General features: G+C 58.7%; 7 protein-coding genes across 10 annotated transcripts; 6 read left to right on the forward strand and 1 right to left on the reverse strand.

Moving 5' to 3' along the window:
• The first annotated feature begins 6874 nt into the window (after positions 1–6874).
• PDXK (pyridoxal kinase) lies at positions 6875–15345 on the forward strand. Its single transcript, XM_049785440.1, has 11 exons — positions 6875–6997; positions 10026–10080; positions 10964–11068; positions 11165–11248; positions 11582–11628; positions 12481–12566; positions 13071–13116; positions 13708–13819; positions 14328–14464; positions 14668–14734; positions 14957–15345. Exons 1-11 carry the CDS (start codon positions 6911–6913, stop codon positions 15067–15069), a joined length of 939 nt encoding a protein of 312 aa, XP_049641397.1. The 5' UTR covers positions 6875–6910; the 3' UTR covers positions 15070–15345.
• Positions 15346–17747: 2402 nt separating this feature from the next.
• Positions 17748–19492, reverse strand: CSTB (cystatin B). Its single transcript, XM_049785458.1, has 3 exons — positions 19337–19492; positions 18098–18211; positions 17748–17943 (listed from the first exon to the last, which is right to left on the reverse strand). Exons 1-3 carry the CDS (start codon positions 19400–19402, stop codon positions 17827–17829), a joined length of 297 nt encoding a protein of 98 aa, XP_049641415.1. The 5' UTR covers positions 19403–19492; the 3' UTR covers positions 17748–17826.
• Positions 19493–26212: 6720 nt separating this feature from the next.
• RRP1 (ribosomal RNA processing 1) lies at positions 26213–32806 on the forward strand. Its single transcript, XM_049785434.1, has 13 exons — positions 26213–26373; positions 26819–26901; positions 27755–27812; positions 29147–29232; positions 29339–29400; positions 29736–29865; positions 29952–30016; positions 30198–30334; positions 30492–30580; positions 31552–31649; positions 31736–31755; positions 32092–32208; positions 32449–32806. Exons 1-13 carry the CDS (start codon positions 26241–26243, stop codon positions 32586–32588), a joined length of 1218 nt encoding a protein of 405 aa, XP_049641391.1. The 5' UTR covers positions 26213–26240; the 3' UTR covers positions 32589–32806.
• Positions 32807–40708: 7902 nt separating this feature from the next.
• Positions 40709–77231, forward strand: AGPAT3 (1-acylglycerol-3-phosphate O-acyltransferase 3). 3 transcript variants are annotated; one of them, XM_049785437.1, is made up of 10 exons: positions 40709–40724; positions 54284–54338; positions 69215–69438; positions 69979–70148; positions 70568–70729; positions 71009–71162; positions 71401–71503; positions 73967–74042; positions 74862–75060; positions 75147–77231. In XM_049785437.1, exons 3-10 carry the CDS (start codon positions 69261–69263, stop codon positions 75233–75235), a joined length of 1131 nt encoding a protein of 376 aa, XP_049641394.1. In that variant the 5' UTR covers positions 40709–40724; positions 54284–54338; positions 69215–69260; the 3' UTR covers positions 75236–77231. The 3 variants fall into 3 exon arrangements, with proteins under 3 accessions (XP_049641394.1, XP_049641393.1, XP_049641395.1); XM_049785436.1 differs by lacking the exon at positions 40709–40724 and having other exon boundaries at positions 53862–54338; XM_049785438.1 differs by lacking the exons at positions 40709–40724; positions 54284–54338 and adding an exon at positions 59866–59889.
• Positions 77232–84001: 6770 nt separating this feature from the next.
• On the forward strand, positions 84002–101706 carry TRAPPC10 (trafficking protein particle complex subunit 10). Its single transcript, XM_049785417.1, has 23 exons — positions 84002–84113; positions 85630–85711; positions 87095–87230; positions 87349–87545; positions 87952–88147; positions 89611–89722; positions 90237–90484; positions 93930–94076; positions 94281–94395; positions 94785–94861; positions 95321–95412; positions 95850–95990; positions 96090–96202; positions 96535–97049; positions 97166–97307; positions 97729–97887; positions 98122–98315; positions 98765–98865; positions 98992–99118; positions 99313–99483; positions 100478–100655; positions 100982–101176; positions 101282–101706. The coding sequence occupies exons 1-23, from the start codon at positions 84050–84052 to the stop codon at positions 101518–101520; spliced, it is 3741 nt and encodes a 1246-aa protein (XP_049641374.1). The 5' UTR covers positions 84002–84049; the 3' UTR covers positions 101521–101706.
• Positions 101707–104692: 2986 nt separating this feature from the next.
• On the forward strand, positions 104693–111940 carry PWP2 (PWP2 small subunit processome component). Its single transcript, XM_049785419.1, has 21 exons — positions 104693–104745; positions 104834–104946; positions 105718–105812; positions 105899–105998; positions 106191–106334; positions 106431–106566; positions 106646–106875; positions 107009–107152; positions 107404–107474; positions 107631–107767; positions 108448–108596; positions 108686–108833; positions 108931–109081; positions 109155–109335; positions 109483–109630; positions 109743–109851; positions 110446–110511; positions 110763–110981; positions 111079–111229; positions 111330–111404; positions 111657–111940. The coding sequence occupies exons 1-21, from the start codon at positions 104728–104730 to the stop codon at positions 111838–111840; spliced, it is 2769 nt and encodes a 922-aa protein (XP_049641376.1). The 5' UTR covers positions 104693–104727; the 3' UTR covers positions 111841–111940.
• Positions 111941–113196: 1256 nt separating this feature from the next.
• GATD3 (glutamine amidotransferase class 1 domain containing 3) lies at positions 113197–116359 on the forward strand. Of its 2 annotated transcripts, XM_049785446.1 has the most exons (7): positions 113197–113391; positions 113553–113605; positions 113948–114061; positions 114353–114472; positions 115499–115591; positions 115800–115956; positions 116039–116359. In XM_049785446.1, exons 1-7 carry the CDS (start codon positions 113272–113274, stop codon positions 116165–116167), a joined length of 786 nt encoding a protein of 261 aa, XP_049641403.1. In that variant the 5' UTR covers positions 113197–113271; the 3' UTR covers positions 116168–116359. The 2 variants fall into 2 exon arrangements, with proteins under 2 accessions (XP_049641403.1, XP_049641402.1); XM_049785445.1 differs by having other exon boundaries at positions 115800–116359.
• The last annotated feature ends 18940 nt before the right edge of the window (positions 116360–135299 follow it).

A 135299-nucleotide genomic window follows, 5' to 3' on the forward strand; every position in this document is an offset into this window, starting at 1 on the left:
CTTGGGACCATATGGGACAACGGGGATCAAACTGCCGTCCTTCCTTGGTTCACGCTTGCAAGGCAGACACCTTACCTCTAGCGCCACCTTGCCGGCCCCTGCCCACCAATTCTTTTTTTTGTTTGTTTGTTTTTGGGCCACACCCTACGGTGCTCAGGGGTTACTCTGGCTGTCTGCTCAGAAATAGCTCCTGGCAGGCACGGGGGACCATATGGGACACCGGGATTCGAACCAACCACCTTTGGTCCTGAATCACTGCTTGCAAGGCAAACACCGCTGTGCTATCTCTCCAGGCGCATAATTCTTAAAAGGGACTGAAGGGCTAGGTTAGGGACCAGCTCAGGGAAAGGAGTCGGTCCATGTGTGGCTGGCTGGTGAAGGAATCAGTCTGGTGCCCTTTTAAACAGGTGGAAAGGCCCTGCTTCCTCTGGAGTTCTCTGCCAGACCCTTCCTTAATCTGGGAGCTATTCCTTTCCATTCCCTTCAGGAGTGGAGATCGGGGACTGGACCTGCTGAATGAAAAACCTGAGCACATTGATCTGAGTCTGACCCTGCTCAGGAATGATCTGGGAGTTGAGCTTTCCCTGTCAGTAAGAGCAGGCTAGCCTGGGGGAGCTTTGGGCCAGGGGCCCTTGCAGCACGTCCTCAAAAACCCATGCATTGTACACGCAGGCTCATGCGTATACTCATAAACACCCATCCACTTAGACCCACAAAGCGCACGTCCACCTATTTTCTCAGCTGGCGGGTTGCTCTGTGGGGAAGCGGAAGGCAGACTTTGTCACTCATAAGTCGTCACGGGCTCTCTGAAACCAGGTTCCTCCAAACAGAAAAATGCTGAACATTAACCAGCTGTCTCTTAGGAAGAAGAGACTTAGTTGGCTTCTCTAAGCCAAGGCCTGGCCTGGGATTCCTTGCATGGTCTGGGCCTGGTTAGACTCCCAGACCCACAAACAGTCCCCAGGAGCAATCCCTGAGTGCTGCGGCCCTAAGTTAAGCAAACAAACATGGAACCGGAGTGACCAGCACAGCAAGGAGTGCATTTGTATTGCACAAGGGTGACCAGGGTTCAATCCCCAGCAACCCATATGGTTCCACAAGGCTGTCAGGATCCATTTCATTTTTTGATCTTTTTTGGGGGTGTTTTTTGTTTGGTTGGTTTTGGTGTTTTGTTTGTTTTGGATTTTTTGATCCACAACTGGTAATTCTCAGGGGTTACTCTTGGCTATGTGCTCAAATTGATCCTGGCTTGGGGGGCCATATGAGATGCCGGGGATCGAACCCAGGTTCATCCTGGGTCAGCTGCGTGCCAGGCAAACGCCCTACTGCTGTGCTATTGCTCCGGCCCCTATCCTTTTTCCTTTTTTTTTTTTTTTTTTTGGATTTTTTGGGTCACACCCGGCAGCGCTCAGGGGTTTTTCCTGGCTCCAGGCTCAGAAATTGCTCCTGGCAGGCACGGGGGACCATATGGGGCGCCGGGATTCGAACCGATGACCTCCTGCATGAAAGGCAAACGCCCTACCTCCATGCTATCTCTCCGGCCCCTTCTTTTTCTTTTTTAAGCCAATAAACTAGACCTGAGAGCAGGGCTGAGAGGACAGCCCAGTCCTCTCAGCTGGCTCTGAAGGCCCCAGTGACTACCGTATAGGTATTATAATGGACCTTGATTCTGATGCCGAATGGGGTCCTTGGATAACTCATGTAAAGAGGGATGGGCAGAGCCCCTTCCTTTCTCCTGTTTCAGCCACCCTGACAGTGGCTGGAGATCCAGGTCCCAGCCCTGCTCTGGCAGAAAGCACTTGGCCTAGACCTGCCCAGGCCTTCAGGTCCTACACCTTCCCTCACAGAAAAGGATTTTGGGGGAGGGCAGTGAAAGGGAAACAGGCTTCATTCGGAGATACTAAGGAAGGAAGGGAGAGGATAAATGTAACAAGGAAAGAGCCGGGTCTAAGGCCATAACATCCCCATCTCAGGAGGGAGATGCCCGAGACTGATGCGGGCAGGCACTGTGTTCTGGGCCCAGGGAACACATAGTCTTCAAGGCTCCTTAGTTCCACCTCGGCATCTCATCCTGCCCATGGGGCTTTCTCCGAGGGAAGAGATGAGTTCTTCACGCCCGGGGAAGGGGGTCAGTTGACCTCTGAACTCCCTTCCTGGCCTTTGTTCCCACTGCAGTTTTTTTCCCTCAGGCCTCAGTTCAGTATCCACAAGGTGTGTCCTGGTCGCTTCAGGCCTAAGGAGGAGAGTAGCTTCTTCATATTCCATCTCTGGATTTTCTTTCATCCAGGAATTTCTCTTACATTCCAAGTTGCCTTGGGGCCTTTCCCTACCTTCCTGTCTGCTTCAGAACCAGCCCCCAGGACCCAAGTGGTGTCTCTCTCACCCCCACAGTGTCCTGACTGGCTCAGAGTCTTCCTGTTCCCCCCTGGATGTTGGCCGGACCCAGTGTTCAAGGGCCATATCGGGCCAGCACTCAGGACGTACCCCAGAGACGTGAGCTCAGCTCCAAGCGACCCTTGCAAAGCCACTGCTGTCCTGAGATAGCTGAGTACAGGTGGCATGTGAAGGTCAAGGAGGAGAGAATGAGTGGGTGCATGTGGCCAGTATGATAGATGAGTGTGGGTGAAAGACCAGTTCTGGCTGCATGGCCTGGCCAGAGCAGCCTAAGGTGACAGGGTTGGATACCGTCTCCCCAACTCCTAGTGAGGGTTGGAGGGACCCAGGTTTATTACACTGATAGACGCAGCAGAGCTGGTGCTGAAAGAGCTGGACCTTAACAAAATCAGTGTCAGTGGTGTCAGTGGGTTTTTTTTTATGTTTGGAGCCACAGCCGGCAGCACTCGGGTTACTTCTGGCTGTATTTTGGGAAACTATTTCTGACAGGGAGCCAGAGCAATAGCATAGTGGAAAAGATGTTTGCATCATATGTGGCCAATCCAGGTTTAGGTTTAATCCCAAGCATCTCATAGGGTCACCCGAACCTGCCAGGGGTGATTTGGGAGGATGTGTTCCTCCTGGCAGGCCCAGTGACCCCATGGGATGCTGGGGAATGAACCCCGGTCAGCTGCTGTCACCCCAGCCTCTGGGGTGTCTTTTCCTAGGGGTCCTGGGTGTGGGGTGGGCTGTGCAGGAAGTGACAGGAGAGCAGAGTCGCGGGCATCTCGAGTGTGAACCAAGGTCTGGGCTGCGGAACTGGCCCTGAGTGTGTCTGCTCACAGGAGGTCCGTGGCCACACACAGCTCTTGGCGCCTCCGCTCGCCTCACTCGGAAGGTTCGTTCCGGGCAGCCTGCCCAACTCCCGAGGCTGGCGTGGCCTGTGTGTTGGCAGGAGGGACACTGGTGTCTCAAATGCAGCTCTGGGCCCCAGGGGGCTTCGACCTGCAGGTATTGTTCGATAGCACCCTGCTGGGTGCAGTTAGGCCAGGCCCAGGGATGGGTCCCAGGTATGGGGAGTAAGGAAGGCGTGTAGCCATTGATGTTGTAAAGTGGAGGGCAGGAGGAATATGGAAGAAAAGAGTATTTTCAGAAGTTGCTCTTTTTGGGCCGGAGAGATAGCATGGAGGTAAGGCATTTGCCTTTCATGCAGAAGGTCATCAGTTCGAATCCCGGCGTCCCATATGGTCCCCTGTGCCTGCCAGGAGCAATTTCTGAGCATGGAGCCAGGAGTAACCCCTGAGCACTGCCGGGTGTGACCCAAAAACCACAAAAAAAAAAAAAAAAAAAGAAGTTGCTCTTTTTTTGGGGGGGGGCTGTGTTGGGGCCCACCCGGTGAGCTCAGGGGTTACTCCTGGCTCTGCGTTTGATAAGGTCAGGAATTCCACACACACACCCCTCTAATGACTCCAAGAGGCAGAGACCATGCAAAAGCAAGGGGTTTTATTTACAAGCATGCAGGGGCCCTCCCAGAGGATGAGAGAGCCCGGAACCAGATCTAACAAACCTTTATATAGCTTCCAGTAGGGTGGTCCATTTCAGGGAGTACCTGACACTTGACATTTGCTCAGTTACATTTTTGCAAGATTTAGATAACCACAGGTAAGGTTTGCCACAGTTAAAAGGTCAAGGCAAGTCCTTGGGATTTAGGAAGGGGTGGGGTCCTGTGAAGCTCAACAGTTAGACTGTATCTTTTGGTCAAGGGCAAGGTTTTTAGGATTTAGGAAGGGGTGGGGTCTAGGGCGTTAAGGGCGAGTCCTTGGGAAGCTGCAGAGAAAAAATTATTTTATTTCTTTTACTTACCTTTCACGTTCAGAAATCACTCCCGGCTTGGGGAACATATGGGACACCGGGGGATAGAACCGAGGTCCGTCCTAGGCTAGTGCGGGCAAGGCAGACAGATGCCTTACTGCTTGTGCCACCGCTCTGGCCCAAGAAGTTGCTCTTAGCAGGAAAAAGTCAGACGTCACCTGGGCACAGACATTCTGGGACCACGGCCCTCCCTTAGAACCCCAGGAGAAAGCAACATATGTGAAGCAAAAATTTTTATTAAAGGTCAGAGCAACAGCACAGCGGGGAACGCATTTGCCTAACAGGCAGCTAACCCGATTCGATCCCTGGTATCCCATGGGTTCCCTGAGCTCAGGAGTGATTCCTGAGTGCAGAGCCCAGAGTAAGCCCCTTGAAACCAATCCCCTCTGGTGGTTCAAGTCCCGCGGGTGCTTTCCAGTCCTTTAAAAAAGGGAAAAAAAGGGGCCGGGCGGTGGCGCTCGAGGTAAGGTGCCTGTCTTACCTGCGCTAGCCTAGGAGACGGACCGCGGTTCGATCCCCCGGCGTCCCATATGGTCCGCCAAGCCAGGAGCGACTTCTGAGCGCATAGCCAGGAGTAACCCCTGAGCGTCACCGGGTGTGGCCCAAAAACCAAAAAAAAAAAAAAAAAGGGAAAAAAAAAAGGGGGGGGGACAGCGAGGTGGTGCTAGAGATAAGGTGTTTGCCTCGAGCGCTAGCCAAGGAAGGACCGTGGTTCGATTTCCCCCCACCCCGCAGGCAGCGTCCCATATGGTCCCCATATGCCCCAAGCCAGGGGCAATTTCTGAGCGCTTAGCCTGGAGTAACCCCTGAGCATCAAATGGGTGTGGCCCAAAAACAAACAAACAAACAAAAAAGAGTAGCCCCTAGCGCCGCCTGTTGTGGCCCCAAAGCCAAAAAAGTCTTTATTAAATGAATTTTTTAGGAAGATGTGAGAGAACACGAGCTTGAAAGAGAAACAGAGGCTTAAAAAGATGCTTGTTCAAGGGGCTGACTTGAAGGAGCAAGTCCTGGATTTTTCGCAGGTGTTTTTATATAGTTCCTCCAAACGGACTTTTTCCCTGAAGTTCTCTGCAACATAGAAGTCAGCCTGGGCCTGAGGCCAGAGCCACAGCACAGCAGGGAGAGTGTTTGCCTTGCACAGGCCGACCCAGTTTTGATCCCCGAGCCTGCCAGGGGCTAATTTCTGAAGTGCAGAACCAGGAGGAAGCCCTGAGCCTAGGTGTGGCCCCAAAACAAACAAAAATTTAACCTGGACTCTTTACAGGGAAATCTTGCTTTGTCCTAAGGCTCAGATTTGCACGTCAAAGGGATGTGGGTTTCATGCCTTGGACTATGTCAGGGTTAGGTCATCTCTTCTTGGATTTTATTATTTCCAAAAGGTACTTAGTCAAACGTTTGCCTTGCACGCAGCTGACCCGGGACAAACCCGGGTTCGATGCCCGGCATCCCATAGGAGCCCCTGAGCCTGCCAGAAGCAATTTCTGAGTGCAGAGCCAGGAGTAATCCGAGTGCCACCTGATGTGGCCCCAAAACCAAACCAAACAAAATAAAATAAAAATAAATAAAAGAACAAAGATTGGGCCAGAACAATACCACAGTGGTAGGGCATTTGCCTTGCACGTTATCAACCCAGGACGGACCAGAGTTCAATTTTCAGGCATCCCATATGGTCCCCAGGCCTTCCAGGAGCGATTTCTGAGCACAGGAGTCAGGAGTAAGCCCTGAGCGTTGCCAGGCGTGGCCCCAAAACAAAAACCGAAAGGTACTTAATCAGCCCCTCCTGTTTATCTTGTCACACAGTCCGTTTTGTTTTAATTTCTGAGTCAGATCAGGCATGCTCAGCGATTTAACTGGCTCTGTGGTCAGGAATTACCCCCAGCCGCGGCGGCGCTCAAGGGACCTCAGGGGATGGATGCTGGGGATCAAACGTGCACTTTGGGTTGAATGAAGAAATGAATGTGTGAACGTGCTTAGGGATGAGAATGAACACGAACACACATACTGGTGAGTGCCTGTGAACGACCACATGGGATGAGCACATGTGAATGAACACTGTGTGTGAGTGCATGTGGATAGATGAACGAATGAATGAATGAATGGAGTGGATGAGCAAATATGGGGCCAGAGTGACTAGGGCCTATAGAGCACAGCAGGTAGGAGACACTTGCCTTGCACGCGCCCACCCGAGTTAGTTGCATCCCAGGCCCTAGAGTCAGGACCCCCTCTCCCTAGGACCCTCCCCTCCCCTCCCCAGGAGCGCAGAGCCAGGAGTCCACCTGAGCACCTGCAGATGCGGTCCAAAGCCCCAAAAACAAACCGGTGAGCGCGTGAACGAACGAATGAATGAGTGCAAGGAACGGGTGAGGCCAAGCCACGAAGGCGGGAGGGACGTCGGCAGGCAGGAGGAGCGGCCCGCGCCCCCGGGTGCCTGGCGCTTCCCGGTGCCCGGAGGCGCGGGGCGGGCACTGGCGGAGCCACGCCCGGGGCCGGGTCCCGGAGGGAGGCGAGTGGGCAGGCCCGGGAGGCGGCCGGGCCGGGCCGAGGCAGCGCGTGCGCCGAGCGGGGAGGCGGAGCGGGGCGCGCTGGGCTGGCCGGGCCGGGCCGGAGCGGGGCGCAGTGCTTGCAGCGGGGCCGGGCCGCAGCCTCCCCGAACCCCGAGCCGGGCATGGAGCCCGAGTGCCGGGTGCTGTCCATCCAGAGCCACGTGGTCCGCGGCTACGTGGGCAACCGGGCGGCCACGTTCCCGCTGCAGGTGAGTGCGGGGCCCGTGACGCAACCCGGGAGCCCGCGGGGCTGCGTGACCTTGGCCGGGCGCCCGGGGCCCCCAGTGCGCGCTCACCTTGCCGGGCGCAGCCTCCAGCTCGCCCAAGGGGTCCGGAGGGGTGGCCGGGGTGCTGGCTGGCTGTTGGAGGGCAAGGAGCAGTCCCGTGTTGCTGGGTGCCCCTTGCCTGTCAAGCTGGGGGGGGGGGGGGCAGGTGGCAGGGCCCTGAAGTTAGGAGCAGGTGCCTGGACCTGCAGGCCATGGGACCTGGCTCAACAGCAGAGCCTGAGTTGAGGCCTGTTTGGGGCGGTTCCAGGGTTCAAGTCCACACTGGGGCTGGGCTGAGCTTTGGGCACCAGTGATCTGATCTGGGCACAGTCCAGGGTTCTGCCACCTGACTCAAATGTAGCGTGGTGGGGGACCCCTATGTGTGTCCCCCCGCACGTCTGTTTCCCTTTGGGGCCATTCCCAGCAGTGCTGGGGGTCACTAGGGTGGACTATACTATCTCCTGCCCCTCAGTCTTATCTGCGGGGCCCCAGGGTGCTTCTTTCCCTGACCCCAGGGCACATGGAAGGCCTCATGAAGACTCTTCTGTGGGGACCCCCGAACTCCTGAATCCAACACCAGGGCTGGGGGCCAGCCCACTTCTCATAGTGTGAGGCCCATAGTTGCTTGCCCACCACAAACCTGAGTTGCCGCTGAGCCACGCATGCCTTGTGCCCCGAAATTCTGCACTCAGGTGGAGGACGCAGAGGGGCCAAGTGCAAGGCTGGCAGGGGCAGGGGTCCCCCATCCGCTCTTGTGAAGGCCCTGGTGAGGTCTACTCCGAGGCCCCTACACACCCATTTGTGGGACCTTGAGCTCCATTCAGGGGCACTGTCTGGACCCCAAGGGGCAAGGGCAGTGGTGCAGGCTGAGCCCCCACCCACAGAGGGACTGCCTGGAGGGGGACCTAGCCTGGGCTTCATGGTAAGTGGCCTGAACCCTACAGCACCCCCCTGCCGTCTGCACCCAGGAGTGTAGGTCTGGCCTATCTTCTTCCCTCACCTAGGCTAGGAGACAGGAGTGTCAGGGTTGGAGTCCAGGTGTCGTAAGTGAGGCTGAAGTTTGTGCATGGCTGATGAGGGATCTTTGAGCACAGCCAGGAGGAAATTCTAAGCAGCCGGGAGGGACCCATAAATCAAAAGAAAAGTTGTCAGGCCCCGAAGGGCCTTCTCCAAGGCGGGAACCCAGGTAGTCCCAAGGGCCAGGCTGGCAGCTCCCCTGGGGTGTGGCAGGTTCACCAGACACGGGCCCCTGGGACATGGGCAGGGCTTCCTGAAAGTCCACAGTTGCTCAATTTCTGGCTCTGGTCGAGGTGACTGCCAGATCCCAACCCCCTCTGCCTGTCCTGGAGAAAAGCAGGAACTTGTTGCTTTTTCATTTATTTTTGTTTTGGGGCCACACCTGCCAGTGCCAGGGGTTCCTCCTGGCTCTGTGCACAGCAGTCACTCCTAACAGACTCTGGAGACCCTGTGGGATGCCGAGGACAGCTGAGTGCAAAGCAAATGCTGCCCTCCCCTCTGTGTTACTGGACTGGGCCCAGGAACTTATTTCTCCTGAGGGGAGGGAACAGGGGTTTGGGCTTTTGCTCAGGGGTTATTCCTGGCTGTATGCTTGGGACCTTGGAGTGCTGGGACGAATACACATGCCTTTGGGGAGGGGAGAGAGGAGAGGAGGAGGAGGAGGAAAGGGAGAGAGGAAGAGATCTTAGGTCCACTGACCTTACTTTGACCAGAAAAGCAGAAACAGGATGTGTTCTGTGCCTCTTACTGCTGAGAGAGAGAGAGGTACCCCTCCCTGATTGTTCTGTGCCTCTTACTGCTGAGAGGAGAGGGAGAGGGAGAGGGAGAGGGAGAGGGAGAGGGAGAGGGAGAGAGAGAGGGAGAGGGAGAGAGAGAGAGAGAGAGAGAGAGAGAGAGAGAGGAGAGAGAGAGGAGAGAGAGAGGAGAGAGGAGAGAGAGATGTGCCCCTCCGTGAAACTCTCCTGGGAGTCTGGTTAGGGCTTGCAGATGGTGGGTGACTGTAGTCTGGGAGTACCGGCTGCATCTGTGCCACCAGCCGGGACCTCAGCACCAGCTCGTGAGACACGGGACATCAGGGTGGGCAGCAAGAACTGGAGCATGGCTGTGGGGGGCTTAGGCCCTGGCTCCCCTCCTGAGGGGGTGGGGGAGCCGTCTCACTCCTGGGTGCAGGAATGGGTTGAGATTGAGCAGCCCTCTATCCAGGGAGGGTAGTGTGAGGGACCCCGCTGCTAACTGGATGGGCTATTGCCCAGACGCAGTGGTCCTCAAACTATGGCCCGCGGGCCACATATTGTATTTGTATCTGTTTTGTTTCTTCATTGCAAAATAAGATATATGCAGTGTGCATAAGAATTCGTTCATAAGTTTTGTTTTTACAAGAGTCAGACCCTTCAATGGTCTGAGGGATAGTGAACTGGCCCCCCGTTTAAAAAGTTTGAGGACCCCTGGCCCAGAGGGACAGTACAAACAGAACAGTCCCAGTCTAGGGGTTCACATTCTGCCCAGGGCACATACACATTGTTCTCCTCCCTCACCCCAGTTCAGGGAGTCAGGGTAGGGTGCTGGGAATCTGCTTCCTGGATCCACTGAAAATACCCCCGAAGCTCCTTCCTCCCCGCTGTGTGTTCCTGCACCTCTGAGCTGTGTCTCAGGCTTAGGGAGAGCTGGGGAGGGGCCCCAGGGCCTGGAGCCTTCTGGGATTCAGCTGGTGGCCAGCAGTTCTACCCTCGAGAATTTGTGGAATGAGGGTGTGGACATCCTGTGTGTGTCTTGGCCTCATCCTGGACAGCTGCCAGTCCCCCTCCCCCGAAGTACAGGGCCTCCAAAGGTGACCCCAGGAGCAGGGCGGAGCTGGAGGGACACAGGGTGGGGACAGGTCCTGCCTGCCAGCTGGGGGTGGGGGCTCTGCCCTTCCTGGGAAAGGACCCCCTCACCACTCTCCTCTGCCCCACAGGTTTTGGGGTTCGAGATTGATGCCGTGAACTCTGTCCAGTTTTCCAACCACACAGGTAAGGCAGGAAGGACATGGCCCTGGGAGTCTGGGTTCCTTCCTGGGGGTGACCTCTGAGAGCACCTTTGGGCTCTTCCCCTTATCGCACGTGGGGACATTGAGCCGGGTGATGCCCGTTTCTTTTGGGCACAACTGATGGTGCTTAGGTGTTATTCCTGGCTCTGCACTCCACTCAGGAATCATTCCTGGCAGGCTCACGGGACCCTCTGGGATGCCAGTGATCAAACCCAGGCTAGCTGCATACAAGGCAGATTCCCTCCCTGTGTGCTTCCACCCTGGCCCCAGATGATGATTTTCTTCCCTCAGTGGGGACACTGACTGGGCCGGGCACTCCCCTGGCCACACCATGTCCCGGAGATGGGGTACGTGGGATGGGAGGGCAGGACCTGGGCCCACAGACCCCGAACTCTGTCCACGGACTTGCTGCTTTGCTGGTGGCAAACCATTGATGCCAGTGGTTGCTGGCACCCCGAGTTGTGGGGAACCACTAGAGCTAGCTCCTGACACCACCCTGGTGAGGGGCCGTGTGAGGTGGCGGGGGAAAAGCAGGTTGGGACTGAGCTCAGCAGTTTGAGACCGTCAGAACCCCGTTTCTGTCAACCCTGTTCTGGCTGCTGTGTATACGTGTGTGTCTCTGCCAGGGTCTTTGCATGTGTGTTTGCTGTGGGGTCTGGTGTGCGTGTGCATACATGCTCATGGTGCCTAATGTGTACCTAACCTGATTGCATGTACTCTTGTACCGATGAGTATGTGGTGTCAATACATACAGATTCACACGTGTGTGTGCAGTGTGTACAGCTGTACCTGAGTACATTTGCACAGGTGTGCCTGTGTGTCTATGCGCTTGTGCCTGGTGTAACCTACCTGCCTGGTGCCCGCAGGGTACCCACACTGGAAGGGGCAGGTCCTGAACTCAGGGGAGCTGCAGGAGCTATACCAGGGGCTGCGGCTTAACCAGGTGAACAAATACGACTATGTGCTGACAGGTGAGCGAGTGCTGGGTCTGGGGGCTCCCTGCAGCCCGTCTCCACACAGTCGGGTTCTTCCTGGGAGGTTCCGGCTATGACGGCATCTCCCCACAGGCTACACGCGGGACAAGTCCTTCCTGTCCACGGTGGTGGACATCGTGCGTGAGCTGAAGCAGCAGAACCCGCGGCTGGTCTACGGTGGGTCTGAGGGTGTTAGGACTCTGGCCTGGGAGGGTCTGAGGGTGCTAGGACTTAGCCTGGGTGGGTCTCGGCGGGAGGAGGAGCAGCCTCAGGACTTGGGGTCCCAAGGAAGTTCTGGGGGTGTCAGGCATCTCTCCTGCCCCTGCCTGTGTCCCCACCGTCTCATGACTGACACAGGGTCGTAGTGGCCTCCCTGTATCCCGGGGAGCTTGCGTGCCTGACCAGCCGACTGTGGACTAAGCTCCCTGGGCTGGACTCTGCAGCCTGAGCCCCTGGCGAGAGGCACAGTTCAGTAAAAGCCACCCTGCTCACTGTCCTTTGTTCCCACAGTGTGTGACCCAGTGATGGGAGACAAGTGGGACGGCGAGGGCTCCATGGTCAGTGCCTGCATGCGGGGGTGGGTGGGTGGGGTTTGAACACGCCCACATGCATGTAGTTGCATGTTCTCATCTACTCACATGGCATGCTCACAAACATGCTTACACACACACACTCGCACACTTAATGCCATGAAGACAGGCTCTCTGGAGGGCGAGGGGCAGGGTCGACTCAGATTCTGGGGTGCTAGACTCCCCTTCCTCCTCCTCTCCTCCCCTCATCCTGACCTTCTGCCTCGTGGTGTGCCAGGCCCAAGAGATAGCACAGCAGGGAGGGCATTTGTCTTGTTTGTGGGCCATCCACAGCACCCCATAGGGTCCCCCAAGCCCTGTTGGGAGTGATCCCTGAGCTCAGAGCCAGGAGTGAGCCCTGAGCACAGCTGGGTGTGGCCCCAAAACAGAAAAAGGGGAGAAGAAACACATCATGTGGTGTGGGTACAGCTCCATCTTCAGCGGCAGGAGACCAGAGTTCGTCTCCAGTGCACAAAGGGACCCCAGGACCAGCCCCTGAGCCCTGCTGGGTGCGGCCTCAGGATATGTGAAATGTGCTGTCCACCCCAAGAAGCATGCGCACACATGTACACACACAAATACAGGTACACGCAGACCCACATACACACATATAGAGACATAGGCTCATAGAGACATATACACATGTGTGGGCACACAAACATGCTTATATGTACTTACACATAGACACACCCACTCAGCCTTGGGGGAGCCATCCCTGCCGGGAGGGTGGTACCCCAGGGGGTGGGGTGGGGCTCCTGCCCTTGGCCTGGACGTTCGGGGCGCTGGTTCCTCCCGCCCTTGGTGCCCATCAGCCCAACATCTCCTCCTCCTTCTGCCCAGTATGTGCCCGAGGACCTGCTGCCAGTCTACAGGGACAAGGTGGTGCCCGTGGCAGACATCATCACCCCCAACCAGTTTGAGGCTGAGTGAGTGTTGCTGTGCAGGCTTCAGGCACCTCTGGGTGGCCCTCCCCACCTCACTTCCCCAGGGGTGCCCTGGCCTCGCTCCTGACCTAGGGCCTCACATATTCCCCAAGTAACAACAGCTGAACCCATTAAATGGGTTTCAGGCCAGAGAGATAGCATGGAGGTAAGGCGATTGCCTTGCATGCAGGACGGTGGTTCGAATCCCAGTATCCCATATGGTCCCCTGAGCCTGCCAGGAGCGATTTCTGAGCGTAGAGCCAGGAGAAACCCCTGAGGGCTGCCGGGAGTGACCCAAAAACCAAAGAAAAGGGGGGGTGTCAGCTCACCTCGGACCCTAATCCTGGCCGTGTATTAGGGTGTCATCACTTAGTGGGACCCGGCATTGTCACTAGCTGCTCCCGGGAAGTGTGAACCCAGAGGGAGTTTGAGCCCATGGCATGCTCGGAGGGGGTGGTCTGTGTCCCAGAGGACCCTGAAGAGAACTCACCTGCCTCTCTCTCACAGGCTGCTGAGTGGCAGGAAGATCCACAATCAGGAAGAGGCTCTCGAGGTGAGGAGCTGTCCCTGGCATTGCCCAGGAGAAGGGATACGGGATGGGTAGCCCCGGGACACACACCCAAGTGAGCACTCTATCACACAGCTGTAGACTAGGAAGATCAACTGTAGTTAGAGGGGCCGGAGCGTAGCACAGCAGGAAGAGCACTCACCAGGGTTCCCTCGGCGTTTACCCCGGCGTCCCATAGAGTCCCCTGAGTCTACCAACAGTGACCCCTCGGTGTAGAGCAAGGACTAACCCCTGAGTGTTATTAGAGTGGCTCAAACAAACAAATTAAAAAACCCAACCATAGGGCCAGAATGGTAGCATAGTGGTAAAGCGTTTGCCTTGCACATGGCTGACCCAGGATGATGCAGGTTCCATCCCTGGCATCCCATATGGTCCCCTGAGCCAGGAGTGATTTCTGAGCACACGGCCAGGAGTAACCTCTGAGCACCACTGGTTGTAGCCCAACCCCCCACCCCCCAAAAAAAGGCCCAACCATGGTAGGATCTGGTTAACTACAAGTGAAAGTTGATAAAGTGGACGAGACCCAGAGGGGGTTTGTGGGAGTGCGGGAAGTGCCTACCCTCCCTGCCATCCCAGGTGATGGACATGCTGCACTCCATGGGCCCCGACACTGTGGTCATCACCAGCTCCGACCTGCCCTCTCCACGGGGCAGCGACTACCTAACAGCGCTGGGCAGCCAGAGGATCCGTGAGTGTGGCCTTTCCCTCCCTTCCCAGCACACGTCCTCTCGACCCCCCTCCTCAGACTGGGCCTCGGGTGAGGCTTCCGTGAGTGGTGGATGGAGATAGGAGTGCTGACAGGTTTATTCCCCCATGGTCACACTGGCCGGGAGCCTGGCCTTGAGACAGGGGTACATACATATGCCTCCAGGGTGGGTCCCCCAGACACAGTGCTCACAACCACACCAACATGCATGGCACATTGTAGTCAACATGCAAACTCATATATGCACTCGACACACAAATGCACTAAGCATACATGCACTCACATGAACTCAGTCACACACACTATCACTCCACCTCCCCCCTTCCTGTGATCTCAGGGTCCTGCAGCCACAGCCTGAGGTTCCTCCCTAGACACCCCCCTCCCCCCCCCCCCCCCCGGTCCCCACACCCTAACTTTTCACAGGGGAGCAGGGAGGAGCACAGGTCATGCAGGGCCAAGGCTGGCGTCCCACTCCCTGCTGTGCCCCCAGGGAACCCCGATGGCTCTGTGGTGACCGAGCGGATCCGCATGGACATGCACAGGGTGGATGCGGTCTTCGTGGGCACCGGGGACCTCTTTGCCGCCATGCTGTTGGCCTGGACGCACAAGCACCCCAATAATCTCAAGGTCAGCCTAGGGAAGGCGGGGAGGGCAGGTTGGGGTCTGGCCTTCGGCAGGTGAAGTGGGAATACTTCTTGTCGATCCTCGGAGCCAACCAGGGCAAGTGGGCACCACTGTCCCCTGGGCACAGCCAGGTCTGAGGCCTGTCCCTGACTCGGACCTTGCAGGGTAGGGAGAGCAGTGGGTGCTCACCGTGTCTCACCCCACAGGTAGCCTGCGAGAAGACCCTGTCAGCCATGCACCATGTCCTGCAGCGAACCATCCGGTGTGCCCAAGGTGTGCCAGAGAGGGGTCGGGGGTCCTCTGGGGGTGGTGCTGATGGTTGCTCTGGGTGCTCACAGCCTGCCCGCGGTGGGGGGGCATCTGGCAGGAGCCGGACCATATCCGATATGAGACTGGGTCTGGTCCCATACAGGGTGTGGCCTAACACATAGTGCAGGGCCTGGTGCCATGATGGAAGGGGCCTGACACTGGTCTTCTCTGGCTTCTGTCCTGCAGCCCAGGCCGGACAGGGGAAGAAGCCGAGCCCCGCGCAGCTGGAGCTCAGGATGGTCCAGAGCAAGCGCGACATCGAGAGCCCTGAGATCGTGGTACAAGCCGCTGTGCTGTGAGCCCCCACCCGCTGCGGTGTCCCCATGTGTGTCCCGTGCAACTGTGATGTCCGCCTCGGAGCCGTGACGAAATGTGACCCTCCTCCTGCTGTGCTGTGGTGCCCACTGCCACTGAGCCCCGAGCTGTCCTGCTTTCTCCACCAGCCAGTAGCCCCGGACCTGTCTGACCGTGCTCGCCCACTTGCCAGGCCTGCGGGTGGTGGACCATCCGAGTGGGCAGGGTCTGGGGCTTGAGTCTGCTGGAACTGTCTCTCCCGAGACATCTTGCCAGGAGTTTCGCTGACACCACATCCCACCCTGCAATTCCTGCTTCTCGCTGTGCTGGGCTGTAGGGAGGTGTCCCCACTGGTGCCTCTTGGTGGTTGCCTGTGGGACATGCTAGCTGACCACACAAAGAAAGAGTGTGGATTGGGGGGGGGGTCCCATTAGTAGACCATGGTGGGGGACCTTCCCTTCCCAGAGCATCTCTGCTTTCCTGGGCTGCAGTAGCAGGGTCACCCACTGAGGTGCTCAGAGAAGATACCTGTTCCTCCACAGCCAACAGCTCCCTCCCCTTACCCTTACTCCCCACCCCAGACTGCATAGCAGGTGGCATTTGGGGGTTCTTGGGGCCTTTGTAGGGTGCAGGCACTGTAGACATGACTTGGTTCTGGGGGAAACTCTGTCTCTAACATTCCACTCTTCACAGAGCACCCTCTGAATTCGGGGTGCTGAGGCCCTGGTGTATATCCACCTGCCAGGCCTTGGTTTTATCTAGAACTTTCCACCCATGAGTTCACCGAGGGTCGGGGCCAATTTAGAAACTGTCTGTCTTTGCTCTCGTTTCCCCATGTGCAGAGGCATTTTGTGCTGGGGGCATGTCTGCCCGATTCCAGAGCACAGAAACCTCTGTCGCTCCCAGTCCCGTGTTTCCAGCCAATCTCTGCTGCTCCCGGTGGTTTTAAATCGTGATTGTGCTGCCTGTTTCTCTGCAATACACACCAGTGACCAGCCACTCGGCCTCTTCTGGTTCTTCCGAGGGCACGTGGGGAGACAGACACGGAACATGGTGGCCCAGGAAGTGGGTGGAGGCACATGCACACAGTGACAGTGACTGCTGACTGGTATGCATGACAGTGCTCAGGACTGACTCCCGCAGGGCTCTGCATTCAGGGATTGCTGCTGGTGGGATGCCAAGATCAAACCTGGCTTGGGGCCCGGAGAGATAGCACAGCGGCGTTTGCCTTGCAAGCAGCCGATCCAGGACCTAAGGTGGTTGGTTCAAATCCCGGTGTCCCATATGGTCCCCCGTGCCTGTCAGGAGCTATTTCTGAGCAGACAGCCAGGAGTAACCCCTGAGCACTGCCGGGTGTGGCCCAAAACCAAAAACCTGGCTTGGATTCTCACCCATCACTTTTTTTTTGGTGGGGGGTCACACCTGGCAGCACTCAAAGGGTTACTCCTGGCTCTGCTCATAAGCGCTCTTGGACCATATGGGATGCTGGGATTCAAATTGGAGTCTATCCTGTGTTGGCCGAGTGCAAGATAAACGCTTTACCGCTGTGCTATCACTCTGGCCCCACACCCATCACTCTTAACCTACACGTGTTGGGTTTATGACTTTAGACCTAATATCTACCTTGGGGCCAGAGCAATAGCACAGCAGAAGGCATTTGCCTTGTATGCTTCCACCCAGGTTCAAGCCCTGGCATCCCATAGGGTCCCCAGTGCCCCCACCCAAAAAAAATTGCCCTAGCTTGTTTATAGGCAAGGGCAAGGATGCTAGACATATCTCCTAGGGGGGCCCTCAGGAATCTGGGTTGAGGCAGAAGAGCAGATTGGATGTGACCTCCAAAACAAGTGTCCAGGCCCTGAAGTGCAAATGCTCTACTTGCTACTTCATGAGGGGAGCTTTTGCAGGTCCCAGGAAAGGTGTCATCAGCCCCAACACCCTTGGCCACATGGCCCAAATGCAAAGCTTCTGCAGGAATGTTGGAATCCATGGCTGCATAGCACACACACAGGAACCTTCTGGGAAACTCACCCCCAAACAACCTTATCAAGGGCAGCCCCAAGGCTAGCTATCCCTCCAAGGATTCACACCACAGCCATTTCATAGATCATCCATGGGTGCAGGGAGAGCAAGAGCCCTGGGATTGTGCATGTAGGGGTCAGGGGTACAGCTCTAAACCCTATTCATGTGCCTTGGGCCAGGCCCAAGTGAGGTGAAGGCACCTAGAACACCCAAGTGCATGCCAGCAGGAACCCTGTCACTTGAGACCAGTCACTTTTTCTTTTGTTTCGGGGTCACACCCTGTCATACTCGGGTTATTCCTGGCTCTGTGCTCAGAATCGCTCCTGAGAGGCTCCAGGAACCATATGGGATGCCGGGGATTGAACCAAGGTCCGTCCTGACCAGCTGCATGCAAGGCAAACACCCTACCGCAGTGCTCTCTCTCCGGTCCTATTTTCTGTCTGATTTTTGCCACACCTGGCTGTGGTCAGGAACGAGTCCTGGTAGGTTCAGGGAACCATATGAACCCAGGTCAGCCTCATGTAAGGCCAGCCCCTTCCCACCACACTCTTCACTCCTAACCATCTGCTCCTCTGCTGAGATGACAGCTTCAGACAAGAAAACACCTGGACTGGGTGCAGAACCGTTAAAAATACATTTCAGGGCGCCTGCAGCTTTCTGGGAACTGAAGCAGGTCACACGGGGACTTGGGTTCAGGGCAGAGCTGGGCAGAGCAGGCAGGCGGGCAGGGTCCAGCCAGGGTCCTAGAAGTAAGTCAGCTCGTCCTGTCTGGCTTTGTTCATCTGGTAGTTGTGCAGGGCCAAGGGCTTGTTTTCGTGCGGGAGGCTCTCGAACACACGAAGGTGTGTGAACTCGTCGTCCTCCACCTGGACCTGGAGGGAGGGCGGATGGACAAGGGGTGTCACTGGGGGCTGGAGTCAGGGCAGCTGACAGAGGCATAGGATCTCACAGTTGTCCTCCAGCGGACTATGCACAACAGACACATGGGTACACATGGGCACTCCCTGCGGCCACCCCAGGACTCGCCTTGATGAAAAGGTTCCGTCCAGCCACCACCTGGGTCTTGTACTCCACAGCCTTGAAGGTGCTGAACTTCCGGTTCTCCTTCTCCTCCAGCTGGGCCCTCACCTGCAGGAAGGAGACGGTGTGTGGTGAGTCACACACACACACATGCGCTTAGGTCACACTCTCCTGGCTCCCTTCACAAACTGAAGGATGGTTTGTTTTTTGGGCCACACCCAGGGCTTGCTTACTCCTGACTTTGCACAGGCCCTGGGGACTGACTACGGTACGGGAGTGTCGGGGTTCAAACCCAGGCCAGCCACATGCAGGCAAATGGCAAGTACTTGCTAAGCTAAGCTATTTCTCCGACAGCCCCAAGAATCTGAGCTCACAGGTCTGGGGCCAGGGTTCCAGGCAGACCCTGAGTCTTGGCAAGGGGGTGCCCTGGCATCCCCCAGCACTACTGGGAGACCCCGAGAATCAGCACAAAGAGGGTACCTGGCCTAGATGCAGTGACTGCTCTGCTCTGTTTCAGGGGTAAAGGGGGGCCCTCTTGGGCTGACCCTGTCGAGGGCAAATGGGAACCCGGGCAGGGCTGCTCCATTTTTGGCATATAGCCCCACTCTGATGTCAGGGAGGGAGCTGATCAAACCCGGGGACAGCAGGAACGGGCGGGCATGCTGGGGCACAGCTGTCTGAGAAGTGGGCCTTGAGCTGGCGCCCAGAACATGCCCACTTGTGCCAGTCTTTATCACCCACAGCAGGGGCCGGGCCCAGCGCCAATGGGTGCAAGTGGTTTCGGTAAAGGAACCCAGGTGCGCAGACGCTCTGCCCTCGCCTACTTGGGGGGGACACGACACAAGTAGGGAAGGTGGGTGGAAGGGTGGAACGGGTTTTGGGGGGCCCCTTGCCGGTGAGCCATGCCACGGGCCTCTTCCTGACCCCACCGTGGCTCAGGGTCACCCTGTCAATGGGCAATGGGTAAAAGGTGAGCAACAGGGGGTTCCCAAGCCCCCCAGCCCACTAAGCCGGGTTCCTCATTTTAGGGGCCCCCTAACCCAGCGGCACTGACTCACCGCCCTGCCGCGATCCGGGCCAGGCTGCCCATTCCCCCGGAGCCCGGCGATGCCCTCCCGGGCCTGTCCCCTCCCCAGGCACCCCAGCTCCACCCCGGGGACCACGCAGGTGCAGGCAGCCGGGCCGAGCCCCTCGGGTCTGGGCTGAGCCTGGGGAACGGCTGGGCGCACTGACCTGGTCGGCGATGGCCTGGGTCTCGGCGGTGGCGGGCTTCGTGGAAGAGGGGCCTCCGCACATCATAGTGGCGGCGGGCGCGGAGCACGATCGAGTGAGTCCAGCAGCGCGGCGGGCAAGGGAGAAGAGTGGGGAGCTCGCGGAGGCCACGCCCACTAGGTCACGGGACCAGGGCGCGTCACATGACGCGGGGACATCACGTGACCCCCGCACCATCACATGATCCGCGTGTCACGTGGGCGCGACGGGTCACTCGGTGCCGAAGGAGACGCAGGGCCTGGGGACTCCGCTCCACGTGCTCTCGGGCTCCGCTGCCCGTCCAGCTCAGAGCCCGCGGCGGAAATCGGGGCCCCGCACCCGCCCGCCCGTTCCGGGACAAGCCCTGCGGTCGGTCAGCAGCCGCTGGGCTCTGGGCTGACCCCGGCCCGGGCAGAGGACAACTCCCCGCCCCCGTCCCCCACATCTGCATGGCCCCAGGGCCCGCTTGGGTGGGCCTATGCCGGCCACCAACCCTGGCAGGGCGCCTGGTGGAGTTGATGGTGGGGTCGCATGGTCCGCCCAGGACCCCCGAAGCGAGGAAGGGCCCAGACCCAGACGCCTGTGTTGGGGTGTTTTGCTGATTTGCTAGGGAAGGTGTTGGGGTGTCATTTATTTTATCTATTTTGTCTTTTTGGGTCATACTCAGCGGCTGTCAGGGGTTCCTCTTGGCTCTGCGTTCAGAAATTGCTCCTGGTAGGCTCGGGGGACCATATGGGATGCCGGAATTCGAACCACCGTCCTTCTGCATGCAAGGCAAACGCCCTACCTCCATGCTATCTCTCCGGCCCCTAGAGGTTTTTTGGGGTCACACCCGGCTGCGCTCAGGGGTTACTTCTGGCTCTGCGCTCAGAAATCGATCCTGGAAGGCCAGGGGACCATGTGGGATGCCGGGATTTGAACCACCGTCCATCCTGGATGGGCTGCTTGGGAGGCAAACGCCCTATTGCTGTGCTATCTCTCCGGCCCTATATTAAACTTTACTTATTAGGTTGCCGGAGCGATAGCACAGCGGGGAGGCCGTTTTGCCTCGCAACTTGTGGCTGACCCAGTTTGATTCCTGGCATCCTATATGATTCCCCTGTGCTTGCCAGGGGTGATTTCTGAGGGCAGAGCAGCAGTAACCCCTAAGCGCCGCCGGGTGTGGCCCCAGAACGAAAAAAAGAAAAAAAATTATTAAGCACAAGACAAGCAATGAGTCCTGAAGCTGGCCGGTTAGTGCTGTTCCCTGTGGACCGACAACAACCCCGACTTTGGGTAAAGGCCTTCCTGTTATGCTCTAAAACCAAAACTAAGAGTTTCCTGATGCCCTTTACGATGATCTGTTAGATCGCCTTGGAGGGTACATATTGTTCACATGAACTTGGGAACTGTCAGACCACCACTTTCCTCCTTTTAGCTGGATTGGCACTTTGTTCGGGACATGGCTGGAGATTCAGGGCCTGGTTGGGAGGTAACTGCGAGGCCTGCCTTTCACAGAGCCTCATTCCGAAGAGGGGAGGGTTTCAGGACATGGTTGAGGGTGACAGAGGAGAGCCAGTGTGCATAGAACGGCTGATGTCTTAGGACAGAGGGACTTATGCTAAGTCTTAATTCAGGAGGGTGGCTTTACACTGGGAGCAACCCAACAGACACCCCCTTTCACGGCAATCCCTCTGGGATGACTCAGGAGCACCTGGCAAGTGTAGGCAAGCCCTGAGAGAGGGCAGACACCCCCACTGTCTACCATGACTCACAGCAGGGAAAGAGGAACTCTGGGTGCTGAGCTCCTGATTTGGGGCTGCAAGATGACAGCTGAGGCTTCGTGGTCACTCCACAGCCCACCCAGCACCAGGTTCCCCAGTGGAGACAAAGACTCAGTTATTGGCCCCACACGCATCCCAGCCCCCCTCTGTCTCCAGCCAGGCCCTGCTGCAGTGACCTCAGTGCCTTGAGCATCTCGCTCATGACCAACTCGACTTCCTGGTTCAAGCAGCTTGAGAAGCCCAAGCAGGGCTCAGTTCTCCCAGGCTTCCCTGTCAACACCCCCAAACAGAGACTGTGTCCAAGGGCCCCTTTAAGCCTGCTCTCAGCAGTCGCCTGGGTTCAGTCTGTGGAAAGTCGGGGTAAACGTGTTTGTTAAGTAGATTTAACCCAAGAATCCTTTTTGAGGGGACAAGAGAGAAGAGGAAACATGAAGCCTTGTGACATTTTCTTTTGTTCTTTGGGCCACACCCTGCAGTGCTCAGAGGCGACTCCTGCCTCTGCACTCAGGGGTCACTAGTTCTGGCAGAGTTTGGAGAACCACAGAGGGTCGTCCTGGGGATCGAACCCAGGTTGGCTGTGTGCAAGACGAGCTCCCTCCCCCTTGTGTTGTCGCTCCTGCCCTTGGGGAACACTTGAGCCCCTGGCGCTCAGTCCCATATGAGGCCTGAGGATGAGGTGCTACTGGGTCGCTGCAGTGCTTGGGTTCTACAGAGTGCCGGGTTTCAGATGTGGGCCCTGAATACCTATCACTGAGCTTTCTCCTGGGTTCCATTTTTGGAGTGCCACACCTGGTGGTTGTCAGGGGTTACTTCTGGCCGTGCCTGGGGGACCCTACGGGGTGCTGGGATCAAACCTGGATAGAGCATGTGCAAGACAAGTGCCCTCCCGCTGTGCTGTGGCTCAGACCCTGGCTCCTTGCAAATTCTCTCATGGCCTTGCGGGAATGAGTGTTGAGTCCTGCTTACAAAGCAGCTCTGGGCTCGTTCCCAGGCCTTATCAGATTTCTGCCCATGGTTAGGACAGAGAGTTGTTGGGAAAGTTTCATAATATTAGCAGGGTCCTGGGGCACTGCTGTGGATTTCCTTTTTGTTTTTGGGCCACACCCAGTTTTTACTCAGGCTTTACTCCCGGCTATGCGCTCAAAAATTGCTCCTGTTTTGGGGAACCATATGGGACACCAGGGGATCCAACCAGGGTCCGTCCTAGGTTAGCCGTGTGCAAGCCAAATGCGCCACCGCTCCGGCCCTGCTGTGGATTTCCTGACTCGACAACTCTCGCCCACCCATGATGAGCCAGTTCCTAGTATTGAGCCAGCACTCCTCCAGCTTCCACTCAGCAGTTCCTGCCACCCTCGGGCTTGGGGAGTCCCTGTTCTCTAGGAACAGGCTACTACCTGCTCGTTTGTACACCCCTGGCTGCCTCCACACCCCACAGCACGGATCTGTGCAACCCAAAAAGCTTGTGCAACTCTCCAAGTCTGTGGGCTGGGGACATGGTGCAGGGTTGGGGGCCCATGCCCTGGGTGCCCCCAGCACTGCTGCCTGTACTCCAAGGCTGAGCACTAATCATCTGCAATGGTAAGCACCACTCCTGGGGGCAGCAACTCCCCAATGCAGAGGGGCCAGAGGTGGTCCAGTGGGTTAAGCACAGGCTTTGCATGCAAGACCCCAGCCTTCTTTTTGTTTGTTTCTGGGTCGCACCCGGCAACTCTCAGGGTTACTCCTGCCTCTACGCTCAGAAATAGCTCCTGGCAGGCCTGGGGGATCCTATGGAATGCCAGGATTCGAGCCACTGTTCTTCTGCTTGCCCTACCTCCATGCTATCTCTCTGGCCCCAAGACCCCAGCTTTCATCCCAGAACCACTTGGTACTCGCTTGCCAAGCACCACTGGGAATGACCACCAGTATTGAACCTGGGGTAGGATGTAAGCATTGTTGGGTGTGGTCCCAAGTCCAAGAGGAGAGGGCAGAGGATAAGAGAGAGAACAGGAGAGAGAGAGAGACAGACAGACAGAGACAGAGAGGAGGGGAGGGAAGAGAGGAGAGGGGAGGGGAGGGGAGGGGAGAGGGTGAGAGTGCAGAGGGGTAGGGAGAGAGGTTAGCTTAACTTTACTATTAGAAAATGCAGGGCCAGAGCAATAGCACAGAGGTAGGGCATTTGCCTTGCATGCAGACGATCTGGGTGATTCCCAGCATCCCATATGGTCCCCTGAGCCTGCCAGGAGCGATTTCTGAGCACAGAGCCAGAAGTAACCCCTGAGCGCTTTCAGGTTGTAACCCAAAAACCATAAAAAAAGAAAAAAAAAAGTTCACTTTTCAGCTGGAGCAATAGCATAGTCAGTCAGGTATTTGCCTTACATGCACATGACCCAGATTTGATCTCCAGCATCCCATCGAATCCCCCGAACCTACCAGGAAAGATTTCTGAGCACAGAAGTAAACTCTGAGTACCACTGGGTGTGCCCCCCAAAAGAATATTCACTTCTGAGCTGTAGAGGAGGGAGGAGGGAGGAGGGAGAACAGGGGAGGAGAGGGGGTGAGAGTGAGAAGCAGAGTGGAGAATGGTCGGTCTACACTTTGCTATTAGGAAATGTCCATTTCTAGGGGCTGGAGTGATAGCACAGTGGTGAGGCCGTCTGCCTTGCATACAGCCAATCCAGGTTTGATCCCTGATATTCCATAGGGTTCCCTAATACTGCCAGGAGTGATTTCTGAGCACAAAGCCAGGAGTAGCCCCAGTGCTGCTGGGTGTGACCCCAACCCTCCCCCATCCCCTGCAAAAGAAAATACATTCATGTACAGGCTGGAGAGTAGATAGGGCTTTAGGTGCTTATTTATTCAGACTTTTTCTTCTCAGTAACCAAAATAATTTTATTGGAAGAAACTTGAGGAAGAAGTGAGAGACAAATATGAAAGAGAAAACACAAATGGGGTTCTTGCTTCATATAATCCCTGGAGCACAACCAGGTGTGGCCTAAAAGCCAGAAGAGTATGTGGATTCCTGCTGGTGGGGCCCTGGGCCTCTTCCATCATCCCAGTCCCGGGTGGAGGCGGAATCAGGCAGGGATGGGCCAACTGCAGTGTGGGTTGAGGAGAGTGTTAAATTTACTGCCCCTCTTGGTGTCAGCAGTTTCTCCTTCATCAGCTCACTGAGGCCCTTAGGATTTACAAGTTACAGACTCCCTCATTAAGATAATTTTCAAGGGAGGGGAGAGACACAAGAAAACAATCCTGACAGAGCAACAGAACAGCGGCAGGGCATTTGCCTTGCACATAGCTGTCCTGGGACAGATCCGGGTTCAATCCCCGGTATCCCTTAGGGTTTTCTGAGCCTGCCAGGAGCGTTTTCTGAGCACAGATCCAGTAGTAACTCCTGAGTGTAACACCAGGCAGTGCTCAGGGATCATTTGTGGTGGGCTCAGGGGCAATCTATATAGTAGAGCCTGGAATCTAACCCGTGTAGGCCACGAGCAAGATAAACGCCATGATCTGAGCGATCACTCCCAGATCTACTGTCTAGTCTATTTTCAGCTTTCCAGGACTCGTATTGGGCCGAGGAGTTAGCACAGAAATTAAGAGCCTGGGAGGCTGGAGAGATAGCATAGCAGTAGGGCGTTTGTCTTGAATGCGGCCAATCCCAGACCGAAGGTGATTATGTAAGGTAAAAAGAATTTCTCTGCAGCTTCCCGAGGACTCCCCTTGACCAAAAGATACATTAACTGTTGAGCTTCACAGGACCCCACCCCTTCCTAAATCCCAGGAACTTGTCCTTGACATCTTAACTTTTGCAAACCTCCTGACTTGTGGCTATCTAAGTCTTGCAGAAATGTAACTGAGCAGATGTCAAGTGTCACTACTCCCTGAAATGGACCACCCTACTGGAAGCTATAGAAAGGCTTGTTAGATCTGGTTCGAGGCTCTCTCTCTCTCTCTCATCCTCTGGGGCTGCTTGTAAATAAAACTCTTTGCTTTTGCATGGTCTCTGCCTCTTGGAGTCATTAGAGGGGTGCGTGTGGAGTTCCCGACCTTATCAGTTCGAATCCCGGCATCCCATATGGTCCCCCAGGCCTGCTAGGAGCGATGTCTTCCTTTCTTTTTTTGGTTTTTGGTCATACACGGCAGCGCACAGGGGTCACTCCTGGCTCTATGCTCAGAAATCGCTCCTGGCAGGCTCAAAGGGGGGGGGGGGGGACGACCATGGGATGCCGGAATTGGAACCACCGTCCTTGTGCATGCAAGGCAAACGCCCTACCTCCATGCTATCTCTCCGGCCCTTGCCAGGAGCGATTTCTGAGCAGAGCCAATAGTAATCCCTGAGCATTGCCGGTGTGGCCCAAAAACAAAAAAACGAAACAAAAGAATAGAAAGAAATGAAGAGGGGCCGGAGAGATAGCATGGAGGTAAGGCGTTTGCCTTTCATGCAGGAGGTCATCGGTTCGAATCCCGGCGCCCCATATGGTCCCCTGTGCCTGCCAGGAGCAATTTCTGAGCCTGGAGCCAGGAATAACCCCTGAGCACTGCCAGGTGTGACCCAAAAACCAAAAAAAAAAAAAAAGAAAGAAATGAAGAGCCTGCTTGCAGCCTTGCGTGTGCCCTACCTGTGTTCGATCCCTGCACCCCACATGGTCCTCCATGGCCTACCAGGGGTGATCCTGAGTGCAGAGCCAGGAGGAAGCCCTTAGCACCCCAAACTAATAATCTCGTAGCACGGCGGGGAGGGCGTTTGCCTTGCACGCGGCCTACCAGGGGGGTTCGATCCCTGCGCCCAGGCGGGTGTGACCCCCAAAGCTAACAGAATCATCGGCATACTGCATCCACCCCCCCATTCAAGAGTTCATGCCCCACGACGCTCAAAGACTCGGCGCGACGCCCGTCCACGGTGCGGCTCGAGACCTTCCCCGGCGCCGAGCAGTGACGTCACTCGACGGCGCCGCCGAGTGGCCGGAAGAAAGCGTGACTTCCCGCGCAGCGGCGGCGCAGGCAGCCCGCGTCACCGAGCGCGCCGGCGGGGTGACGTCACGCGCGCGACGGGGCCGGGGCGGCGCGGCCTGTTGACGTCACCGAGCGCGCCGAGCCGACCGAGCCAAGCCGAGCCGAGCCGAGCCGAGCCCGCCGTGGGCGCGATGGCGTCGTCCGTGCGGCTCCCGCCCGAGATCCAGCTGGCGCAGCGCCTGGCGGGCAACGAGCAGGTGAGCCGCGACCGCGCGGTGCGGCGCCTCCGGAAGTTCATCGTCGCCAGGACGGAGCCGGCCGCAGGTGGGTGCCTCCACGTGGCCCGCCAAGAAGGAAGTCGCAGAGGAGTCGCAGCCCCCAGCCCTGTCTCGGCTCTTGGAGTTTTTTGGGGGGTCAGGGGTCAGTCCCGGCAGCGCTCAGGGGTTTCTCCTGGCTCTGCGCTCAGAAATCGCTCCTGGCAGGCTCAGTGGGGGACCATATAGGATGCTGGGATTCGAACCATCGTCCTTCCGCATGCGAGGCAAACGCCCTGCCTCCGTGCTCTCTCCGACCCCGGTCCTTGAAGGTTTTTAGGCAGCGCTCCTGAGGTCGAAACAGAGCGGCTCCTTGAAGGAGGGGGTCTGTGTGCTTCGTGTCCCCTTGTTCAGTTAGTTCAGGAGAGTCCAGGGTGGGAGGAACCAGGCTTCCTCTGGCCATGTCCCTGGCCGCTGGGCAGGCTCTGTGGATAGACCTATGTTTCCTTACACAGGTGGTTTCACCCACGACGAGCTGCTGAAGGTGTGGAAAGGGTTGTTCTATTGCATGTGGATGCAGGACAAGCCTCTGCTGCAGGTCAGTGGGCAGTGGCTGGGCTGCAGGGGAGGGAGGACCGTGGGGTGGGTGGGATGTTGCTGAGGCCAGAGCCTAACTGTGCAGGGCCTGTGCTCCACCACTGAGCCCTGTCTTCCCTGCACTCTCGCCTTGAGCTGTGTCTGTGCATTGCACACTTTGTGTTTTTGTCTTGTTGGTTGACCTGGGATCAGGTGCAGGACTTAACCCTGGCTCTGCACTCAGGGTCACTCCTAGTGGGGCTCAGGGGTCTATTAGGGCTGCCAGGGATGACCCTGGTGGTCTTATCAGGGTCAGGGCCTTCTCCCTGCGATGTCTCCCAGCCTTGCCCACAGTTTCTTATTTGTGTGACTGCCGGCAGGGCTGGCCCTTTACTTGGTGAAGCCAGGCTTGTTTGATTTGTCTGTCAGCATCAGTGAGTGTAGGTCTGAGATGGTGGGAACCAATGGGTACCTTGACACCAGGGTCTCCCCTGGAATTCCTTTGGGTTTTTGAACTACACGTAGTGAAAGTAAAAAGCACTTTTCAGTAAGTCAGGAGGAGACCGATATTTACCGACACCCAGCCCCCTGCCCACACACCCCAGCAGGTGGTACTCTCTGGCTCCATGGACGTTGTCAGGGGACACTCCATGTGCTGCCCCTGTCGACACCACCGTCTTGGGCTGTCTTGGCTGTCTTGTTGCCCAGCTGTGGCTTTTCCCCAGCTTGCTGCTGAGGGGGCTCGGCTACCTGGTTTCTGATCCCCCACACCCTGGGCTGCAGGGCCCAGAGCCCTCGACCCCTCTCAGCTTCAGCATCAGCCTCACTTCAGGCTCAGTTGTTGCCGCTGCCAGTGAGGGTCTGTCCCCCCGCAGGAGGACCTGGCAAAGACCATCTCACAGCTCGTCCACTCATTTCAGACTACAGAGGCACGTGAGTACACCCGGGTCTAGCGGGGGGGGGGGGGGGGTGAGGGCTGAGCTCGGAACAGGGCCCCTTTCTCGGGTGCCTGGGTGCTCCTCTGAGCTGTTTCTTGATGGGAAAATGGGCTCACCACCATGTGTACAAAAGTCTCTCAAGGTGGGTACTGGGCATGTCTACATGGCAGTGCAGGAGTTTCTTAGGCCTGGTGCTCCTGGGCACTGGGCTCTTTTGGTGTCTCTCAAATTTGTGACTTTGGACAGCCTTAAGGTCCACCAGTGGTTTTGTGTCTCTGGATCAGTGGTCCTGCCAGACAGCCCTTGTGTCCATGCCCACCCTGACACCAGCATTCTTGATCCTGCCACTACTTACGGTGCTGCATCCTGGGTAGCATCTCAGGCACTGCGAGGACCCTACCTGGCAGATTCTGTGAGCTGAAGCAGAGGCCCCTGAAGCCTCTGCCAGTGATGGCTAACCTTTTTGAGCCCGAGTGCCCAAACTGCCGTACAATGCCCAGTCCTCCCAATGGCCAGTCCGGCCCTGTTGCCAGGTGAGCTGCAAAGCAGACACCGGCACACTCGCCTCCTGCCACACCGCATATCTTAATTGCGGACCCCTTCCCGCATGCCAGCTGCATGGCCTTCGCATGCCACCACTGGCATGTGTGCCATAGGTTCGCCATCGAGGGGCCCTAGACCCTCTTTAAAGCCGTAACCTTCGAGGCTGGGTTTGTCCCAGAGTCTGGCTGGTGCAGCCCATAGGGCCCGTTAAGCTCTGCGTCATGTGGGTGATCATGATTGCATGCCAGTGGGGTCTCGGGAAGTGAGTCTAGCCACCCTCCCCCCATTCTTGAGGGGGCTCATGTGCCCCCACATGTGCTGTTGGGGAAATGGCTGCCTTGTTTTCTGGCCACACTAGGTGGCTCTCATGTGCTCAGGAATCACTCCTGGCAAGCTTGGGGGAACACTATGGAATGACAGGAATTAAACCCATGCAAGGCAGTACCCTCCCCACTGTGCTGTCACTCCAGCACCACCACTTTCTTGTTTTTTGGTTTTTGGGCCACACCCAGTATCGCTCAGGGGTTACTTGTGGCTCTGTGCTCAGAAATCGCTCCTGTCAGGCATAGGGGACCATATGGGATGCTGGGATTCAAACCACCATTGGTCCTGGGTTGGCTGCTTGCGAAGCAAATGCCCTACCACTGTGCTATATCTCTCTTCAGCCCCTGCTACCTTGTCTTGATTCCCCAAGAGCCTGTCTCAACACTGAGCCCCAGTGGGTGGCCAGCAAGGGGGGGGGGCTCTCCATCCTGCCTTGCCCAGCTCCCTGATCCCCCTCCGCAGAGCACCTATTCCTTCGGACCTTCTGGCAGACCATGAACCGTGAGTGGGTGGGCATCGACCGCCTCCGCCTCGACAAGTACTACCTGGTGAGTGCCCAGGGCAGGGCTAGATACCCCACTAAGCCAAGGCCCTGTCCTGCCCAGCACTAAGGGGCTGCTGTCACGGTCTTCTACTGATGCCTCTCTGCCGCAGCTCATGAGGATGGTCCTGCACGAGTCACTGAAGGCGCTGCAGATGCGGGGCTGGGATGAGAGGTGTGTATGCTTTCTGCATCTCTGTCCCCGTGTTGAGCACAGGCCATTGGGGAGGGTGGGGGAATGACATTGGCCTCTGACTTTTTTTCTGGGAAAGTTCAGCTGGGCCCCACAGCAACTGCTCCCTTGGAGGATTTTCCAGCTGCCACAGGTGCCTCCTGGTGGGTCCCCATGCCAGGCTCTGCCTGAGCTCCCAGGTGCTACTTCCCTTCTGGTTGAGCCCTACCTGCACTTGATATGGCTCTGCAGCAGCTCATCAGCCTTGGGGCACAGAAGCTTCTGGATCCTGGCTGGGGTGGGCAACCCAGTTTACCTGAGGTTGCTGCCCCCCATAGGCACACGGGCCCCCTGCTGGAGCTCCTTGAGGCTGAGATCCTGCACCCTGACAGTGAGGCCCCCAGCGGTGTGAAGAGCCACTTCCTTGACATCTTCCTGGAAGAGCTGACCAGAGTGGGCGCCGACGAGGTGGGGTGCAGGCCTCGGGATCCTGGTTCTGGCTCTGGCTTTGGGGGAGATGGGCCCTGTCTGAGCCGCCACTTCTCTCTCCGCAGCTGACGGCCGAACAGAACCTCCGCTTCATCGAGCCCTTCTGCAGGGCCGCAGCACACACTGGCGAGTGAGTGTTTGAGCGCAGGCTCTAGGGAGCAGGCTGCATGACCTGTGCTCACGTTCACACTTGTATTCACACTTGCACACACATATACTCACTCACATGCTCATTTATAGTCCCCCCATGGTCACACCTGTGCTCACGCTCACAGTGGCATGCATGCTCACACGCGTCGCTCACCCTGCAGCCCTGTAATCCTGCACCATGTCATCTGTGGTGTCTTGAAGCCCATCGTGGAGCAGGCCCCGCTGGCCATCGAGGCCCTGATGGATGAGCTGGACACACAGGAGGCGAACGGGGACGAGGAGCTGGGCCAGCCGGCAGGTGAGTCCATCTCCTTGCACATAACTCCTCCTGCCTCAGTCCCCAGAAGCCAAGAGGGAAAAGCCAGGGACAGACGGGGCAGGTCTCACTGTGCTGTGTCCTCAGCACAGGGTGTCCTGCTGTCTTTCTGCCCCTCAGTGTGGCCCTTTTTGTCTAGGTGGGGCAGATTCTGACTTGGAGGAAGAGGAGATGGAAGATGATGACGATGGTGACAGTGACAGTGACAGTCCTGAGGTCGTCCTGCAGGTGTGTAGCTCTCACACTCTGGGCCCCATTCTGCCATGCCATGGGTTCCTGCTGCTGCTTCAGGGACCCCGCGCAGTGGGTGGACCCTGGTTTTCCTCAGGGTCAGCCTCAGCCCTGTCTTCTTTCTGGCAGCACATGGGCGCCTGTGTGTGCGCCTGAGGAGCTCTTGGCCTCTGAGCCAGGCAGGGTTTGAGGGAGTGAGAAGGCCCCAGGCCGAGGGCAAAAGCTCAGGTCCCCTCCACACAACCCTGTAGCCCAAGGGCAATGGCTGGGAGCAGCTAGGATGTGGTATGACCCCCCTTAGAGGGTGTTGTGACTCTGTGTAGCAGGGTATAGTGTAACCCCATAGACTAGGGTCTTGTGACCACCACAATGGGGTGCAGTGTGATCCCACATAAAGGGTGCTATGAAACTCCCACACCCCACAGTGGGTGCTGCGTGCCTGCTTCCCACCTGTTGTAATTCACGTCCTCTTTGTTTTGTTTTGAGGCTACATCAGGCAGTGCTCAGGTGTTATTCCTAGCAGGCGCTGGGAACCCTATGGGCTGCTTGGGGTCGAACCCGGGTCGGCTGTGTGCCAGGCAGACACCTTCCCTGGTTTGCTCATGCTCCAGCCCCTCATTCCCTTCTTTGTTTGTTCCTTCTTTTTTTTTTTTTTTTTTTTTTTTTTTGGTTTTTGGTTTTTGGGCCACACCCGGCGGTGCTCAGGGGTTCCTCCTGGCTGTCTGCTCAGAAATAGCTCCTGGCAGGCACGGGGGACCATATGGGACACCGGGATTTGAACCAACCACCTTTGGTCCTGGATCGGCTGCTTGCAAGGCAAACGCCGCTGTGCTATCTCTCTGGGCCCTGTTCCTTCTTTCTTGATTCCCACGAGCCGAGGGTCTGAGATCACAGGAGAGATAGGCATGTTTCTGGGCCCTAGCAGGAATGTCAGGTCTGGGGTACTAAACCTGCTGTGTTCCCCCCAGTTCGACTATGAAGCTGTCGCCAACAGACTCTTTGAAATGGCCAGTTCCCCGAGCACCCCGACCCTCAACAGGAAGCGGCTCTACAAGATGGTCCGGAAGTGAGTGTGTGGGCTCCATCCTGGGGGTTGGCCCTGGAGGTCTCTGGGTGTCCTTTCTGGACCACTGCTGACTCTGCTCCTTTCAGGCTGCAGAACCTGGCAGAAGGTGAGCACGGCGGCCCCACAGACCTTCACCCCCCTGGGCTGGCGGCTCTGCAGAGCTGGAGCAGTGCAAATCCTGCTGTGTGGCCCTGAGCCATGGCCATGTCTGGACCCTTCAGGGTGATGCTGGTTCTGGGGTGGGACACAGCCTGTGAGACACAGCCCTGTGGGGATCTCCAGTCTTGCCCTTCCTTCCCGGAGGATTGGAGCGAGCTGGAACCTACTGTATCCTGAGCCTCCTAAGGGGTATTCCTGGAAGCACGGGCTGGGCTGGGGGTTGGGGCCTAGCCGGCCTTGGGGCGCACTGGTGCACAGACCTGAGCAGCAGTCCTGTCCACAGGCCTTTTCCCAGAGGACGAAGTTCCCGAGAAAGTCTACGAGAAGCTGCAGCCTGGCTGCCGGGAACGGAAGCGGAAGCGGAAGGGCCAGAAGCGCCATCCCAGGGCTCAGGACACAGGTAGGCCTCGACATCGCCTGTTACTAGCCCATCCCAGCAGCAGGCCCATGTCCTCCACCCTCCCTGCTTCCCCTGCCTGGGCCCTATGAAGGATAACCTGCAGACCTAGGCTGTCCTGTGTCTGGAGGGGTCAGTCTTATCCCCCAGGGTCTGGGCTCCTCCATTCTCACACACTGGGATGGCCCCTTCTCGTGGCCGAGGCCCATCTTAGTGCTGGCTCATGTGACCTTTTGCCTGCAGAGGAAGCTGGGCCGGAGGGCAGCCCTGGCAGAAAGGGGGCTCAGCACAAGCGCCGGAGGCCTGGGGCTCCCAGGAGAAGAGCAAAGGCCGGTGGTCAGGGTCCGCCAAAGAGGAAGAAGAGCCAGGGCGGCCGGAAGTGACTTCAACACATGGAGGCTGCGTTTCTGCACCCTGGGACTGTGGGGGGTGGGCAGAGGCCAGCGCTTAGGGCCCGTTCTTCTGGCCACGAGTCCCCAAGGCCTCACACCCAATACTCCCACCCAGCTGAGCCAGGCCCCCTGCACTGCTCTGATGGCCAGGCGGACCATGGACACAAGGATAGGAGGCATTTGTGGAATAAAATGCTGTACCTATGCCAGCTGGTTGCTCTGCTCCCCGGAGTAATGACCTCTCCTCCAACTGCCGTGAGCTCTGGACCCCCAGACTCTGCATTTCTCAGGCAGAATGTGCTGGGCCTGGCACTGCTGAGGGCACAGGGTAGGGCTGACCTACCAGCACCTCCTGTTCCAGGGTTTGCATCACTGCTCCCTCTTTTCTCACCATTTTGGGGTCACCTCTGCCTGGTGTAGCCACCCTCCCCTGCGGGTGGGTGTGGACCCCAGACTTGTAGGTTCCTATAACTCTGGATCCTTGGAGCTTGTCTACACAGTCTGCTTCTGGCCAAAGGGAGGACACTCCATGTCTGTGGACCACAACATGCAGACTCCCCTAAATGCTGCCCGGGCAGAGCCCACAGGACCTCTGTGAAGAAGGGTGCACCCCGACCCAGTGGGGCCCCTTCACACCCGGCTCCATGAGGCACAGCACTGTCTCCAGAAATTACAGCTGGGAGCACACGTTGGGGCCCCCCTGATTTGCTGGTTTATTATAGAGGTCACAGCCATGTGGCACTGTTTTCCCAGGGAGCAGGGACAGGTGGGGGGGTGATAAATCCTGAGAGCTTCTGTGGGCCGTCGTGCCCAGCACGCCTGGCCCACTACGAGTGGAGCAGGTGGCTTTGGGACACTGTTCAGGGAAGCAGTTCAAGAGTCAAGGAACTGAAGGGACTGCTGGACAGCTCTTGGGGTGGGTTGTGAGCAGGACCCCAGCTTGGTCAGGGGTGGAGTCAGAAGCTGATGGGCGTGGCTCCAACAACAGGGGCTGAGCTTGAGGCTGCCAGGTCATTGCTGGGTGGGGTTACAGCAATGTTGGGGTGGGTCCACAGGAGCTGATCAGCTGCACAGTTCCCCTGGGTGGGGATAAGGGTAGGCCTAGCTCTCCAAAGCCTCAGGTGAGGTTCTGGGCTGCTCAGGGAGCACCTGTGGCTCATCTTGGCCAGGCCTTTGGGGGGAGGGGGATTTCAAGAGCTTCTGGCGGGCAAAGCCCCAGTGTACATGGCTGGAGAAACCTGGAGACTGGCCTTGGAGGGCACACAACCAGGCGGTGCTTGGCCATTGGGTCCCGGGAAAGGCTCCTCTGGGTGCACGGTGTCCTAGGGAGCAGGTGGGCACACAGTATGTGGCCCACACACAGCCCTGGGGGATGTCCTGCGCTGACTCCGTCCCATGGACCAATGAGACGGGCCCCGCCCTGCCCTCACCTTGGGGTGCAGCAGGGAGCACTGTGTTCAGAGTACACACACCCCTGCCTGAGTCAGCCAGTCTGGCTGACGCCCCTCTGACCCCTTCTCCCTGCTCCTCTCCCCTTATCCAGCTTGTTTTCAGTTTCAGTAAGTTGTCGACTCTACGTAATTGTATCTGCTGCAATCCGGGGAGTGAGGCTGGTCGGAGCCATGGCAGAACAAGTGTCGCTGCTGACTGTGGGGTCCCCCCACCCCCAGCTGCTGTCACCATTCTGAGCTGAGCCATTGGCCCTCTGTACCCTCTTTTCTGCTCACCGTGACATGACATGGGGACGGCAATCCACGCTGCAGCTGTCTGGGGTTTTTCCCCAGTCATGGTGTCTCCCACCCACATGTCTTGCAGGCCACTGACCCAGGTTCAATTCCCAGCACACTATTTGGTTTCCTGAGCAGAGCCAGGAGTGATTTCTGAGTGCAGAGCCAGGAGCACTAGCCCCTGAGCATCATTGGGTGTGGCCCACAAACAAAAAAGGGAACTTTGGTTTTTGTCTTTCTTGGGCTACACCCAGTAATGCTCTGTGCTCAGGTTCTGGCCTGCATAGCATGTGGTCACCCCACTGAGGCCTCTTCTGCTCGAACATCATTAGGAAATGGGCAGGCAGGCCTGGTCAGGGAAGGCATCTGTCCACGGCGCTGTGCATCCTGGGAACTGTCAGATGACAGCACGAGCAGAGAGAGCACTGGGGGAGGACACTTGCCTTGCACACAGCCAACCATGTTCACCCCATAGAGTCCCCCACCTAGGTCGCCCAGGAGGGATCCCTGAGTGCAGAGCCAGGAATAGGCCTTAGAACTCTATTTTTGGAGAAAATAAACAGTGAAAAATGAGGAAGCAGGGGTCTCTCTGACCTCCCGGAAATGGCAGGCCCAGCCGCCCATCCCACAGCACAGGGTGGACAAGGGCTGGAAGCCCTGGGGGGCCCCAGTTCCTGTCACAACCCCCACCCACAGTCCCCCATGACACAGGCAAGAATCAACAGTGACTAGCCCTCCTACCTCCCATTGACCTCCGTACCCTGGTGGTCTCTGCCCAGGGACCTGCCTGCCTCTGGTGTTGCGACAGCTGTGGACATGGTGCCTGAGATGCACTAGTGGGGGTGGGCGGCACTGCCCAGTTCTGGGGCCACCTGTGCCCTGCACGGCTGGTGGGCAGAAGAACCATAAGCTGCTGAGTCCCCTCTATTCAGGCCCTGCCAGCAAGGACAGCTCAGATTTGGTGGGTGGACAACTTAGGGGACATGCAGTCATCTCCCTGCACTATCTAGTGTCGCTCTCAAGAACAGCCCCAAGGTCCTGTGGCAGGAAAGTGGGTGACCAGATGGGCCTGGCCACAGGGACAGAATGAACTGATTATTGGGCCTGCACCATGCCAGGCTGAGTGTGTGAGCGCAGAACCTCCCGATCTGCCTTCCCTTCAGACACTTCATGCAAACGGGCCAAGTAGGCAGGGATGGAATTGAGGCTGGCAATGTACACGGTCCGTGCCTTAACCTCTCTCTCTCTCTCTCTCTCTCTCTCTCTCTCTTTTTTTTTTTGGGGGGGGGGCCACACTTGGTGGTACTCAGAGGTTTCTCCTGGCTCTGCACTCAGAATTTGCTCCTGCAGGCTCAGGGGACCATATGAGATGCCAGGAATTGAACCCGAGTCTGTCCTGGGTTAGCCACGTGCAAGACAAATGTCCTACTGCTGTGTTATCTCTCCAGTTCCTTTGCTGTCTCTCTCTCTGCTGTCTCTAGGCCCTTGAAACATTTTGCTGTTTGGAGGCCACACCTGGCTTTGTTCAGGGGTCACTCCCAGCTCTCTCCTAAGGGATCCTTCCTGAGGGATTCAGGAGACTCTATGAAGTGCTGGGACCAAACTTGGCACAGGCGCATACAAAGCAAATGGCCCACCCTGTCCTATCTCTTGCCACCAACCCCTCAACTCCCATTGCTCTTCCTAATGTTGGGAATAACCATGTTTACCAGAGGGGCCCAGCTGTGATCTATGATTGTCTCCTGGCTTCCTGCAAGCGGGCACCTCAGCCCCTTGGACTGCAGATGCTTTCCCTAAGAAGACTCGTAGCCTCTCCCTGCAGCCATCTGCTGGCCAAGGAGTTTTCTTAGGTTAGTATTTCTTGGCAGGTCCTCAGCTCTGTGCATCATCCCATGGGACCCTCTATCCAGTGCTTTCAAATACATGCTAGGAGGTACAGGCCCAGGCCTGATCTCTGCTGAGAGGGATCCCTGAGTGCAGAGCCAGAATTGAGCCCTGGATGAACCCGTGTGGCCTCAAAACCAGGAAGGAAAAAGCACAGACCTTAGACACAGAATAGTCTCACTCATTTACGGGTTTTAAGAAAATAAAAGACATTATTGTAATAATGCCCAGAGACGATAGAGATGAGGGCTGGAAGGACCAGCCATGATATGAAACTTACCATCAAGAGTGGTGAGTCCAGTTCGAGAAAGAATTCCACTGGCAACTGTCATGACAATGGTAGAGAGTGAGAGAAGCAGAATGCCTGTCTCGAATACAGGTGGGGTGGGGGAGGAGGGAGACGGTGGGGGCCATTGGTGGTGGGAAAGCTGCACAAGGGAAGAGGGTTGTTCTTGGAGTAAAATTAGAAAAAAAAAAAAAAAAAAAAAGAAAAGAAAGGAAGAAAAGGCACATACTAGATAGTACTGAGTCCTGCCCAGGTTCCTGGTTGGGGGGTGCTCACAGGGGCATGAGGACACTCTCGGCTCAGAGCAGATTTGCCAAGGCAGATGAAGGCAGCTCAGCTGGGGAGGGGGCAGTCTCCAGCCCTGATTGGTCAGGACCCCGGAAATGTCTGGCAAGCTTCTGGTTCCTTCTCAGTGGGGAAGGGGTCTGATGGTTAACCTGGGCCGGTGCCTACTGCACAGAGGTGTGTGGTCCTGTGTCCTGTGCATGTGTCCAGGCAGGTGCCTTGCAACCACTGGCCTCCATACTCCCTAGTTCTCCCATATCCTCCTTACTTCCTCCCTGTATCCTCCCAAGTTTGTAAGATAACACTCAGCTATTATGCCAAAATAAAGGTGTTCCCTCACCCTCCTCTATTCTTTAAACCTATCCCTGGTTATTCCTGGCTCTACGCTCAGAAATCGCTCCTGGCGGGCTTGGGGGACCATATGGAATGCCAGATTCGAACCGCCATCCTTCTGCAGGCAAGGCAAATGCCTTACCTCCATGCTATCTCTCCGGCCCTAAACCTATCCCTTTTATAAGTAAAAATCCACCTGGATCTGGGGCCAAAGAGAGCACAGCAGCTGATTTGCCTTGCATGCAGCAGACCTAGGAAAGACTTGGGATCCATTACCAGCATCCCATATGGTCCCCCGAGCCTGCCAGGAACCATTTCTGAGTGCATAGCCAAGAATAACCGCTAAGTAATGCCAAGTGTGACCCAAGAACAAAAAACAAACAAACAAAAAACTTTTTTTTTGGGGGGGGGGTTTGGGCCACACCCTGTGATGCTCAGGGGTTACTCTTAGTTATGCGGTCAGAAATCATTCCTGGCTTGGGGAACCATCTGGGACACTGGGGGATCAAACCGAGGTCCATCCGAGGTTAGCACATGCAAGGCTCTGCCTTATTACCTGTGTCACTGCTCTGGCCTCAAAAAAACATTTTTTAAAATACCTTTTTGTTAATATAAAAAAAGTTGCAGCAGTGATCAAATATTCTTTTTTTTGGGGGGGGGGGTGTTTACATCGGCGGCACTTAGGGATTTCTCCTGGCTCTATGCTCAGAAATCGCCACTGGCAGGCTTGGGGGACTATAGGGGGTGCCGGGAGTGGAACCACCGTCCTTCTGCATGCAAGGCCAACACCCTACCTCCATGCTATCTCTTCCACCCAATGATCAAATATTCTTTTTTTTTTTTTTTTTTTTTGGTTTTTGGGCCACACCTAGCAGCACTCCTGGCAGGCACGGGGGACCATATGGGATGCCCGAATTCTAACCAACCACCTTAGGTCCTGGATCGGCTGCTTGCAAGGCAAATGCTGCTGTGCCATCTCTCTGAAAGCTCTCAATGTGACAGTGAAAGTGCATTGACCTGATTGCTCCTCTTATGTGGCCTGGTCTGTCTGCACAATAAAGGAGGCGTCATGCTGTGGATGTCAAAGGGTTAGGATCTGCTTTCCTTCCCTGCACTCAGGCTTCAGCTCTGGGTGACATTCACTCCATAAGATACACAAACATTTCCTTTGAGGGGGAAAAGTGTGTCTTTTTTTGTTGTTGGGTTTTTTTTTTTTTTTGGTGAGAAGTGTGTCTTATGATCTGAAAAAAAAAAAGAGCCGTTTTTTGGGGGGATTTGGGGGTCACACCTTTGATGCTCTTGGGTTACTCCTGGTTCCTGTGTTGCTGTGGGTTGGATCTAGTGTCCCTCAAAGCACAGACTTAGTCTGGGTGTCCCCTCCCACCTCCCAGCTCCTCTCGTCCCTGTGGCCCTGGGCTCCCTAACCCAGCAGCCCCGCAGCTTTTTTAGGCCTTTCCCAGAGGGCCTAGGGGAAGGAGCATCTTCTACGATGTATCCATAAACAGACAGAAACAAATTGTGGGGAATCATGGGAATTGTGGGGGACTACAGGGGGTCCCAGGGGGTTGTGGAGGATTGTGGGATTACATGGCATTCTAGGGGATCATGGGAGATCACGGGGAATTGTGAGATTCCAGGGACTATGGGGTTCTAGAGGATTCTGGGGGGTTGTAGGAGATCACAGGGGATTGTGGGATATTACGAGGGATTCAGGGGATCATGGGAGTTTCTGGGGGTCATGGGGGCTTCGGGGCTTCTGGGAGATTCAGGGATCAAGGGATTGTGGGAAATCACGGGTGATTCTAGAGATTGCAGGAGTTTCTGAAGGATCAAGGAGGTTCATGGGGGATTCCAGGACTAGGTTCTGCCTCAGAAGCCCTGGAATATCAGGTGCCAAAAAGAAAAATGAGGCAACCAGGAGGTTTCCCCTTCTGTCCTGCTCCAGCCCAGCTCTGCTATCTGATGTGTGTGTCCTGGGGCCCTGGGCCCAGCCCTGCCCTCCTGCTTGGTGCCGCCCCAAACCCCCAAACCCCAGATCCTGCCATCAGTAGGTGCCCAGAATGTCTTAGCTGGAGCTGCAGGGCGTGGGGGGGCCTGAAAGCAGGACCCTGCACCCTCTGTCCAACTGCCTGGCAGGAGCCTCCAGCTCAGATTGTGCCCCTAAAGTGCTCCAGTGCCAGAGGACAGCCTGGGACAGCCCAGAGCCCAGGCACAGTTCTGCTGAAGCCAGAAAGTGGCTCAGCGGCCTTTCCCATGCCCTGTCCGGCCATCTGTGCTGCTGCAGATGAGGTGTGAGTGTTGGGGGGGAGGTGTCGGTCCAGGAGATCAAGGCCCTGAGCCCCACCCACATGCCCCCACATGCCTCTCCAGTGATCTGGATGCTCAAATCGTTATTAAGAACCAGGCCCTTATCTGCCCGCTTCCTGCCCACACTCAAACTGTCCGCAGTAAGCCTTGCCAAGGGGGGTGGCAGCCATATAGGCCCAAGTCAGGTTACGAGAATGAAGCCCCTCAGGAAGCCCCACTCCCAGGGATCCCCATTCCAGGGATTCCCAATGCATGCTCTGGTGGGGCTGCACTGCCCTACTGGATGAGACTGATCTGCTGGGATTCAGGGGTTCCACAGGGAGGGTGGGGAAGGGGTCCGGGTACTGACCCAGCTGTGTCTAACCCCTCATGGTGCAGTGAGCTGGCCCTCTGCAGAGGACAGAGAATTGGGGCTGCAGGAATGTCAGAGACAGGAGAGAGGAAAGGAGAAGAGCACAGAGCCAGAAGTAGCCCCTGAGCACTGTCAGTCGTGGCCCTCAAAACAAAGAAATCCAACTGGACAGACTTGGCAGGTGAATGAATGGGTCACTGAAGAGAGTGTGTGGGCATCAGACTGAGCCATGCTGCCAACTGTCTGCCGGTGAGGTGTGGCCTGACAGGGGGAAGAAAAGAGAGGGGGCACAGCCTCACTTCCCCAGCCCACCTACCCTTGCACAGAGGAGCTTTCCTCGGGGTCCCCAGGTTGCCTCCCCCACTCCTGCGACCTTGACCTGATCTCCAGGCTGACCAAGCCCACGTCTCTCCCCAGGGTGTCCCTTGGGGGTGTCTGGTGGGGGGGGCTCAGCAGCCAATAAGGTTCCTCCAAGTGAACCCCGTGCCCAGCTGCCCTGGAGGTCAGCCATGTTGCCACATGTGAGTACGTCAGCCCTGGGCACCATGTGCCCAGGAGCTGTCAGCCAAGTGGCCTCTGGCCATGAGAATGGTCACATCCAGGGACCCACCCACTTGCCGTCTTCTCTAGAGGCCCAGAGACAGGTGAGTCAGCCAGGCCGCTCTCCTGCCTTCCTGGCTCGGCTCTGTGGAGTCCGGCCAGCAGCTGCTCCTTTGTCAGAAAAGGACCCACAGGGGAGACCCAGTTCAATGCCCTTGACCAGGGTCACGGGCTGGCCACGCCCTCTGTTGGCAGCACCACCCACTGGGCTGCCTTGCTGGCCCCATGCCAGAGCTCACACCCTCCACCTTGTCCCAGACAGCCTGGAAGGACCGGCTGCTCTCGGGGTGCATGCTGATTTAGGGTGTCCCTCATCTTGTCTCCTGCCCTCCACCTTGGCACAACTGTAGTAGGTGGGTAGTGAAGGGGAATGGGGGGTGACTCGTCCTGGGGGGCAGGGGTGACCTCCTTTCCGCAGAAAGCCCCTCTCCACAGTCTGTGTCCGGAGTGTAGGGGAGCGATCTCCAGGAAGCTTCAGACTGCTGGGATGGGGGAGAGCTGTGCTGTGTTGGGGGCATTGGGGAAATTCTGGACCCCTGATCCTGCTGGAAGGGGAGCTGCAGGCGCTGAGGGGGGAGTGGGCTTGGGGGCTCTGTAGGGACCCAGGTCTGGACTCTCCTGTTGTGAGTCAGAGCACTGGAGGGAAGAGGACTGTCGTGCAGTGCAAGGGGCCTGCTCAGAATTTGTTTTTTGTTTGTTTGTGTTTGTTTTGGGGCCACACCCGGTGCGGTCAGGGGTTACTCCTGGCCCTGCACCCAGAAATCGCTCCTGGCAGACTTGGGGGACCATATGGGATATGAGGGATCGAACCCAGTCTGTTCCAGTTAGGCCACATGCAAGGCAAACTCCCTACTGTTGTGCTATCTCTCTGGCCCTGCCTGCTCAGAATTTAAAAGGCTAAAAGAGGGGTCAGAGCCAGAGCACAGCGGGGAGGGTCCTGGGCTTGCATGCAGCCAGCCTGGGTTCCATCCCCGGCATCCCAGAACGTCTCCTGAGCACTGTCAGGTGTGACTCTTGAGCAAAGAGCCAGGAGGAACCCTGAAGCACCATTGGATGTGACCCCCCCAAAAAAAAAAGAAAGTGCAGAAAAGGGTCGGTGCCCCCAGCCCCTCAAACCCAGGAAGAAACTCCAAGAGTAGCCGTTAAGAGTTTGAAGTGAAAAACAGCATTAAGCAAATACTGTGGTGGGTGTAACTGGATCCCCAGCCACAGCTCTCCGGTTTTAGTAATCACTGGCTTAGCACAGGACAGTCCCCTCCTCCCCCCAGGTGTTCACAGGGCAGTGCCTGAGCGGCCACCAGGGTCCCTGAGCCCTCGTGTCCGGGAACAAAGCCACTGTGGCTGGATCTGAGCCCATCCCTACCTCCTCTTGAGGCACCTGTTTCGGGAATAATTATAGGAGGTGCACCTGGCACTTAAACTCCTTCTCAAGGGCCCAGCAAGATCACAGTGGGGAGGGCATTTGCCTAGCAAGCAGCCAACCTGGGTTGGTTTTTGGGTCACACCCGGTGGTGCTCAGGGGTTACTCCTGGCTCTGTGCTCAGAAATCACTCCTGGCAGGCTCCGGGGACCATATGGGATGCCGGGATTCGAACCACCGTCCATTCTAGATGGGCTGTGTGCAAGGCAAACGCCCCACTGCTGTGCTATCTCTCCGGCCCCAGCCGACCTGGGTTGGATCCCTGGCATCCCATAGGGTTCCCCGGTACTCCCAGGAATGACCCTTGAGCACCGCTGGGAGTGTTTCTCCTTCCCCCCAAATTAAAATTCTCTGCTGAGTAGCTTTGAGACCCCCAACCTTGCAAAGGTCACTGCTTGGGGGGTGGGGAGCTGAGAGATGGCACAGCAGAGAGGTTACCTTGCATGTGGTCGACCTGGGTTCAATCCCTGACATCCCATGTGGTCCCCATGCCTGCCAGGATGATTGCTGAACACCAGGTGTGCCCCCCCCAAAAAAACAAAATAATCAGTGGACAGGTCCGGGTCTAGCCGTGGGGGTCCTGGAGGGTCTGGAAGCCCTGTTGGGGTCAAAGGAGTTTGTTGGAAGGGGCCTGGGGACATGACACGGGGGACGGCAGGACACAGACTGGTCAGTGCATGTAACGCTCAGCCCTGCCACGCATGTCCTCAGTCCCTCTGCCTCTGTGCCTGCCTCATTTCCTGTCATGCTGGCACGAGGGATCTGTGTCCCTGGGAACCCCCAGCCCCCTCCCATGGTGTCACTGGCCCTTCCTAGCGCGATGGGCCTGTCCTTGTGGTCCCTGCGGCCTAATCCCGAGTCCTGGGTCTCCCCAGGTGTCACTGCCTCCCACCCAGTGTGATGTGCCTGTCTCTGGGTGTCCCTGAATCCCGGATCCCCCCAGCCCCTTCTATGGTGTCACCTGTCTCCCCCAGCCCGACGGGCCTGTCCCTGTGTGTCCCCTGAGTCCCGGGTCCCCGAGACTCCTTCCACGGTGCCCCCAGTCTCCCCAGCCCCATGGGCCCGTCCTTACGGCCTGTCCTGAGTCCCAGAGCCCCCAGCCCTCTCCCAAGGTGTCCCCGGCGCCCCCACGCCCTCCGCCCGCGGCCGGCGCCCACCTGGCCCGCGTGTCCCCGCGCGTCCTCCCGCCTCCCGCGGGCGGAACTGGGCCCCGCACAGGAAGTGGCGGTGGCGGCGGCGGCGGCGGCGCGGGGCGGGGGCGGCGGGCGCGAGTCTCAGCCCGAGCAGGCCCCGGGCCCGGCGGGCGGGCGGCCCAGCAGCGCCCAGCAGCGCCCCGGTCGCGTCGGGCGGGTCGGCGGGTCGGGCCGGGCCGGGCCGGGCGATCGCCTCGCCGGACGCGGTGCAGCCCGGGACCCCGGCGACCCCGCGCGCGCCCCGAAGCTGCAGGTGAGTCGGGGGCGCCGCGCCGGGCCCGCGGGCGGGCTGGGGTCGGGCTCCGGGCGGGACGCGCAGGCCGTGGGGCGGGTCGCGGGGCCGTGGGTCCGCCCCGGCCCCTCCCGGCCCCCGGCCCAGCTGCAGGTGGGCGCCGCGCCGGGCCCCGCTGGTGAATTTCCACCCGGGCAGCGCCGGGCCTGGCGCCGGCGCCCGCACTGCCCTGCCCTGCCCTGCCCCTGGGCCCGACAGCTTGCCTGCAGGCGGCTAGGTTCCGGATTTCTGGCCTTTGGTTCTGGCCCGCGTAGCCTCTGACTCGGAGCCAAGTTGCCTCCACAGGGGAAGTCGCCTTTAGAACGGGGTGCCCACCGGCGCCCACACTTGGGCGTCTGCCCGCTGCTGCTGCCCTGTGGGCCCGGGTGGGGTGGGTGAGGAGAGGAGCCGGGCTCTGGGCAGCGGGCAAGAGCGCCTCGTCCCCACTCCTTAAAAAAGCAGACCTTCCTCCCCAAGCCGGCCAGGCCCCGGGCCTGAATCGCACCCAGCAGTGGGTCAGTGGGTCCCACTCAGCCATGGCTCTGTGCCCCAAAACTTCTGGGGTCCAGCCACTCGGCCGCCTTCTGTGAAGACCTGGGTCTGGTAGGGAGGGATCTGGGGGATCCTATTATTGGACAGCCGCACACACGCGGTCTCATCCCTGAACAGGCCAGCGTACACTCGATCCCAGTTGATCCCCCACCACAAAACAGGCCCCCACACAGTTGGTCCCACTCGATCCCTGTCCCTGGGCAGGGCCGCACACACTCGATCCCCCACCAGGAAACGTCCCCGCACACAGTTGATCCCCCTTGACCCCCGTCCCCGAACAGGGCTGCACAAACTCAGTCTCACTCGATCCCCCACCACGAAACAGCCCTCCCCCACAGTGATCCCACCCGATCCCTGTCACTGAACAGGCTGCACACCCTCGATCCCTGTCACTCACTAGGGCTGCATGCATTCGATCCCACTAGATTCCCTGTCATTGAACACGACTGCACACACTCAGTCCCACTCGGTCCCCATCACTGAACAGGGCTGCTCACATTTGATCCCGCTTGGTCCTCTCAATTCCCTCAATCCTGTCACCAAACAAGGCTGACTTGCATGCACGAGCCTTTGCCTGCCTTCAGGCAGGTGCTCGTACCTTGGCGTTTGGGGCTCTCTGTTCAGAGGCCGCAGCTGGGTTCGCCACCTGCCCATCTGCTGGGGGGCAATGAGCGGGGCCTGTAGAACGTGCTGGAACGGGCAGAGCAGGAAGGGCTTTTCTGAGCTGGGGTCTGGGTGCTTCACCCTGAGCTGGCCCTCGCTGCAAGCCGCTGCTGCCCTGCATTTGGGTCACTTCAGGCTGGGCTTGGTCTCGCTTTGCTAACTCCCTGGTTGTCCCTGTGTGTGTCCCTGACTATGTGTCCATCTTGGACCCGCTTGTCCATTGCCACGCGTCGCCGACTGTGCGTGCCTCCCACCCTGTATGTGCACCTTGGGCCTGTGTGGGCCTGTGTGGACACAGGCACCTGTGTGGCCTGTGAGTCCAGATTCGCACTGGCTGACCCAGCGTTGATGCCTGCTTGCTCCATCGGGTGTAATCCAGGTTGGTTGGGAGCAGCTAGAGCAGGGCCGTGGGGGATTCCTCAGCCCCAAGACCTGCTTCCTCGATGGGGCTCCTTTGTGGTGCATGGCCTGTGGTACCAGGGCATACCTTCTTTGCCCTTGGGCCCAGCACATTTGCTGCTGGCACGGCCAGGTGGGGGCAGTGGCCTCCTGTGGTCACTGGCCACTATGAGGATGGGTCAGCGTCGTGTGGAGGGCCCCGGAGATACCTGAGGGTCAGTGATGAGGCGGGTCATGAGACGTGGGGCCACACAGGAGGTTTCTTGCAGGCAGCAGCGAGAGTCAGACCCAGATGCAGGCCAACACATCCTGTACAGAGCCCAGTCCTGGGTGGGTCGGCGGGGCTGTCTTTGCGCCTGTGCGAGTGGTGGGTAGAAGTACAAGAGGTGGATGTGATAGGCCGAAGCGACAGTACAACGGGGAGGGCCTTTGCCTTGCACACAGCCAGCTTGGGTTCGGTCCCCCCGTTTCCCAGGAGTTATTCTTGAGCGCAGAGCCAGGAAGAACCCCTGAGTACCACCAGGTGTGGCCTCAAAAACAAACAAAACATGAAACAACAATGAAAAAGAGGTGGATATGAACAGACTTGACTGGGACTAAGGATTTGTTTTTGAGGTGAGATGAGGGTGGCTTTGGGGGGCCACAGTCACCTGCCCAGAAATACCGCTTAGCCCTCAGAGACCACTTATGCCCCAGTAGGCATAGAAACACCCTATTCCCTCCACCCCGGCCAGAGCTGAGCCGCCTTCCGCTACCCAGTCAGGCTGCGTTTCTGTGATGTGCCGCCCTTCTGTGATGTCCCCAAGGCCTAAGCACCTTGTTAAGACAGAGGTGTCGTCACCTGAGCCCAGGTCTTGGGAGCCCAAAGCCCTTTGGCCTCCAAGACTGCAGACATGGGTGCTGGGGTGGTAGTACAGTGGTAAGGCATTTGCCTTCACGTGGCCAACGGGGGACAGGCCCAGGTTTGATTCCCAGCATCCCAGCCTGCCAGGAGCAATTTCTGAGTGCAGAGCCAGGAGTACCCCTTAGCACCGCTGGATGTGACCCAAAAGACAGAAACTAAAACAAAAAACTGCAGAATGAAAAGCTGTGATGTTAGTGTCTCTCCTAGCCCCAGACCCCAGCCTGCAAACACGCTCTAGCCTGGCCCCAAGAGGATCCCTTTAACCCCTGTGAGATTGCGCCAAGTTGCTGAGCACTGCACGGGGAGTGGTGGGTAAGTGGCTGGGTATAGCCAGGAGCTGAAAACAAAAGTGCCAGAACAACCTTGCCCGACGCCAGCCAGATCTTCTGCTTCTGCAGGGACTGAGTATGTTAGGGAGGACCACCGAAGAGCCACGGCCCTCACCGGTCACAGACCAGCCCCAGTTTAACCCGGATCAGAGATAAGAGAGGGTCCCCCTCACCCACTGTGGTTCGTGAGATAAAAGTTGGGAAGTGCTCTGGAGCTGGGGGTCCCTGGGCTGTCTGGGGTGGTTATCAGGGGGTGCTGAGGCCTGCAGAACCCAGGAGCACAGGGGAGGGACAGGAGGGATGAGGGGGTGAGGGAGAAGAGGGTGGAGGATTAGGGAGGATGGGGTGAGTGGAGGAGGGATGGAAGGTGGATGAAGGTGGGGGAGGGAGGAAGAGGGAGGAGGAGGATGGGGAATGAGGGGTGAAGATTAGGAGGGTGGGAAGGAGTGAGGTGAGGAGCTCCAGTATGAACAGCACCCCAGCCCTCAATCTCTCTCTGTTCTGTGCCTCCTGGCAGGGCTGCCCCTTCGCGTGGAGTCCTGTGGCCCCGGTACAGAGCTGGTGCCTGCAGCCCCTCAGGACAACCCCCCTAGTTCAGCCCAGCCTCGTTCTGCCTTCCCCAACCTCTGGGTCTCGCAGTGTCCCTGGAAATAAATCCTGAGAGATAGCAGGTCTCCAGGGAATTATTTTTTTGTGTTTCTTTTTTTTTTTTGCGGGGGGGTCACACACAGCAGCGCTCAGGTTACTCTTGGCTGTGCGCTCAGAAATGGCTCCTGGCAGGCTCAGGGGACCATTATGGGAGGCTGGGGATTGAACCCTGGTCCATCCCAGGTCATCTGCAGGCAAGGCAAAAGCCATGCCTTACCACTATGCTATCACTTCAGCCCCTGCTCCCAGTAATTCTGGACCTTCTGAGAAAGGGCTGAGAAAGGGCAGAGCTCCTTTGGGCCATATTCTGGTGCCCCCACACGTATGGGGTGCACAGTACCTGTGGAAGCAGCCTCTGCTCACACTTGAGTCCCTCTGCCCTGTGTCCTCTGTTTCCTTGGGGCGTCAGCAGGGGCCCAGGGTAGCCCTGTTTTCTGGTCTTTCTTCATCAGTGTAAAGACCCACATTTTAGGTTTTATGAAATGGTTTTAATGATTTTTATTTATTTATTTATTTATTTTGGTTTAGGGCTACACCTGGTGGCGCTCAGGGGTTACTCCTGGCTCTGTGCTCAGAAATCACTTCTGGCAGGCTCGGGGGACCATATGGGGGGACGGGATTTGAATCATCATCCGTCCTGGGGCAGCTGTGTGCAAGGCAAATGGCCTACCATGTGCTTATCCTCTCAATGATCTTTTTTTTCTTTTCTTCAATGATCTTTTAACTTTGGAGGTGCCTTCACTTTTCCTGAATTGTAATTGTATCCTTGGATCCTATGTTTGGGGCCACACCCAGCTGTGCTTAGAACTCACCTCAGCTCTGCTCTGGCACATGTGTGTATATGGGGGTGTTGAAGGACCATGAACGGTGCCGGGATGTCCCTTGCACTGTCCCCTGCCCTGCTGTGGTTTTCTTTCTTGTTCTTTTGAATTTCGAGGCCACACCCTATGGTGCTCAGGGATCATTCCTGGCTGGGTTGGGGGGACCCTGTGGGGTGCTGAGAACGGAACCCAAGCTGGTCATCTGCAAAGCCTGATCCCTCCCCACTCTTCTTTGTTTTGTTTTGGGGCCACACCTGGTGACTCTCAGGGGTTACTCCTACTTCTGCACTTAGAAATCACTCCTGGCGGGGCCGGGCGGTGGCGCTGGAGCTAAGGTGCCTGCCTTGCCTGCGCACGGACCGCGGTTCGATCCCCCGGCGTCCCATATGGTCCCCCAAGAAGCCAGGAGCAACTTCTGAGCGCATAGCCAGGAGTAACCCCTGAGCGTCACAGGGTGTGGCCCAAAAACCAAAAAAAAAAAAAAAAAAAAAAGAAATCACTCCTGGCAAGCTCGGGGGACCATTTTATTTATTTATTTATTTATTTATTTATTTATTTATTTTTTGGGCCACACCCGGTAACGCTCAGGGGTTACTCCTGGCTATGTGCTCAGAAGTTGCTCCTGGCTTGGGGGACCATATGGGAAACCGGGGGATCGAACCGAGGTCCGTCCAAGGCTAGCGCAGGCAAGGCAGGCACCTTACCTTTAGCGCCACGGCCCGGCCCCTTATTTATTTATTTATTTTTATTTTTGGGCCACACCTGGTGACACTCAGGGATTACTCCCAGCTGTGCACTCAGAAATTGCTCCTGGCTTGGGGACCATATGGGATGCCAGGGGATTGAACCGCAGTCCGTCTTAAGTCAGTGAGTGCAAGACGAACGCCCTTACCGCTTGCCACAGCTATGGCTCCAGAGGACCCTTTATTTATTTATTTATTTATTTATTTATTTATTTATTTATTTATTTATTTATTTTATTTATTTTTTCTTTTTTTGTGGTTTTTGGGTCACACCCGGCAGTGCTCAGGGGTTACTCCTGGCTCCATGCTCAGAAATTGCTCCTGGCAGGCACGGGGGACCATATGGGACACCGGGATTCGAACCAATGACCTTCTGCATGAAAGGCAAACGCCTTACCTCCATGCTATCTCTCCGGCCCCTATTTATTTGTTTGTTTGTTTGTTTGTTTGTTTGTTTAATTTTACACCAGGCAGCACTCAGGGATTACTTCTTTTTTTTTTTTTTTTTTTTTTTTTTTTGGCCACACACGGTGTTGCTCAGGGGTTACTCCTGGCTGTCTGCTCAGAAATAGCTCCTGGCAGGCATGGGGAACCATATGGGACACTGGGATTGGAACCAACCACCTTTGGTCCTGGATCAGCTGCTTGCAAGGCAAACACCGTTCTGCTATCTCTCCAGGCCCCAGGGATTACTTCTGGCTTTACGCTCAGAAATCACTCCTGGCAGGCTCCAGGGACCATATGGGTTGCCAGGATTCGAACCACCATCCTTCTGCATACAAGGCAAACACCTTACTGCTGTGCTGTCTCTCTGCCCCCCCCCCCCAGGGGACCCTTTTAAATTTTTTTTTTTTTTTTGTGGTTTTTGGGTCACACCCGGCAGTGCTCAGGGGTTATTCCTGGCTCCATGCTCAGAAATTGCTCCTGGCAGGCACGGGAGACCATATGGGACGCCGGGATTCGAACCGATGACCTTCTGCATGAAAGGCAAATGCCTTACCTCCATGCTATCTCTCCGGCCCCAGGGGACCCTTTTAAATTTAAACATTTATTTATTCATTTTGTTTTTGGGGGCCATACCTGGCAGCTCTCAGGGGTTACTCCTGGGTCTGTGCTCAGAAATCACTCCTGACAAGCTTGGGGGACTATATGGGATGCTGGGGATCGAACCTGGATCCATTCAGGTTGGCAGCATGCAAGACAAACAGACACCCTACCACTGTGCTATGGCTCTGGCCTCTCTCTCTTCCCCTTTTCTCCCTTTAGTGGGTCCTAACACCTTCATTCCTTTTTTTCTTCGTTGTTGTTTTTGGATCAAACCCGGCAGTGTTTAGGGGTTACTCCTGGCTCTACGCTCAGAAATCGCTCCTGGCAGGCTCGGGGGACCATATGGGATGCCGGGATTTGAACCACCGTCCTTCTGCATACAAGGCAAACGCCTTACTTCCATGCTATCTCTCCGGTTCCATAACACTTTCATTCTCTGTGTGCTGCCCACTGTCTGCCTCACGGTCTGCAGCTATACTGAATTCCAGGCACCATTTTATGCCCGCTTAACTTTAGAGGTGTTTTCTGTAGTGCCTTTCCCTGTGTTCTGCGTTTCTGGCAGGCGTCCTGCCCAGACCTGGGAGGGTGGGACACAGGTGTGTCCCACCAAACGAAAGGCTCCACACTCCTGCTCAGGAGATGATGGGGCAGTAAGGGGTTCTGGGGGAAGGAGGACTCCTGGGCCTCCAGTGACTGAGCTGGTCAGAGACCAGGGCACACAGCACCCAGGCCACACACCTGCGGACCCCAGAACTAGAACCGCACTCCTGCACCCTTACAGCTGCGGTGTTGCTGTTTCCCCTAGGGAGGGTCCAGGAAGTTGACGGGTACAGTGCCGGGACTGTGCAGCTCTGGGAGGGAACCAGAAAACAGGGATGAGGGGCCAGAGTGATAGAACAGCGGGAGGCATTTGCCTTGTATGCAGCCAACCTGGATTAGATCCCCAGCATCCCATATGGTCCCTTGAGCTTGCCAGGAGTGATTTCTGAGCGCCGAGACAGGAGAACCTGAACACAAAAAAAAAATCGTCTCTGTCCTGTGCTAAAACTTCTTTTTCTGAAGGGGTATTGGTGGTTTTTTTTACTGTTGGGGACCAAACCCTGGGCATCACACATGCAAGAAAGGAGTAACCCCTGAGTTCCTGGGTATGGCCCAAAAACAAAACAAAAGAAAAAATAAAACAGGGACACGGGACACAGGAAACAGGGACATGTGGATGCAGTGGCCCCCTTCTCAGTTCTCAGTGCTGGGACCCTGCAGCCCAAACCTGCTACAGGAGACACTGTGTGTATGTGTGTGCTTGGCCCTGCATATGGGTTTACATGGGTGTATGTGTGTACTGTATGTGTGTGTTTGCATATGTATATGCATGTACATGCGTGTGAGGGCCATGTGAGTCACCATGTGACTCTGATCTCAAGGAAGGTATTTTTCCACCACCCGGTGGGCCCAGGGGAAGGACCCTGCAGTGAAGGCCTGGGTGGGCTTCGCTCTCACCTGCACTGTGGCCTCGGAGTCCCCACCTCATTCCTGTCACTTCCCTCGGCAGGTCACTGAGACCATTTCACTTTGATGCGATGACACGAGAGTGGCTGAGCCCCTGTTCTGACCCCAACATCGCCAGTGGGGCCCCAGGAGCCACAGGGCGAGTGTGTTGTCATCATGTGCACACATGTTTATGTGTGCGAGTCCTGGGTTTACATGTAGCTAGGGAGGAGATGGGAATAGTCTGGAGTGGCTGGGTCATGTCTTCTCAGGACAGGATAGGGGGACGCCAGAAATGGGATGGAGGAGGCCATTTGCCATGCACCGGCCGACCCAGATTGAATCTTTGACCCCATAGGGTCCCCCGTGCCTGCTAGGAGTGAGCCACAAGCACTGCTGAGTTCTAGTTCCTAAGGTGGGTTTTCAGAGACTCCTACCGCCATTCTTTGTGGCACTGTCCCTTGCTGAGTCCAGTGGACGCCACGTCACAGTCCTGTCGGTCTCATCTCTGTCCCCTCTCGGCCGCATCACCCCACTTGTCTGGTCACGGAGGTGACCCTCGACTTCTGTTTGTGGCTATGCCCGGACTGAGCGTGTCTTGTGCTGCCAGACTTTGGCCTCTGCAGCCAGGCTGGGTCTGGCCCAGCTCCCTCAGCCGCTCCGGGGCTTTCTGGGTTTGCTCAGAGCCCTACTTCGCTTCTGCCCGACCTGGGCACATCGCCGGTGCTGGCCCAATTCTGACCCACTTCTGACCCACTTCTCAGGGCAGCGTGACAGGCGGCAACCTCTCATCTCAATGAGAGAGACACCCACGAGGGGGGCAGCGGGGTGGCCGAGTCCTTCAGTGGTGTTGATCCTCAGACCCGACTCTCTGTGGCAGGAGCTCTGGGATGCCTGGATGTGATGTGAGTATGGAGATTAGGGTTCACACAGGTCACACATTTGCGTGATGCACACACAGACACACAGACACACACACGAGCACACCTCACCGTCACACACACACAACGTGCACACACATGCAGATTTACACCCACACGCATGCACACACGGTCTGCAGAGCTTTCCCTGGAGGTGGCACACCTGGCCGAGCAGGAACCATTGTAGCTGCTGTGTCGAGTGTCACCGCCGGGAAGGAGCCTAAGGGGGGATGTCCCCGAGCTCTGCCCTGGCGCCGTCTCCCGGGCACCCCTTGTCAATTCGGCAGGCTGCCAGGCAGGGCCCAGTGCCAGGGACATCAGCTCCTGAGTGGGACGTCCTCAACCCACAACCGCACCCCTTCCTGGACCTGCACCCGAGCCTCAGGCCCTTTCCTGCTCCCCTGTGCTCACCGCAGAATCTTCTCCCGTGCCCGCCCCCGTGGCCTTGGCTGCTTCCCTGGTCCCGCTGGTCCCTCAGCGTCCGCCTCAGCAGCTCTGTGGTTCTGGAACGTTCTTTCCTTTGCCTGAGAGTCTTAGGCTTACTGGTGCTCACTGGTAGTCATGGCAGGGGCACACAGACGCCTGTGCTAAGGCTCCGGTGTGCCTGACAGAGGCCAGACCTGGTTCACCATGGCCCCGTGACCGAGCTGCCACCCAGGCCCTATCTCCCAGATCCCCCAGAACAAGCCCTGGGTTTGACAGGTTTATCTGTGGGAGCTCCCCTTCCCCCACTGCCCCCTCCTTCCTGCTGCCTCGTGTCCCTGTGGCGGCTCAGCTACACTCACCCCAACTTCCCAGGCAGGCTGACTGCCTTGACTCCCACTGATGCTCTGGCCTGACCCTCAGATGCGGCTCAGAGATGATGCAGGGGATTTCCCAGGGTCCCTGGGGATGGTGGCACCTCGGGGTGTGGGGACAGGGATGGTGGTGCCAGCCAGGAGGGCCTGGCAGGTGTGACTGACCCTGTTTTTGTTTTGTGACTGCTCCCAGCAGCGATGCTCAGAGTTTACTCCGAGCCCTATGCTTAGAAATCACTCCTGGCAGGCTCGGGGACCCTTTGGGATGTGGGAGATGGAACCGGGGTCAGCTGCATGCAAGACAAACACCTTCCTCACTGTGCTATTGCTCCGGCCCCTGAATTTTTGTTTTTGTATAAAAGTTTTCAGCACAGAGAAATCTTGGCTAACTTTATTGGTGAATTCTGCCAGGCATTTAAGGAAGGACCAGTCTGAATTGCCTGAACCTCCCCACCCCGAATTGGGGCTGGGGTCCCTCTGGTTCACTTTTGTTTTGTTTTCTTTTTTGGGGGGCGCCACACCCAGCTGCGCTCAGGGGTTCCTCCTGGTTCTGCGCTCAGAAATAGCTCCTGGCACACACAGTGGACCATATGGGATGCTGGGATTCGAATCATAGTCTGTCCTGGATCGGCTGTGTGCCCTACTGCTGTGCTATCTCTCTGGCCCCTCTGGTTCCTTCCTGAGGCTGTTTTGCCCACTCCCAAAGTCAGGCACAAGTATGGACAGATTCCAGGGAATAGATGTTTCACAGAAACCTTAGCAAAGCCAGTTCAGCAGATCAGGACAGACAGAAATGGAGTTAAAGGGACGGAGCAGTGGCCTTGCACGCTGCCAGCCCAGGTTCAACCCCCAGCATCCCATAAGGTTCTGATTCCAGAGCACAGAGCCAGGAGGAAACCCCAAGCACCATCAGGTGTGATACCAAAACCAAGAAGAAAAAAAAAATTAATGTAACTGGAACCAACCCAAATGTTCACAGCCGTTGGATATGGAGCAAGTGGGAGCCAGGCGGGCCCTGTAGCCTTTCCGGAGGCGATGGGGTGGCAGTGGGAAATGTACAAGCCTGTCCTGGACTTTGCAAGGACTTGGCCGGCCGGAATGATTGGGGACAAAGGCAGCTGGTTCCCGCACTGGCTCCGTTGCCACAGTGAAGTGGCCAGAGCGGGGCTGGCCGTGGGGGCGGGCGGAGTGGACAAACGGGCTCCCCTCGGCCCAAAGCAGCAGCTGTGCCCTCATTGTCCCAGCACAGCTCTGTCTGGGGATGGTTACCATTCTGCCCCAGTTACAGGAGGGTTGTGGGCTGGGCGCCCCCTGGCCCACTGACTCTCCAGGACACTGTTGAGGACAGACAGGTCCAAACATGGGGACCCACCAACAGCGACTGGGGCCCCCACCTAGTCTCATGGGGTCGGCACTCCTGTTTGGGGAATGGATGGGAAATTTAGGGTGACGGATGAGGGAGCTAGAGCTGCCTTCTGAGCAGCCCCAGGCATGCACTTGCCCCACCATTGGCCCCTGGAAGTTGGGGTCTGTCTTCTGCATCCTGGACGGTCACAGGCCTGGGAGAATGGGCACGGCGGGGTGCCAGGGGAGACTTGGCAAGCTCCAAGCTCTGAGGCCTGTGCAGGTCCTGTCCCCCGCCTCAGGCACTAGGAGGCGCCACCTGGACAGGCTGGTGGGCGGGTTCGGGGCTCTGCCCTAAGTCTGTGCTTCCTTCCAGCCTCTGCCTGCCACCACGTTGCCCACCGCTGCCTGCCCCGAGCACCAGAGCCTGGGTGAGTCTGCGGAAGTTTGTCCCTTTGCTCCAACTGGAGCGAGGTGTGTGTGTGTGTGTGTGTGTGTGTGTGTGTGTGTGTGCGCGCATGTGCGCGCGAGAGAGAGCAAGCTTGTGTGTGTATCTGTGCATGTCAGCACATGTGGGCATGTGTGAGCAAGTGTGAGAGCATACGTGTGCATTGACTATATATGTTACACACATGTAACTGTTGGTGTGTGTGTGTGCAGGCGTGTGTACATGTCTGTTCTCAAGCACTCCAGTCGCCAGCAGGCTCTCTCTGCTGGGAGGGGAGATGACCTTGCAGGCATCAGTCAAGGTCAGGCCTGGAGCAGTGGGGCCTCCTTTAAAGGAACCAAGCCCGTGTTTTATGCCTCCTGGGTGGAGTGGGATCCTTCAGTACTTTTTTGCTAGGATGGCACCACCACATCCTGGATGCCCTGTAAAGGAGAGAGCACAGTGATTGGGCGTTTGACCCAGGACGGACGGTCTTTCAAATCCCAGCATCCCATTCCCATATGGTCCCCTGAGCCTGCCAGGGGACTTCTGAGCACAGAGGCAGGAGTAACCCAAATGCCGCGTGGTGTGACCCAAAACCAAAACAAAACAAAGACAAGAACCAGTAAAGCCCTTAGGATTCTCCTGCAGGGTGGTTGCTTGGTTGGTTTAGGTGCCACACCTGGTAGTGCTCCTAACAGGCTCAGGGGTCCCTGTAGGATGCCAGAGACCAAACCCGGGTTGGCAAGGCAAGCACCCTCCCTGCTGTGCTCTTGCTCTGCCTCTAGTGGACAGGCTCTTGGTAGCCCCCAGTGCCTCCTTCCCTGTCCGGCGTGTCCTGCTCCCCTCCCAGCTCCTTACCCACCTCCCCCCTGCCCCCATCTCCTGGTGTGAGCCCTCCTGGCCTCAGTGCCTGTCTTCAGAGTGTGTCCTGCTGGGAAGGCCCAGGCTCTGGGCTCTGAGCTCTGAGGGCTGATGGCTGGGGTGGGCGGCATGGGTGTCAGAGTGTCCTGCCCTGCAGTCAAGTGGTTTGTCACTGCCCTTGGTGGGTGCTGTCCTCCTGCTGTGGTCAAGTACCCAAGGATGCCCCGGCTGGACAACGGCCCATCAGCTTTCAGAACTGCCCGGTACACTCACCTCTTTGGGCCTTTGATTCTTTGACCAAAATCTATTTCAGGGCTCAGATTAGGAGAGTGGGAACCCTAATAAGTACAGATGGGTCCTTAAGCAGCAGCACACAGGGGCAGGATTGAGGAGGCAGGGAGGATGGAGAGAACCGGTTCAGACGAGGGATCTTGAGCTTTCTGGACCGGAGCCCAGAGGCCTGGCCAGTGCTCTGTACTTGGGCTGGCATACTCCCAGGACTCAGCGGGAATGGCCCCCATGCCTTAGTGGGAGCTAAGGCATAGGCCGGGTGCAGAATAAGATGTTAATTATGGGGTTCTGGGTGGGGCTGGATGGTGACGGGATGGATGGTGAGGTCTCTTCTCCAGCCTGGGCCACGTGCCTCCAATTCCACAGGCAGTCAGGTATTGGGAGACATGAAGCTTTCTTTATTCAAGGCCCTAGTCACCTGGGCTAACCTTTGTTGTTTTGTTTTTGGTTTTTTTGGGCCACACCCGATTGACGCTTGGGGGGACCATATGGGATGCGGGGGTGGGAATCGAACCATTCCCGGTAGCTTGCAAGGCAGACACCTTACCAGTAGCACCACCTCTCCGGCCCCTGAGCTAACCTTTTAAGCAAACTCCACTATTAGCCCTGCATTCAACCTTGTCTCTTCTGATCCTTCATCTCCCTTCATCTCCCTTCATCTCCCTTCATCTCTCTCTCTCTCTCTCTCTCTCTCTCTCTCTCTCTCTCTCTCTCTCTCCCTCTCTCCCCCCTCTCCCTCTCTCTCCCTCTCTCTTTTTCTCTCTCTCCCTCCCTCCCTCCCCCCCCCTTGAATCTCTCTTTCTGACCCTGAGGCAATCCTTTTGTTACCTACCCAAGATCCCTCCCTTTACATAGGAAGAAGGGGGGGGTAGGGGTAACAGCATGGTGCTTGGGCAGTTGGGGCAGCTCCTTAGACTGGTTGACAGTTGGCTGGACGGACAGACCAGCTGCCTGTCCAGCGGGCATCTCGGAGCTGGGACCCGCTCACTGTGCTGTGCAGAGCCACCTCCCATATCCAACCCTGGGCTGGGCCCGGAGCCCCGTGGCCACCTCGTTCCCAGAGACGGTGGGACCCACCAGGCTGAGTCCACTCCAGCCTCGGAGACTGGGGAACGGTGTGTCCCGAGGGTCAGTCTCTGGCCTGTGTCACCCCAGAGCCAGAGCCACCGGAATCGGAACCACCCGCAGGAGCTGTTCTGCCCTGCTGTCTGCCTTCCCCTCTCCCCTCCCACCCTCCCTCTCTTCTTCCCTCCTGCCCTTCAGGGCTGCCTGATTCTGGGGGAAAGGCCCTCCAAGAGTAACACGTGACCCTGGGTGGCACCGATAAGCAGATTGGGGCCCCCATGTGCTGTGGACTTTAGTCCTGCCAGAGCCAGGGAGCAGGGAGGGCCCCTGGGCAAAGGGCTCCTTGTCCAGTCACAGCTGCTGGCCCCTCTAAGCATTCTCACTGCCCAGTAGTCTCTTATCGTGGTGTGGGATGGGGTGGTGCAGGGGAGCCAGACTTGTGGCTGCAGCGAGGACCGAAGCACTTCTTGGCCTGTGCCCTTTGCTGCCAGAGTCCTGGAAGTTTCTTTAGAACAACCTACAGTGCTCAGGGGTTACTCCGGGCTTTGTGCTCAGAAATCGCTCCTGGCAGATTCAAGGAACCTATGGAATGCTGGGGATCAAACCAGGGTTAGCCGTGTGCAAGGGCAAGACAAATGCCCTCCCCTTGGGCTGTCACTCTGGCCCCAAGCCTGCAGCTTGTGTGAATGAGTCTGAATCAGGGTCATGCAGAAATAATCCGAACCAGGCTGGGTTCAGGTGAAACATGTATATTCTGGCAGTCTTCTACTTCATATCTCCCCTGAACTGCTGTCAGAACTGCTTTTTGTTGTTTGTTTTGGCTCTGGCACCGAGCTTGTGTGTTGTGTGTGATTGTGTGCATGTGGGGATGTATGATCTCGTATCTGCATGTAGGCACTGAAGGATTGTGAGCACATGTGCTGTTGTGAGGATTGCATGTGTGGCATTCTAAAGATTGTGTCCGTGGTGTTGTGAGGATCGCATGTTGTGGTGCTGGGAACACGGGCCAGGGCTGCCGTGTTAATCAGTAACCGGCCCTTTGAGCTCGTCTCTCGGAGGGTTTCCCTTGGCACAGGGCTCAGGCGCTGGGACGTGGGCGGGTGGGGGCCAGCCCGGTACCCTCACACAGGGGGTGGACATGGAGGTGGGGAGAAGGGAGCTGTGGAGGACTGTTCAGGGCCTACCCTGTGTGCTTCGTCCCGGACTCAGCAGGACCTGAGCTGGCGGCTCTCTGGTCTAGCCAGGTTGCAAGTGGGAAGTTTGTCTGTGGCGTCTTGGGGCCGTCTCCAGGACCTGGCGGCTGTGGCGTGGGCTGCTGTTCCCTCCCCAGGGCTTGGGTGCCCCCACTCTGCTCCCAGGACTTTGAATCACGTCCAGGCAGTTGGAAGGAGGCAGGGGAGGTTGGCTCAAAGTGTGGCGTGAGGCTAGGGCAGGGGTGGGAGGAGCTTACCACTGGGCCGGACACTGAGGACACGGAGGAGGTGCTGGTCTGTGGCCAGTGCAGCTGGGCCCAGAGCACGAGCAGCCCTGGATTCTGGAGGCTTGGAGGGGGTTGCTTAATGCTGTTGGGGTCCTGCGGGGAGGTGGTGCTGGACGTGAGTAACAGAAGGGCCCCCACAGGCAGGAGAGACTAGGGGGTCTACACGGGATAGCTCAGCGGTGAGGTCCCAGGAAGGCCACATACACACGTGTCCCCCATACCATATACTCAGAGACATGCCACTAGCATCTACACCAGAGACTCACAGCACTCACAGACATCTCCACAAGCGGACACACCTGAGTTTTGCTTTTCTCTAAGGCTTTGGACCCGACCGAAGTGGCCCAGGAGAGTCTGAGATGTAGATTTGATGTATTTGGCTTTAAAATGAGATGTGGGCGGAGCGACAGCACAGCCGGAAGGGTGTTTGCCTTGCCATGTGGCCAACACGGGTTCGATCTCTGGCATCCCATATGACCCTCTCGAGCAACATCCGGTGCTCTGAGTACAGAGACCTGAGTACTGCCAGGTGTGGCTTAAGAACCAAGAAGAATAAAATAAAATAAGAGCTTCAGGGGCCAGAGCGATAGCACTAGCAGGGAAGGTGGTTTGCCTTGCACACAGCCTACTCGGGTTCAATCCTGATTCCTGATTACTGAGTGCAGAGCCCTGAGAGTCACAGGGTATGGGCCCTCAAGCCTAGAGAAGGGGCTGGAGAGATAGCATAGAGGTAGAGCGTTTGCCTAGCATGCAGAGGTCGGTGGTTCAAATCCCAGCATCCCATATGGTCCCCCGAGCCTGCCAGGAGCGATTTCTGAGTGTAGAACCAGGAGGAACCCCTGAGCGCTGCCGGGTGTGATCCAAAAACCAAAAAGAAAAAAAAGAGGCCTAGAGAAGCCGGTAGGCTGAGTCTGGGGCAACGTGGGAGCAGGAGCGCTGGGGGCTGGCAGGGCAGAGGCTGTGCTGGGGGAACCGGTGGAGGCAGGTGGAGTCAGGGCCTGGGCCAGGCGCCCTGGGCCTAGGTGGGGTGGGAGGAGTTGCTAATGGCACCATCAGGAATGAGAAATCCCAGCCAAGCTGCAGGCACCCTGCCCCCCCAACTGACCCAGCTAGACAGGAGTGTGTGTGGGAGTCTTCCAGGGCCCCAGAAAGCCTTGGGAGGTGGCAGTTGCTGTGCTGACCAGAAACGAGGCCCCTGGGGTGGGGGCCCCAGCCTCCAGCCCCTCCAGTGCACCCACAGGGGATGGGACAGGGGATGGGGGTTGGGATGGATCAGGGTGCAGAAAAGGGCCAGCACCCCCTGCTGCACTGCCTGACACTCCCGCAGTGCCCGCGGGGACTGCGCCCAAGCCGGGCATAGGGTTGCCAGCCTAGCTAACAAACCCTGGGGCTCAGACCTAGAGCCTGTGGGATGCCTCTGGGGGTGGGGGGGGTGGACAGCAGGGCTCTGGCCTGTCCCACCTCACCTGACTCCAGGCCTCGAAAGCTGCTGCCAGGCTGGAGAAATGCAGGGCAGAGGTCGCAGAGCGCAGAGGGCACCCTGGACCCTGCCACCACTCGGGACCGGGATGGCCCCGCCCACTGCAGGCCACGCCCGTACCGGGCCGTCGGATAGCCCCGCCCACTGCCGCACCCACAGCCACGCCCACCCAAAGTCAGCTCTGAACCTGGAAGCCACGCCCACCACCTAACCCCAAGGGGCCTCGGCCACGCCCACCACCAACCCCCGGCCCTGTGGCCACGCCCACATACCTGCCTCCACGGCCCCGCCCGCCCCATGCCACGAGGGCAGAGGGCAGCTTAAGAGCCACTCCGGGCTGCAGAGCTCAGACTTGCTCAGCCGGAGGATCCCCAGGTGAGCGCCCTGCCCCGCGGGGAGGTGAGGGACAGGATGCAGGGAAGGGCCCCCAAATGCGCTCCCCTTATCTAAAGCCCGGGGCATACCCGGAGGGGCGCATCTGCCTGTCTCCATGCCCCCTCCTCTGAGAGAATCTCTCCTGCCCGCTGCCCTGCTGGGGCCACCCGAATTCTCTGCACAGGTCTCCCTGCCCCGTGCCCCTGCCTTGGCCCAGTCCAGCCCAGTAGTGCAAGAGGAGGTGAGATGATCCCTGTCTTGGGCCGAGGGGGCCCTGGCTGACTGCCCGCAGGGTGGGGTGGAGTGGGGGACAGTCTGGGGACTGGGGTGCTCGGAGTCCACCTCCTGTTTCTGGCTCAGCCATCCCTGTGGGCCCCGGCCCAGTCCCAAGACAAAACCGAGATATCTTTATCTCTGAGCTCACCCAGGGGACAGCCACAGCGCTTGCAACACCTGGCTGTTCCCCTGCCCAGCTCAGCTAGGCCAGGCCTGTGAAGTGAGGAAAGTTCTGAGTCAAGGGTTGACCACTTGTCCGGAAAAGGCGGTGGTTGGCAGTCGCCTGGGGGAGTCCGGGCTGGATGCTAGGACGCATGATTAAGGGGGTCCTGCGCGGTGCAGGGGTATGTGGGGGACACGTGGGGACCGTGGAGCCTGTCAGGCAGAATGGAGCGCAGAGCTTGGAGCACAGTCAGACTTTGCTTCCGGGTATGTGTGTTGTGGGTTTGTCCCTAGCACTGGGCCAGGTCACTTTGGAAGCCTTGGCCCAAGGGAGGTTTGGCAGAAGTGGGGTTTCCAGGTACTGGTTAGAGATCCGGTTCCTTTCTCGCTGTGTGGCCGTGGGCCAGTTGTTCAAACTCTCAGGGCCTCTTTCTGTCTGGATCACGGGGCTGACCACTAGAATGGGGGTGTTCTGAAGTCTTCGTCCCCCTGTCCCTGACCTGGCAGACCTGCTGAAAGTGTTCAGCCCCCTCCTCTGAGAGAATCTCTCCTATCCGCTGCACCTTCCTGCCCTGCTGGGGCCACCCGAATTCTCTGAGGTTCCGGCCTGAGTTCTGAGGTCACTCCTGGGTGCAGGGGTGGAAACTGGGCTGGGCTTCCGCTCTGCCTGGCTTGGCCCATACCCCACTTCTGTGCTCCTGGCAGCAGCCATGGAGTGCTCTTCAGACCCCGGCTGGGGTGACCCAGACTGCCCTGGGCCAGGCTAAACTATACGGGTAGACCCCGCACGGCATCTTGTGTAGATCTCGCACCTCGTGTAGACACCACAGGCACTGTGTAGATCCCACTGTGCATGCCGTGTAGACTGCTGCTGTCTGGGAAAAAGAGAGTCACTGACAACTGTCTCCTGCTGGGCTGTCGGAGAAGGCCCCGCGTAGACACTGGCCCTGGGAAGGTCCCCAGAGCAGAGCCTCAGCTCTGTGGTCATGTGGGGCTGGTCTGATGGGGTACCCTGGTGGGGGCAGAGCAGCTTCTGAGGGTGCCGTGAGGTGGGGACAGGGCAGGGTGTGGTTAGCATGCAGGGCGCAGAGTGAGGGGACAAGGCAATGCGGGGTCAGCTCGTGTATCTCCCCTCTGTGTCCTCGACCAATGCTGGGTCTTCTGACCTTCATATGGGCCCAGGTCAGGGATCTTTAGGTGCTGACCCAGTCCCAAAATACCCAGAGATGCGACGTCACCAGGCGGCCACCCCGAACCCGGGAGAGGCTTGCAGAGTAGAGTAGGGCTCCTCTGAGTCCCTGAACAGGTGATTCCCCCCTCCCCATGGCCGTCAGTGTCCCAGGGGAGGGGAAAAGATGAGGGAGGACAATGGGGAGGATGGGGGGAGGACAGCGGTTGTGTACAGCGGCTGCGCCCCTTGCAGGAGTCCCGGTGTCCCCAGGGCTGGGGAGGCAGACGTGTTTACTGGGTGTTTGCATAGTTACCTGCCCCATGCCTCCACCCCGGCCCCCGGGACTGCGGTGCTGCTGTCCACAGTCGATGCGCCTCGCTCTGGCCCCCACCCCGCCAGGTTCCCGGAGCCTCCCGAGGGGCCCATGTGTCACTGTTTGTTTGTGATCTGGCGAGAGGCAAGGACCGCAGGGTGCAGGCACGGGCAGAGCTGCCTCGCCGTCTCTGTCTCTGCTGCCTTTCCGTGCCGCAGGGCCCAGGTGCCCTCTGCGCACCTGTGGGACCAGACCAGCAGCTGTTGAAGCCCAGACGCCTGCATGGCCAGCTGCAGGGTGAGAGTACCAGGCCCCAGGTCGGAGGAAGGCTGCCTCGGGGCCGGGGTCTTGAGCATGGGGGCAGCTAGGCCCTCTGGCCCAGCATAGGCCAGGGCCCAGCCTGGGTAGATGGGGTGGGAGCCACTGTCTCCATAGCTGGCTCTGCGATCCGGATAAACAGGTGCAGAGACGCTCCCAGCGGGTGTGGCCGCCTCTCACCAACCTGGAAAAGACACCAACGTGGACAGCCAGCTGCATGGATGCTGGGTGGGCTGAGTTGTCTGCCCATCGGGGGCCAGGGTGGCACTGCAGGGTAGGGGACTGTCAGGACCTGATGTGGCTTTGGAGGGAGGGGAAGGGAAGTGAGCTGCTATAGGAGTCAGGTCAAGAGGCGTCCTGGGCACCTGGGGGATCAGCGACCATACCTCAGTGCCGAGCAAAACCCCAGCCTGGGTCAACCAGGGACCCTGGACAATTCATGCCTTACAAGTGGGCTTCCCTGTAGGCATGGACTGGTATGGGCGTGGCCTCAAAATCTGGGTGGGGCTGCAGGGGTAGGCGGGACCAATCCCTTGGATGGGCCACATGATTGGGTAGGGCGGCAGGATTGGGCGAGGCCATACCACTTGAATGGAGCCATGTCATTTAGGCCAGGCTACATCACCTGGAGGGGACCTTATGGGCACCTCAGAATCTCTCTCCTCAGCCCTCTCAGAGGCCAAGAGCCCCCGCTGTGGGGTGTGGGGTTCCCTGGGGATCTGAGGGCCTCCAGCCCCCTTATTGTGACTCTCCTGGTTGTGTGCTCTGCCTCTCCTGTCTTTGGCCTCTCTTGGCATTTGGGAATACCCCAGGATGCTCAGTAGAGCAGAGTAGCTCCTAGCCCCTCCCTGCTCATGCCCAATCCTGGGGCTGGTAGAGGAGCCTTTCGGCAGGTGACCTGCACTGCTGATTTTGTGGTGCCGTGCCCTCAAACTGGCAGCAGGCAGCGTCTGGCTGGGCCTTGCAGAAATGGGACGGGGGTCGCCAGGAGCTTGTTTTGAACCCACTCCTGGGCTTGTTGTCAGTGGCGGGTGTCAGGGGACCTGTCTCATGCCTCCTGCTGAGGCAGCTGCCTGGTGGGAGAATGAGGTACTGCCCTACCTGTCCTCGAAGTGGATGCTGCCCCTGGTCACTCGAGGCTCAGGAGCCAATAGGGGCATTTTTTTGGTGTTTGCTGAAAGCTGGGGTTGCTCCTTTTTTGGGGGAGCACATCCAGCGGCACTCTGGTTACTCCTGGCTCTGCACTCAGAAATCACTCCTCGCAGGCTCAGGGAACCATATGAGATGCCTGGGATCCAACCTGGGTCCATCCTGAGTCGACTGTGTGCAAAGCAAATGCCTTCGCTGTGCTATCACTCCAGCTGCTGGGGTTGGTCCTGGTGCTGCGTGGGAACCTCTGTACATAGTGGACATGGGGTGGTGTGGGCGTGTCAGAGGGCAGATGTGGGAGCCGTGTGTGGGGTGAGTGGAATGAAGCATAGTGGCCTGGCCCATGGGGCTGAAGTCTTTACAGCTATGGGGTCACTGTCCAGCACATGCCTGCTGCCTCGCTCTGCCTACCTGGTGCCCAGATCCGCAGGGGACCTCAGGGCCTGATCACCAGACCAGGCAGGCCTGAGAGCAGCCCTGTGACCCCGTTATGGCCATGGGGACCTGGCCTGGCCCTGGGTCTCTGAGAAGGGCAAGGAGCTTCGTCCCTGTCCTGGGGGGACAATGACGAGTGTGGGGGTCTGGGCATCAGTGCCAGGCCCAAGAGGCCCGGCAGGGTGGTGTGGCTGACCCGGTTTGGGGTTGAGCCAGCACCACAAAAGAGGCTTATTGGATTAGTGGTGTAGGCGGCTGCATTGTGGGCCGGGTGGGGGTGGCTTGCCAGTCTTTCCTGCCTCTCGCCCCCTGACTCCATGATGCCCGCTGGGGCCCAGGTCACGGGTGCCCACCCAGGGCAGCTGTCCTGCTGCCTCTTCATGAGCCTGTGCATGGTGCTCGTGGCTGCGGCGCTGGCCTATTACTTCTACTGGTGAGCGGGCAGTGCTGGGGGCGCCATCTTCTGGGGGTGTGGCAGGGGGCTCTGCAGCAACTCGGCCCCGTGTCCTCAACACCTGAGCTGGTTTGTGTGATCCTGCCCCTCCACAAGGCTCGAGGTGGCCAGTTGGTGCCTTCATGGGAAACCTGAGAATGAGCCGAACCATTGGGGCACAGCGGGGTCCCCGTCTGCCCTCCTCTGGCCCTCTCACCAGACAGGCATCGTGCCCAGGCCCAGGAACACAGCTCCGTGGGCTGGTCCCCTGACCTGTCCCTCCTTTCCCTCTCTCCCCACAGCCTGCCCTGACCTTGACCCTGTGGGGGAGAGGCATTATCAGAGCTGGGACCAGGGAGGCCCCAGGTCCACCCAGAGTAGGAGAGAAAGTGCAAAGTGCTGATTCCTCACAGCCTGGACCCCCCCTTTCCCACGGTGTACCCCTTTCCCACAGGGTGCCCCTTCCCCCTGGGTATGTCTGAGGCCACAGCTCAGGCAGTGGTTGGGGAGAAAGGGGCAGCCTGGGGCCTTCTCTGGGGGAGCTCTGGGAGCAAGGTCACCCTGTGTCAGTGTAAGCACTGAGCTCGGGGAGTCTGCATGCATGTGTATGAGCACTGAACTTGGGTGAACATGGTGTCTCAAAGCTTGGAGCCTCCGGCTTCTGGCGCTGGGCATGCTCAGCCTCATCTCACTGGCGCTGCCTGGGTTCCTGGGAGCTGCTGCTGGAAGGCTGCCTCGACGTCTCACCCACTTGGCAGCGTCAATGCTTCTCACCGCCCCCCCCCCCCCCCCCCCGCTCCGCCAATGGCTATTTTCGTGCTGGGAGGTGGTGTGTGGCCTGACGGTCCCTGTTCCTGCCTAGCCTGGGGGCCGAGTCCCCACACTGGTCAGCGGAGCAGGGAGACCAGGAAGGTGAGGGGTCGAACCCCGAGGAGCCTCAGAAGCTCAGGAAGGAGTGGCTGCGTCTGTCCCCGGAGCCCTCGGGGGAACCCTGGGTGGTCCCTGGGAAGGGGCTTGTCCCTAGCGAGAACACACAAGCATGGTGTTCACAGCTCTTTCGACCCCCTGAGACGGCTCTGGTATCTGACGTGTGGTGGGCTGGGTGCCAAGAGGGCTGAGCCGGGGAAGGGGGCACAGTGGGGTGGAGGAGCAGGAGGGAGGAGGAAATGGGGATGGTGGCAGGGTTTGCATGCCGCCTCCTGCTCTTGGGGTCCAGCGGGGAGGAGCCAGAGGGCTCCCACTTCCACCCCACCCCAGACTGGCTGGGCTGCAGGAGCTCCTGAGAGCTTGTGGACCTGAGGGGGAGTCCTGTCGCTGGCAGGGCCCTGGCTAAGTGGACCCCAGTCCCAGAAGTGCCCCCTACTCTGTCCCCACGCATCGGTGGCTCTGGAGGTGTGGAGGGAAGACACGACCTGCACACTTATCTACATATAGGTGTGTGCGTGTACTTGAATGTGTGTTGGAGCCCAGCTAGTGTGTGCGCATGAGAGTGTGTTTTTTTTTTTTTTTTTTTTTTTTTTTTTAGGTCAGACCTGGTGGTGCTCAGGGACCCTATGGAATGCTGGGGCTCGAAGCTGGGTCAGCTGCATGCGAGGCTAATGCCCTGTGCTATCCCTCCAGCCCCAAGTGCGTGCGTGTGTTGCAGCCCAGCTAGAGTGTAGTGGGTGCATGCGTGCAGACAGGTGGTTGTGTATGTAGGTGTGTCGTGTGGTGATGCCGCATGTGTGGGGTTACGAGTACATGTGCGCCCGTGACTCTGTGTCCTGCCCGAGGCCACGTCGGACACATGCCTGCCACCCCTGTACTGTGCAGTGGGTGCCACAGCCCCTCAGGAGCAAAGACTGGACTTGAGGCCTTGGGGGCGTGGTCTTGGGTGGGCGGGGCTTCTGTGATGGGCTGGACCAGGGCAGCAGAGTGCAGCGTGATGGGCGGAGTCCTGTGCTATAGGGGCGGGGCTTTTATAGTGGGCGGTGCCCGAGCAGCAGAGTGCTGTGTGATGAGTGGGGGGTCAGAGGCAGGGCCTGCTACAATGGGCGTGGCCAGAGCAGCAGATTGTGTGGGTGATGGGCGGAGTTTGGACAGAGTATGCTGCTGTGGGCGTGGCCCTGGGTGGGGCCTGCCGAGATGGGCGTGGCCAAAGCAGCAAAGTGTCCCTGGTGGGCAGTTTGGACAGTGTGGTGTGGTGGGCGTGGCCAGGGGCGGGGCCTGCTGTGACGGGCGTGGCCAAGGGTGACAGTGCAGCATGGTGGCCCGGTCTAGAAGGCAGGTGCGGTGGGCGGGGCCTGGGGTCTGACCTGGGCCCACCAGGTGTCTTCAAGCATCTGCTCCTGTGACAGTCGAGCAGAGCAGCTGGGCCGAGGGCGTCCTGGGTCCCGCTGACCTGCCGTGCTGGTTTGCAGCCTGGATCTGTCCCACCCCAAGCCCCCAGCTAGGTCCCCCAGCTGCTTCCTCAGGCTGGGTTCTTCCTCCCGCTTCTCCTTCCCTGGAAACTGGAAACAGGGACGACAGGTCTCGTGCACAATTCCTGGAAGTGAGGAGCCTGTCAGTCAGGTCAGGCCTGGGATCAGGTTCCCGCAGCAGGAGCGCCTGCGGTCCCCAAGGTGGGGGCAGGTCCTCTGCTGGCTGCTGACTGTGCTGGGCACTGCTTCTGGCCCAGGGGGTCACATGGCGTGGTGGTGGAGAGGGGAGGGAAAGAATGAAAGAATGCAGGGCTCAGAGGGAGCCCCCAAGCAGGAGGCAGGTATGTCTTCTTCTGTGCTGTGTCCCTGGTCCCTGCAGCTATAGAATCTCTTCTGGAAGGCACAGGGGACCCTGTGGGATGCCGGGGATCAAACCCGGGCTGGCTGCGTGCAAGGCAAATGCCCTCCCCCCTGTGCTCACTCCAACTGCTGCTCAGTGCTTTGACTGTGCACACGCAGGGCTGCTCCTGTCTGCTGTCACACCCCACTTGGGGCTGCATGTCTTCATCAGCCGGTACCTCTTACCTGCCCTATGCTTCCTGCTCTGGGGGACCCTGGCGCCCCCCACAGAGCCCAGCTCAGAAATAGGGGCTCCTAACATCGGAGCCAGGAGCTATGAGGTTAGAAACCTGCCAGTCAACTTTTGTCCAGGTCCTTCCTGCCCCTCTATGAAGGTGCTCAGTGGCCCAAGTGGCATTTCTGCATGTCCCTCCCTGGAGCTGCTGCCCAGTAGCCTAGGCATGGTTTCTACATGGTGACCCCTGTGGAGTAGCCACCAAGCAGCTCCATGTGACATCCCACCTCCTCCCAGCTTCGCTGTGTCTGCATGGGCAGAGACTCCATCTGTTGGGTGACAAGTCCTGGCCCCTGGAGCATGCATGTGTGGCATGTGTATGTATGTATATGTGCGTGTATGTGCACGTGATGTGTGTGGGTCTGCACTTGTGAACATGTATGTATGCATTGTGTGTGTGCATCCATGGGTTGTAGACTATTGTGACAGTGTTAGCAGATGTCAGCTATTGTGATAGTGACAGTGGGATGAGGACAACAGGAACTGTGTCTGTGGGGTGTGGACAGCAGGGACTGTATTCATGGGGTGTGTATGCAGGGTCAGGAGGGATGAGTGTAGACCTTGGATCTTCATTCCCAGTGGCAGCTGAAAACTTCCTATCTTGACAGTCTAAGGTGTGACCGAGGTCACCTTGTGGATGGCGCAAGCCCCACGGAGTGTGGGACAGGCTCCGGAGCCCTGTACTAATGAGGTCTTGGGAGGTTTGGGGTACATGGATGGAGCTAGTAGGGTGGGACAGGTGCCGCAAAAGTCTGCAGGTGGATGGGAGACCTGGTTTGGACCCTCAGCCGGGTCCCCACTACTGTTAGTCAACTCTCACCCCTCAGCTGCTCTTTTGCAACTGTGGACCCCAGAGATGGTGAAACAACTGCCACTAGTACTCAGTTGGGTGCTGGCCAAGCCATTTCCGCTGTGCCAGGGAGGGTGTAGGTGAAGGATGCCCGGGGGTGACACGGCTTCATGGGGGTGGCTCGGCCAGTGAATTGTGGGCACCTTAGTCCACTGCATCTCCCCGGGGAAGTCTCCAGGGCTCTCCTGGATCTTGGGGGCTCCAGACTGTGCGCTGAGGGCTGTAGGGGAGGAATTTGTCCCTTGTGGAGAAGGAATTTACTTCCAGAAATTGTCTGAGGGAATTCTGGGCCTGACTCTTGCCCTGAACAAGGAAGGTTGCATCAGAGACCCTGAAGGACCCTGTTGGGAAATGGCTGGTGAAGACAGTTGTGCAGAGGTGGTAGGGGGCCAGGGAGGTGACCGCAGGGCTGAGAGGGGTCACTGAGGGTCCCCAGCTGTGTCTCCAGCAACTCGTGGTCCCCGAACTCCTCCAGAAGTGGCCGGCCACTGTGGTGTGGCCCGGAGACTGGGCCAGCTGCACCCATTCCAAGGCATCAGGACTTTTGGGGCAGCCTGAGGTGTTTGGAGGTGCAGGAGGTGGGGGCCGAGGGAGCAAGGGGCCAGGCACCTGGTGGACCTCCTGCCTTACCTGTGGCCAGTGCCAATGTACAGCTGCCGAGGTCCCCGAGACCTGGCCAGGCGGTGGTGGGACGGAGTCACCCTGGAGAGCAGCAGTAGGTACAACCTTGAGACCCAAATCCACCGGGTCAGCATGGGAGTACTGACCTGGCGCGCCGTGAATGCCCCTCACTTTTGCACATGTGGCCTCAGCTGGGGGCCTGTCCCTGAGTCCTAGGGACACCACTGTGTCGGCCAAGCTGGTTGAAGCATGCCTCAGCCTGTCTGCCCATCTGTCTTCTAGCCTGTCTGTCCATCCTCGAGCGGGGGTGATGCTCATGGGTCTGACACCCGCCGCACCAGCAAGGTTTCTCGCCCCTGTCACTGGCCTGTCTCTGCTGCCGCCTCATCCCTGTGCTCTTGCTGGGCCCTCTCGGAAGTGCTCACAGCCTCCCAGGAGCACCTCAGGATGAACAGCGGTGGCCCCCAGAGTTGAGAGCCACCTCTGGGTGGGAATCACCTCCCGTCAGATGTGGGCGGTGCCCGAGGGGGTCTGCTCACCTTGTCCCCGTGTGTCCCTTCCCAGGACGGCCGTGCTCCGTGACGGGCCGTGCGCGCGGCCCTGAGCGACCATGGGCCTGCTCGCCTACCTGAAGACGCAGTTCGTGGTGCACCTGCTCATTGGCTTCGTGTTTGTGGTCAGCGGGCTGCTTCTCAACGCGCTGCAGCTCTGCTCGCTGCTGCTCTGGCCGCTCAACAAGCAGCTGTACCGGCGTGTCAACTGCCGCCTGGCCTACTCGCTCTGGAGCCGTGAGTGTCCCACGCGCGTAGGGGAGAGCTGCGGGTAGCTACGTGGGCTCCGTGCCGGCCAGCTGGGCACGGCCTCCCACTCCCCGGTGAACCCTCTGGGCCCCACCTGACCCCCCAAGAGATCCCCCCTTCGTGCCTCACCTGCTCCCAGGGTACTTTCCACTCATGCGTGGCTTCCAACTGGGGGACGCCACTGCTCATCCTGGGATGTCCTTTCCGTGGCCCTGTGGCTTCTGGTTGGGGCCTGGGCAGCTCAGCAGACCTACCCTGGGTACCGGGGAGGCTGTGAGCACCCTCAGCACCCTTGGGTGCTGATCTGGGATCCCCCCCCACACACCCTGTGACCTGACCTCTGCCTCCTCTGGGCCCGGACAGTGTCCCCTCCCGTGGCCCTGGTGGCCGTGACTGCCAGGAGGCCACACTTGGGATAAGTGCCCGCAGAAGGGACCCAGGATCTCTGTTCTGCAAGAGGCTCTAGCTAGGTGCGGGGTGCAGGGATCGGGGCCCCGGGGCTGCCTGAGCCCGTCCTGGTGCCCGCAGAGCTGGTGATGTTGTTGGAGTGGTGGTCGTGCACCGAGTGCACCCTCTTCACCGACGCCGACACGCTGCGGCACCTGGGCAAGGAGCACGTGGTCATCATCCTCAACCACAACTTCGAGATCGACTTCCTGTGCGGCTGGACCATGTGCGAGCGCTACGGCGTGCTGGGGGTGAGCGGAGCGTGCAGGGGTGAGTGTGTGGGGTGAGTGTGAGTGTGGGGGAGTGTGCAGGGGCGACAGGGAGTGTGGGTGGAGTCTGCAGGGGTGATGAGGAATGTGGGTACATTGTGCAGAGGTGAGTGTGGGGAAGCGTGCCGGGGTGAAGTTGTGGGGCCAGGGTGTCCCGGTGTGAGGTGTAGAGGTGAGCGCAGATGTGAGGTTTCTCAGGTGTGTGGTGTGGCTGGCTCCTGGGGGACAAGGGAGCACTTGGTGGGGGGGGGGGGGCAGCTCCTTTACTCATGCTCAAGTTTTCAACGGCTGGGTTGGTGAGGCTCAGCCACCGAGAGCAGGCCACAGACCCGTGAGGGTACCGCAGAGGGTGGCAGGGCCCCGAGAGCCCGGGTCATGCCCTGACAGACCCCCGCCTGCAGAGCTCCAAGGTCCTGGCTAAGCGGGAGCTGCTGTGCGTCCCGCTCATCGGCTGGACCTGGTACTTCCTGGAGATCGTCTTCTGCAAACGCAAGTGGGAGGAGGACCGGGACACGGTGATCCAGGGGCTGCGGCGCCTGGCAGACTACCCGGAGTACATGTGGGTGAGTGTCAGATCTAGTACCTGGCGTACCCATGGGTGAGTGTTCCGTCCTACCCCCTCCTTGTGACTGTCCTGTCTCCCCCACCCCCCGGGATCCCGGGCACACATGTGGGCAGTGTTGGGCACCCCCTGAGTCAGTGGGCACAGACCTGAACCCTCCAGGCAACAGAGGTGGGTCCCTGCACCAGGGCTTCTCCCAGCTGTGCCTGGGCCCGGGAAGAAAGCCTTGTTTGGGGGTCGGGGTTACACCCAGCCCCCCGACACGGCTGTGTACCCCCAGTTCTTGCTGTACTGTGAGGGGACCCGCTTCACGGAGAAGAAGCACCGGGTCAGTATGGAGGTGGCTGCCGCCAAGGGGCTGCCCCCCCTCAAGTACCACCTGCTGCCCCGTACCAAGGGCTTCACCACCGCCGTGCAGTGCCTGCGGGGTACAGGTGAGCTGCGGCCTGGCCTCACCTAGACATGCTGGGGGCAGGATCTTAGATGGGCAGGGCCTAGTGTGGGACATGCCAGGGTGGGGGTTGGGGATGGGCGGGGCCTCGGAGGGGCCAGGTAGGTGGGCGGGGCCTTGTTTAGGGCAATGCTGAAGCTACCAGGGTCCCAGGTGGGGCTGTATTGGGGGATGTCAGGGCATCCCAGCAGCAACAGCGACTCGATCCTGTCCCCTTGCAGTGTCAGCCGTCTATGACGTCACGCTCAACTTCCGGGCCAACAAGAACCCATCTTTGCTGGGGATCCTTTATGGCAAGAAATACGAGGCCGACATGTGTGTGAGGTGAGCCCGGAGCAGCCCTTCTGGGATCCTGGCCTGGAGGAAAGCAGGTGCGGAGGGGCAGATGCGCAAGTGCAGGGGCGTGTGCTCCTCTGCCTGCTGTCACAGAACCTTGGGACCTCCTGGGGGCCCAGTGGCATGTTGCCCCAGGTGGGTGTCTCAGAAGCTGCAGCTGGTCAGACATTCCAGCCGCTCGACCTTGAGGACAGTGCTCGGTGCTGAGAGTCCAGGCAGGGCTGGGGAGGGGTACCAGCACCCCAGAACTGGGTTCTGTGGGGGAGATGCTGCAGCTTTGGGAACATCTCCAGGCCCCAGATAGGTCAGCTGTGCTGGCCTCTGGGGAGCCACAGGGGGATGCCCAATGTCCTGCCTAAGCAAAAAAATGCCCAGATTTCAGGAGGTCTCCCCAGGAGCCTGTTGTGGCGTTGATCCCAGGCCCCAGCTTTCCTGGGACTTGGAGGTCACAGAGCAGCACCCGCCTAGCCCTGAGCCTTCACCAGAGCGAGAGTTGGATGTAGGGTGTTCCGGAAACTTGGGGTCTTACGAAGATAGCAAGTGTGAGGAAGGAGGCATCTGTCTGTCTTGCTCTGCCTGAGGCTCTGTCTCTGGGCGAGCTTTGGGGACAAGTGAGGGGGCTCTCAGTCTCTCTTCACACCTGTGGGGATGATTCCTCCACCCTTGAATTGCCCATCCAGCCACCTGTCACCTGCCCCCTGGCTCCTGGACCCATGCAGGGGTGGATCTGGGTGACCTCCAGATTGGCAGGATACTGATGAGTGACCTGCCCTGGGCCAAGGGATCCGCTCCTGTCCCTGGCTCCATAGGGTCAAGTCAGAGCCAGCCTGCCCAGTTGGGATTTGAAGGGGCCCCTCTCCATATGTCCAGACAAGGTGCTTTCTGGCTTCTGGAAGCTTCTATGTGGTGGCCACTCTGGGAACCAGCTTGTCCCTGCTGTGTGGTCCTGGCTCTCCTGGTGGTTCCCACTGTTTCCTGGGTCAAGAGCCTACATTTTGCTCATCAGAGAGGCTCTTCTGCTTGGAGGGCACAGCAGGGTCCCTTGGAGGCCCCAGGGACTCCCCCAGTCTCAGGCTCAAGTGCTCTTAGAGTCTCGACTTAGGTTTCCTCGGACCCAGGCTGGGTGGGACCCAGGTCTAAGCAGTATTTCAGCCCTGAGCACTGCCATGAGGATCATCTGGCACATGGGGACCCTACTGAGTGGGTGCAGAGGAAGGGCCTGCCCCAAACCCCATTCGCCCTTTTAGGTGAAAGACTTAAGGTTGTATTTGGTTTTTGTTTGTTTGCTTTATTGGAATTTTTTTGTTTAGAGAACCACAGTTTACAAAGTTATTAATATTTGAGTTTTAGGCATGTGATTTCTTTTTAATTCACAGGTTTTATTTGGGGATACTGAGGAAGGGGAGGGAAAGGATAAGAAAGCAAAGAGAGGGGCTGGAGCAACAGCACATTGGGTAAGGCATTTGCCTTGCACACGCCAACCTGGGTTCCATCCTTAGCATCCTTTATGGTTCCCTGAGCACCACCAGCAGTGATCCCTGAGCCCAGAGCCAGGAGTCAGGAGAGAGAGAGAAGAGAGAGGAGAGGAGAGGAGAGAGAGAGAAGGAGAGAGAAAGAGAGAGAGAAAGATGATCTTGGGGGTTTTTTTTTTGTTTTCTTTTGGTTTTTTGGGCCACTCCCACGGTGCTCAGGGGTTACTCCTGGCTGTCTGCTCAGAAATGGCTCCTGGCAGGCACGGGGGACCATATGGGACACCGGGATTCGAACCAACCACCTTTGGTCCTGGATCGGCTGCTTGCAAGGCAAACGCTGCTGTGCTATCTCTCCGGGCCCTTTGTTTTGTTTTTTTATGGTTTTTTAGTAAAGGTGCAGAGAGAGAGAGAGAGATTTTTTTTTATGGCTTTTAGTAAAGGTGCAAAGAGCCCCGTACACAGTCAAGCATGAAGTGGGACAGTTGTAACATCCCCAGCTTAGGAGGGGTGACAGGGCCCCATATGTTCGGGCTTGGGAGCGTGTGTACGTTGTGTGTTATTTCAGCACTGATCCTTCCACCGCCCATGTCCTGCCAAAGCTGTACTGTGGCTGTATCTGGGGCCATATCTGCAACCGTATCTGAGGTCCTATCTGAGGCCATATCAGGCATATCAGAGGCCAATGAGGCCATATACGAGGCCATATCTGAGGCCCTTGAAGCCGTATCTGAGGCCGTATGGGGCCTGCCGATTCCACTGTGAAGCGCAGTCTCAGCCTGGCTGCTTTTTCTGTAGCGGGATTGCTTCCTTTGACGAATGATGGGACTGCCTCTTGCTGTTCTGGGGAGCCCCCTCACACCCCAAAATTGCCATCTGGTGATGAAGGGCCCCGGGAAGGCCTGTTTGCAGGTGCCTGTGGGGTGAGCACCCTTTGACAAGGTGAAGCCCTGGCTGACTCTTCTTCTCGTGGCCCCTGCAGGCGCTTTCCTCTGAAGGAGATTCCTGAGGACGAGAAGGAGGCAGCACAGTGGCTGCACAAGCTGTACCAGGAAAAGGTGAGGCACCCCCACCTCTCCCTCATGGGTGCACAGGAAGGCAGGGGCAAGGCAGGGTGAGGCATGCAGCGGTCCTGTCTGTTCAGGGCAGTGGCATCAGACTCTGGCTCACCCCATTACCTATCATGGCCACCCCCTCAGATGACCAGCCTTCCCAGCCAGCTCCAATGTGAGGGCCCCAGGGAGCTGTTAGTGGGAATACCCGGTTACCCCATTGCTCTAGGATCAGAGCAGGCTGGAGGTGGGGTGTAGACTCACCTAGCCTGTGCTGTCATCGCCCAGGTGGGGGGAGTCTGAGAAACAGCATGGGGGAGGGTTTGGGCAGGCACTTCCCTTGCAAGTGGCTGATCCCACAGGGTCCCTCGGTTGATCACTGAGTGATCCACTGAACCCAGGAGAGATCCCTGAGCACAGAGCCAGGAGTAAGCCCTGAGCCCAAAACAAAACCAAAAAAGAAATGTTTGTTTTGAGATTTGTCTCGAGTCCCCATGAAATGGTGCCTGGTCCCAGCCATACCCCTCAGTGCTCAGAAAAACACACAGTGGGGGTCGAGCTCGGACTCTCGAGCTTCCCCAGCCCCCCAAAGGGCCACACTATCGAACTGGATTCTAGCCCCATAAAGCACGTACAGCACGGTCACACTCGCCGTTGCTCACCTGCTGCTTGAGACACCTCCTGAACCCCAGCTCTTGCTAGGTTCTTCTGGCTTTGGACCCACCTGCTGACCGTGACCACTGAATACAGATGGACAGTGACACCCATGCCTGTTGTCCCGTTCCACTATTGTCCCTGGTCTGCTGACACACCCTCTCCCCCCAGGATGCTTTGCAGGAGATGTACAACCAGCGGGGTACATTTCCTGGGGAGCCCTTCAAGCCCCCCCGGCGGCCATGGACGCTCCTCAACTTCCTCTTCTGGGCCACAGTCCTGCTGTCCCCGCTCTTCAGCTTCGTCCTGGGCATCTTTGCCAGCGGCTCCCCCGTGCTCATCCTCGCCTTCCTGGGTTTCGTGGGCGCAGGTGAGGTGCTGAGGGACTCACGGACCTCGTGGCTTTGGGCTCTGCCAGCCCTTGGCCTGACCCCCACCCTGCCCTGTCCCCGGCAGCGTCCCTGGGCGTCCGCCGGCTGATCGGCGTCACGGAGATCGAGAAAGGCTCCAGCTACGGTGACCAGGAGCTGAGGAAGAAGGAGTAGCCGCGACCGCCATAGACACAGCCGCGCCCCACAGGGACGCCAGGGGCTCCCCCAGAACTGCTGACCACTGACCAATCAGCCTGCGGAGGGCCGTGCCAGCCGCGAGACCAGGGGCCTGAGCGGGTTTGGGGGTTTGGGGGAGGCCCTGACTCACCCCGACTCAACCCTTCCTGCCGCCCTCATGGTCCTGGTTCCCGAGGTGCCTGTGCTTGGTGCCGCACCTCGACTCTCGGTCTGGGGGCGCCCGCTGTGAAAAGCACATGCCGAGTGTCGGACCCGGGGCTGGCTACAGGTGAACCCCAGTTTGTTCCCCGAAGCCCCATGTGTAAATGCCTGACCTGCCCTTGAGGTGCGTGTCCCCCCCCATCACCCTCCAGGACCCCCTTTTCCCAGCTCCTCTGCCCGCTGTGCCCCTGGCACCCCGTCTCAGCAGGCCAGAGGTGAGGCCAGAGGGGCGGGGGACCCCTAGATGCTGTTCTGGGGATGCCCAGTGGGATGCTCTCTGTCTTCCCCATGTCTGCCGCTGTACCCCGGCCCCCCTGCATTTCTTGCTGAAAGGTCCAGCTGCTTCCCTGGGCAGGACACTTGCCCTAAGCATTGGGGGACACCAGAGGGGAAAACTGCAGGGCTGCAAAGGGGAGGCACAGGGGTGTGAGGCGGCATCCCGTGTCCTGAATGGAGGCGGGAGGAAGTTTCTAGAATGAAGCATTCAAGAGCCATGGAGAGGATTCTGAGCTGAGCTCAGGCAGGTGGGAAACCCTCCCTGGGGTGGGGCTGGTAGCCCCTGACTCTGCCCACTTAGGGAGTGTGGCTGCTCCCAGGAGCGTCATGGGATGCCCTCCTCACTCCAGCCCTGCGTGGCAGAACCCCCCTCCCCCCTTCCTAACCACAAGCCCCGCCAGCCTGGAGGGACCCTGGAGAGTGTTCGCCCCTCCCCGTCTGGAGCCGGTGACCCTTGCTGTCAATCCCCCAGGTTCCTGCAAAGAGGGATGTCCCCGCCTCGCCACCCCGCTCTGCGTCCATGCCGGGCGTGCCTGGTCGCCGAGCCCTCTGCGAGCAATAAAAACTGCACCCGAGAGTGTGGGTTCTTTCTGTGGGTGGCCCTGCTCCCACCGCCTGCCCTTCCCAGGGTCATACCCAGCTCCGCTACGGCCCTTGCCGGTGGCATCCAGAGGCAGCTGGGACGAGGGTTGTCTCAGAGGCCCTGTTGGGTTGCTTCTTGGGCTCAGCATTTTGTGGGGACCCTCCCTGGCTTCCTGGGGGGCCTTGTTGGTGAAAGAAGGGCACGTCACACCCTCGCAGGCCAGGTGCCCTGAGATTCAAGCTTAGAGCTCAGAAAGCACAGAGGCCCCTACCAGGCCACTGTAGGGGTGCACCCCAGGGGTGCACCCAGGCCCTCCTCCGGAGCGAGGTGAGGTTTGCCCCTTCTCTGTCCACCGACCCGCATGTCCCTGGCCGTGGAGTCCCGCGGCTGGTACCTCTGGCTGCATGCATCCCTGGCATGAGACACAGTGTCCCCCACTACCCACCCTCACGGCCCCTTCCCTGGGGAGTCCCCAGCACCAGGGCTGGCCCCCGTGCACACGGGTGCAAAGGGCAGGGGTCATGAGGACACTCAGGGTCCTCGGTCCTTCGTGTCAGGGCCAAGACTGGGGTTCATTTGGTCTGAGCCACTTGGGGGGTGTGGTCCCACCAACCACAGGGTCTGCCCTGGGCTCATGGGGCACAGGGGAGGGTTGGAGGCTGTCACCCCCAGCAATCAGGCATTCAAAGGGCCAATATTGGGGCTGCGGGGAATAGGGGAAGGGCGGGGGCCTCACAACTCTTCTAAGGTGATGTAAATGCTTTAGAGGTTGAGTCCTCTGGTGACAACTCACGGGGCTTCTCAGACTTGGGGGTCCCCGCTTCTTGTTGCGAGTGTGGACGGAGCGAGTGCTGGAGCAGGCACGGAAAATGCACTGAACCATATTAAACTGGAGTGACTTGATGGCATGAAGATTCGTACCGGCTTGTTTTTGTTATTGTCTGGTGTAGGGGTGAAGTGAAGGTGGCTGTTTCCTGCCGGGCACCCGGCTCGGCTGGGCTGTCGTCCACGTAGGTCTCAGCAGGGGCCGTGACAGGTTCACTGGGAACAACAGGCTGGGGCAAGTGAGACACAGTTGTCCGCCTGTGCGTCCGTCCGCTTGTTCATTCATTCCCTTGGCACCTGCCCTCTCTGCCTGGGGTCAGTTCCACAGAATTTTCTTTTTTTAGAGGGGAGACCCACACCCAGTGATGCTCAGGAGTTACTCCTGGCTATTCATTTAGAAATCACTCCTGGGGCCTGGAGAGATAGCACAGCGGCGTTTGCCTTGCAAGCAGCCGATCCAGGACCAAAGGTGGTTGGTTCGAATCCCGGTGTCCCATATGGTCCCCCGTGCCTGCCAGGAGCTATTTCTGAGCAGACAGCCAGGAGTGACCCCTGAGCAACGCCGGGTGTGGCCCACAAACCCCCCCCCCAAAAAAAAAGAAATCACTCCTGGCTTGGGGGACCATATGGGATGCCCGGGGATCGAACCGTGGTTTGTCCTAGGTTAATGTGTGCAAGGCAAATGCCTTACTGCATGCGCCACTGCTCCGGTCCCCCCACAGATATTTTTTTATTCTTTTGGGGGGAGGCACACCTGCAGCGCTGAGGGGTTCCTCCTGTCTCTGCGCTCAGTAAACACTCCTGACAGTGCTTAGGGGACCCTCCGGGATGCCGGGGATCGAACCTGGTCAGCTGCTTGCAAGGCAAATGCCCTCCCTTGCTGTGCTATTGCTGCAGCCCCCACCATATGCTTTTCTGCATAGGTTCTATTCACATTCCTACATTCATCTTTGCTGCTTTTGCTAGTCACGAGCTTGATGTGGTTGAGGAGAGCCTGTTGGGGGTTTCTGGGAGCTGGAGGGGGGGCGGACATGCATGGTGCCACCTGAATTCATTGCTGGGGCCTTGGGGGCAGTGTGTGGTTTGTGTGGTTTCTGCTGGTCCCATGCAGCAGTGCAGCTGAGTGGCAATTGGCGGAAGCCCTGAAAACAGACTGGGGCTCCTTTGGAGCCTGCAAAGGGGGCAAGGTGAGGCAGGGCATGGGGGAGTAGAACAGGGTCCCTCTGCCCTGCTCCGGGCAGTGCTGGAGCCTGGAGGCCTGCAGGGGTCCACCACAGAGGGGCTAGGCTAGGACCTGCCCGTGGCCCTGGGACCCACCTGCACTCTTGCAGCTGAGCCAATTCCCAGGGGCCTCGCTCTTGGGAGGCCCTCAACTCAGCTCAGCCCTCTGATCCATTCTCTTTCCTGTGTACCCCGAATTTCATGCCACCTTAATTGGGGTGATGGGTGCTACTTTCTTGGTTTCTTGGGCAGTGAAGCCAGGTTTGCGGGAAGTTTTGGGGGATGAATAGTTCAGGCCTCACTGTCCGCAGAATCCCGGGGAGGGACAGACACCCCAGACCTCCCCAAGAGCCTCGTCCAGCCTGTTCCCTCTAGGAGTGACCCCACACTGGCTGGGGCCTCACCCCAGCACTGACTTTCTCAGCATAGACCCCAGTCACCTCAGAACATGGACTCCCTGGGGTGTCCAAGTGGGCGGTCGGCCGGCCTGTTCCTGGGGCAGCCCTCACCCTGCCTGGCCTCCCTGCTGGAGCCTCCGCAGCCGCACAGGCCATGAGGACAGTGACCCCCAGCTAATGGGCACTTAGGAAGATGGCCCGGCCCAAGATGGGATCGATGCAGGCAGAGCCTGGAGCCCGCCTGCTGCAGCTGTCCCCCAACCCCCAGCTGGGCTATCTCAGGGCTCTGACCCAGCAGTTTCCACTCAGCATCCGGGACATACCCGCAGCCCCCAGCTGTTTCCTGTTCCACCTACACCACCACCAGGGAGGCCTCCAGCCTGCTCCAGCAAGGGGCCCTGACAGGCCTAAGGGCTGAGACCTAAGGCCGAAAGGGCCTAAGACCATGAGGCTGCTTCTCCAGGCCTCACTCCTGCCTCAGCACCCTCCAGCTGTCCTGGGAAGCTGTGTATCAGGGTCAGTCAGGGCCCAGTGGGGAATATCTGGAGCCCATTTCTGAGCCTGGCTCGTTCTCTGCTGCCCTGGGTCAAGCTCTCCGGAGACCCCAGTGGTCCCCTTTCCCTGTACTGCCCCAGAGCCTGGAACCTGCCTTAGGGCCTCCCAGATCTCAGCTGGAAATTATTTCATTCTTTCTAGAACATTTCATTTCTTTCCAGTTTCACATGATTTGGAAACAATAGCAGTTTGATATCTGGACGTAGGATTCCAGCCTTGCAGAGATCATGCTGGGCAGGAGCAGGGACCCCACCCAGACATTGCACCCTTAGACTGTGCCCAAGGGGTTCCTAGCCCAGAGCACGTGTGACCCCTGGCACCCATCCCTTCACATGTGGCCGCTTCCCTGGAGCGTACGTGCCCCCTGGGAATCCCAGCCCAGCCCTCTGCCTGGTTAGCACCTCTCCCCCTGCTCTGTTGGGGCCCATTCCCAGGCAGCTGGGGGAGTCCAAGAAGAATGAGCCAGGCAGGAATGGCAGGGCCTCATAAGGGCGACCCCAACAATGTCCGGATGCCTGGCTGAAGCTGGATCCAAGAGTTCTGTGGCCCCCTCAGACCCTGGGGTTACCCCCCAAAGTCACTCAGGGACCAGCTGCAGTGGGAGTGTGGCCAGTGGGGTCCCCCCAAGCCTGCCTCCCAGGAAGTGTGGGTAGGGTCTACACCTGGAGGTCCAATCCTTGCCTGTCTTTCCCCACAGTCTCTTCTATGTGCCCCCCGACTTTTTTTTTTTTTTTTTTTTTTGGTTTTTGGGCCACACCCAGTGTTGCTCAGGGGTTACTCCTGGCTGTCTGCTCAGAAATAGCTCCTGGCAGGCACGGGGAACCATATGGGACACCGGGATTCGAACCAACCACCTTAGGTCCTGGATTGGGTGCTTGCAAGGCAAACAACGCTGTGCTATCTCTCCGCGCCCCCCCCCCCACATTTTTTTGGAGGGGGGCCACACCTGGCGGTGCTCAGGGGTTACTCCTGGCTGTCTGCTCAGAAATAGCTCCTGGCAGGCACGGGGGACCATATGGGACACCGGGATTTGAACCAACCACCTTTGGTCCTAGATCGGCTACTTGCAAGACAAACACCGCTGTGCTATCTCTCCGCTCCCCCCCCCCATTTTTAAGTCAAGGCTGACCAACATGGGCTGGCTCTGCTCCCTCAGATGTGACCGCTGGCCCTGATTCTGGGCAGGGCACCTCCCTGGCTCTGACAGCAGCCAGAGGACAGCTACGTCCCTGCCTTTCACCCTCACCAGGCAGGACAAGCTATGGGGCTCCCAGAGCATGCAGGCGCTAGTGAGAGTCCAGAGGTCAGCAGGAAGAGAAAACAGTAGTGTTGGCTTTGGGCTCTGAGCTTGGGTGTAGGAGGGCCTGGGGGGGGGGTGCAGGAGTGAGGGGAGAGTGGTGAGAGCTGGGAGCCATCCTCAGACCATGAGCAGGAACCATGCTCAGCACCTGACTAAGCGCCAGGTTCTGCCTTGAGTGCTCCCCGGTGAGTGTTCTCAGCTCTACACATCCCCCTGAGGCTTCGCCTCCTGGTCAATGATAAGAAGATGGTATGGGATGCATCCCCGCTCTGCCGAAAAGGTGACACTCACAGCAAAGGGTTGCCATTTTCCCACAGCACCTCCACCTTCGAGACAGGGAGGGGACCCTGGGGCAGGTGGCTGCAAAGGATCTGGACTAGTACATTCTTTCTGTTCTCGGTCGGACCCTAGAAGCCCGAGGAGAGAAGGGTCCGGCCCACTACCCTCATCCGGAAGCTGGGGAGGAGGGTGGCCTTGAGCTTGCAGATGGGCACTGTGCTCAGCCCCTGGCCCTGCCACGCCTCACAGTTCCTTCCACAGACACAAAGGTCAAGGACATCCTGTTCTGGGGAGGGTGCGATAGCACAGTGGGGGAGGGCATTTGCCTCACATATGGCCAAGCATCTCATAGGGTCCCCAGAGCACCGCCAGAAGTGATTCCAGAAAACTATGGTATTATAGTATTATCATCCCCCTTTCCTTCCGCCTCTGGTACATCACCAAACTTTCTGTTTTTCCTCCACCCAGAGCTCTGCCGTCACTGGGGCCAGAGGGAGGGGCTGGGTCCAAAGAACCTGCAATTCCCACCCCGCATCCAGAGCAGGATCCCAGCTTTTGAGTCTCTCCCTGTGGATCAGGCAGGGCCGAGGCCACCTGCAGGTTCGGGGCAGCTGTGAAACTGCACTGTGCGGTTCACAGATAAATCTTTAATGCGCCTCACATTGATCTGGTGTGGATTTACTTTTTTTGGCAGTGTCAGGGCTGGAAGTTGGGGCTCACACACGGCTTGGTGCTGCCCAGCCTCTCAGTCCCACAGTGCTGGTCCCCACAGTCATGTAGGCGCCTCGACTCCATCCCATAGGGTCTGTCTACTCCTACTTGCTTCCCAGGACCTCCAACACGTGTCTACCCCATCAGCAGCCCCAGGCAGGTGCACCCCCCACACCCAAGATCCTGTTGGGAGTCCAGGAGAGATGAGGCCAGTGGGGCTGGATCTTCCCTTCTGTGAAGCCTGGAGGTGATGTTTCCCCTAGCCTGGAGCTGGTCCATCATCTCTGCTTGTTGGTGCTGGGCCCCAGGGTAACTCCTGAGCATCCCCTCTGGAGTCCAGAGTTATGTCCCCCTCCGCCCCACATGATCATCTCTTCCCTCTGTGGCTGCAAACTCGTGGGCACCATGCTGGAGGACCTTGCTCTGGTTACAAGAGGGCCGGGGTTGACCCTGGGTTGTGGCTGAGCCTGAGGGCCACTCCCTCCCGGGATCTGAGACTTGGCATCGATCCATCTTCTGCATAGGAATCTCTCAACTTCTCCGACCGCAGCATCTGTATGCCACCTGCCCCTGCACCCTCTGGCCTCTGTCTCCCGCTGTGGCTGTCCCCCACAAGCACAGGCCCCGATGAGAACGCTGAACACGGCCTCCTGGGCTTTGAGCACTTGCTGGCACCGTTTCAGGCTGAAGAAGTTCCAACTTTACCCTCGCCCAGCACAGTTAGTTCAGTTGCTGCATTTTTTTTCCTTCTAAAATTTGGGCCATGCTCAGCAGTGCTCAGACTTACTCCTGACTCTGTGTTCAGGGATGGTTCCTCAGGGGCTCAGAGGGGCCCTATACAGTGCCAGGATCGAACTAGGATTGGCCACATGCAGGGCTAGCGCTTTCTCCGTGCCTCTTCCCAGCCTTGTTTCAGGTTTAAACCCAGGGGGGTAGGGGGTAGGATGTTCTTTGGGCTTTTCTGCAGGCTCAGCTCAGCTTTTACCTCTAGGCTCTGTGTTGCTCTGGCTTTACTACCTGCAGGTCTTAGAAACCCTGCCCATATGGCTTGTTTTGTTTTGGTGCCACACCTAGCAGTGCTTAGGGGTTACTCCTGGTTCTATGCTCAGGAATCAGCCCTGATGGGCTTGGAGGGCCCTATGTGATGGCAGGGATCAAACCTGGGTTGACACGTGCAAGGTAAACACCCTCCCCGCTGTGCTATCACTTTGGCCCCTACATTGCGCTTCTGATCCAGCTGCAGAGTCAGTCCCTTGTTGTGTCCACAGGAATGTTGTGTCCACAGTGAATGTCAGCTCATCCATCCACAGAAGCCGATCCAGGTCCTGGATGCCCCCATCCTGGGCGAATGCAGGGTCGGGTCGACCCTGAACCTTTGGTCCAGGTAGGAGTAGCTGGGCCTATGTCGGGGCATGGGCTCCCTGGCACTGTCTGTTCTATACTTCTTTTTTAGATCTAGAAATGATTAGGGGACTGAGGAACAGTGCTTGCCTTGCACAAGGCTTCCCCTGGCTGGGATCCATATGCTGCCAGAAGTGAGTGATTCCTGAGTTCAGAGCCAGGAGGAGTGACTCCTAAGCACCACTGGGTGTGGCCCCCAAACCCCAAAACAACAACAACAACACCACAACAAAAACTAGCAAAAAAAACCCTCAACAAAATAAAAACAGAAATAACAATAATAATGATGATTCCAGGAGTGGCTCCTGAGCACCACCGGGTGTCGTCCCCAAACCCAAAACAACAACAACCACCACAAAAACTAGCAAAAAAACCCCAAAAAGTAAAAATGGAAATAACAATAATAATGATGATGAGAGGGGCTGGAGCGGTAGCACAGTGGTAAGGCAACTATTTGCCTTGCATGCAGCCAACACAGCACCAAAGGTGGTTCGAATCCCGGCATCCCATTCGGTCCCTTGAGCCTGTTAGGAGTGACTTCTGAGCTCGGAGCCAGGAGGGACCCTGAGCACTACCGGGTGTGACCCAAAAACCACACACACACACACACACACACACACACACACACACACACACACACTAACAACAGTGACACGATCATGGTAAAGGGGATGCTAAAAAAGTGGCTCGATCCTGATCCTCAAAATAAAGACGATCAGGAATAATGACAGCAGCGGTTCGATAATGCTGAGGAGAGAGAGCTTCGACGTGGGGTCCGAGGGACAGTGACCCGGAGTCTCGGGGCCCTTGCAGCCCAGCCACCCCTCTGCTTCGGCCCGGGCCTAGCTGTCAGCGAGGGACTCCGGCCCCGCCCCGCCCCGCCCGCCCAGCTAGCCACGCCCCTTCAGCGCGCGCCCCGGAAGCGGTCGCGCGCCCCGGAAGCGGTCGGCGGCGGGGCCTCGGGGCGCGTCCGGCTCTCCGGGCCGGGCGGCGGGGCCATGGGGCGCGGGGGGCCGGGCCGGTGACGCCGGAGCCAGCCCATGGCCGCGGCCGCCGAGGCGCCGCCCGTGGTCTACACCATGGAGAACAAGCCGATCGTCACCTGTGAGTCGCCGGGCGGGACCCCGCGGCCCTGCCCTGCCCTCCCCGCCCTCGCGACGCCCGCCCGGGGGCCCGGCCGAGCACTGCGCGCCGAGTCCAGCCGCCCCGACCCGCCCCGACCCGACCTGCGGGGTCCCGGAGCGGCCCCTGGGTCTGCAGGAGGGGAGGAAGGAAGGAAGGAGGAAGGAAGACAAGGAAGGAAGGAAGGAAGGAAGGAAGGAAGGAAGGAAGACAAGGAAGGAAGGAAGGAAGGAGGAAGGAAGACAAGGAAGGAAGACAAGGAAGGAAGGAAGGAAGGAAGGAGGAAGGAGGAAGGAGGGACAGAGGGAGGCCGAGGCCAGAGGGGACCCCTCCGCTCTGCCTGGCCACCCCCGACCCCCGAGATCCAAGGCACCGGGCGCTGTGCCCGCGGGTTCGCTAGGCCGGTGACCCGCCCGAGGGTGGCACCGCCACTTTCTCTGCCGCCCAGGCTCAAGCCTCAGCTCCTGCCCCGATGAGGGGCCGGCCAGAGCCCCCGATTGATGGGGGATGGGGTGGGCGGGGTCCCCCCCAGGGGAGATGCCTGGCTTGACCTCTGGGCAGGGGCTCCACCATTGGCCTCTGGGGCAGCTGACGGCCTTCGGGCCCGTGAGCCTCCCTCGCCGCTCAGTGGCGTCCACCACACACCACTCTGGGGACTCTGTTAGCGGAGCCCTGAGTCCACTCATCCCGCGGGAGGGCCAGCTCGGCGGTGCCTAACACCATCTTCCAGCTCCATCCAGGGATGACCTGCAACAGCGGGCAGGGATGAGAGACACTGTGGGGGCTTCCCGGGGCCAGGCTGGGGCTTAGGGCGCTGGGCAGGACACCAGGATGCTTCCAGGGCCTCTTCCAGGGCTTGTCTGGAGTTGCTGGGAGGGAGACAGGGGACCAAGGGACTGCTCTGCTTCCGGCTCTGACTGCTGGCCCTCTGCCTCTGTGGGGAGCTCACACCCACGCACACATGCACAGTCCAACTCAGACCCTCGTGTTCGTTCGTAGGCACGCTCAGACTCAGGCTCACACTCCCGTCCACACTCACTCTCACTCTCACCTCCACTGACGTTCGTATTGATGCTCCCACTCACACTCAGTTTCGTTTGTGCTCACATTTGTGCTCCCTCTGGCTTAGCGAGCCTTCAGGTCTCGGAGCTGTGGCAGGGGTGTGCCCTACAGACGGGAGAGGCTGGCAGGATACTAGCTCCGTCAGGGCCCCCACGGCCGCCTGGCTCCCACCTGTCACTAGGGACCTGAAACGGTGATGCTGCGGCTTTGCTGGGACAGAGGCCATGTAGTCCCGTCCTGCAGGTCCAGAGTGTGGTTGCTCATGGGAGCACTTGAAGGGGGCGAGACCCTCCCTGCCTCAGTTCCACGTTCCCCCATTCTGTGGCAGGGCTACTTGGTCCCCCCTCTGGTCCTCTTCTTCCAGAGCCAGGGCTCAGGGATCAAACCTCCTGGCGGCTGTCCCCTCTGATCCCTCTTGGCCTCCATTTCCCTGCAGGTGCTGGCGACCACAACCTGTTCTCATCCCTGTTCCCAATGCTGTCCCAGCAGCTGCCACGGGAGCCCATGGAGTGGAGGAGGTGAGTGGCCCTTCCCGCCCTCTGGGGCCACAGCCCCTACCAATGTGACAGAGGTGCTGGGGCTGTGGGACATGGCAGTGCGTGGAGGATGGATGTGCTCTTTTGAGGAAGAAACTATAATGAGGGCCGGAGCCACAGCATGGCGTGGGGTGGGGGTGGCGCATATGCCTTGCACATGGCAGACCTGGGTTCAATCTCTGGACTCCCATAGGGTCCCCCGAGCTCTGCCAGAAGTAAGATGGCAGCTCTTGAGTCCAGAGCCAAAAGTAATCTCTCAGCACCGCCAGTGTAGTCCCAAAAGAAGAGAAATGAGAATGAGTCACTTGGGCCTTGGAAGTGAAGGCGGCCTAAGCAGAGATGTAGCCGGAGAGTGCAGGGATCACGCCAGCTCACACCGATGTCCAGGCAAGATGCTGCAGACACGGGCCTTGGGGTGGGGGCTGCGGGGACAAGCAGGACCCAAGTGCACTCCTGAGCAGGCAGCACAGCCCCAGAACAGCCGTGGAGCCTTGGCATTTTCCCTGCACTGAGCCCAGCTGAGCTGTGCCTTTGCCCAGAGCACAGGTGTTCCAGTCCACGTTGGAGGGCGGTTAGGTGTCCTGAGCGCAGTGAGAAACCTTTCTGAAATAGTCCAGACATGTCACAGCAGTGAGAAAGGAACCCCGTTGCCTGGCCCGCCAGGAGCAGCACAGTCCCAGAACCATAGCAGTAAGGGTGTCGGGCATCTTGGGTTTGAATTTGGGGCTGGGAGCCTTGGTTGTGGCAGAGCCTGGGATGGAGAGACCCTGAGCTTGAGTCCAGGCAGCCCCGGCAGTGTTGGAAAGGCCCCAAGAAGGACCAGCAAGCTAGGATCAAGCCCTGCCTATTGCTGCGCATGAAGGAGGGAGGGGAGAGATTGTGTCTTGCCTAGTCCCAGGGATGAGAGACCGTCCATTCTTTCATTCATTCACTCATTTATTTATTTATTGGTTTTGGGGCCACACTCGGCAGTGCTCAGAGCCTACTTCTCAGAGCCTACTTCTGACTCTGCACTCAGGAATCACTCCTGGAAGGCTCGGGAACCCTATGGGATGCCAGAAATTCAACCTGGGTTGGCCGTGTGCAAGGCAGACACCCTCCCGCTATGCTATCCCTCCAGCTCCGAGACTGTCCCTTTATCCCAAGTGGCAGCTCATAAACTCACCGAGAATGTCGCAAAGAACAGGGTAGAAGGAGGGCAGTTGGGTGATAAGAGAGTGTTCCTTGGGCGCTGTTGTTGGAAGTTTGGGCAGGACCGTCATCTCCCCAGGGGAGACAGGGGGATCAGTCTGGGCAGCCTCTTTCTGTCCTTGTTGGGCTCCGGTCCTCCTCGTTATTCTCTGTGACCTGGGCCCTCGTTTTTAGGTCTTATGGCCGTGCCCCCAAGATGATCCACCTGGAGTCGAACTTTGTTCAGTTCAAAGAGGAGCTGCTACCCAAAGAGGGGAACAAAGCGCTGCTGACCTTCCCCTTCCTGCACATCTACTGGACCGAGTGCTGTGTGAGTGCTCCCCTCCCTCATCCCAGGGATCAAGCGCTGAGTGAGTGTTCCTGGGGACCCAGAGGTGCGTGAGTGCTCCCCTCCCGTGGTGGGGCCGTGACCAAGGATCCTGTCCCAGGACACAGAGGTGTACAAGGCCTCGGTGAAGGACGACCTCACCAAGTGGCAGAACGTCCTGCGGGCACACAGCTCCACGGACTGGCTCATTGTGGTGGTGGAGAATGATGCCAAGAAGAAGAACAAGACCAACATCCTCCCCCGGACGTCACTCGTGGACAAGATCAGGAGCGACTTCTGCAACAAGCAGAGTGACCGGTGGGCGCGGGGATCGTAGGCAGCCGCACCGAGACCCTGGGCACGCCCTGGGGATGGGGACCTCCTGTGAGGTTTGAGAGTGGGGGTTGTCTTAGGGAGGGCTGGAAATGCCATGGGAAGCCCAGCTCCAGCAGGGTCCCTGCCTTTTGTTACACCCTGGGTTGAGGGGCACTGGGTCGTGATGTGCTCAGCATGTCGGGTCTAAAGTGGGTGGGTGGGCGCCCCAATCCCTGGGCTGCTCCCAAATCCCTCTCCCATTTCCTGCACACACTCAACACACACCTCAGGACCCAGCCACCACTGCTCGTGTGGCTCTGTCTCCGGTCTCAGCCCCTAGGAGCACTGTGCAGTGGGGCACAGGGAGTGGTGCGGGCAGGCGCCGGGGTGTGACAATGCGTGTCTGCAGGTGCGTCGTGCTCTCTGACCCGCTCAAGGACTCTTCGCGAACGCAGGAATCCTGGAACGCCTTCCTGACCAAACTTCGGACACTGCTGCTCATGTCTTTCACCAAAAACCTGGGCAAGTTTGAGGATGACATGAGAACGCTGCGGGAGAAGAGGACAGAGCCGGGCTGGGGCTTCTGTGAATACTTCATGGTTCAGGTACTTGGCTCCTCCCCTGTCTCCTTGGGCTGGAGATGGGAGGCGGGTGAAGTCTGTATTTTTCCAGAGACTGGCCAGGATGTCTCTGCTTCCCTGCTGGGCAGAGATGAGCCTTCATGGGGGTAAAGCACCACACGGGGCTGGGGCTGGAGTTGGGACCTACTGCGTGAGGGTTCACAAGGAGTGACCTTGAGCGTGCAGACCTTATACTGAAGACACCAGCAGGCAGACCTGGGGAAGCCAGGCTCCCTTTAGGGATGTGCTCTTTGATGTGGCCGTTTGCTGAGTGAGCGACCCCAGAGCTCTTACACCATGACCGAACCCCAAGACTGTCGCTCACTGGGGCATGCCCGGAAGGCACTGTCTGCCTGAACTGCTCCCCGGGGTTGCTACACCCCCCTTTTTTCCTGAATGCATAGACAGGCAGTCAAAAAATTTCAGGGCCCTATTGCCTATGAGTACAGGTTATTTTTTCAAGCATCTTTTCTTACGTTTTCTTTTTTTTTTTCTTTCTTTCTTTCTTTTTTTTTTTTTTTTTTTTTTTGGTTTTTGGGCCACACCCGTTTGACACTCAGAGTTTACTCCTGGCTATGCGCTCAGAAATTGCTCCTGGCTTGGGGGGACCATATGGGACACGGGGGGATCAAACCGCAGTCCGTCCTACGCTAGCGCTTTCAAGGCAGACACCTTACCTCTAGCACCACCTTCCCGGCCCCACGTTTTCTTTTTTTTTTAATTTTATTGATTGATTAATTGATTGGATTTTGGGCCACACCCAACAGTGCTCAGGGGTTACTCCTGGCTCAGCACTCAGAAATCACTCCTGGCAGGCTTAGAGGGACCAAATGGGATGCCGGGAATCGAGCTTGCCAGGACTGATTTCTGAGCACAGAGCCAGGAGTAACCCGAGTGCCGCCAGGTGTGACCCAAAGCCCCAAAAACCCCCAAAACCATCCCTTAGGCAGTAGGGCCTTTTTAAAATTGGTGCTTTCCTAGGTCTCAGGATTTGTTAACATGTGGGATGTAGCACGGGGTCACGTGCACAGATGGGGCTCTAGGGCAAGAAGGGGCTGAGGCAGCTATGGGGCCACTGCGGGGTGCTGAATGTGGATGGTGGATGGTCTACTCCCCTTAGAAGGTGCGTCTCCAGGCATTGCCACATTGTCTGTGTCACGGTCATATCTAGGACCTTGCCTCTTGCTGAGTGCGGTGGGGCTCAGTCCTGCTGCCAGGACCCACATTTGGTTGGGTCACTCTGATGAAGGGTTGGAGACAGCAGTGCAGGGGTTGAGGAGCAGGGTAGCGACTAGAGGGGGCAGCCGGGGTGAGCTGTGAGCACAGTGCCCGCCGCAGGTCCCTGCCCCAAGACCCCCACTGCCCTCAGCAAGGCTCCCACTGCCATGGCTCCTGTGCCCCTGCCCGCTGTGCCACCTGCCATGCACTGACCCGTGACTGTCATGCAGGAGGAACTGGCCTTCGTGTTCGAGATGCTGCAGCAGCTGGAGGACGCACTGGTGCAGTATGACGAGTTGGATGCCCTCTTCTCGCAGTATGTCGTCAACTTTGGGGCTGGCGGTGAGTGGTGCCATGGGCCCGCGCCCCGTGCGTGTTGGGAGTCGCATGCTCGTTGTCTAGACCCCTGTGCCGGCGTGGGCTGTGATGGCTTCAGGCCTGTGCTGTTGGCAGTGGTGAGCCGGGAGACAAGTGTTGGGTTTGTCTTTCTCTGGGGCTTTGAAATTGAGCTTGAGGTGATTTTACTTATTTTCCTAATTTTGGATTATCTTGTTTGTTTTTGGGCCACACCAATGGGTGCTCAGGGCTACTCCTGGGGATGCCGGGAATGGAACCCAAGTTGGCCGTGTCCAGGGTCAGCGACCTCCCCGCTATGCCTGACTCTGGCCCCTGAGCCTGAGGTCATGTTAGTCGTGTAAAGGTGCTCCCCAGAGGGCCTGCCTGCTGGGTCACTCACCAGGCTGCCCGAGCCCAGTGGATGTGCCTCGGCCCCCTCCCCTGTGCCCACCCCGCAGGCAGTGAGGAGGCTCGAGGTCCCTGGGTCCCGGGCAGCGTCGTCACACGGGCGCTCCTGCAGATGGTGCCAACTGGCTGGCGTTCTTCTGCCAGCCGGTGAAGAGCTGGAACGGGCTGGTCCTGCGCAAGCCCATCGACATGGAGAAGCGGGAGCTGGTGCAGCGGCAGGAGGCCACGCTGCTGGACCTGCGCAGCTATCTCTTCTCGCGCCAGTGCACGCTGTTGCTCTTCCTGCAGCGGCCCTGGGAGGTGGCCCAGCGTGCGCTGCAGCTGCTGCATAGCTGCGTGCAGGAACTGCGGCTGCTGGAGGTGAGCATGGCTGGGCCCCAAGAATCTGTCCTCTCCCCCGGGCCTCCTGCTCTCCTGTCCTCCCCTCCCCAGCTGCCCTACTCTTCCCAGGCTTTCCGCAGCCGCCCTCCTCCCCCTCGTCCTCTTCTCCCTGGCCCCAGTTTCTTTCTCTGTACTCATGGCTCCACTGTGGTCGTGGACCTAGTCTGGCCTGGGCACACATCCCGGGTCCCTCGTCAGGTTTATTTTGTGAAGTCACCCGATTTCTCTGTGGCTCAGTGATGTCTGAGTGACGTCCTGCAGCACAAGCAGAAGTGGGGTGTGTGTGGGGTTTGTCTTGTTCTTGAGCGTGTCTGTGCAGGAAACACGTGGTTCTCACTAGAGAGCACCCCTCTGTACCTTTGTGTGTTTGGGTCCACGTGGGTGCCTGTCTGTGCCCTCAGGCTTCACCACATGTGTGGACCTGTACATGTGTGTCTGTGCGTGATTGTGAGATTCCTGTGCACCTGGGTGCATGGCCAGGAGAGTCCCGAGTGTGTGCCTTTTGCACACGCTTTATATGTGCTCACGTGTGGCTTTGCATGTGTTTGTGTTTACCCATATGTGTGCCACATGAATGCAGGGACCTACTCGGGTATGGGAGCTCCAAGCCTGGTTGCCTCTTTTATGGTACTTCCTCACTGCTTCCTCAGTGCTTTCCTGGTCCCTCATGCTTCCTGTTTCCTCAGTGCCCCCTCCATCCCCCTTGACTCCTCCGTGCCCCTCAGTGTCTCCCTGGTGCCAACTCGGTCCTTCCCTGTGTTTCCTCAGAGCCTCCTGTTTCCCTTTGCTTCCTTGTGGCTTCTTCAGTGTTCCCTCAGGGCTTCCCTGCTCCCTTAGTGCTCAGTTAGTGTCTGCTTCAATGTTGTTTTAATTATAAAAGAAGTCTAAAGTCCTAGTGTTGAGGTGAGGTCTTTGGCAGGGCGCCTCTAGGCCCTTCAGCCCATAGGTTTGAAGATGCAGGATAACAGTGAAAAATTATCACAGGCAGTCAGTTAATATTTCATCGGATACAGCTTGGTCTATTCTGTGACCCTATCCACCACGTGCATTTCCTCACATGGCTTCCATGCTAAGCCTTTTCCATGCAGCTTCTTCTCTGTTGCTCTGCATCAGGGGTCCTCAAACTTTTTAAACAGGGGCCAGTTCACTGTCCTTCAGACCATTGGAAGGTCTGACTATAGTAAAAACAGAACTTATGAACAAATTCTTTTTTTTTTTTTTTTTTGGTTTTTGGGCCACACCCGGTAATGCTCAGGGGTTACTCCTGGCTATGTGCTCAGAAGTTGCTCCTGGCTTGGGGGACCATATGGGACACCGGGGGATCGAACCGCGGTCCGTCCAAGGTTAGCGCAGGCAAGGCAGGCACCTTACCTTTAGCGCCACCGCCCGGCCCATGAACAAATTCTTATGCACACTGCATATATCTTATTTTCCAATGAAGGGACAAAACAGATACAAATACAGTATGTGACTGGTGGGCCATAGTTTGAGGACCACTGCTCTGCATGATTGCTTGCTCCTCTTTCTGCCTCCTTCTCCAGCTAGCATCTTATATACTTTATTCCACTGTGCAGACCCCTCCCAGGTCTGGGTGGCTCTGACCATCCAGGTGAGATTAACATTTCAATAGAAAGTTCTGCCCGGAGCGGAATCCCGGTCTGGGTGGGTCTGACCATCCAGGTGAGATTAACATTTCAATAGAAAGTTCTGCCCGGAGCGGAATCCCGGTGTCCCCGTGTTCAAATCCCAGTGTCCCATATGGTCCCCCGTGCCTGCCAGGAGCTATTTCTGAGCAGACAGCCAGGAGTAACCACTGAGCATCTCCGGGTGTGGCCCAAAAACCAAAAAAAAAAAACAAAACAACAAAAAAACAAAAAGTTTAGGGCCTTGGGGAAGGAGTACCTCACACTAGAGTTCACAGCGCTTCCTGGTGTTCCCTGAGTGTTGTGTGGGCTTGCAGCACTGATGCATGTCTGTGTCCTGTGTGGTGCTTGCCTGCGGCTCTGTGGTTCTCAGTGCCCGCTGTGCCCAGAGAAATGGGCTGGTGGGGCCAGAGCAATAACACAGCGGTAGAGCATTGCCGGGACAGACCAGGTTCGGTTCCAGGCATCCCATATGATCTCCCCAAGCCTTCGCGTGCGTGCGTGCGTGCGTGCGTGCGTGCGTGCGTGCGTGCGTGCGTGTGTGTGTGTGTGTGTGTGTGTGTGTGTGTGATTTCTTAACGCAGAGTTGAACGCAAAGTCAGGAGTAACTTCTGAGCACTGCTGAGTGTGTGTGTGTGTGTGTGTGTGTGATTTTTTTTTTTTTTTTTTGGGTTTTTGGGCCACACCCTGTGACGCTCAGGGGTTACTCCTGGCTATGCGCTCAGAAGTTGCTCCTTGGGGCCGGGAAGGTGGCGCTAGAGGTAAGGTGTCTGCCTTACAAGCGCTAGCGTAGGACGGACCGCGGTTCGATCCCCCGTAGGACGGACCGCGGTTCGATCCCCCGGTGTTCCATATGGTCTCCCCAAGCCAGGGGCGATTTCTGAGCTCATAGCCAGGAGTAACCCCTGAGTGTCAAACGGGTGTGGCCCAAAAACCAAAAAAAAACATAAAAAAAAAAAAAAAAAAAAAGAAGTTGCTCCTGGCTTCTTGTTCGATCCCCCGTAGGACGGACCGCGGTTCGATCCCCCGGTGTTCCATATGGTCTCCCCAAGCCAGGGGCGATTTCTGAGCTCATAGCCAGGAGTAACCCCTGAGTGTCAAACGGGTGTGGCCCAAAAACCAAAAAAAAACATAAAAAAAAAAAAAAAAAAAAAAAAGAAGTTGCTCCTGGCTTCTTGGGGGACCATATGGGACGCCGGGGGATCGAACCGCAGTCCGTCCTAGGCTAGCGCAGGCAAGGCAGGCACCTTACCTCCAGCGCCACCGCCCGGCCCCATGTGTGTGTGATTTCTTAATGCAGAGTTGAACGCAAAGTCAGGAGTAACTTCTGAGCACTGCAGAGTGTGGCCCAAAAATAAACTAAAAGAAGTGGATTGGGCTGGAGGGGCTCAGGTCCCAAGACTCTGCATCCGGCTTGTAGGGATGTAGCCTCCCCGTTTCCTGTGCAGCTTTGCTCTGGCCACAGCTCCCAGGAAGCCTGGACCCATTGGAAGTTCCTGCCCAGGCCTGATCTTGCACGCCCTGAGGCCATGGACCTGTGGCCAAGCACAGCCCGGGAAGGAAGGGCACAAGGAGCACATTGAGGCTGCCTGTCCTGATGTTGTGGGCCAAGAAGCCACATTTGCTCCTGCCTCAGCTCTGTCCCCATAGTCTGAACTTCCCTGGACCTGCGCCCTGCTGCCCCCGATGATCTGGCCTGACAGTAGTGACTCAGCCACCGGGATATAGGAGCTGGCTCCCAGCAGCATTTTTTCCCTGACCTGTGCCCTGCTCGTCCACAGGTGCCCGTGCCACTCGGCGCCCTGGACTGCTGGGTGTTCCTGAGCTGTCTGGAGGTGCTACAGAAGATCGAGAGCTGCTGTGACCGTGCCCAGATCGACTCCAATATCGCCAACACCGTGGGGCTGTGGGACTACGCCACAGAAAAGGTGCCCTCCCCGCCCCGGGTTAGGGGGTCTGCGATCCCTGGGACCTGCTCCAGGAAAGAGGAAAACAGGAGGGCGCCACAAGAGGCCTCTGCCCCATGATTCCCCAGAGGGCTCTGGGATGGTCTTCAGGCAGGTCCAAGCCCTGGCATCTGGGCCCGTCTGTGGGCGGCTTGGCCCTGCTCAGGCTGTGCGTCTCTGTTGCAGCTCAAGGCCTTAGGCGCTCTGTGCGGGCTCGTGTCGGAGAAGGGCCCTGACTCTGAGGACCTCAACCGGACTGTCGACCTCCTGGCGGGCCTGGGAGCTGAGCGCCCAGAGACGGGTACTTAGGGGCTGGGGACAGAGGTTGGGGCTCCCTGGGGCTCCCTAGCCCCTCAGCAAGTGGCCATGTCACCCCTCGTGGCTAGGAGGCACAGTGGGGATGACCAGGGGCTGGTTTTGTGCCCCTTGTAGGCGGACTGAGTGCTAGGAAGGGGGGTGCCCGCGTCCCTATGGCCGCTGTGGTCTTGGCATGCTGATCACCCTTGTCTCCTGCCCGTGAGACATTGCTAGCTAGCTGCCTTCCTGATTCACAGCCTGTGAAACAACAGTCCCAGGCATGGGGCATGATGCGGGTGTTGGTGTGGGGACGTGCTTCCCAACTGCCTCGGACAGGGGCCAACTGCCAAGGCGCGTAGAGATAGGAGTCCTGATACTTATTTATGTCTCAAGCCAACACAGCCCAGAGTCCCTACAAGAAGCTCAAGGAAGCGCTGTCATCGGTGGAGGCCTTTGAGAAGCACTATCTGGTGAGGACAGAGACGAGGGACTATGTGTGACCCTGATGCCAGTGAGTGGCTGTGACTGGCCTTACACGGCTTAATCCCGGCGAGCTCTGGACACCGGGCAGAGACAGCACAGACCAATGGTCCTGGTGACCTGTTGGTTTACAACTTACAACTTGGTTCCACTCGAAACAAAGATTATCCGTTCTCAGTGGAACCAAATTCTAAGTTGTAACCAACACTGACCCCAATAGGATGGCCTGTGGGCACAGAGATGGCACAGACTGGTGGTCCCAGTGACCCAGACACGGAGTAAGACCGACATCAGACCCCTTTCTGCACTTTGCACTTTGATTTTTTTTCTTTTGGGATGGAGGGAGATTTTTGAGTTATTGAGAGTCGGAGAGGCCATGCCAGAGCGGGAGCAGGGTCTCTTGGGGCAAATGTGGCGAGTCCCACCACTGCCTGTGTGTTTGCCCGCAGGAGCTGTCCCACGCCACCATTGACATGTACCGGCGTATTGGGCGGACGCGGTCGGCGCAGCTCGTGGGGAAGGACCTGGCCGAGTTCTACATGTAACGGCTGTCCCTGCGCGCGTCTGTGTCGAGCCTCTCGAGAGCTGGGGGGCTGTGGGGGAGGGGGTCCGTGCAGGGGGTGCGGTGGGGGGTCCATGAGCCTGGGAACTTCTCGGGGTGTCTCCTCAGCTGTCCTGCTTCTCTGGCCTTGGGACCTCTAGGCTCAGGCATTTGGGTAGTCCCTTGGGCTGGGCCAGTGGCCTCGTGTCTTCGCAGGCTTAGGAGCCCAGAGTCTGTCCCTGGTCCTGGTCCTGGGGCTGGACCTTTCTGGGATCAGGGTCTTGGTCCGCCCACCCAGCCGCCATGGCCGGGACCAGTGTGTGGCGCCTAAGTGCGGACACCACCACAGGCGAGGGGTGGGAGGCGGGGTTCTCCCGTCTTCCCTTGGGTTTCCCGCCCTTCGGGCAGACCTGAAAGTTGCTCTGCCTGCGAGGTAGGAGGAAGAAATGCCCGCAGAAGGCTGAGGTGTACCTGCAGGGCGCCCTGAAGACATACCTGGCCGAGGGCTGGGCCCTGCCTGTAGCACACACCAGGAAGCAGCTGGCTGAGTGCCAGAAGCGCCTGGGCCAGACTGAGAAGTATCCTTGGGGTGGCCAAGGCTGAGGTTCCCTGTGTCCGTGGGCCCCTTTCCACAGTATTGGGGTGGCTCCGGTCTCTCGTCCTTAACTCAGCCACAGCTACCTGCAGACCAGCACCCTCCTGGCCAGTGACGAGCACCTTTCCGACGAGCAGCGCCAGCATTTCTGCCAGGAGATCCTCAGCTTTGCCAGCGAGCCTGCAGATGACTCTGGTGAGCCGCGAGGACACGGCCTATGAGCCAGGCCGGGTTCTGACGGAGGCCCCGGGAATGGCTGGGCTGGGCAGTCTCACTGCTCTGGGGCTCAACTCCCTCATGTGCCTCAGATGCACCCCACTCTCCCCCTGTGCCCTACAGCCTCTCACACATGGCTATTTATGGTCCACAGATATGGCCCCTGAACCGAGCTGGTGCCCTCTGTGGTCTGAGCATGTCCTGCAGAGCCTGGGGGCCCCGTTACCAGCTTCAAGGGCTGTAGTGGCCAGGCCTCGCCGCGAGTCCAAGTGCCCGTGATGTGCTGGCTCAGGTCTGCTCTGTCCCCACAGGCCACACGGTTGTGCTGCCCTTGAGCTCCTTTGCACACCTGAGCGACCTCCGCTTTGAGCCTGCCACTGCCGTGGTGCACGCGGGTGGCGTGTTGGGGGTGGACGTGACCGTGTGCAGCCGCATGCCTGTGCCCTTGCGCCTGGACCACATTGCCCTGCACTTCCACTTCAGCCTGGACAAGAACAACTACCGCAAGACGGCCGAGTGGCTCACCACACACCAGACGGCCAATGGGCTCGTGGTCTTTCCCGCGGCGTCCACCGCCCTGCCTGCCTCCCAGCACAGCATGCCAGCGCCTGAGCTGGCTGAGCTTAGTGAGCGGAGCCCTGCGGATGGCGCCCTGAGCACGGCGGGCATCATCTGCCGCAACGCGCACCTGCTGCTCCGCAGGTCTGACAGCACCACTGGCCCCGAGGCACCTTCGAGCCTCGCTCTGGACGACGGGGCCCACGTGCTTCGTAGCAGTGGAGTCACACTGAAGCCGGGGCCCAACCTGGTGACCTTCAGGACGCAGGTAGGTGGGTGCACAGGGTGGTGTCTCCCTCTGGCTTCACTGTCACCTGGGCCCTTCTTGGCCGGGAGGGCACTGTGTCAGCCGGGCCGGGTCTGAGCACGGTTGGCTTCCTGCAGGCCCAGGAACCTGGCACTTACACATTGCGGCAGTTGCGCGCCTCGCTGGGCCCCGTCCACTTCGTGCTGCCGCACCTGTCCCCGCCCCTGCACTATGACGTCTACTCGCAGGAGCCGCAGCTGCGCGTGGAGCCCCTCACTGGTGAGCCCAGGACCCTGCCCTTGCCCCATGGCTCCTGGGTGGGTGAGGAGTGCAGAGCCCAGGCTGGCAGCCCTCACAAGGGATTCCTGCGGAGACAGTGCTGGAATCCCGACTGATGGGGCGCTGCTCTGGCTCAGTCCACATGGGGTTGATGCCCCACAGAGAGCTGAGACTTGCTGGGGGAGCCACGTCTCTCAGGCACCACCTCTCTCCTCTTTGGGGTTAACCACACGCCACACATTTGAGCCTACAGAGAATACGGTGCCCGCTGCCCCGTCCCATTGGGAGTGGAAGGGGAAGAGCCATAGAGGCACCTCCTCGGGGTCAGAAGCCCTCTGGGGCTTGGACTGTGGGCGCTGAGGCCTGTCTCCTTGGGCTCCTGTGGGGTGGACAGCAGGTGCTGAGGGCCTGTCCCCTTTAGATGGCCTGTTGGCGGGGATTCCGCAGAAGGTGAAGTTCACGGTCACGACCGGCCATTACACGGTGAAGAACGGAGACAGCCTGCAGCTGAGCAACGCCGAGGCCCTACTGCTTCTCTGTCCCGTGGGCGGCCGTGCTCTCGTCTGCTCCAACAGCAGAGGTGAGGGCCGCTGTCCCCGTCTCTGGGACCTCACCACAGTCTGCGCCCCCCCATGCCTGCTTTCCAGAGCTCCATGGTGGACTCAGAGCTGCAGCCTTCATCTCATTCCTTACCCATCCCTGGTGTGCTCTGCCCTGTTGGTTGCTGCACCTTCGTCCTGGGCCCTGGGCCCGGCACTCCTGGGGCCACCAGTGCTGCCCCTAGTGAGTGCTACCACACTGATTTGTACCCTAGAGAAGGCTTCTGAGGCGGCGCTGCGCGTCCAGTCATCCGACAAGGTCACGAGCATCAGCCTGCCTGCAGCACCCGCCTACCACATCATTGAGTTCCAGCTAGAGGTGCTGTCCCTGCCCTCCACGCCGGCCACTGAGGACTGTGGCCCAGACGCACAGGATGCTGGCACGGCCATGAGCACCACCGACCACAAGGTGGGGCCATTGTCTGGGGACACACACTTCACAGCTTCGGGGCCCTGCAATTCCAGGGCCTCAGCCTCTCCGGGGCCTGGAGGTGGACACTGGGGTGGAGGTGGGTGCTGAGGTGCCATGGAAAGGGGGGAAGAGGAGAGGGTGCTGCAGCACCACTGTTGGCTGTGCTGTGCCTTGTGTGCCTCACGTGCATGCCATGTGTTGCTGTTTGTACATCATGTGTATGATGATGTGTGTGTCCTCTGTATACGCCGTGTGGGTGTCCTCGCTCTTGTGCATACCGTGTGTGTGTGCCACATGTATGTCCTGTCTTGTGTATGTCACGTGTGTCTTCTCTCTCGTGTACATGTGCACGCATGCCGTGCTTTGTGCCGCTTATGTGCATGCCACGTGTGGCCCTCTGGGATCTGTGCTCCCTGGGGGCCTGACAGCGTCACCCATGGTTTCAGGTGTCCATCGACTGCCCATGGTCCATCTACTCCACTGTCGTTGCGCTGACCTTCAGCGTGCCCTTCCGGACCACGCACGCTCTGCTCTCGGCGGGGACACGGTAGGGCCTGGACCCTGACAGCATGCGCTGGCGGGTGGGCACCTGGTCGGGCCTTGAACTGCCGGTGCTCCCAGGCTTTCAGCCCCAGTGCTCCCTGGGAACCCGTGTCATGTGTCATTGTTTCAGGAAGTACGTGCAGGTGTGCGTGCAGAACTTGTCAGCCCTCGACTTCCAGCTGTCGCACAGTCAGCTTGTGGATGTCGAGGACAGTGGGGCCATGCAACTGCTGCCTCTGAACACGCAGGCCCAGCAGGTGAGGAGACGGGCGGCCCAGAGCACTCCGGCGCCCACCACCCTTGATACGCTTGTTGCATCCTTCCTGCCACACTCCTAGAGAGTTTCTGCTTATCGCCTTTCACTCGGGAAGGGTGTCTGTGAGCCTGTCTCGGGCTTGGGTGTCAGGGTGGGTGCTGAAGCAGGTGGGGAGCCCTCTGACGCCTCGTGCAGCCTGTCCACAGCCAGCAGAGCGTCTTCTTCGTCTGGGAGCTGCAGTGGGCCCGGGAGCCGCCCTCGGTGCTGCATGGCCGCTTTTCCGTCAGCTTCGTGCCTGCGGCCGACGAACGGCCGGCCCTGTCCCTGGAGCCCCACACCTATGAGTTCCGAGTGGAAAACTTCTTTGTACGTGGGGCAAGGATGGGGTGGGGGAAGGGAAGCTGTGGGGGCTGGGCTCCGAGCGACACCAGTCAGGTCAAGGGTGGATGCCCTCAGCCCCCAGACCAGTCACCTCCTTCCGGCCCCAGCCTGAGATCCACCTGGGGCTCCTTCCTTCCTGGCTGCAGTGCTGTGATGGAAGGGGGTGCCAGGACTGCGATCCATGCCCTGTGTAGCCAGAGGGCATGAGGACCTTGAGGTCCCCAGGAACTGGGGCCCAGGGAATTCCTAGGCTTCAATCAGGGGGTGGTGGTGGTGGTGGTGGCGCTCACTGGCTTGGGGTGTCCGGGCAGGCCTTTGGCTGCCCGCCATGGGGTCCACAGGCTGCATATCTGGGAGATGGGTCCCCTACAGTGTGCACAGAACAGTTTGGGGGCAGCACTTCTGGGGGTGCTGCTGTTTGGAGCCAAGTGGGAAGGCCCCCGCAGGGAGTAAGAGCCAGTCCTGGGCAGTGAGTGGGCCTGGCTGTCCCTATGACGATGGACAGATTTTGGACAGACTGTTAGTTCCACACTTCCTTTGGGCACAGAAGAGCTGAAATGAGTGTGAGTAGGGGTGTATTGGAGAGGAAGCCTCAAATCCCAGTCCTGGGGGGGTTGGGGAGCGGGGGTCTGGAAGTGACACCGTCACAGGAAAGAATCCACACAGGTTAGGGAGATCAAACAGGCTTAGGAGCTTCCACCACAAGCTCACTCACTGCCAGCAGGCCAAGGTCCCAGCAGGCAGACAGGCAAGCTGTAGACCCAAACCGGAAGGAGTCTCTCTGCCCCGGGGTCTTTATTGGGAAGAGGAGGAGCACCCCCGTGGGGGGGAGACACTTAAGGATGGGGGCCAATTCAGAGGTGCATCTGCCCAGGTGGGACAAGCACCTGCTAGGAAGAATTATTCTGAAGAGCGTAAAAACTGGCTACTCCAACAGTGTGGAGCAGGAGTGGTTGTGTGACGTGGCCCTCTTCCCCAGACACTGTACACGGTGCGGGCGGAGATCCTGCCCCCTGTGGGCACCCCGCACTGCCGGACCGGCTTGCTGTGCTCCTTGGACGTGTCCATCACACGCCTCCTGGACCTGATGGAGGTGGACAAGGACGAGGCGCTGTTGCAGTCGGGCGAGCACTTCTCCACCAAGCTGCTGTATGAAGGTGGGTGCCTGGGGCTGAGCCCTGCCCCCTGCCGCCCCTCAGGTCCTGGCCCTTGGCTGCAGGACGCCACGCCAGCTGCCCCTGCCCGGCTGCTCCTCAGGGCCTGTCCTGCCTCTCAGGCCACCCTCCTACACCCTCAGGCAGTTCTGGTGATCAGGGCTGATGGCCCGGTGGGCTTTTTCCCTCATCTGTGTCAGGCAGCCTTTGGGGGTGCAGGGGCTCTGTGTACTGTGTCACCAGTGGTCTTCCTCTGCTGGGGTCCACGGGGTGCCTGGGTAGCCCCCAAATGTGGTAGTCCCGGGCACCAACCGCTCCTACCCCCGCAGTGGTGGACAACAGTAGCAACTGGGCCGTGTGCGGGAAGAGCTCGGGTGTCATCTCCATGCCCGTGGCTGCCCATGCCACGCATCGCGTGCACATGGAGGTGATGCCGCTGTTCGCGGGGTACCTGCCGCTCCCCGACGTCAGGCTCTTTAAGTACCTCCCGCACCACTCAGCGCACTCCACTCAGCTGGACGCGGGTCAGTCGGGGCGTGGGGTCTGCCGGGGAGGGCTCAGGGCGGCTCCTCTCCCTGTGCCACCACTCACCTGCGCTGCCCCTGGTCTCCTGCGCGTTGGCCTTGCAGACAGCTGGATCGAGAATGACACTCTGGCGGTGGACAAGCACGGAGACGACCCGCTGGACGGAGGCAGTGCCCGGAGCCGGGGCGGGGGTCACACGGTGGGCAACAGCGAGCACAAGGGCCTGCCCATGCCACGCCTACAGGCGCTGTCCCCCGGCCAGCTTGTCAACGCCAGTGCGGGCACCCAAGTGCTGGTGCTGCCTGGCCAGGATGACCGCGTGCTGGAAGTCAGCGTCACGTGACCGCCCGCCGCCCTTCTTCCTCCCGCCTCCCCCCGGCCAGCCCGGCCTGGCTCTGCCTCGGGGAGGAGGGACGATCGAGCCTCTGTGCCTTTGTGCTGGCCAGGAGAGGTGGTGCCAGGCCGCTGGGAAGGGGCAGCCGGCGGGCGCAGAGGGCGAATGGTGTGCCCGGACGCCCTGCCCTGCCCTGACTTGCAAATGCACTTGGGATTAGATGATTATTTTAATTATGGCGGTAACTGGATGAGCGATCCTTTTGTTTTGCACCTTAAGTCTTAGAAATCCAGAGGCTCCTTTCCACGAAGGTTCCTCAGAGTCTGTCTCCTCCAGTCTGGTCGCCAGAAGGACGAATGTGGCGGGAGAGGCTTTGCCGGACCCCCAAACCAGACCGAGACGGCAGACCGAGACCAGACCGACAGATTCCCTCGCTTTTGGTTGTAAATTTAATTGTACATAGGGTTGATTTATTATTTTTAAAAGGACAGATCGATGTAAAATGTGTATGTATCATCTGCACCAAAAAAATCAAGGACAAAATCAGCGTGTTTGCTTTGGCTGGTGTGAAAGCCCCAGTTTGTATATATGTGTGGTGCGTCTGAGAACCTTTTCCAGCTGGGGAAACGCAAGTATTTTTGTACAGTCGACCTGGGCTGCTCCCTCTAGGCTGGGCAGCAGGTGGGCAGGGCCTACTGGCTCAGAGGCGGCCGGTGCCGGGCCCGAAGTGGAACCTGCTGGCGGGCGGGTGGCTCTGCCTCTTCTGTGCACTTTTGAGCTGCATCAGGCCCAGTCTTGGAGGAAGAGGTGCCAATGGCTCGAGTCTCTCTTTCTCGCTAGAGCCTGGAAAAGTGTGTAAAGAAGATATATATATTTGTGTTTCTTTAAACCGAACTTCCTTAGGTGCAATTTCCAACTAATCAACTCAGCCAATTTAGTTAAGCAGATTAGAACCCAAGTGTCACCTTCGTACAGGGTTTCTAACTTGTTGGTTTTATGTTGAAGATTGATGGAGGGGTGCTTGTCCTACGGATCTGCTAAGCCTGAGTGGGGGAGAGCTTGGGGATCAGACGGAGCCCGAAAGTCCGGGCCTGCTCCCCTCACAGCCGGTGGGTGTCCCTCCTGCCGGGAATCCAGTGTTATGGTTGGTCTGTGTGCCTGGGCTCCAGTCCTGGTATGAAGTTCTCTGCTTACTTACAGTTAGACTTATGGGGAGAGAAAATGAAGAGGACTCTCCCCTCCCAGGGTATGCTGTTTCTTAAACCTGAAATTGAATGAACTTGAAATCTCTGCCAGATTTGGTTTCCCTTTACTTTGTTTTTGTTTTTTTTTTTTTTTTTTTTACTAAAGAATGCCACCTGAAGCTCTTGTTTGTTTGTTTTGTTTTGTTTGAACCTAAAAGGATGTGATTGAATTTTTGTTGTGTTTAAAATAAAGCTTCTGTGTTTGAGCCAAGCTGGTTTTGTGGATAAATATGTAGCAGCTGTTAAATCATTGTGAAGCCAGATATACAATGCCGATCTGATAAAAAACAATATGCAGCTATGTTACAAATCTGTGGACTTTGTAAATACTTAGTACATGGAACAGAAGGCAAGTTATAATTTTGGTGAATTTCATGGGGTCTCCCGTGATTGGAAAAATTATAACTCACATGATTCGAAAGGTGGTTGTATTTAATCTGAAAATAATTTTTACCTACAGTTCCATTGTCATCACCGCCCTTTGGGTCATTGCCTCAGTATCTGAGGATCGACACCCTGTAGGGGACACAGCACACACACACCCTGTAGGGGACACAACACACACACACACACACACACACGTCCAGTTTTCTTTAGCGTTTGGAAGAGGATTGAGTTGTGAAACAATGAAAGAAGCTTCTTCAACGTGTGTGTCAGAATGCTGCTTTGATAAAAGAGCAAGTGAATTGTGGTGCGGCTTCCCCCCAAGTGCTCCGTGACTGAGGACGTCGCTCAGCTCTCCTTGGAGCGCGTTGGTGACTTTGGCACTGGAGGTATTAATTCTGTGATCACGGTTTACTGTAAAAGTACTTTTTACATCATCCTGTAAAATAGTAGACTAAACCCTTGTATTAAGACTGTTAAAAATGTAAGCATTGTCATCCTGAAAATACACCTTTGAAGGAGCTTTGCTATTCGGACCTTCCTTCCTTCATTTGCTTTGGGTGCAGAAAGACTCCCTTGTTCCTGTTCCTCACTGATTTTGGGGGGTGTTCAGGGAGCACACACACCCTGCTGTGCTCCCCTGGTGAAGGAGGGGGTGCCTCACCCCATCCCATCCCTCCGGCCCACCGAGGGGTGTCGGAGGGCTTCCTCGCATTTGCTGTCCTGGTGCAAGAACTGAAGAGCCGAGGCTCCGGAGGTCCGGATCCCGGGGAACCTGCCTTGCCCACGCACTGAAAGCTCTGGCTGCAAGCTAGCTCTGTGGGGGACAGGGCCCTCGGGACAGTGCTCAGGGGACACAGACCAAGGCCCAAACCCGAGTCTCCCCCGCATGAAGGTCTCTGCCTGCCCGCCGCCCTCCGGCCCGGCCCGGCCCGGCCCAGTGCCATGCCGTCGCTGCCTCTGCAAGGGCAGCTGAGCCCTGGGGCTCTTCGGACCGTCCTCCCGCCCGGGCTCCAGCGCCGCTGAGCCCGACGCCTGCTGGGACTTGGCCTGCCCTGGGAGGGGCGTGGGCGTGGGCGTGGGCGTGGCCGGGCTCAGCGGGCGTCTGGGGCGGAGTCAGCCAACCAGGCTCGGCCTTGGGCGGGCCTCCGGGCTCTGGGGCGGCCGGGTGGGCGTGGCCGGGAGAGCGCCACGAGAAGCTGGGGCGGAGTCGGGCCCGGCCTCAGGCTTTGGGGCGGGGCTCCGGCGCGGCAGGTGGGCGTGGCCAGGGAGCTCAGCGGGCTCTGCCCGGCGGTAGGTCGGCCCGCCAGGCGCTCAGGCCCCGCCCCCTGGAGCGCGTTGCGGGCGGGGCTACAAAGCTGCAGGGGCGTGGCCAGGGCTCTCGGCCGAGTCTGGTTGGGTCAGGCGCCCAGGCCCCGCCTCCTGGGCGCGTCAAGGGCGGGGCTCCGTGCGCGTGGCGGCGGCTCCTCCGGGCCGCGCCGGGGCGCTCTGTGAGCGTGGGACGGGGCCGCCGTCGGTCCCGCCCCGGAAGCGGAAGCGGAAGCGCGGCGCGGCCGAGACCCGGAAGTGGCGCACGTGAGCGGCCGCGATGAAGTTCTCGTACCGGGTTCGGGGCGCGGGCTCGGGTTTCGGGGCGCGGGGTGGGTGGCGGTCTGCGCTGGCGCTCGCTTGCTCACTCGCTTCCTTCCTCGCAGTTCTCGAACCTGCTAGGCACGGTCTACCGCCGCGGGAACCTGAGCTTCACCCGCGACGGCGACTCGGTGCTCAGCCCCGTGGGCAACAGGGTCACGGCCTTCGACCTCAAGAAGTGAGCGGGCGCCCTGCGGGACACCCGGCACCTCGGAGTGCACCCGCCGGCCCCTTGGGGCGCCCCGATCGCCCCCCGTTGCCCTGCGCACCCCAGGCGCCTCCCTCCCGGGCCCCTGGGCTCCCCTGCTTCTCGCCACCCGGGCCCCTCTCCGCCGGGCAGCGTCTCCGGCGCTCTGGCCGCCTCGCTGCAGTAGCCAAAAGGTCCCAGTGGCAACTCGGATGCATTTTCATCGACAAATTAAAGTACTGGGGAGTAGGAAATAAAAGGCCCCAGCTGCCCCTTAAAAGAACTTTCCAGGGCGGCATCTCTCACCCCCCGTCCCAAGTGTCTTTTGAAAGGATTCAGCTAACACCGATATCCATGCTGCTGCTGTTTCTGTTTTTGGGGGGCCAAGCCGGGGGCTGCCGCTCAGGGGTTACTACACCGGGCTCTGAGCTCAGGGATAGCTCCTGGCAGGCTCGGGGGACCCTATGCGACGCCTGGGATCGAACCTGGGCCGTCCGCTTGCAAGGCACACGCTTTAAACCCCCCCCCCCCCCCCGCTGTCAAGGTCTTAAGTTTTTTCCAGGTAGCCTCTCCTGGGCTTATGCCTTGGTCGCCGCACACCCAGAAGCTTGCATCGATTCCCAGTATTTTGTGACCCCAGTGTTGGAGGCCTTTGTAGTGAACAGCGTGTGTTTCCAGAGGGGACAGAGCACAAACACTGAGCTCAGGGCTGGGTCCTTTCCCAGCGCTGACACGGGGCTCATGACTGCGCTCTCTCCTCAGCAACAGATCCGACACCCTGCCACTGGCCACTCAGTACAACATCAGATGTGTGGGGCTGTCCCCAGACGGCCACTTGGCTATCATCGTAGACGAAGGTAGTTGGCTGGCTCCTCTGGGCGGGGATGCCGTGCGGGGGTTTGGGCGGGTGGGGCAGAGCAGGGCCTCACAGCCTGTCCTGCAGGCGGGGATGCCCTGCTGGTGAGTCTGCCGCACCGGGCCGTCCTGCATCGCTACCACTTCAAGGGCTCAGTCAGCAGCATCTGCTTCTCCCCGGATGGCAGGTATGGGCTCAGCTGCTGGCTCCGGGGAAGTCGTGGGGGGCTCACACGGTTCTGCTTCTTGAGTAGGGTCAAGCCCAAGGGTTTCACCCTCAGACTCACACAGTGAGGGGCTCCCGGGGACTGCTGGTTCCTGTGGGGCCCGAGTCTGCCGTGGACACCCATGTGAGGGTGTCACCCCCTCTGTCGGCACAGGAAGTTCGTGGTGGCCAAGGGTAACCTGGCACAGCTGTACCATGCCCCTGGAAGGAAGCGCGAGTTCAACGCCTTTGTGTTGGACAAAACCTACTTTGGGCCCTTTGATGAGACCACGTGCATCGACTGGACAGACGACTCCAGGTGGGCACCGTGGGGTGTGTGTGATGGCCTGGCTATGACCCGGCCTCATACTATCTCCCGTGACCCAGCAGCCCCCCTCGCTCTTTCCCCGGGCAGGTGTTTTGCGGTCGGCAGCAAGGATGCTTCCACCTGGGTGTTTGGGGCCGAGCGCTGGGACAACCTCATCTACTACGCGCTTGGGGGCCATAAGGACGCCATCGTGGGCTGCTTCTTTGAGTCCTGCAGCCTGGACGTATGAATAACCCTACTCGGGGCAGGGTGGGGGTAGCTGACCGGAGCCAGGACTGACCTGCCCTGCCCCTGTCCCGCAGCTGTACACACTGAGCCGGGACGGTGCCCTGTGTGTGTGGCAATGCGACACCCCTCTTGAGGGCCTGCGGCTGAAGGCGCCCACCGGCTGGAGGGCCGATGTGCTGCAGGCGAATGAGGGGGACCCGGAGGATGAGGCCGAGGCCGAACAGGAGGCCCAGACTATCCGAGGGAAGACAGCGCCGGCCGCTGAAGAGCAGCAGGGGAAAGTGAAGTATTCACGGCTGGCCAAGTAGGTCAGGGCCAGGCAGGGGCTGGAACTCGGGGCAGGTGTGCCTGGTGGTGAGGGTGGAGGGTGGTTCGGCCCCAGCCCCAGCCGTGGCCCCAACTCAGCCTGGGCCACCCCCCCCCCCCCCGCCCCGTAGGCACTTTTTCAACAAAGAAGGTGACTTCAACCACCTCACTGCCACGGCTTTTCACAAGAAGACGCATCTCTTGGTCACTGGCTTTGCTTCTGGAATCTTCCACCTCCATGAGCTCCCGGAGTTCAGCCTCATCCACTCCCTGAGGTGAGGCCTCTGCTCTGGGTTGTGGGGGGTTTGCACCTACTCTTGCCCTTGCATCTCAGGTGCCCACGCACCCCCTTCCCAGGCATCCTGCTTGTGGGAAGCAGCGTCAGTCTGGAAGGGGGTGAGGAAAGCCCAGGATGGGGCTCATGGCTGGTCCTGTGGGTGTGTGTTATATGTGTGTGTGGAGTATGTGGGTTTGGGGAGTGCCTGCCCCTTCCCGGGGACCCACGGTCTCCTCATCTCGTCTACAGCATCTCGGATCAGAGTATCACCTCCGTGGCCATCAACAGCTCTGGGGACTGGGTGGCCTTCGGGTGCTCAGGTTTGTCCCGGGGCTGGGTGGGCAGGTGTGGGGGATGGGGGTCCCTCAGGCAGTGTGTTCCTGGACAGCCGCTGGGCTGTCGATGTCCGGGAGCGGGTGGGCAGGAGGTGGCACCCAGGCTACCTGGCAGGGTCCGAACCGGCTCTGTGCCCGCAGGTCTGGGCCAGCTGCTGGTGTGGGAGTGGCAGAGCGAGTCGTACGTGTTCAAGCAGCAGGGACACTTTGACAGCATGGTGGCCCTGGCCTACTCGCCCGACGGGCAGCACCTTGTCACGGGCGGCGATGATGGCAAGGTGGGCTGGGGGTGATGTGTGTGCGTGTATGTGGGCGACTAGGGCAGGGGGTTGGGTTGCTGGGGTGTGTTGGGGATGGCTGAAACCATGGGTGCATGTGTGTGCATGTAGTGGCTGGGATATGGTGGAAGGCCTGGAACCATGTGTGTGCTCCTGTATAAGTGTCTACACGAGTGCGTGGTGGCTAGAACTGTGTGATGGCCAGGGCATGTGCGGGCATGTGTAGTTCTGGTGCAGTCCCATGTGTGTGTACATGAATGTGTTGGCACATATGTCTATGTAAATGTGTATATATACATATATGATGACCAGGCCGTGTGTGGATGTGGCTGTGCTCCAGGGTCACTGGGGTCCACTTAGAGACTCCCCTGAGCTGCTTAAAAGTCTTGAGACTGGGGCCTGGAGAGATAGCACAGCGGCGTTTGCCTTGCAAGCAGCCGATCCAAAGGTGGTTGGTTCGAATCCCGGCGTCCCATATGGTCCCCGTGCCTGCCAGGAGCTATTTCTGAGCAGACAGCCAGGAGTAACCCCTGAACACTGCCAGGTGTGGCCCAAAAACAAAAACAAAAAAAGTCTTGAGACTGGGGGTCGGCAGTGAGGGGGGCACGTTCTTACTTGGCCCTGGATCCTGGCACCCCGGCTGATGCTGTGGCCCTGCCAGGAACCCCCCTCTCACGCAGGTGAAGTTGTGGAACACGCTTAGTGGCTTCTGCTTTGTGACCTTCACGGAACACACAAGCGGGGTAACTGGAGTGACCTTTACAGCCACGGGCCATGTGGTGGTCACCTCGTCCATGGATGGGACTGTGCGTGCCTTTGACCTTCATCGGTGAGCCCCACAGCTGTGGTGCCCTTGGGGATGCTGCGGGGGTGGTGGGGAGGGAGGAGGCAGGAGCTGGCAGCGCCTTGTCCCCACAGGTACCGGAACTTCCGTACCTTCACGTCCCCGCGCCCCACCCAGTTCTCCTGTGTGGCCGTGGACTCGAGCGGGGACATCGTTTCGGCTGGTGCCCAGGACTCCTTTGAGATTTTCATCTGGTCCATGCAGACAGGCCGGCTCCTGGATGTGAGCGTGGGGCTTGGGGTGCCCGGGTCCCCCTCGCTGCCACGATGCATGGTTGAGTCCACAGTGCTCATCAGACCCCCATGTCCCAACCCTGTAGGTCCTCTCGGGGCATGAGGGCCCCATCAGCAGTGTCTGTTTCAACCCCGCCAAGTCGGTCCTGGCCAGTGCCTCGTGGGACCGCACAGTGCGCCTGTGGGACATGGCCGACAGCTGGCGGACCACCGAGACACTGTCGCTGACCTCGGATGGTGAGTGTGGCTCCGAGAGGCTTTGGGATGGGGGATCCTGTCCCCCTGGTTGCTGATGGGGCTCTCGACACAGCACTGGCTGTGACCTTCCGCCCCGATGGCGCCGAGCTGGCTGTGGCCACGCTGAATGCGCAGATCAGCTTTTGGGACCCCGACAGCGCCACACAGACGGGCACCATCGAGGGCCGCCATGACCTGCGACCCGGCAGGAAGGAGCTGGACAAGATTACAGCCAAGCATGCCGCCAAGGGCAAGTGAGTGAGTCGGCCGAGGTCCCCCCATCTCCATCCATCTACATGGGTGCTCCCCTAGGGTGGGGGACCAGGGCTGTTCCTCGGTGCTGGCCTGGTCCATGAAGGGGCTGCCTTTTGTCCGCTGAGCGTGGCCCGGCTGTCCCGCAGGGCCTTCACCGCCCTCTGCTACTCGGCGGACGGCCAGAGCGTGCTGGCAGGCGGCATGTCCAAGTTCGTGTGCATCTACCACGTCCGCGAGCAGATCCTCATGAAGAAGTTCGAGGTTTCTCAGAATCTCTCTCTTGACGCCATGGAGGTGAGTACGGGGGTGCCCACCTGGGAGCCCCACCCTCCTCCCAGGTCCAGGTGTTGGACAGGGCCGGGTTTGGGGGGAGTAGGAGGGTGCTCACGCTGGTGGTGCCTTCCAGGAGTTCCTGAACCGGAGGAAGATGACGGAATTTGGCAACTTGGCGCTTATCGACCAGGACGCGGGGGCTGACGAGGGTGTCGCCATCCCCCTGCCGGGGGTGAGGAAAGGTGTGGCCTGGTGCCCTAGGTGGGCAGGAGATTGCAGAGGGGAGAGTCACAGCCACACCCTCCCCCCAGACCTTACCTGTCCCTCTGTCCGGCCTTTATGGGGGTGGGCATTCTCTGTCTATATCGCCATTGTCCGGCAGGATATTACAGTGCTGGGATGACCAGGGACCTGGACACAACAGGGTTGTGTGTGCCTGAGGCCAGTTGCACCCTCAGAGACAGGCCTCAACACTGTTCATCTGAGCCCAGTGCTCCTGCTAGACCATTGGGTGGAGGAGTGCACATCTGTGGGGCCCAGGACCGGCCATAGAGTTGACTGGGTCCCCTGGTGGTGGAGTCGGTGGCTCGGAGCTCGTTGCTTCCCTGGAGTGGGTCTGGACTCCACTTCCAGAAGCCTCACCTGGCAGTGCCCGTACTCAGAGCAGCCCTGTGCAGTGGTGCGGCTTGTGTGCTGCGCCAGGACCCTGGGACAGAGTAGCCCCTGGCTGGGCTGTGGCTCTCTCGAACAGGCACATGTTGAAGGTGGGGTGGGGGTGCGTGGTTTCATGCTGCGGGTGCCGGGAGGGAGGCTGGAGTAACCCCTTTGTGTTCCAGGGGACATGAGCTCCCGGCACTTCAAACCGGAGATCAGGGTCACCTCACTCAGCTTCTCCCCAACTGGTGAGCTCCTGGGGGGAAGTTTGTGATGTGCTGGAGGAAGGGGGTGACATCAGGGTGACCCCATGCCCTGGGGGATGGAAACGGTCCTGGTCAGTGAGCTGATGCATTTGAGTATAAGCCTGCATGGATGGGGATGGTCGCTGCTCTGGCACTCCTGTCTGTCTGGGTGCCGGGAGGGAGGTCCTGGAGCTCTGAGGGGCTCAACCCGGCATCCCATGCCCTGTGTGGTCAGTGTAGTGTCCCCTCTGCAGGACACTGCTGGGCGGCCACCACCACTGAGGGCCTCCTCATCTACTCCTTGGACACGCAGCTGCTCTTCGACCCTTTCCAGCTGGACACCAGCATCACCCCAGCACGGGTGCGGGCAGCCCTACGTGAGGGCCTCTTCACGAGGGCCCTGCTCATGGCGCTGCGGCTCAACGAGAGACCGCTGGTACAGGAGGCCCTGGAGGCGGTGCCTGCGAGCGAGAGTGCGTCCCAGGGTTGGTGGTGCCTGGGCTGCAGGGTCTGGGGTGTGTGTGTGGGGGCAGCTCCAGGACCAACTCCCCCCCCAATTCCCCCTCACAGTTGAGGTCATTGCTTCATCCCTCCCTGAGCTGTATGTGGAGAAGGTTCTGGGTTTCCTGGCGGCCTCCCTGGAGGTGACGCACCACCTGGAGTTCTATCTCCTCTGGACGCAGAAGCTGCTGCTGCTGCATGGCACGAAGCTCAAGGCCAGGTTGGGCCCCCCAGCCCCTGTATCTGTGAGGCCCTGAGGTGGGGTTCCGGGCGAGTGGGCCTGGCCCCCAGCTGCCTATTGAGGAGTTCTGTGTTTGCAGGTCTGGAACGCTGCTGCCGACTGTGCAGTTTCTGCAGAAAGGCCTCCAGCGGCACCTGGACACCATCTCCAAACTGTATGTGTGTGAGCCTGGCCCTTGGGGGGCTGGGGCTGGTGGGTGGCTGTGCCCGCCATGGGGAGAAGAGCACAGAGTAGGGCAGCTGTGTGGTCCTGGATCTGAGGTTCTCAATCTTTGGGGTTGTCTAGGGTTCCGCTGGCCATGCCCAGGTGTGCCAGCACCTACAGACCTGCTGGCAGGGGAAGGTTTGGGGGTGCGGGGTAAGCTGTATGGGTTGCCCTTCCGCCATGAGCCTGCTATCTTCCACAGATGTGACTGGAACCAGTACAACCTCCGCTTTGCGCTGGCCCTGTCACAGCAGCGCGGCCTGAAACGCCCCTTGGAGCCAGGCAGTGAGGAGAAGATGGAGGAGGATGAGGAAGAGGATAACTTATGCCTCATGGGGACAGCGGATGGGGATGATGGGGACAGTGAAGACGGGCTGTTGGCATAGCGCACATGATGACCCCAACTCCTGGGGCCGAAGCAGCAGAGGTGGCAGGGCAGCCGGCCCAAATACTGGCTGTGGACTCGGCTGCAAAGACTCACCGTGGCTGCAGGGAGCAGCAGCCGTACCATTGGGCGCCTGGAGCGGGCTACAGGACCTCAGCATCTCCTCCCAAGGGACTGAGCAGGTTCAGTGCAAAGCAGACAAGGGCATTTCTGGAGGGTACCTGCTTGGGGCTGAGCTGACCCGCAGAGACGTGTGACGGATGTGGTGGCAGCACACAAGTTGCCCACGTGTCCCCTGAGATGTGACTTTCAGATCTTCACTGGGGGACGGGGGGTGCTTACAGACTCATTTCCTCACCCTGTCCCTCCTTTTCCTCTGAACCTCTAAATAGAACCTGTTTTTCCCTTTTTTAAGAAAAACCTCCTGTGTCCTATTGCTACTGTGGAAACGGGATAGGGCTGGGTGGTTGGCTGGGTTTTTTTTGCTTGTTTTGTTTTGGTTTTTGTTTTCGGGTCACACCCAGCACCGCTCAGGGGTTCCTCCTAGCTCTACTTGGAAATCGCTCCTGGGCCCGGAGAGATAGCACAGCGATGTTTGCCGTGCAAGCAGCCGATCCAGGACCAAAGGTGGTTGGTTCGAATCCCGGTGTCCCATATGGTCCCCCCTGCCTGCCAGGAGCTATTTCTGAGCAGACAGCCAGGAGTCACCCCTGAGCACCGCCGGGTGTGCCCCCCCCCCCCCCAAAAAAAAAAAAAAAAAGAAAAGAAAAATCGCTCCTGGCAGGCTCGCGGAGACCATATGGAATGCCGGGATTCGAACCACTGTCCTGCATGCAAGGCAAACGCCCTATCTCCATGCTATCTCTTCAGCCCCGGGCTGGGGTTTTGTAACCTTGGAGGGAGGTACCTGGGATAGCCAAGCTCAGCCCATGACTTGGGGTGTGGACCTCTGCATCATGGACACTGGTGAGGAAGGACTGGGACTCCGTTTTGCTGCAAGGCCTGAGCCCTGGAAGTCGGGGACTGGCCCCGCCGCCTGTGGAGGCTTCCGATCTGCACCTCCAGGGGCCAGATCCCCTGGCGCGAGGCGAGGCGAGGCGAGGCGAGGGGCGTCACGGACGCGCCTGCCCCCGGGGCTTGGGGCTTTCGAGGAGCGGCGCGCTGTCAAAGTCACGTGCTCGCTGTCACCGCTGCGGCGTAGGGCCCGCCCTCAGGCCGACCGCCTTCCGGGAGCTCCGGCGACTGCGCCGGCGCGGCAGGCGCAAAACGGCGGCTCTGCGCAAGCGCGGCCCCGGGCACGGCCTTAAAGCGGACACTTTGCGCAGGCGCGGTCCCGCCCCCCGGGGGGGCAGGCCACCTCGCGCAGGCGCGGTGCGTTGCTGTGGCCGGCCGGCCCCGCTGACCCTCCGACCCCGCTTGTCCCCGCGCGGCCATGGCGGCCCTCCGGGTCCTGCTGGCGTCCAGGCTGGCGGCGAGCCCCCGCGGGCGGGCGAGCTTCCCGCGCGCAGCCCTGCACGGCTCCGCGCCGCGGCCAGGGCCTCGGGTCGCGCTGGTGGGTGGACGCGGACCCTCCCCGGGCCCCCCGACCCCGGGCCCCGCGACCTCCCGGGCTCCTCCGACCCCGCACCCCGGCCCCGGCCCCTGGCTCCCCGGCAGCTGCCCCCGCCCGCCCCGCGGCCCTCCGGCCCGGCGCCTGACTCTGCGGCCCCGCAGGTGCTGTCCGGCTGCGGCGTGTACGACGGGACCGAGATCCACGAGGCCTCCGCGTGAGTGCCCGGCCGGGGTCTGGGCTGGGAGGGCCGGGGCGCCTCGCCCAGGCTGTCCTCCAGGCTGTCCTCCAGCGCTGTCCCCTCGGGGGCTGTCCCACGCACCCGAGCCGCCTGCGCCCTCGCCTCCCGCTGCCGCACCGAGCCGGCCGTCCCACCCGGAGTCCCCGGGTGTCAGCAGGGGGCGAGGCGGGCACGCGAATGTCCCCAGGGCCCGCCCTGGCTGCTCAGACCTCGCAGCTCCCCCGAGCTGCCCGGCTAGGCCCCGTCGGTGGGTCTGAAACGAGGAGCTGGAACGGGGTGCCGGGGTGCGGCCGGCCCTGAGCGGGCGTCTCTCCACAGGGTGCTGGTGCACCTGAGCCGGGCCGGTGCCGACGTGCACATGTTCGCGCCCAGCATCCCTCAGATGCACGTCATCGACCACACGCAGGGGCAGCTTGCCGAGAAGGAGACCAGGTGTGCGCAAGGGGGCCCTGGGGTCCAGCAGGGCTGGCCTGGACGCCTGGTGGGAAAAAGCAGAGACTCCTGAACCCTCAGACCTCACAGGCCCTGGGGACCGCTCTGGGCTCTGCCCCACTCAGTGCCAGGCCGTCTGCTCCTCCACCTGCAGACCCCCCAGCCCTGCACCTAGAAGGCTGCTCCCCTCAACCCTGCACCCAGTCGGCCACTCTCGCATATAGGAGAACTTGTCCGCTCCCTCCTGGGCACTGACTGTTCTTTGGGGGGGGGGGGTGTTCTCTTTCTCAGGAACGTCCTGACTGAGTCTGCACGCATTGCCCGTGGCAAGATCTCAGACCTGGCGCAGCTCCGCGTGGCCGACCTGGATGCCATCATCTTCCCTGGGGGCTTCGGGGCTGCCAAGAACCTGTGAGTCGCGCCCCCCTCAACCCCCATGCTTGGCCCTGGACTTGCTGCTTGCTTTGGCCCTGGGGTTCCTCCAGTGCTCCTGCACTTGTTACCTCAGGCCAGGTCCGCCCCCCCCTCCCCCTCAGGCCAAACCCCAGTGCTTTTTCCTCCTGCGATTCCTGAGATGTTCTGCAGTCTGAGGTTCCCTCTGGCTCCCTCACAGGCAGGGTCAGTCCCAGTCCCAGGGCTAAGGTACTGTGATGGCACAGGCCCAGTGGGCTCCCCCTTCCTTCTCTGAGGCTCGGCCGTTCCTGGGCCCCCACAGTTTTGTTTCCACTTGGCTGCTGCACCTCCTCCCAGTGCCCCGGGGTGCTTCCCCAACAGCTGAGTCCTTGGTTTCTCCTTGGTCTGTGTCCCCGAGTTCTGCTGCCCCCCTCAACCCTAGTTCTTCTCAGCGAGCTGGGAGCAGTCAGTACCAGGGATCCGGCACTCCAAACACATCCCCTGCCTCAGGTCCCCCAGGAGTCCCATGACCAATGGACGGTCACATGTCGGTACCCTGTGTTGTCCCCCTGCCACACCTGTCTGGGTCCCCGTGGGTGCAGGACTAGAGAGCCTGGCAGGGGGACCTGCAGTGTGTGTGAGGGTGGAATGCAGGCCCTTCCTGACCCTGATGCACCTCTGGTTGCCTTGCAGCTTCTGATCTTGTGCCTCCGCCACTCCCTTTGCTTAGGACTGGCCAGGGGCTGCCCCACTGTGTTCCCTGTGGCTGTGCTGTGTGGCTCTGTCCCCTCTGCTCTTCTCGCTCCCCTTGCTGCTGTGCTATGTCCATGCTGTGAGTCGCTCAGGTGGCCTTGGGATCCATCTGGAAGGCGTCAGTGCAGTGTGTGCATACTCTGAACCCTGTCACCTTCAGTTCTCCCTGGGGTGGGGGGCAAGGGCTTTGCCCTCAGGATACCTCCCCCTCCGGTGCTCTCCACCACTCTGTCCTGGCTCCCTCCTGGCTGTGCGTGGTACAGAGCCCACATTAAGCATCCTCTCCCTCAGGAGCACCTTCGCCATGGATGGGAAGGACTGCTCAGTGCACCGGGATGTGGAGCGGATCCTCAAGGAATTCCACAAGGCTGGCAAGCCCATCGGGTAGGGGGGCCGGACCCCATGGCTGAGGGAGGGAGGAGGGTCAGGTGAGCCTCCCCTCCAGGCCTGTCCTGGCCCCAAGAACCACGCTGAGGAGTTGTGTCACTGAAAGAAGTAGCTCTGCCGTGGGGGGGTCCCCTCACAGCCATACATGTCATGCAGCCTCTGGGCACCCAGAGGCCCACGTGCCCTGAGCCACCCTGTCCCGCAGCCTGTGCTGTATCGCGCCTGTCCTGGCTGCCAAGGTGCTTGGCACTGTGGAGGTCACGGTGGGCCATGAGCAGGAAGAAGGTGGTCGCTGGCCCTATGCCGGCACTGCTGAGGCCATCAAAGCACTGGGTGCCCGGCACTGTGTGAAGGACGTGACTATATCCTTGGTGGGCCAGGCTGGGCTGGGGGACGGACGCGCAGAGGATAGGCTGGGCTGTGATTTTTCCCTAACACATGCACGAAGCTCACGTGGACAGCAAGAACAAGGTGGTGACCACACCCGCCTTCATGTGTGAGACGGCGCTGCATCACATCTATGATGGCATCGGTGCCATGGTGGCCGGGGTGCTGCAGCTCGCCCGCAAGTGACGTGTGTGCAGCCAGGACCCGTGCCAGCCGGCCTGTGCTCCGAGATGGTAGTGAGTGCCAGAGATGTGCCTTTGTAGAAGCAGCAATTCAGGGCTGGTTCCCATGGCCTGGTCCCTCTGCTCTGGCCCCTAGCCCTCAGCCACGGGACGTGTGCATAGCCAGAGGGACAATAAAGTGTGAGCCGAACTATGAGCTGAGTGGCCCGTGTCCATCACTGCCTTCCCACCGTGTCCCTCAGTGCCACCGGGCTGTGCTGTGCTACCCTGCATCCTTCCATCTTGTCATCCTTCTGTCCTGCCGTCCTTCCCTCCTATCATCCCACTGAGATGCTTTGGCCATGGTGTGACCAGCTTCCGGCCCCTGAGCTGTATGGACTGTGGGTCTCGTTCACTCCCAGCTGCTCTCAGTTCAGGTTTCGGTACTTACTGTGACTGTCCCTAGTGTGACGGTGCCGGCCTGCTGTCCCTGTTGGGCCCTGCTGCCTGCCTGTTATTTGTGTGCACTGGTCTCAGCTTCCTGTCCCCCCTTTTTTTGTTTGGGTTTTTGGGCCACACCCGGTGTTAACCCCAGTTCAGGGGTTACTCCTGGCTCTTTGCTCAGAAATCCCTCCTGGCAGGCTTGGGGTCTATATGGGAATCGAACCCGGATCCATCCTGGATTGGCTGTGTGCAAAGCTAACGTCCTACCGCTGAGCTATCACTCTGAGCTATGACTCTGGCCCCGCCTCACCTTCTTACAGGTCGCTGAGTTCCCCAGCCCTGCCTGTGGCTCCGCCCACTCTGGGGTGCCTTTGCACTCCCTGGGCATCATTCCCTCGGGCACCAGGCTTGCCTTCCCATGGCTTCTCACTTAGGCTGCCCGGGGATTCTCGCCCTGCTCTGCTGTGGGGTGCTCTTGGCTCAGTGCCCCCCCCCCCTTGGCATGCAGGACTCTACTGCCTCCCTGGAGCCAGACACATGTGCCCCTCGACATGCCCCCTGCCCCTTCCCAGAGCTGCCCCCTGTCCCCCTGAGCCACAGAACCCCCCTACTCCCCAAGCCAACCCTGAGCAGATCCTGAACTCTCCCTGACCCCCCTCCCCGGGGCTGCCTGTTTTGGGGCCACCCTGGCCTCAGGCCCTCTTAGGACCTTAACTCCTGCCGGCCAGCACTGGGCAGTGATGTCACCATTACTCAGCCCCATGCTGAGGCGGGATGGGATGGGGGGCCGGGCTTGCCCATTCTTGTTGGGTCCAGATGTCTCACTCCCCCTCGGAGTCTTGGGGCTGGGATGCCTTGCAGAGAGCCCTGCTGCTGTCGGAGCCTGCCCACTGCACCCACACCACTCAGTGGGACTCCCATCAGGCCCCTGGGCCAGGCAGGGCTGGGCTGGGCAGGGCCCAGCGTGGGGTGGGGAGGTGCCAAGGAGCCACTGTCAGCGCTGGGAGGAGATGGGGACGCTGCCCACCAGGCTCCCCAGCTCTCCCTCCCTGTGGCTGGGTCACCTGCAGGATATAACAATCAACTGAACATTGTGTTGTTGGAACTCGGCTCAGGAAAGAAGGGGGTACTGGCTCCCATGAGGGGAGCCTGGGGTCCTGTGTTTGGTTCCCTGCTCTGGATTCTAGAGGGAGAGAGGCCAGAGTGCCCCTTCCTGGGGAGTGGGGATGCCCCGTCTGAGAGCTCCATGGCGCTCTCCCATCCTCCCTTCAACTCTAGAACTCTGAGAACCCCAGTTCTCAGCTTTCGGGGTGCTGGGCCTTTGGGCAGGGTCAGGTGTCCAGCCAACTCCCAGGCCCATCCCTGTGCCCTGGAGACCCCTGACTGCACCATGCAGAGACGCCTTGGCAGTGAGCCCCATGTTCATGTCAAGAGACTCCAGAGATAGCCACACCTCCACAGTGGGATGCAGCTGGCTGCACTGCCTTGGCGTGTCTCCCAGTTCTGTGGTGGTGTGTGGTGACCAGGCACCCTGGGTGCCTCTGTCCATCTGTCCATCATCTGCTCAGCAGAGCCCAGCACCCAGCTGCCCCCACCCCATCTGGGCCCCCTGTGAGTGAGCTCAGCACCTGTATATGGGGTCCCAATCCTCCCTGCAGCCCTGGAGTGAGTCTGGGTCCTCCCAGGAAGTGCCCGGGTCCCTGCCTGCCCTCTGCCGCCCCAGGATGCAGCTTAGGGGGCCTAGGCTTTCCTGACTTGTGGACCCTCGGGGGAGCTAGTGAGGGCTAGATCCGGTGTCTCAGCATGGGGGTCAGGAAGGACCCCCTCACTCAAACCAGGCATCTGTGCCCTCTGCGGGTCCACACTGAACTGGGGTTCAGGCAGGAAGTGGGGACTCTGGCCAGATTTCAGGACTACAGAATAGAAGCCCAAGGGGGTGACGGGGGGGGGGGGGGTTTGGATCTGGGCCCAGTTCCCCTTCCCTGCCCCCTCCCCCATCTGCAGCACGGACAGACAGTGCAGTGTGGGGTGGCGAAGGTCAACTGAGACGCATGAGACACAGCTGGAGCGAGGAACTTTCTGGAGCATCCTGACTGGCACGCTGGACCTGTCCCCTGGGCCTACTCTGCCTGCCCCCCCCCTCCCCCCCCCCGCTCAGTCTCTAGAACCTTCCACACACATGCACCCTGCCAACTTCCTGTCTGTAGTGGATCTGTCCCTTGGTTCCTGGGTCCATATGAGGAGGCTGCACCCATTTAGAGCTGGTGCCCCCTAGGCCTGCGTCCCCACAACCTGTTCTCATGGGCTGGATGCTGGGGCCTCACCCGCTGTCCTGGCAGCCCTGGTCCCCAGGGACCTGAGCCCCCTTCTCCTCCCCACAGTGTGAACAGTTCTGAATTCAGCAGCAAGTGGTCTCCCAGACCCCATGTCCCCAGTTTACCCTGAACCCCACTTCCCATGGGACATTCATCCTGGAGCAGACGCTCCAGCATCTTGGGGTTCCAGTTCCTGCCGTTTCCTCATTCTGTGATCCCGCCTCCCGTGGCTCCAGCTGCTCCCCCAACCTCTTGTGGACCCCACCTCACCCCCACCAGCCCCAGTACCCCTAATACTTAGGGTGCCACCTACCCTACCTGCCTGCTCTCACCAGATGCCCCATCAGCAGAGCCCCATTGGGAGCTGGAATGTTCTAGAACAATGGCTTCAGTCCCTTTTTGCCCACATATCTCTGCCAGACAGTCGGCACAGGGGTCCTAGTGGGGTGTGGGATGGGACTCTGTGGAGTGAGGGGTCCTGCGGGCTGGGCAGGCACTCTTCCCTCCAGCCAAGTTCACAGGACCCTGGGATTCGGTTCTGCGGTGTGGACGTGGTCAGGTGGAGTCTGCTGTGTGGACAGGGCCCTCCATTCTCAGTTAAGATGTGGGACTTTCCTGCTGCAGCTCCCTCTTCTGACTCTGGTCTCAGGGAAATCCCGAAAGAAAGTGGGATTCCGGGTCACAGCCACTGGGGCAGCCACCAGGCAGAACTGGCCTGGGATCTTCTGTTCCCCTCTGTCCTTCTGTCACCTCCAGTCCCCACTCCCAGGGTGAGGTGGGGGAAACCAGGCCTGACCAGGATGTCAAGGGGCACAGGGCTCCCCCTCAGAGGCCCAAATCTCCTCCCCTGGGGGCATGGCTGTCCCAACACTATGGGGTCCCACTTGAGCGTGGGGCCGCTGGCCTGGGAGTCCCCATGTACCAGCCTGCAGCCAGTGGGCACTTTGGAGGGCAGGGCCCTGGGGACAGAGGTGGCCAGTCCTGCCCGCTTACTGAGCATCCTGGGACTTGCCCACAGCCCTGCTCGAGCAGGAAGGGGATCCCAGGCCACGACATGCCTTGTGGTGCTGTAGTGACTTGGCAGGGCCTGAAGCCAGGCTGGTCTCCTCAGTGCACTCTTGTTCCCATCCCCTCTGTGGAGCCTCAGTTTCCCTGAGTGGCAGTGATTGGGACAGTGCTCGACTATGCCCTGTCCAGTCATGCCTGAAATGGGAGGGCATTCTGTAGGGACCCTATGCGTGGCCTCAAGTCTCGGCTGAGCCATTGTGACTGGAGTCCTTGAAAGTGAGTTTTGGGGTCCCCGGAGGTGTGGCCTCTGAACCTGGCACCTCCACCTGAAGACCCTTCTCCTTGAGGTCTGTGGGGACCATATGCGGGAGGATGCCATTAGTGTAGCACCCAGACTGGGGCCTTCTCTGCACGTGGGTCACAGTGGTTCAGTTAGGGTTTGGCTTGGGTGAGGGTCAGCCCTGGTGCATGTGTGTGCCATGTAGTCATGGTGTGAGCATGGTCTTGCCACCATGCTACAAGTATGGGCACGTGATAAGTATAAGCATATGTGTTACGGTATGGTATGTGCTATGTTGTCATGCTAAAATCATGTGTGTACCATAGAGTCAGGTGATGGTCATGTGTTGCAAGTCAGCCCCTGAAGAGGTTGACTGATGGAGGGATGGAGGAATAGGCCTTTCTCCTCCAGCTTGGACCACGTGTCTGTTCCCCTGTTCAGCCAGCGGTTCTGAGGAGAATGCGGCGGGAAGAAAGCCAACAGACAGTCAGGCTTCCGAAGAAAACAGCTCTTTATTCCGTGAAGAGGCCGAAGCCAAAAGGCCTAAGAATAGGCCTCAGGAAAAAAGCCCCTCGCCTTCCACAAACCCTTGCTTTTATGCCCCGGAATCAGGTACCACCCAATGGTGGGAGCAGAATCAGGTACCACCCTAGGGTGGGAGCAGAATGCCAGGTCACACCCTAGGGTAGGGCACAATCACCGATCAGGGTAGGGTCAGTAACATAATAATCCCATTAAAATGTTTACATACACAGCAGTCATGCTGTGTATCATGGTCTCATAGTAAGAACACATGTTATCATGTAGCCATGAGTATGAACACGCGTGTCATGTGTGACCACATATTGTGTTAGCATGTGACCTTGCTGTGTAGTCCTCATGGGATCATGTGTGTGCCATGTAGTCTTGGTCTTTTTATTTTTGGGGGGGGTCACACCCGGCAGCACTCAGGGGTTACTCCTGGCTCTGTGCTCAGAAATCGCTCCAGGCATGCACGGGAGACCATATGGGATGCCGGGATTCGAACTACTGTTCATCCTGGATCGGCTGCGTTCAAGACAAACGCCCTACTGCTGTACCATTTCTCCAGCCTCCCCCTTTTGTCTTTGGGTCACACCCGGCAGCGCTCAGGGGTTACTCCTGGCTTTGCGCTCAGAAATCACTCCTGACAGGCACCAGGGACCTGCCGTGTGGTCTTGTGAGCATTGTGTGCTGTGTGGCCTCGTGTGATCGCACATGTGCAGGCCGTCGTGAGTGTTCCCAGTGGAAGGGCCTTGTCATCCCAGCTCAGGATGTCTGTGCTGGTCCCAAAGGTGGAAAACAGGCCCTGTCCAGGGAGGGGAGATGGGTCCAGCGCTCCTTCCCTAAAGTGAGCCTAGCTGAAACCCTAAACAGGGGTGTTCCCCTGACTTCCCCTTCCGGGTCACCTCTTCCTTGGACTGCAGGACCTCGCCCCACCCTGGTGGATCTGGTTCTGGAGAAGAAAGAGAGCAGTTCTGGCTGTTGGAGGGTGCAGAGAGAGCACAGGGCAGAGAGGCCACGAGGAAGACGCAGGCTGACTCCATGAATATCTTTTCTGACTGGCTCGGTATAATTTCTCCAACCCTGCTTCATTGGACCCGTCCGCCTAAGGGGTTAGAAACATGGTATCTGGGGCCGGAGAGATAGCATGGAGGTAAGGCGTTTGCCTTTCATGCAGGAGGTCATCAGTTCGAATCCCGGCGTCCCATATGGTCCCCTGTGCCTGCCAGGAGCAATTTCTGAGCGTGAAGCCAGGAATAATCCCTGAGCACTGCCGGGTGTGACCCAAAAACCAAAAAAAAAAAAAAAAAAAAGAAACATGGTATCTGGGGTGGGCTCACCGCTCGTGGATTTTTATTTTATACTTTCCCTTCCCGGAGCTAGCAGAGGATGTGTGTGTGCGCCTGTGTGTTTCTGTGTGCGAGTGTGACTGTGTCTATGCACACGTCTGTCTGTGTCTGTGTGCCTTTGTGTGTACGTGTACAGATGTGTCTGGACTGGCGCTCACTTCCTCCAACCAAGGACTTTCCAGGGCTGGAGAAAGTGGCGGCTGGTCCCGCCCTCGTGCTGGGGCTTCCCGGCTTCCTGCGGCTCCTGGGGTGTCTCAGACCTGGCCTTGATCTGTCCCCAAGAACTGTGCCTGCTCACTGCGACCTGGGACCTCCAGACCCACAAGGCGGGCCCCTCCCACACTCATCCTCTGGCTAGTGGGGTGCAGCAGTGGGTCTCCACATCTGGACTGGGGGTTCCTGCTGGGCGTTGCTTTCTGTTTTAGCTCAGGCCGGAGGGTGTGGACAGGGTACTGGGGGCAGCCTAGAAGTATCCAGAAAGCCCAGGAAATATCTCTTGGTCACCTGCCCGTCCCTCACTGCACAGAGGGAGTCTTGGGGGCAGTAGCAGGGGATCGGGGGTAACCAGAGGGAAGGGCTGCACCTGGGGTTCAGATACACCGTGGACAGGCTCAGAGGCAGAACAGCGGGGTAGCGGCTGAGGAAGATTCTGGAAGGACTGACTGCTGGCCCTGGGTTCACACTTCGGTATTCGCTAGTCAAATTCCCCAGCTTGGTACGTGGTATGTGGTGGTGCATTTCCCCTTCACTGAAATGGCCTTTTTATTTCCCTTTTTGACTTTATTCATCAAAACACGACCCGGCTGAGGTCTTTCGCATGCTCCAGTTTCCAACCCTCAGCTCTCTGGCCTGGTTCTGGGCCATGAGGAATGCCAGGTGGTCACACCCACAGCTTGCAGCTCCCGCCTGGTCCTTGCCAGCTCGGATGGGCAGACTCTGCTCCCGGCCCAGCTTTGCTCCCCGCTAGCTGGCCAGGCCCCTCAGTTTGCCACAAGACGCTGGTTTGAAGCCTCCATCTCACCCACGGCCTCTCAGCCTCCTGTGCTCCGAGCTGAGACCCCAGGTCTGCGAAGAAGCCCGTGGGGCTTGCTCTACACAGAGGTGGTGCAAACTTTCTTGGGCTGCACAGCCATGAGGGGCTCCACCAGAGGGACTCTGCCACTGTCAGGCCTCCCGCTAGCTAGATCGCTGTCCCAGCGAGGGGTTTAAGTCTGGGGACTCCCTGAGACTACGTCGGGGAGGTTCAGCACTTGCCCCAGCAGCCCCTGAGCACTCTGGCTCTACTGTCTGTGGGCAGCTGCTGGCAGCCCTGTCCCTTCCCAGCAGCACCGCAGTGTGGGATGGGGCAGGGCACAGCCCGCCCCCTGCCGTGCTTAGGGTACATGTGTGTCGATGCACATTCCTACAGGCACACACATGTACAGACATGTCTCTGCACATGGGTCTGCACTTTTGCACTATGCCTCACACGTGCACATCCGTGTGACACACACATGCCTAGACACACAGTCTGCACCTGCTGCCTACACACGCATCTGGTGTGTCCATCTGTGCTTGCACATTCAATTCTTGTGTGGACACACAATGTGCACACCTGTCCACACATAGACATAGGCATGCAAGCACATACCTTTTCTGCATGTGAATATGCTTCCAGTGTGTTGCATTTCGCCCTTAGGATGGGCTTGGACAGAGAAGGATGGAGGCCTTTGTTCTTAGGCCATGGCCACGTGGCTTCGTCCCCCATGAACCGGCGGGTCTGGGTCCAGGAAAGCGACGGGTATTGAACTCACTCACAGGCAGGCTTCCAGAGAGATAACATCTTTATTCAGCCCTAGCCAACAGATGTGGCTGCTAACCATTTATGCATGCCATTCTTAGCTTGCCTTGCGTCTTGACTCCTTTCAGCCATCTTCCCTCTGACCTCCATGCTGGCAAAGACTAAAAGACCTCAATCCCCTGGGTCAAAGGCCTTATATAACCTTCCCAAGACCCCTCCCGGGAATGGGCGGGTCTCAGGTATATACACTTAAATCCAGGGTGGAGTCACACCAGTGCACACACGAATATCTAGGTATGTACACACAGCCATCAGGCCTCCTTTACCCGTCCCTGGATGTTGCATGAAGCCCTTAGGATGGGCTTGGATGGTGGAGATGGAGGCCTTTGTCCTTAGGCCCCAGCCACATGGCTCCATCCCCCATTAACCAGCAGGTCATCATCTTCAGGTGGTCTCGGCGGGAAGTAGACTCACTCAGACAGGCTTCAGGGGGTATCGGCTTTATTCATTTATCCACCACATGTGTGGTCAATCTCAACCTTTTTTTTAAATTTATTTTTATTTTTTGGGGGGCCACACCCATTTGATGCTCAGGGGTTACTCCTGGCTAAGCGCTCAGAAATTGTCCCTGGCTTGGGGGGACCATATGGGACACCGGGGGATCGAACCTCGGTCCTTCCTTGGCTAGCACTTGTAAGGCAGACACCTTACCTCTAGCGCCACCTCTCCGGCCCCTCAATCTCAACCCTTTACGCATGCTATCCTTAGCTTACCCTGCGTCTTAACTTCTTTCAGCCATGTCTCCTCCTCTTATTTCTCCATCCTGGCAAAGACCCTAATCCCTTGGGTCAAAGGCCTTATCTAACCTTCCCAAGACCCCTCCCAGGAATAGGCAGGGTCTTACAGGTAAAGATACACGTAATATCCGAGGTAGAGTCACACCTGGATGCTGCTTAGATGGGCACAGCTGGCTTGGGGGACGCAGAACTCAAGGACTTCGGGACACCGAGGTCAGGGCAGCGCCAGGGAGAAACCCAGTGCCCTATCCTTCCACCCGCCTCCCCGCCTCCCCTGCCTCCTGGCCACACAAGCACCTTTGCCTTTCTCACCTTCTGTCAAGGCAACTCCTGTGCCAGCCAGCCGTGCCAGCCAGCCGTGCCGTCCCTTTGAGAACCACACCCAGCAGTGCTCAGACTAGCCCGGGGGCAAGGGAGGGCTCAAACGTACCTGACGACTCTGCTAGGCCAGCTCAGCAACTGCCCGGTCTCGCCAGTTCCAGCCTGCTGATTCCGGCAGGTTCTGTGTCCAATGGGTATGAGCTTGCCCCTTCCTGGAACTCGGGGTGCAGCTTGGCAAGTTGGGGGACCAGGAGTCACTATGACCATCGGGAGACCCAGAGATACATGGCTGTTTGCTGTTTGGGGAGTCAGAGATCCTATGGGCTCCTATGTGCCAGTGTATCCTTGCTGCCAGCAACCCCAGCTTGTAGTCAGGGTGTCTGAGTTCGGGGCACTGTTTGCCTGGAGCAGGCTCTGGGGACCTTCCTGGGTCTCCATGCCCTGGGGCAGGGTCTCTGTGTCCACAGGGATGGAAGCTGCTCTCTGTCTGGCCCGCTCTGATCCTGTGCCCGGCAAAGTCTCAGTTGCAGGGGCGCTGTCCGGGATGGGTGTCCCAAAGTTGGTCCTGCATCCGCTCGGCACCCCTGCTCCAGTGCTTCTCAACCGCATCTGTGTACCTTTGATCTCTGAGTGCCTGCGCAGAGCTGCATGCACAAAGGTCCTGGGGTTGGGAGAGCCAGAGCAGGGCTGAGGCCACAGGGACTCCATGACTGAGTGACGGTGCTCACTTGTGCTGCTTGAACAGGCTCTTGTTCCTCACTGCAGGGGGAGACTCAGGTGCCCTGTGCGATGGGGTTGTGGGTCAGGACTGTGAGTTGTGGCCGTGGAACTGGGTCTTGCCCATCTTTGTTTCTTGGATCTCGGAGGCCGTGGTTCTGCCTCATGCCCAGACATTTGCTCTGGCGCTTCTGCATATGGCTTCGTGGCCTTTCTCAGTGAGATGGGGATGAGGCCATGGGGTTTGTCTGCCCCACCAAGATGGGTCTTGCCTCATCAGAGACTCTGGGGCTCAGTGCTTTTCACAGCACATGAGTCCTTGTTGTTGTTGTTGTTGTGTATGTGTGTGTGTGTGTGTGTGTGTGTGTGTGTGTGTGTGTCTATTTGGTTATTTGGTGGTGCTCAGGGGTTTCTCCTGACCCTGTACAAAGAAATTACTCCACGTAGTCTCGGGGACCCTATGGGATGCTGGGGATCGAATGTGGTCGGTCTCCTGCAAGGCCCTTTCCCCGCTGTACTCACTCCGGCCTCAGAACACATGATCCTTTCCAAGGTGGCTCCCAGGTTCGTGGCTCCTGCCCCTTCCCCCTGACTGCAGATTTCTGGGGCTGGTATTTCCCTCCCCTTGAGGGACAAGTAGGGTCTTCCCGCCCCTGTCTGCTTCCGCCTGCTGGAGCAGCCCCGTGGAGGGCAGGGTCCCAGGAAAACCCAGGCAGGGGACTTGGTGCAGGTGGTTTTCATGTGTGGATGGGTGTGTGGCCCACCCTTGGGCAGCCCCTGGCCGTGCTCAGGGCAGGGGAGCACTTCTGCCTCTGGAGGAGCCAGAACCCTTCTGCTGGTCACCCCGCCACCCCGTCCTCCGCTCCTAACCATCTGAGCAGCCCACTAGGACCTTCACGGACCCTCACTTCTGGCTCTGCTTACCCTGTGGCTGGGAACCCAGGGACCCCCATGGCTGCCAGCTCCCCCGACCGCACAGTGGTCTTGACTAGGCAGACTTTGCCCCAAGCAGGGCCAGACTGACACTGGTGCCACACTGAGCAGCCTGAGCCAGGGCTCAGAGCCCCACCCCACTGTCTCTTTGCCTGTGGGGGCTCTGGGCCGCCCCTCCTTCGGCAGGTGGGGAGGACACTCAGGAGAACTCCAACTTCCTGCCCCGGTACCCCCACATTGGTCCTGGGGTCTGAGCGAGATGTAGGTGAAGCATTCTATGCCTCTCTGCATGCCCCCCAAATTGCCCAGCCTGGGGGACCCCCTGATGCCATCAGACTTCAGGCAGGCTGTACCGGGGAGCAGAGCACAGTGTGGGTACCCAATGGATCCAGCATACCCTGTCCTGCCGCTCCAAGTTAGCAGCTGTGACTGGGAGCCACTGGGGTGGGGCATGTCCAGCCCCACCCTGCCCCCATGGGCACCTGTCTGGCAGCAGCTGCCAGCTCAGTTCGGTGTCAGGACCCCACACCTCGCAAACCCTATGTGGACACCCCCAGACACTGTCCTGGCTCCTTCCTGCTCTCAGGAACAGACACATAGAGGTTTGGGGGTGTCTGACTCAGGCCTGGTCCCCACTTCTTTGCTCCAGATCCAGCTGTGCCCGCCAGCATCGGCCCGTGTGGGCACACATGGGCATGTCTGCTGGGCCTGTCTCTGTCTTATCTTGGTGTGGAGGAGAAAGTGGGTGTTTTCATACCGGAAAGGGAATGCTCCCTCTTTGTCCAGACCTGGAAAGGTTTGCACAACGTTGAAACAGACGGTTGGGAGTTCAGTACATTGGTTTTGTTTTGTTCTGGTTTTTGGTTTTTGGGTCACACCTGGCAGTGCTCAGGGTTACTCGTGGCCCCAGGAGGGTCACTCCTGGCAGGCTCGGGGGACCATATTGGATGCCAGGATTTGAGCCATTGTCCTTCTGCATCTAAGGCAAACGCCTTACCGTGTGCTATCTCTCCGGCCCCAGAGTTCAGTACATTGGGCCAGAGCAAGGAGATATTGGTAGGCGCTGGCCTTGCACACAGACTATTGGGGTTCTATCCCTGGCACCCCCTAGGGTCCCCGAGCCTATCAGGAGCCATGTCTGAGCGCAGAGCCAGGAGGAAGTTCTGAGCACCGCTGAGTGAGGCCTGAAAAGAAGAAAAGAAAATGGACCTTGTGTGTAGCAGACTGTCCTCCAGGCCCCTCCGGCTGTCCTTGCCGGGCACCAGGATGGGGGCGTGTCTTGGGCATACAGGACAGAACCCCCTTCCTTTCCGTGTGCTCCTGGGTACGCCCACAACCCCTTGCCCCATGTGGCTCTGCTGACTCCCTTAGCCCCATTGGGCAGGGGTTGTGGTGGGGCTATGGGTCCCTTGTCCCATAGAGGCTGTCGGTGTGTGTGCAGAGAGCAGTGGTCCCTGTGGGGCAGCATCCCAGTTCATGAGAGCAGACAAGGTGGCCGGGCCATGATGGTCACTCAGGCCTCTGCCCTTCTGGGGCTTCCCCGAGTGGAGGGGACAGCTGGTCCTTCCAGTTCCCCTTCTCACACAGCCGCCCTCTCCGGAAGCTTCCAGGGAAAGTCACCATGAAACAGACTTTCCTGGGCGAAACTGAGTCCCGCCAGGAACTAGCTCACAGGCAGCCTAATGACGCCACAGATGGTTGAGCTCTGTAAAGTCAAAACTGCTAGAAATTATATTTTTTGTTGGTTTGTTTTTGGACCACAGTGGTGGCACTCAGGAGTTACTCCTGGCTCTGCACTCCTGGCAGAAATCACTCCTGGCAGGCTCGGGGGACCCTATGGGATGCCGGAATCAAACCCATGTCTGTCCTGGGTGGGCCTCATGCAAGGCAACTATCACTCTGGCCCTAGAAACAATCTTGATCCCTGGACAGCCGGGGAGTCACATGGGGTCCCAGTTGTGTCCTGTGGAGTGGAAGGAGGAGGGGTTCATTGCTCCCAGCCACCTCCTCGGTCCCCGGTCCCCCGGGAAACAGGCCCAGACATGGAGGGCAGGTGTGATTAGCCTTGAGTCCCTGTTGGGGGATGGGGGAGAGCTCAGACCTCACCAGCCCCACCAGGTCTGCCCCTTGTGGGGTTCCTCCCTGTGCCCAGTTTCTCAGGGAGTCATGGAATCCCGGGGCTTGAATGGGAAACTGGCTCTTGCAGGAGAGGATAAGTCAGTCCTCACCTCTTACCTTCTCACCTCACCCTGGAGTTTCAGAACTGCAGAAGGAGGAGGGAAGTGAGAAGGGAAGGAGTGAAAGGAGAGGAACAAGTCTCACACACAGCAGCCGGGCGGTGGCCGAGGGGAAAGTCCTCAGGAAAGAGAGCCAGGCAGGGGGAGTGAGGGATGGGTGACCACGGCTGGGACAGAGGCCCGAGGGGAAGAGGAAGGAGGTGCCAGTCTGGACACGCAGGCCCGGCCTTGTGCCCAGCCAGCTGCTGTGCCATTCTCCCAAGCTGCACCCCCATGGGCCTGGCTGGACATGCTACTACACTGGCCCCGGGCTCCAGCCCTGCTTGGAGCCTAAGTTCTGCACCTCGAAGGTTTTCTAGGCCCCTGATGGCTCCCGGGTGCCAATGGCCTGTCTCGGGGCTGGGCAGGTTCCAGACTGAGGGAGGGCTTTTAGATTTTTTCTTTTTTGGTTTTTGTTTTGCCACATCCAGTATGCTCAGGATTTACTCCTGTCTCTGCACTCAGGGATCACTCATGGCAAGCTGGGCGGGGGGCCTGTGGGATGCTGGGGATGGAACCCAGGTTGGTTGCGTGCAAGGCAAAATGTCCTACCGCTGTGCTATAGCTTTATCCCATCCCCCAATGCACATTCTGGAGGAGTCCCCCCATCCCTGCCTGCAACACATAAACTTTGGCTTTGAGCTAAGGAAGAAGAACTGTCACCGCTCAGCTGCTTTGACCTTGTTTTGGTTTCATCCTGCAGCGCTCAGGGCAGCCCTGGGGGGTCGATATGGCGGGGTTGTGGCTCCCACTTCTGCTTTCTCGGCCCCTGGGAACCGACCTCTGGGGAGCACTGGAGAGACATAGCCAACGGCCTTGGCCCCACCCTGCCCTGGAGAACCCCCTGCTGGGGGCTGTGCACCATGGCCCTAGTGCTTGGGCACCCTGAGTGGTCACCCCGTGGCATGCCTGAGCATGGTTGGCACCTTCCACCTTCTGTGGCTGTGAGCAAAGCTGCCTGCGTGTGTGTGTGACGCAGCTGCCAGCCCCCACTCTCACTTCCTCTGGCTGTCACGGGGGTGTCCAGGCTGGGGGGGGGGCTGTTGTGATTTGTTTTGTGGGTGAGCTGCTGTGGTCTGAGTTGGCCTAGGTGTGAAAAGCTCCTGTGAGTAGCAGGACTTGTCTTTCCCTGCTGCGGGTTCGGAGCCCTCCTGGGCTCCGTGCCTGTCAGCATCACCCTTGGAGAAGGGTCTGCTCCGTCCTGGGCCCCTTTAGGGTCAGGCTTATTCATTGAGGGCTGCAGCAGCCTGCTCTGCCACTTAGGCCAGTCAGGATCCCCCATCTGCTCATGCCATGTCTTTGGGGGAGAGCTCAAATACTTCCTTTTCGCAGAGTGCATCACCCCTCTCTCCTCTTTTGTTTTGCTTTGGGGTCACAGCTGGTGGTACTCAGGGGTTCCTCCTGGCTCTGTGCTCAGAAATCATTCCTGGCAGGTTTGGGGGACCCTGTGGGATTGAACCTGAGTTGGCTATGTGAAAGACCAAAGCCCTACCCACTGTGCTATCGCTCTGGCCCTTGAGAGCTGTTTGTTCCGGTGGGGAAATCCTACCATACAGCAAACTTCTGGGACGTAAGTCAAGGATGAAATGGGGTGTTGGGCCCGGAGAGATAGCACAGCCGCGTTTGCCTTGCAAGCAGCCGATCCAGGACCAAAGGTGGTTGGTTCCAATCCCGGTGTCCCATAGGGTCCCCAGTGCCTGCCAGGAGCTATTTCTGAGCAGACAGCCAGGAGTAACCCCTGAGCATCGCCGGGTGTGGCCCAAAAACCAAAAAAAAAAAAAAAAAACAAATGGGGTGTCACCCCCAACTCCCGCTAGCATCCTCCTGATAAGCTCTCACGGGTCGGAAATGCTGCCAGATGCCCCAACATTTCCCGTTTGCCTGGAGATGCTCCTGATAAGCGCTGGCAATGGAGTCTCATGAGTTGTGCACTCAGTCCTGGGCTGCAGGGGGCACAAACAGGCCAGGAGGCACCCTGCACAGGGCCGAGCTCATGGCTGTCTCTGGCTGGTCTCATCTGTCTCATCTCCCCAAGGGCTCAGACAGAATAGCTGGGCCCATGTGCACGGGACAGTGGGTCCAGCAGCATCTGCCTGGCTGAGGGGTCGCCCAGCAGAAACCAAAGAGACGGGGATGTTCCTCCTTAGTGTGGCTGTGAAGTGCCCCTGAGAAGTAGCTAGATGGGGCCCTGTCTGTGCCTCATGTCCACGGCACCCCCAAAGAGGACAATGCCTGCTGCTCGGGAACATGAGGGCTGGCTTTGGCGTGTAGCTGGAACGTGACCTTGCCGGCATGTCTGGGTGGTGACGTCAGCCTGGTTGTTTTCATTCCTGCTCCCTCCAAAAGGAAACCCATGGGGCTACATGTCCTGGGACCAAGGACTCATTTCCCTTGACTCCTGGGAAAGAAAAGCCCCAAGTCTGGGCTGGGTAGTATAGTTGTGGGGGGATCTGGGGTCACTCAAAAGTATCTGGACTCACTGCTTTGTTGTTTTCATGAGTCACAGGCCTCTTCTGAAATGATAGAGTCGGTGCCAAAGATCTGTGAGCCTGCTGGAAAATGGACTCCTAGAGACCCACACTCGATCGGTGGGTGATGGGTGTTTGGATGGATGAATGGATGGGTGGATGGATGGTGTTTGGATGAGTGGGTGGATGGATAGGTGAATGGATGGATGAATGGTGGTTAGGTGGGTGGTGAATGGTTAGGTGAGTGGATGGATGGATGGTGGATGGGTGGATAGAGTATGGACAGGTGGATGGATGAATGATAGATGGGTGGATGAATGGGTAGATGGATGGATGGGTGGATGGTGAATGGGTGGGTGGATGAATTTGGATGGGTGGTGGATAGGTGGATGCGTGGATGGATCGATGGATGGATGGATGGGTGGGTAGATGGTGTGTGATTGGTGTATGGATGGGTGTATGGATGGTGTGTGGATAGATGGGTGTGTGGGTGGATGGTAGGTGAATGGATGGATGAAGGATGAATGGATGGATGGTGTATGGATCAGTAGATGGATGGGTGGATGGATGTATGAAGAGATGGATGAATGGGCGTATGAGTGACTAGGTGCATGGATGAGTGGGCGGACGAGTGAACAAGTGGTGGACTGATGGATAAGTGGTGAATCAATGAGTGGATGGATAGATTGGTTGGTGGGTAGCTGGGTGGGTCAGTTGTGGGTGGGTGGAAGGAGCAGATAGCTGCATGGGTGGGGATGTGTGGGTCGAAGATGAGTGGATGATGGTGTGGGTAGATGTGTGCACCTATGGAGGATGCATCAATGGGTGGGTGGGTGGATGCACATGGATGGGAGATGGATGGTGGTGGATATACGAATGAATAAAGGATGTGTTATTTACTCCTTTCAAGTCCCTGCCAAGAAGCACTTAGGAAGACATTTTCACAGAACTAGTCTCTTCCTGATAAAATGGAAATAAAATTGATCTGTGTGTTGTGCTTCCGATCAATTCCTTGCCACTGTTTTGTGTTAAAGGATATTTAAACGCTAGAGACCCAGAAGGTGCCAGGCTCGGGCTGCCACTTCAGACAGGGGCCCTGGGCCCATAGGCTGCTCTTTAAAAAGTCTCCACTTGGGGCCCAAGAGATAGCATATAGCACAGCGGTAGTGTGTTTGCCTTACATGCTTACATGTGGCTGATCTAGGACAGAAGCAGGTTCAATTCCCGGCATCCCATATGGTCCCCCGAGTCTGCCAGGAGCATTTTCTGAGTGCAGAGCCAGGAGTAAACCCTGAGTGCTGTCGGGTGTGGCCCCAAAACAAACCAAAACAAAAAGGTCTCCGCCTTGTGTTACCGCTTCACTGTGAACCGTTAAAGCGTTTAGTTCCTTTATTCGTTAGAGAATATGATTATTTTGGGGGGAAACACTTCACCTGGTGGTGCTCAGGAGTTACTCCTGGCTCTGTGCTCAGGGATCACTCCTGGCGGGACCCAGGGGACTTTTTGTGGTGCCGGAGCTGGAACCTATGGCAGCTGCGTGTGCGTCAGCGGCTGTCCCCTTTGTGCTGTCTCCAGGTCCCTCAAAATTTTGAGTGGACTAAGTCGTGTGGAGCGTAGCCAGTCCTGTGGGGTCACATTCTGGTGACTCTGCTCTTTGTTCCCTCAGTCAGGTCACCCTGCGCTGCTACTGCTGCTGTCTGAGGTCCTAGAGTTGGGTGGGGGAGATAGGAAGGTCTTCTCTGCCAGTTGGGAGGCCAGAGTGAGGTGGGGGTGTTTGCAGTCTGCACCACCAGGCTCCAGGGGCTAGACTTCCTGTCCTTCCAGCAGCACACAGCTGGGGAGCCCCCCCAGCCCCTGTCACGGGACCTCTGGATGGGGCTGGGCCTGGCACTGGGATCCCACAGCTTGAAACCATCTGCAAGATGCGATTTCAAAAGAAGCCTCATTCCCTGGGGGTGACCCTGAGGACAGGACCCAGCCCAGAAGAGACACGCTGTCCTTCCCTCCTCCCTCCCTCTTCTCTCTTTCTCCCTCTTCCCTCTTTCTCCTCCCTCCCTCTTTCCTTCTCCCTCTCCTCCACTCTCTTCTTCCTTTTCCTCTTCTTCCTCTCTTTGTGTCTCCCTCCTGCTCCTCCTCCTCTGTCCTCTGAAGTGCTCCCCTCCAAGCCTTGGGCTGGTGCCCGAGTCTGAGACCCGCCCAGGGACCCCGCCCCACTTTTCCTCCTCTTTGCCACAAAGTTGATCTTCCGGGAGATCCGGAGAAAGGGAGAGGGCCGGATATGGCTGTGTCTTCAGGCCCAGGAGTGTCCCTAATCACCAACTGGGTCCTGTTAAGCAGGATGTACCACACATGGCCCCCGAAGCCTCTTCTGGTCCCATGGACCTCATTTCTTGAGAGACTGGGGGGGTCTGAGCCACTAAATGGGTCTGAGTGTAGGGGCCCCACCACCACCCCCCCACCCCCCCACCCCTCCCCCCCCCCCGGCCTCGAGGACTGGCCCTGAGCACCCTCAGTCCCCTACAACCTCTCCTCTTCCTGATGCCTCGGCCGCTTGTAGTATTGAGACACCCTTGAGTGTGTGTCCCCCAACAGCAGACAGTGGACTTCAGGTGGCGTCCATGATGTCAGGGTTCAAGTTAGTCACCCCCCCCCCAGTGTGACCCAGGACTGCCCCATTCAGGCTGTCCTGGAAGCAGAGGCTGGGGGTCCTGACAGTGGGGGCTCTGCTCAAATCCCCAAAGTGCCTTCCATCCGTGGGCTTGTCCACTTGGTTCCCCGGACACTCTGGCTGGGCTGGGGCCCCAGGGAGCCAGTCCAGGTGGGGTCTTTGGTTTTTTATTTCTGGGCCACACCCTCCAATGCTAAGGGGTTGCTCCTGGCTCTGTAATCGGGAACCATTCCTGGCTTGCTCAGGGGACAGACACTCTTGGATTCTGGGGATCAAATCCCGGTTGGCCACTTGCAAGGCAGATGCCCTCCTCTGTGCTGTTGTTCCAGCTCCTGGGTGAAGCTTTGAATTTCAGGGAGCAGGAAGGGAATTCTGACTCTGCCAGCACACCTTTGGCACACCTGGGATCTCTGGCCCACCTCAAGACACCCCATGCAGCCCCGCTGGTTTTGCTGTCCCCCATCCCCACCCCCATCATCCCCTCCCTCTGGGTGCATGGCAGTGCTGGGGGTGATGGTGTAAGATATTAACCCAAAACCAAGGCCTTCCCATCTTCCTCTTTCCTGTAACCTCTTTTGATATGTAAAAGTCCACCTGGATAGGTACTTCTCTCTTCTCTCTCTCTCTCTCTCTCTCTCTCTCTCTCTCTCTCTCTCTCTCTCTCTCTCTCTCTCTCTCTCTCTGTCTCTCTCTGTCTCTCTGTCTCTCTCTCTGTCTCTGTCTCTGTCTCTCCCTCTCCCTCCTCCCCCCATCTCCTCTGCTCTCCTGCTGTATCAGTATTGGTTTAAAATTGGTCTGTCTGGCTTTGGGCTCAGACAGACCACGAGATGCAGACTGGCTCCTGACTGTGTTGGTTTATTTATTTATTTTTTGAATATTTATTTATTTATTTATTTAGGTTTTGAGGCCATACCCCGTGGCACTCAGAGGTTACTCCTGGCTCTGCGCTTAGAAATTGCTACTGGCAGGCTCAGGGGACCATGTGGGATGTTGAGAATCGAACTTGGGACCTGACACGTGCAAGGCAAATGTCTTACCTGCTTAGCTATTGCTCCAGCCCCTGGCTTGGCTTATTAATCCTTCGCCACTGTCCTGCTTCTTCACCCCTCTGCCTGGGGTTGGAGATATGGTATGTGGGGTGATCTCACGAACCTCGTGGGTTTATTGTATTGGTTGGGGGGCATGGGTTTGTTTGCTTTGAGGGGAGCCAGACCCAGGGCTGGACCCTGCAGGACAGGGGCTGGACTGTGAGTCCTCGGTGGCTCAGCCTGTCAGCATG

The sequence above is a fragment of the Suncus etruscus genome, chromosome 13 (genome assembly GCF_024139225.1).
Source record: "Suncus etruscus isolate mSunEtr1 chromosome 13, mSunEtr1.pri.cur, whole genome shotgun sequence".
Taxonomy (NCBI): Eukaryota; Metazoa; Chordata; class Mammalia; order Eulipotyphla; family Soricidae; genus Suncus; species Suncus etruscus.

Coding starts and splice junctions, on each gene's coding strand:
- PDXK (XM_049785440.1), top strand. CDS start 6,911: ATGGAGCCCGAGTGCCGGGTGCTGTCCATCCAGAGCCACGTGGTCCGC. Junction 6,998..10,025: donor CGGCCACGTTCCCGCTGCAG/GTGAGTGCGGGG, acceptor TCTGCCCCACAG/GTTTTGGGGTTCGAGATTGA. Junction 13,117..13,707: donor ATCAGGAAGAGGCTCTCGAG/GTGAGGAGCTGT, acceptor CTGCCATCCCAG/GTGATGGACATGCTGCACTC.
- CSTB (XM_049785458.1), bottom strand. CDS start 19,402: ATGATGTGCGGAGGCCCCTCTTCCACGAAGCCCGCCACCGCCGAGACC. Junction 18,212..19,336: donor CCCAGGCCATCGCCGACCAG/GTCAGTGCGCCC, acceptor TCCTTCCTGCAG/GTGAGGGCCCAGCTGGAGGA. Junction 17,944..18,097: donor TCATCAAGGCGAGTCCTGGG/GTGGCCGCAGGG, acceptor GTCCAGGTGGAG/GACGACGAGTTCACACACCT.
- RRP1 (XM_049785434.1), top strand. CDS start 26,241: ATGGCGTCGTCCGTGCGGCTCCCGCCCGAGATCCAGCTGGCGCAGCGC. Junction 26,902..27,754: donor AGGACAAGCCTCTGCTGCAG/GTCAGTGGGCAG, acceptor GTCCCCCCGCAG/GAGGACCTGGCAAAGACCAT. Junction 31,650..31,735: donor CTCTACAAGATGGTCCGGAA/GTGAGTGTGTGG, acceptor TGCTCCTTTCAG/GCTGCAGAACCTGGCAGAAG.
- AGPAT3 (XM_049785437.1), top strand. CDS start 69,261: ATGGGCCTGCTCGCCTACCTGAAGACGCAGTTCGTGGTGCACCTGCTC. Junction 69,439..69,978: donor GGCCTACTCGCTCTGGAGCC/GTGAGTGTCCCA, acceptor TGGTGCCCGCAG/AGCTGGTGATGTTGTTGGAG. Junction 70,149..70,567: donor AGCGCTACGGCGTGCTGGGG/GTGAGCGGAGCG, acceptor CCCCGCCTGCAG/AGCTCCAAGGTCCTGGCTAA.
- TRAPPC10 (XM_049785417.1), top strand. CDS start 84,050: ATGGCCGCGGCCGCCGAGGCGCCGCCCGTGGTCTACACCATGGAGAAC. Junction 84,114..85,629: donor GAACAAGCCGATCGTCACCT/GTGAGTCGCCGG, acceptor ATTTCCCTGCAG/GTGCTGGCGACCACAACCTG. Junction 85,712..87,094: donor GAGCCCATGGAGTGGAGGAG/GTGAGTGGCCCT, acceptor CCTCGTTTTTAG/GTCTTATGGCCGTGCCCCCA.
- PWP2 (XM_049785419.1), top strand. Junction 104,947..105,717: donor ACGGCCTTCGACCTCAAGAA/GTGAGCGGGCGC, acceptor CTCTCTCCTCAG/CAACAGATCCGACACCCTGC. Junction 108,597..108,685: donor CGTGCCTTTGACCTTCATCG/GTGAGCCCCACA, acceptor TTGTCCCCACAG/GTACCGGAACTTCCGTACCT.
- GATD3 (XM_049785445.1), top strand. CDS start 113,272: ATGGCGGCCCTCCGGGTCCTGCTGGCGTCCAGGCTGGCGGCGAGCCCC. Junction 113,392..113,552: donor CAGGGCCTCGGGTCGCGCTG/GTGGGTGGACGC, acceptor GCGGCCCCGCAG/GTGCTGTCCGGCTGCGGCGT. Junction 113,606..113,947: donor GAGATCCACGAGGCCTCCGC/GTGAGTGCCCGG, acceptor GTCTCTCCACAG/GGTGCTGGTGCACCTGAGCC.